Below are 130,903 nucleotides of genomic sequence, written 5' to 3' on the forward strand. Positions count from 1 at the left end.
CTCTCTGTGCTCGCCGACACTGCATAATGCGAGCGCTCACACAACCAGATATTCTAGCCTGGGCCGTGTTTAAGTGTGTGCACTGCAGACTGCAGTACACTGTAATCACTGAACTACATTATCTCCATCCCTTCTCCCCCCCCATCTGTCTCCCTCCCCCTCTCCTGTTCTTTCAAAACATTTACAATTTACTTTCACTTTCACTTAGGCAGATAATATACGGTGCAAATTTCTTTCCTGCATTCACAAATTGCAGGAAAGAAACTTGCATGATTCCCCCATCAACAGACAGTGGTGACAGGGGAATATCCCTCCTGCCCAGCAATTATATTCTCCCGACAAACAGTGATTATCACCAGTGGCTATACAGCAACCACTAGTGATAATTATAAGAGAATCTGCTCATTAATGGTTCAAATCTCAGCCAGTTTCTGCTGAACCAGCTGAGATTTAAACTGTCTATGGCTGGTCTTAGCTCTTAGGCAGCCCTACATTGATTAGCACCAGGGATGGACTGGCCATTGGGACTACTGGGAGTTTCCCGGTGGGCTGATGGCTCAGTGGGCCGGCTTCAGTGATAGCGGACCGCCACCTCCCTCTGCTCCTCTGTCTCTCCCTTCCCACAGCACTCACCTCCTCTCCCTCCCCACAGCGCTCACCTGGGGGGACAAAGAAGCAGGGGGAGGACCAGAGGAGCATGGGGGAGGGGACAGACAGCTGACTCAACAGCTATGGCCTGGGAGTTTCTCACTTCTTTCTAATCTTGTCCCATAAGGGGGGCACCAAACTGATTCTTTGCCCCGGGTGAAATAATGTCTAGCTTCCCCACTGGTCTGCCTATAAGAGTACCAGTACCAGCCATTCTACTCTAATAAAGTAGAACGGCTAGTGGCTAGTGAAGGGGGAGAGGGGGCTTGGGTGGGGGGGGTGCGGGAGTTGTTGGCCGCCATGGGAGAGACCTGTCAAAGTGGGCCAGTCTGGATGAAGTCCAGGGCCAAATTTTTGCCCCAGTCCAGCCCTGATTAGCACTGTGGAGTGTCGGCTTCCTGGCGTGATCGGGCATGTGGGATTTCAAACACACCCGAGCCCATCTCTATTGGTTGTAGACAGTTGAGCTCCCTGCAGGTTGCTTAGCAGCAGTGGACCCTTCTCTGACATGCTGATCGGGATGCAATCCAGGTGATGCTCTTAGTCAAATCCTAGTCATAAATATCAGTGATTTTATTGATCAAAGCCCACACTTTACAGGCATAGAGCCCACATGGCTGCTGATCATACGGTTGATTATATTTATGTGGTTGTACTCTTGATGCTAATAAATACTGTGTTTATTAGATCTGACTGGGAGCATTACCTGGATCACACGCCGATCAGCATGTCAACAGAGAAGGTTATACAGCATTACTGCTGCTAGGTGACCAGCTGGGGGCTCGGCTCTCTATAACCAATAGTGCCAGCCTTCCCATGCATGCACCCATAATGTCACCAGCACTAGGTCCTAATAGACTGCCGCCGCTGCCAAGGAGACAGACGCCAGACCAGCTCTGTAAATAGCAGGGACAGGACAGCAGGGGATCCCCACTGTGGCAGAACACCAGGGCCCGGTGGCAAGACAACCTTTGCAAACCTGAGAGTTCTCCCACTGCTTTGGACCCTTATATTTTCTTGGTGTGCTGGTGACATATATCTCTTGTTTTCTGCCACCCTGGGGGGCCCCAGTATAGTAGGAAGGGAGCTCACTGCAGAACATGTGAAAGGGCCCATAGTGGGATCGTAGTAAAGGGCCCCAGGAGATTATATATATATATATATATATATATATATATAATTGCATTTTATAGTTGGCCCCCTACTTTTGTCCCTGTCCCCACATGTGCCCCCCCTAAATATGAAAGCTGGAGACGCCACTGGGTGGAGGAGATATCTGCCAAGAGTTTGTGGACACCTGATCATCATACCTACAGGGCACTCCATTTCAAAATATGGAACTCTTCCCCCACTCCTGCACACTTTGTGGCTATAACAGCGTTCACCCTTGAAGGTTTCCACACCATTTTGTAACTATTAAAGCGGAGCTCCACCAAGAAAAAAAAAAAAAAATGCTGCAAAAAAAAAAAAAAAATAATATATATTTTTTTATACATACCTGAAGTGCCTGTTGCTAGGCAGATCGTCCTAATCTGCCACTTCCTGATCCGCGGACCATCTTCTTTCTTCTCCTCCTAGCGCTGCCTCCTGGGGAATGAGGGAGCGGTGTCTTCTGGGACCTTGTGTGTGTCCCAGGAGACATCGCCCATTCACGTCGCACCGCGCGGCTCGCGCATGCGCAGGAGGGAATCAGGCGGTGAAGCCGCAAGGCTTCACTTCCTGATTCCCTCACGAGACAGCCAAGACCCAAGCGATTGCTTTGCTTCGGCTGCCGTCATCACGGGCACCCTCGAAAAGGTAAGTGTCCTTATTAAAAGTCAGCAGCTACAGTGTTAGTAGCTGCTGACTTTTAATTTTTAATTTTTTTAAACCAGACCTCTGCTTTAAGCCTAAAGAGTATTTGTGAGGTCAGGTACAGATGGTGGATGATAAGACCTGGTTCAAATAAACATTCCAGTTCATCCCAAAATTGTTCAATAGGTCTGTGTAGATAGACAAGGCCCTTTAGCACCCAAGGCAACGTTTTCAATGGGGATGAGGTCAGGGTTCTGTAAAGGCCACATGAATTCCTCCATGGGACTAGTCCCTGCTGGCTATTTTAATAAAGGAAGAATACCATTTTGCATCTCAGTAGTATGCGGTGCTCCTGTTGCTGGTATAATTGACTCCATTAGAGGCGATGAGTCAAGCCAGCACCCGAGAAGCAATTATGGAGCGTGGAGTCTAATCTCACTTGGAGTGCCATGTGGAATGTTTAGCACATCATTATAGAGCCGCTTTTGTCCATAGGAGTACAGTTATGCTGGAACAGAAAAGGGTCTTCTCCAAACTTCTGTCACAACACCTCAACTTAAATTTTAACAAAAGGCAAAAACTTTTTCTTTAGGTTTGAATACAGTTGAGAGGCATAAGAACACCTGTCAGTGTCCCCATTAGGGAGATTCATTCACTCTCTATATTTGTCCGGTTTACCATTAGCATGGAAAGTGAAAGTAAAAGAAAATCCCAAATTTTGGGTTGTCCCCAGAAAAGCAATAGAGAGGAAATCTGGCAATTGAAAGCTTGCAATGGGGACACTAGTTCTGATGGCGTGGCAAATGAACCAACAAGGGTTATAATCCTTCCTACTCTAGTAATAAAAAAACTGCTTTTGCCCATAGTTCTACTTTATTATTTTGGAGAGGTGTCTGGGTAGTTTTGATCATACAGTGGTAGGTGGTATGGTCAAACCTTTTGGCCATATAGTATATTTAAGTATGTAGGTATTAAAACTCAAAACGAGGATGCAATGTGTCACTTTTGGAAGTGGAAAGCTACTGTTCACATTTATAACCAATATGATTCCCCCACAATAGGACTTGATTTAAAAAAAAAAAAAAAAAAACTAAAAAAAAAGACAATGATTATTTGGTATTCTCTTAAAAAAAAATGCAGTACGGAAAAAGTGTTTTCGGTTATTGCACTCAACCAAATACTCACTTTAAAGAATGCCAGCCAAAACATGTCTGGTGTTTAGGGAGAACACCTCCAATTTTCTGTTGTTCAGTTTTTGAAAACTGTGCACCCACTATATACAATGTGCACAATAATACATTCACGCCAGGCCCTAAAAACATGAACATGCAGATATGCAGGGAATGTCTCTATTCATAGATGTTTTATCATGTCTCGAACACGGGACATTCCCCTGTAAGCCATGTCACATATCAGGAGACTGACACGTGTGAATCTGGTTTCATTAGCGGGAGACATCTGCAAGCGTTTATTTAAAAACCTAAACACATTACGTCCCTAGGGAACAGGTGTCTTCAAAAAACATTTGAATTTATAGAACCATAACCTTCATATAACCTGTAGCAGTTTAAGTCTTGAGAGCTCTGAAGGGCACAAAGATAGCAGCAACTACTCCTTTACATGACATGTTATGACTTCTCATCATAGAGCAGCATGGGAGAGACTCAGAACACTGAGGATAGTACAGCAAGACTAAGGACAGAGGCTGGAGTAAGCAGATGGTAAAGGTTACCCTTGAACTTTTCCATAAAAAATGAAAAGATGAATTTACTTTAGAAAACTGTCCCAGTCCCTGCTGCACTTAGCTGCTCCTATGCTACATTGCCACCACCCCCGCCAGTCAGTACAATGATGCACATCGAGAATCTTAACTACTCACAGCCCTGGTAGCTGTGTAGCATCATAATGCAGGCAATGTTAAACAACGATTTGTCAACGTGGCCACGTGACCAATGAGAAGCTCTGTTGAGCCCTTCTTTCCTCTGTGATCTGGTTCCAGAGGAAAGAAGACATTCTCATTGGTCAATGCAGGTATGTGGCTGCCTTGACCAACCACCGCTACACAATCACTAGAGGTGTGTAGTGAAGATTCTCAGTGTCTGACCCCTTACTGGTGGGGACAGTGGTGTGAGACCAGGAGGGTAGGGAAGGTTTTCAGAGTTGGTTCACCTTTTAATTTTTTAAGAAAACCGTGAACATTTAAGAGGACATGTCTTCTATGTAGAAAAGCCATTTTGTGGGGTGAATCAATAATCCAATAGTACCAAATTACTTGGAGTGAACAACATTAGCAAGGCATGGAACATGGACAAGGAGGCCATTTTGAGAACTGAAAGAAAACTAGAGACAATAGTGCTTGTTCACTCTGCAATTCTTAGACATATTGCAAATGCTTGGCAGGTGGGTTTGAACTCCAACAACTGCCCTGCAAATACCAGGTCTAAGCGGCACGCTTAGACTACCATCAGTCAAGGCAGTTGGCGGATCCAGACTTCGGAAATCGGGATGACGTGCTGCCTCGACTGATTGCAGTGACATTCAGCGGAGAGTGAACTTCAGACCTCTCTCCGCTGAAAACAGGTGACAGGAGTGCAAAACAAATTGGACTTCTGTGACCCATAGAAGAAGCCCAGCCTAAAAAGCTCAGGCTGAACTTCTCCTTTAAATTTTCTACGGCTTCTCCAGCCCAAGACTAAAGTCATTCTGTGAATGCGCCATCTAAACTTTTTTTTGTTCTGTGTACTGTGAGAGACCAGATATAGTGAAAGCAGGGTCCTGGGTTTAGTAACACTTTAATATAGTGGCAGTGATTATGTAATGTAATGGGTGGTACAACACCACCAGATTTCCCCAACATATGAAGCCGCAAATAAAATCTGCATCTACAGCTTCTGATAAAACCTGGAGGTTCTGGCAAGTCCCTTGTTTTGCTACATATAGAGGTCCTAGTCAGATTGAAGTTTTCCATGTAAAATAAATCTGTCATGAAAGAAATATGTGGGCAGCCACCAATGACCTTTCTTTCTGAAAATGCTAGTTGCCGTATCCCATTGTGCCCCACAACCCCAGAAAAAGGGCAGAGATAAGGAATTCGAACACTTTCTGGTTTGTGGTCTAGAAAATCTGAAGCAAGGGAAACAGCATTTTTTTTCTCTAGAAGGGGGCTGAAACCAGTCAGCCCCATATTTCTCCCATGACAGGTGCTCTTTATTATTAAAGGGGATATTTTATTTAAAATAAACTGAACATTCTTTCAGCCCTCAAAATGGCAGGCCTCTGGGAGCTGGAAGCAAATACAAGTAAACATCACAATACATAACAGTTCATATCTCTTCCTACCAAACAATAAGCTGTGCAACTTACAGTACTGAGATCATATTTCGAAACGCAACTTCTATTTAAACCTTGCAGAGCTCAAAGAAAACAAATGTCTGTTGCCATGGATGAAAGTGCAAGGTAAGCATTATTACAGAAGACAGTGTGTTCTCCCTGTTACGGGAAACTCTAAAGTGGAAATGTATGTGCTGTGTCCTCCATAGAGGTCACATGGACATATCTTGCACCCCTTTTTATTAACAGGTAGGGGACCCTGAGGCATAAAACATGGCTTTAATCTGTCTCCTCCCTTCCAAAATGGCACTGCAGGAGCCAAGGTCATCCTCACCAAGGTTCCTCTCTTTCCAGCAGAGGGAGCCACTAGACAGTTCACAAAGGCCTTCTTAGCTAACCCATTCCACCAAACAGGGTGGGGAGGTTGTGCAACATATATTGCTGTCAGTTCCTTACAAGGTGCCGGGGAGCCCAGATGGCTGCAGTCCTTGTTCCACCCAAAGTGCAGAGGAAGATGTGTTCCTCTGCATGCGCCGGTGAATACGTCTAAGCCTTAGCAGGTACAGCATAATAGACAGCAGGACCACCATAAAACACACCAGGAACAGGTAGTGGTTGTACACAAAAGACGCTCCACGCCAGTGTGGATGACTGCCACGGAACTGATCTTGCTGAATGTCTCTGTGGATGAGAAATAAGATAAAAAAAATTATGACAAAGACTGCAGTGAAGATATAGATAGTATAAATTGGCTTACATCAAGGAACCCCTATGTAAAGAGTCAGCTATAGATGTGGAATTCTGTTCATTTACTATTGGCAGCCCACTGTCTAAGTGTTTTTGAAGTTTAGTTATGTCCAATACACCGAAATTACATATTTTGTAGGGATTTGTTATTGGCTATTCAAACAAAAGTTTTTCTTTAGTCCGCTAAAAGTGATATTTTATTTATAGGTGAAGCATAGTGGGCTGAATCAGACTCTAGATTCTTCTATATCTTGAATACAATTGAGAGGGTTGCCATTATAAATCCTGGTCATGTTCATCTGGAAGTTTTAAGAGTTAAATCTCAAAAAATAGAAAAAGATGGTGCTATTTAGCTCCATCAAAGTCTCTTCTTCTTCTTCTATTTGTTAAGAATGCTTTACAGGGATCTGGTGCTGAGGTTACATAACATATCACTTATTTAATGTTTAAAGTGTTCCTGTCCACCTTTGTCCACCCAAGCTCCTGCTGCATTCATATATCCATAATACAAAATAAAAAATTCAACAGAGAGAGCTGGATCTCCCTCCCAATGGCCACAGCAGGTGTGCAGGGCCAGGAAGTCAAGTGAAGAGTAGGAACGGGCTTAGGTGTGTTCAGGATCCCACATGCCCGATCCTGCCAGGAAGCCGACACTGCATACCGCTAATCACAGGCAGTGAGACATTTCCTGGTCCGCAGCTGCACAGATCGAGAAATGTCTCACTGCCTGTGATTAGCGGTGTGCAGTGCAAGCTTCCTGGCAGGATCGGGCAGGTGGGATCCCAGACACACCTAAGCCCATCTCTCTAGTCAAGAGATCTCTTCAATAAAGTCCAAAAAAGATATAAAACTTTCTAAGGCAGACCTGCCTCCATTGGGCCCTGGATGCCTCCACTCACTGAGGAAGCAGACAGGCTCAGAGAGACACGCTGACAGATGTCGGTTTGGAGAGCTGCAGGAACTGGAAGGAAATCCGATTAGCACTCCGGTGCAGCGCTCACTGAAAGTTGCCCTGACATGAGAGCGGCAGCCTTCCAGTTTGTGCCGTTTTCTTCTCCTTGTGCTCTATGTAAGTGTCCAACAGTTTAGCCTGAGCACTGTGAGCAGACTGGTCTCAATGTGTGCTGTGCGCTGTCAGTGTGCGCTGTGCTATGGTGTCAATGGCTGTGCAGTTGTGTGGATCTCAGCACTGGATTGTACTCCCTCCTACTGTGCTGCAGCTCCTCTCCTCTCTGCCAGCCTGAATAAAAGGGGGAAGTGGGGACATGCAAGCGTGGAGCCGCACACACAGGCTCCTGATAAGATGAATGGGAGAGAGAGAGAGGATGGATGGGAGTTGCAGAGGAGACAGCAAGAGAATGGGGAAGAGATCCAGTTCTAGTGCCCTGTCCCTCTGGTCTGCCCCCAGTGCCCTGTCCCTCTGATCTGCCCCCAGTGCCCTGTCCCTCTGGTCTGCCCCCAGTGCCCTGTCCCTCTGGTCTGCCCCCAGTGCCCTGTCCCTCTGGTCTGCCCCCAGTGCCCTGTCCCTCTGGTCTGCCCCCAGTGCCCTGTCCCTCTGGTCTGCCCCCAGTGCCCTGTCCCATTTTGTTAAAGTTGTTGTTGGTAATATTTAATTTTGTAACTTGTCATTCCATGAGATAATCTACGAGGGCGTGTTTATGGGTGCAATTAGGTGCAGGGAAGTGTATGAATTAGGTGGGGCAACTGGTGACGAGTAACTCTTGAGGCCTGGCTAGTAGCTCAGGACTTGAAATTTTGAGCCCTGCGATTAGTACAGTGGGGAGGATTGGTTCTGGTGGGAGAGTGCTGTCTAGGAGACATCCCAATGCTTTCCTGCTAATCTTCTGCCAGGCCACTGCAAATCCCAGGAGCCGTGCACCTGTTCTTCACTCCAGGTCAGGATCTGCAGAAATCCCCAATGTACCGATCTCAGGAGCTCTCCTTCCAGTCACAATGCTTTTCAGATTTTTTTTTACAGGCAGTGAGCAAGTGTCATATTATATTGCCTCTTCACTGCCCGACTTAACTCTATAATGCCGCACTACTGCATTGCAATTGCATGTACTTCATGTGGTTGCAGCACAGCCCCGTTGAACTCATGGGAAGGAACAACAAGTGGTGCCACTTGTCAAATTCTACAGTCCAAGGCAAAAATGCAGTGACTGCGGCACATGAACTCGTTTACAGTTTGGGTGGGCAGCCATCCGTCTTCACCACCCCCTGACTGTTGCCACATCATCCCTTTAATCTTGGAAACACATTAATTACAGAGGTTCTGTGGCTGATTAAGGTGGTAATTAAAAACTTACTTGGTGGCTTATCTGCATAAATCAGCCACGGAACTTGTGCAATACATACATTTCCTGGATTAAAGGGACGATGTGGCAACCCTATTGACTACCCATCTGAAATAGACCCAATTTCTTGAGCAGTGGTATCTATGATTCCTAGTGCCAGCTGTGACGGTATCGGTATGATATCCCCGTCAAAGATTCCCTTCTTCCATAAGAACATCACCCCAATATTCCACGAGGAGGAATATTCCTGAGATCGCCCATTAAGCCACACATTAGTCCAGGCTCACTGCTAGAACAAGACAGACTTTAATGTTATAACACACAGCTTACATGTCATTTCCAAAACTGTTACAATGACAAATCTCCGCCACCTCACACTGGGGCTTCCATACAGATGATTAGACAGACACGACGGAGCCGATGCTGAAAACACATTTTCTTTAGACAATGACATCAAGGACGCTGATTACTAGTTGTACTGAATACATTAACTAGACCGCTCGACCCCGCATATAGAGAGATAATTACCACACTGGAGCAATCAGAATAATTAACACAAGCCACTTAAACACAGATCTCCTTCACACAACACAATAGATCAATTAACCTTTAGAAATAGTGAGGGGACATTAGCACGTCAATAACCTGCTAGCCGAGGACAGAATCTCACAGGGCAAGCAGGGAGAATTAGACTGAGACATATAGGCAAATGCATCACAATGGCCCCCCTTTTTCTCCCTGCTCCGGCAAACCCGGTTGGACCTTCCCTGGTCCAGTAGGGTTGACGGGTTCAGAGCTTTTAGTCCGAGGTTAACTCCGTTTGGCGTGACTGACCTCCCTTGGCAACTGCTTCCGACTCAGGTATGCCACCGGGTCGTCAGATCACACGCCGGTCAGTCCCCAAGTCTTTGTGCGATCTGCAAAGTCACCAGAAGTCAGTGTGAAGACGGCGAATGGGTCTGTGCGCCGCCATCTAGGTGTCCCGCTATGGGAGGGGCAGGTTATGGCTCTGTAGTGACAGTCACAGGAGATTCATAAAAAGAAAAAGTTATATTTGTTGAAATGCTGTAGCACCGGTGCTCAGAGTTCGGGGGGGGGGAAATCAGGGCCCCATAGGGTCAGCCACCCTCTGCTCCCTCCGCAGCCGCCAGTTCTCCTCTTTGAGCTTCTCCAGCTCCATCTCCAGTTCATGGAGCCTGGGGGGGTCAGCCTGCTGTGACCTCAGGTGGTTGTTCTCCTCCTCCATGCGGCTTATGCACTCCTCCAGCTCTATGTACTCACGGATCAGCTCCTGCTTGCTCATGTCCTGCAGGCTCTCCACGTGGTCCTTCATCATCAGGAACTGGGTGGTGGTGTAAGGGGCCACCGGTGGGCCCTTGGCGAACATCTCGGCCCGCATCTGGGACGCCCGCTGCGACTCCCTCCCCTCCAGTCGCTTCTTATCCTCCCAGGTCAGCTTGTTATACGGCTTCCAAGACCTCTTCTTCTTGGGGGGTAGCCGGCGGTGCCTCTTTCTGCCCAGCTCCCTCCAGGGCCCCTCCGGCTCAGGGCTGTCACCCATGACCAGCTGACAATGGTGTTCCCTGTTGTCCATAATACCAGATTGTACCGTGAGGACTTCGTAAATGGTGTCCGATGGTTCTTCCGGACCCAGCTCCTGGAGATCCCAAGCCGAGTCTACACAATGGGCTGCTGCTGGTGGGCGGTACCCAGGTTGAGACCAATTTGACCTGGTGTTGTCGTTCATGGGGCAATTCTGCTTGAAGTGACCCAGCTGTTTGCACCGGAAGCAGCGTTGTTCGTTGTCCTCCTGGCGTGGATAGCGAGGGCTAGATGTCATCGGTCTGTTAGGAGGTTGGTATCTAGCGGCTGGTGGGTGTGAGGGCACCGTTGGTCGTGGAGGTTGTACCCGTGGTGTGACCTGGTTTGTCTTGCGAGTATCCGCATATTCATCTGCCAACTTCGCGGCCTCTGGTAGAGTCATGGGCCTGCGATCTCTCACCCAATCTTTGACATCCGTCTGGATGTGATTGTAAAATTGCTCCAGGAGCATTAGTTGCAAAATGTCCTCTGCGGTGGTGGCCTGGCTGCTGTTAACCCAGTTAGAGGCCGACAGGGACAACTGGCATGCCCATTCCGCGTAAGAGTCTTTCGTGGTTTTGCGTGAGTCCCTGAACTTCTGTCGGTGGGACTCAGGGGTTACTGCATAACGAGCCAGGAGCGCTTCTTTAACACGGGCGTAGCTATGGATATCCTGATCTGGCACGGTCCGGAAAGCATCAGAAGCTTTGCCTGACAGTTTGCCTGACAATATTGCAACCCAGTCTCCTCTAGCTATTCGGTGCAGGTTACATTGTCGCTCAAAATCTGCCAGGTAGTTATCAATCTCACAGTCCTTTTCATCAAAAGCTTTAAAAGCGCTAAACGGGATCTTCCTTGTGTCTGCTGTGCTGTACTCACTGTTCGGAGAATGTGCGGCTGCTTGTTGGACTGCTGCCAGTTTTAACTGTAGCTCTGCGTCTCTTATTTGTTTATCCTTCTGTAGTTCTGCGTCTCTTATTTGTTTAGCCTCCTGTAGCTCTGCGTCTCTTATTTGTTTAGCCTCCTGTAGCTCTGCGTCTCTTATTTGTTTAGCCTCCTTCGCTAACAGGTCCATCACTTTCAGCACCACATCCGGCGTTGGGTTCGGGCCGAACCACGCTAGCTTCTCTCTCATTAGCTTGTTGGCTGGCGATTCCTCCTCCTGAATCACTGGTGTCTCCATCTCTTGTACTGCTGGCGTTGCTGCAATCCCGTCCTCCTGGTCTATCTCCATTGATTCTGCTATGATGACCCGCTTGGTTTTGTTGCTAGCAATCCTTCCACGAACTTCCAGTAGTTCTTCCAGTGTCTGCTTGGAATCCGGGTGTGAAGGGGAATAGAAGGGAAAATCCCACTGCTACCAACCAATTGTGACGGTATCGGTATGATATCCCCGTCAAAGATTCCCTTCTTCCATAAGAACATCACCCCAATATTCCACGAGGAGGAATATTCCTGAGATCGCCCATTAAGCCACACATTAGTCCAGGCTCACTGCTAGAACAAGACAGACTTTAATGTTATAACACACAGCTTATATGTCATTTCCAAAACTGTTACAATGACAAATCTCCGCCCCCTCACACTGGGGCTTCCATACAGATGATTAGACAGACACGACGGAGCCGATGCTGAAAACACATTTTCTTTAGACAATGACATCAAGGACGCTGATTACTAGTTGTACTGAATACATTAACTAGACTGCTCGACCCCGCATATAGAGAGATAATTACCACACTGGAGCAATCAGAATAATTAACACAAGCCACTTAAACACAGATCTCCTTCACACAACACAATAGATCAATTAACCTTTAGAAATAGTGAGGGGACATTAGCACGTCAATAACCTGCTAGCCGAGGACAGAATCTCACAGGGCAAGCAGGGAGAATTAGACTGAGACATATAGGCAAATGCATCACACCAGCCATTTGTTTTCTCCGTGTATACTTTACTCACGGACCTTCCCAGGTTCAAAATTCATATTGAGCAGAATTAAGTTCAGCCCTCCACAACATTCCAAGCTTCATTTGGGAAAATTAAATTCCCACACTTGCTCTAGGTGTTTTATCTCTCCTGCATCTACCAAAAAGTGAAAACCCTCATAAAATATTAGGCTAGTCTTTACAACAGCAAGAAAAGACATCTATCCTCCTGGGGCACTGAAAAAAAACCCCAAAAAACTGAGGCATGCTGGTAGTAGGAGGGGTTATTCTGTCTGCCAGTTTCAAATTCCCCTGCAGGCGGCAGTGTAACCAAAAGTTTTAAGACTTCCTATGTCCCTCAATGGAAGAGATTTGGACTGAGAGTGAAACAGTTAAAACTTGTGCTTTTTTTTCTGTGCGTTTCCCAATTAGGGAGGTTTTCCCTTATTTCCCTGTGTTCCTAGAACAGGGAGGCAGAGACAGCAATAAAGCCATACTCAGAGTCTCTATCCTGTGTGCACTCTGCTAGCACTGTGTAAATTGATGGCGCAATACAAGTACCTGAAATAAAACAAATTCTAAAACATATTTTTTTGTTTGTGTGTCTGTTAAAGAGATTTCCCAACATGTCCAGTCCTGGAAGTAGTAAGTTTTTTTTGTATTTTATACCTCAGTGGTAAAAATCGTGTTCTGTACAAGATGGCTCCCAGCGTCCACTGCACCTCCTTGTCATACACTTGCAGCACCGTCTTCAGACTGCTGTAATTAGCAGGAAAGGAGAAACCATTGTGGAAGACTTCATACATCCAGGCTGACTTGAAACACTGGTACCTGTATGCAAAACAGGACAAGAGTTTATGGAAGAGGTTCCAGCATTAAATCTAAAAATAATCACACTTAAATCAATGCACAGAAATCCCACGTGATGACCGAAATTCTTCAAGTGTGTGTCAGACATGACCACAAATTGTGAGGACTAGGTTTAGCAAAAAAAAAGTAGGACAAGTCTCTGCTGCACTGAAATTCCAGGCAACATTGCCATCTCTGCCCAGTTCTCCTCTGTGGGACCACATAACACTCCATCTTTATGTTATGGATGGAAGAGTCTGCTTTCTCATCCAGCAGGGGAGAACTAGGCAGTGCTGACAATATTGCTTGGGATATCAATGTAGCAGTAGCATTGGGTTGTCAGCTTAAATAGGAAATTCACCGGAGCTCACTTCATTTCTGTCAGGATCAACAGGTATTTTAAACACAAGATGGGGAAATGTGCATGCATTGCAGAGATTGCTAATTCTTTTTTTTTTTACCCAGACATAAGAGAGCTTCTCACTTTTGTGAAATATTACGTAAAAGCTCATCTTGGTTCAGCTACCACTTTAAGACCAATTCAAATAATTTCAAGTGTATAAAGCTTATAGTAATTCTATCATATTGACATGGATGAAATTATACAAATATGAAAACAGATCAGACCTAATGATCGACAAGGTGTGCATAGGTGATGGCATAGTGGGCATTTTTCGCTATATATTTATGACTGGTTGCTATAGATTAAGGGTACTTAGTTTTCTAAACCACAACTAAAGGATCCTGAATAACAGTCAAGCCAGATCTGTGGGAGCCATTGGGAGACGAGCTGTCACTTGTAAACACAGAAGCCAGTGCTAGTGGTGAGCAGGGAGCAGAGGGCCTGAGCCAGAGGTGGAGGAACGGAGTGCCACCAAGGACCAGCTGAAATAATGTCCTGTTATGTGTAAACAGACCCATAATGGAAACTTAAAAGTAGCTTTGGTCCAAAAGGACCTGAAAGGTATGAGAGCTGAATTGGTTATACAAATAAGGAGTAAAGTTCTGCTATTGTTTTATACTACATGATTTTTTAATACTCACTTAAGTCGGTGCATGTCAGCATGTGAAGCATACAGACCACGGTCAAATCTCTCCTTTAAAACAGACCACTTAGTGGCACAGTAATCCTGAGGACAAACAGAGAAGCTGTTAGAAATATTAACCTAACCCTCATGGGTTTGTAAATGGCAGGTGACATGAGTTTACCTGTGCTGCCTTCAGAAAGCGTGCAGAGTTGTAGTCCCCACCCATACGTAACACATCTTCGGTGCAGTAGTAGAACTCTGAGAAGCCATAGAACTCACTGTTGTGGTATGGCAGAGGTGGCTGGTAGATACCATTTAAAGTAGTCTGTGTTTCATTGGATAAGTTCATAAGAGGCTGGATGATTCGATGGCAGAGGTGAAAGTCACCTGTTCCACGTACATACATGGTTTGTCCCCCCTGTTGTATTTTATCTGGGATGTCCAAAGGAAGGCATGGATCCAGGTATGGCATGTCTGGAGACTGTCCCAACTTCTTCCCTAGAAGTCTTAAGGGAGAGAGAACTGTCACGACCCCAACATTTATGGAACCACTCAATTTTTGTGCTGACAACCCGATTATGGTTTTTATATTTCAATGCACTATAGTTAGGCTTAGAACTGTGGCCAAAACCAGATTATGTGTATGTTGGTGTTAAAGAGGTTGTAACCCCCCCCCCCAAAAAAAAAAAAAAAAGATCCTTTTGCCTTATTGCAGGATAAACAATATAGTGATTGTGCCGTCTAATCTGTCCCTTTTTACGTGCCTCTGTCATCTGCTGCTCTCCTCTCTCCCATGCCTGTCAGGTCCTGTGTGTGAGGGATCTTTTCCCTGCTCCTCCAGGTAAAGTCAGAGTATGATTGCTGCAAGCCCCTCTGTTCTACCAAGCTATACTACACAGTGTAAATGTTTGTATTGAATTATGCCTCTAAATACCTTCTTTCAGATCGTTTCCGTTTGGTCATGTGACATTTGGCCACTCTTCTCCCCCAATCTAAGGGCTACAGCTGGAGGGGCCGAGGAGATCGCACAGTGGTCCCGTGACCCCCGGGTGATGTCAGATGGAGATCTTAGAGTGTGCAAAGGTTAGAAACCTCTGCCAAATTCATAATACGGCCTGTGTCCATGTTAGAGATTTATTCGCTATTTGCACTGGTAACCACTTCTAGAAGGGCAAAAAAAAGGGAAAATCCAAATTCGTAGGTTGTCCCCATAAAGGTATAGAGGGAAAAATATTTGAATATGCTCCCATGAGGGATCAATTTTCTTTCTTTCAACATGTGGTTGAAGGGGAGAAAATGGCATAATGTATAGTCTGCCTGACTGACTGTGTTGATAGGAGAATCAAGCAATTTTCTTTCCCTAAATCCATGGTTGAAGGAAAGAAAAATTGCATAATATATGGCCAGCCTTATGTTTAAAGAACAAAAAGTGAAGGGAAATTTCCCCAATGGGACACAGATAGCAAAATAATTATAATAATAATAATAATAAAAAAAAAAAAAAAAAAAAAAAAACATGTGTAGGATTTAGATCTACCTTAGGCAGTCCACATGGAACACCTATCTTTGCAAACAGAAAGTTTAAATTGCTCTTGCATTTTTCCTGCATTGTGGCGTTTAACCACTTAAGCCCCGGACCAAAATGCTGCCTAAAGACCCAAGGGGTTTTTACAGTTCGGGACTGCGTCGCTTTAACAGACAACTGCGCGGTCGTGCGACGTGGCTCCCAAACAAAATTGGCGTCTTTTTTTCCCCACAAATAGAGCTTTCTTTTGGTGGTATTTGATCACCTCTGCGGTTTTTATTTTTTGCGATATAAACAAAAATAGAGCGACAATTTTGAAAAAAATGCTATATTTTTTACTTTTTGCTATAATAAATATCCCCCAAAAACATATATAACATTTTTTTTTCCTCAGTTTAGGCCGATACGTATTCTTCTACCTATTTTTGGTAAAAAAAAAAAATCGCAATAATCGTTTATCGGTTGGTTTGCGCAAAATTTATAGTGTTTACAAAATAGGGGATAGTTTTTTTGCATTTTTATTTATTTATTTATTTTTACTACTAATGGCGGCGATCAGCGATTTTTTTCGTGACTGCGACATTATGGCGGACACTTCGGACAATTTTGACACATTTTTGGGACAATTGTCATTTTCACAGCAAAAAATGCATTTAAATTGCATTCTTTATTGTGAAAATGACAGTTGCAGTTTGGGAGTTAAACACAGGGGGCGCTGTAACATTTAGGGATCACTGTGTATGTGTTTACTAGTGTAGGGGGGTGTGGCTGTAGGAATGACGTCATCGATCGTGTCTTCCCTATAAATGGGATGACGCGATCGATGCGCCGACACAGTGAAGCACGGGGAAGCCGTGTTTACACACTGCTCTCCCCGTTCTTCAGCTCCGGGGAGCGATCGCGACTATAAACGAATAGCCGCGCCGTCGTCCCGGATCGCTCCTGAAGCCACGGGGACCGCCGCATGTACGGGGGGGGGGTCCCGATCGGACCCCCGACCCACGTCAAGCAGGGCACGTATATATACGTTGATGTGCCTGCCTGTGCCATTCTGCTGACGTATATGTACATGAGGCGGTCCTTAAGTGGTTAAAGGCAAACATATTACTATAAAAATTAAATCACTATAAAAACTCTAGCTTGTAATAAGAATTTAATCAGCCGTCTCTCTTGCAAAAGGGAGCATCAGGCAGCTTCTGACGCTTGTGAATGAGATGTACTGTAGGCAGGTTCACGAACATTTCATTTTTGGAACGCACTGCCAAATGAAGACATTCAAATAAGTATATTTAAATATATAAAACATTAAAAACGTGTTTCTAACCTGTTCTTTTCCATTGTACTGAGGAAGATGTGCTCCTCGTATCTTTGTCGAGCAGCATTGCCCCCAAAGCCCAAGAAGGTGGCCACGTACACCCTGTACACGTGCTGTGTCTCGTGGGCATCACAGCCAAGGTTGAACTCTGCCAGCAGGTTCTTAGCCATCTCTTCCTGTAGAAGAATGGAAAGGTGGACAGTTGTCAAATGGAAAGAGTAAAACAGCTCATGCACAAATCACATGCAGGGCACAGCGCGTATATAAAAGCCTTTGGAACCAAGGATGCGAATTCTCAGCAACACTGACACAAACACTTATAATTTTCACTCTTCACTCTTACTTGCACCAAAGTATTAGGAAAACAATCCCACTCTCCAATCACCTACATTAAAGCGAAGTTCTGGCCACAATTTCACTTTTTAAATATAAATACCCTTGTAATACACAAGCTTAATGTATTCTAGTAAAGTTAGTCTGTAAACTAAGGTCCGTTTTGTTAGGTTGTTACAGCATTTAGACACTTTATAAAATAGAAATTGACTGGGGCCATCTTAAGTGTGGGCATCATGAAGCCAGACTGTATGACTTCCTGGATTTCAGCCTTGCAGATCTCACACATGCTCAGTGCTGCACAAGCAGTGTCAGATCAGGTTTCAGCACCTGTGCTGTCCAAGTCACATGATTCTTCTAGACTGGGGAGTGCACAGACTCCTGGAAAGTTATACCCACTACATTCCCAGGAGTCTGTGCGGTGTAGGTTAGGAAGCATTAAGCACCTAGGTGCAGGAAGTGGGAAGATTAACTATTCTGCCTAGCAACAACACTTTGAAGGCATCTAAAAAAAATTATTTTTTTCATAAAGGACTAATGAAATTTTTTTTAAACTACTGATGTAATGTTATATTTATGGGTGGAACTCCACTTTAAGTAATACAGAGTATACATCCGTTATTGGTGTTTGTTCATCTCTTCACTCGTGTCCGGCTTCCTTTTATGTTTATGCTTTTAACCATAGAACACCCACATATTCAAGAGGGTCCCATTGATCTTTTTATGCACATATAAGAATAACTGCACTCCGCTATATAATGCAGGTCTGTATTCTACTAATGTATACAATGAGAACGCAACACTTAAAAGTAAAAAGCATTAATTCCTCTCCAAAGCCTGTACAGTGGAACCTCGGATTACGAGCATAATCCGTTCTAGGAGAAAGCTCGTAACCCAAAGTACTCGCATATCAAAGCGAGTTTCCCCACTGAAGTCAATGGAAACGAAAATAATCAGTTTCGCATTGACTTCAATGGCATGCAATACCGCATTCGGTCAGAGGTGGGGGGGCGCCTGAGAGCCTTGGAAACGGCTGGAAAGGCCCGAGGACACCTCGGCAAACCTCGGAAAGACTCCGTTCCCAAGGTTTGCCAAGATCAGCCGAGCTGTCCTCTGGCCTTCCGTGCATTACCGAACGGCGCTGATCGGCTCCGTCGCCCCCCACCTCAGGCCAAAAGTGGTACTGCACACCGCTTTGGCCTGAATCGTGCTTGTTTTGCGAGACGACACTCACAAACCGAGTTACGATTTTTAAAAATACAGTGCTCGTATTGCGAAACGCTCGTTAACCGTATAGTGAACTATATCATTTAGCATTTTTTTACACAACTGCACTGCCTGGGTGGGAACCAACACTTCCACATGTACTCTACAAGTCTGGGTAGGAAAGACTTTAGCATGTTGGTTTTTGGGCACCATAACATGTATCCAGAACTAATGGCTATATTTCCAGACACAGTGATAAGAAGACAGGAGCACTGCTTGCCAATTGTATCTAGTAGTAGTTACATTCGACTGAACTTGTGCTGTAATGTTGAAGATGTTTCGTAACTTATCCAAGCCACATCTTCAGTTCAAATGAGTGTAAAAAAAAACATACCCCAGCATTTACATTGACACAGGTAGCACAGACACCATGATCTAATCTCTATGCATCAGCCACGAAAGGCAGTCATTACTGTCCAAGAACAGGATGGGAGTTGTGAAATTGTGGATACTCCTTTAAGGACAGTGACATGGGCATATTACTGTCCTTAAAGGAGAGGACAAGTGGTTCACAAAAGAGGCCAAGTCAAACTGTTACACCATTCCTAAACAGGAGCGGGGGTTTCGACACCCTTGTGTACTCCACATATGATGCCTTTTTAACACCTCTATCCTGGCATGGTAGATCATTAACACCTTCAGCCATGTAAATAGAAGGCTGAACACTTACGAAGCCTTTCTGACACCATCAATTGGACAATGCAAGAAGGTGTTTCCACAATTGCTAAAGTCTCATCTGCATTTTGCATTGTGATTATATCAAGGTGTCAGTGCTACTTGTGTTGATATAAATATGCTGGATTATTTTCCAGAAACTCATTGTAACTATACATATGGCTTGGATAAACTAGGAACGGTCTTCAAAATTAGGCCTCAGGACCTAGCCAGTGCACAATCATGATTTAATTATTTTTTCCTTCAGTTTATGTTTCACTTTTGTGTGTTTTTTTACTGAATGAAGGGTGTGGTCCTTGGGCCACCCTTGAACTGGGGGGGTCTCTCTTCAGGAGAGCCCCTTGACCTAGTACTCGTTGGTTGGCTTTGGCTGACCACGAGGAGAGGGGTCAGCCAGGCCTTTTGGCTAGGTGGACCAAGTTCGAAACCTTGTTCCTGTCAGGAGCCTTGTATCCCGAAGGATTAGGGTAAGGTCCTACTCCTTTGGGAAGGTGGACAAAAGCACACCCTGAAGTGCACGTTTTTGTGTGTGTGCTTCCACATGCACCTTTTTGTTCACTTATGGGTTTTTGTTTTTGCGCACCACCGCAGATTAAAAAATAAATAAAATGAATCTTATTGCTATCATTATCTTCTGTTATGCAATACAAATCTATTGTATCAAATTACATTTCTGTCTTTGATAAAACAATAAAATATTTGAAACAAAACAAAAAATAAAATAAATAAAAAAAAGTCTTTACAGAACAAGTCCAGTTGAATGTGACTTACTACTACTAGATGCGCCATGACCTGGACACATGAGAATTTTCACAGACATGCTTGCCATTACAGTACCAGAGAACCCCTAATACTAGGTGGACGCTAAAAGCTGTCCAGTTTTCCATAACCATTTGCTGTGACAGTAGTAGTGAGCCTGTGGAAATGTTATTGTCAGGGCTGCAGCTGCCACTAAAAATCATTCACTGAATGGATTAAGGGGCTAGTAATTTAGCCGTTCAGCAGTGGTCCTGCCTTTCTCAGCTCCATGTGGCTAATTCACAAAGTCAGACCCAACTGGCAACTACTGGATTTTTTATATTTTTTTTGTATGAGAATTGTCTTAATAGGGGGAAAAATTGTGTGCAGTGATCAGTTGTATAATTGTAGCATTTTGTTTTCCTTGTTAGACTGTACAGGCCAAATCTCATGATAACATCCTGGTCACTACTGTATATAGGAGTAAGGCTGGGTTCACACTGCTGCAAATTCTTTTGCAAATTTGAGCCATGGCGATTGCTCAAATTCGCAAGTCATTAAAATAACATTGTTTTCCATTAGTGCCGTTCACATCAGTGCGGTGCGAATCTAAGCTGCGGAAAAAAAAAGGGTCCTGTCCGATGCAAAGCAAATTCAGCTCTATAGACTGGCATTCCCTGAAATCGCGGCCACGAATCGCGGCAAAGTCGTGGCAAAAACACAGCCGTGAAATCGCAGTAAAATCGCAATTTTACTGCCATTTTGAATTCGCAGCAGTGTGAACCTAGCCTTATGCTCGGTTCACACTGCTGCGATGCGGGAACCCTGCAAATCCACTGCAGGTTCCCGCATCGCATGTTTCTTTGCGGCAGTTTACACTGCCCTATGCCAACTATTGTGAGTATCAATTAAAAGTAAATGACATCCCAAAAACAGTTTGATCAGTGCGATCTGCAATTTCGGAAAGGAATCAGATCACATGGGCGATTCTGCTGCAGACCAAAAAAACGGTTGTGTGCGATGAAAATTCAGCCATACCATCTATATGGCTAAATTTGTATCGCACGGACATCGCATGTGATTTGCACTGCAGTGTGAATCGCATGCAATCTCGCACCACGCAGCAGTGTGAACAGGCCCTAAGACAGAAACTTCTCTACATTAAAGCCATTGTATGAATCCTTCAACCCCTGAAAATAGGTTATTTTTTTTCCAGTGTAAAGCGGAGAGCTGACAAGGTAAAATATGATCTCCTTTGACATCTTTAAAGAACATATTCTCCACATTATAGAATATAAGTGAAACGCTTCAGGTCAGAGTAATGTTTACCTAAAGGGGTTTTCAGCTCATGATTTAATTTATTGGCTTGTACAAGATTTTCTGCATATTTTACCACTTTAATTGTTTTAACAAGAAAAAAGTGAATTGCTTTTTGATCCATATTTGCTTTATGATCAAGGTGTGTATCACTCTTTACCCTTTATGCCCTCAACATGGTGGGGGGGTGCTTTGGAAGAGGCAAGATCACCGGTTACGTCATTGGGCGGCCCTGCCCCTTAGTTATTTAAAGGAGAAGTACAGCTAAAGCTTGTTTAGCTGTACTTCTCCCTGTGGATCATAGGAGTGTAGATCGTTTTGCTCTCTGCTGACATCACAGAGTCGGTCCAGGCTCGGGCATTATCACGACCATCAAGTCAGGATTCGCCCAGACCCCAAGCGAGTCACTGAGAGCCTGAGTAGGCCACTCCCATGCCCTCCACCGCTCCAGTGAGCGAGGAGGGGGCAGAGCAGAGAGCCGTCACCGAAACTCAGCAGCTCCCTGCTCATGGAGCTGTGAGAACCGAGCGATTGGCGGCGTTCGATCTTTTGGCTCTCAGTGTTAGAGGCGCCGATGCTGCATTCACCTAGGTAAGTAGGAATCTTTAAAAAAAAAAAAAAAGTACCCATACTTCTCTTTTAAGAACCATCAGGCGGCAGAGCGATCACACCACAGGTGCCAGGGACGGGTGTGGACCTTTTTTTTTTGTGGTCGGCAGGCGCATTCACGTTTGAAGCTGGACCTACATCCCCCCATTGTTTATGGTTTTTTTTTTTTAAATAAAGGAATTGTCAAAAAACTGTCTGTTTTTTTATTTATTTATTGACACTTTATGGTGAATGAGTAGGGTACTCATTCACATGGGGGGGGGGGGGGGGTGGTGGTATTTGGGGACCCCCTTGTTAAAGGGGCCCTCCAGATACCGATAAGCCCCCTGCCCGCAGACCCCCACAACCACTGGCCCTTGTCCCCATCAATAGGAAGTGGTGTTGTGTAGTCTTGAAGGTAGAGCTGGGCAGGGCTGACAACACTACTTGGGATTTCAGTGCAGCTCACCACAGCAAGTCAAGAGCTCATAGATTTCTGGCAGATCAATAGGCATGTTTCTGTGCTTGAAGCATTTCTAAAGACACAAATCCAAGAGAAATAGTGCATGTATTGCAGAGACGTACTGCATATGTTTTCTTTGTCCAGTAATACACTTTAATATCAAGATGCTCCATGTTCTACACAAGAACGGTCTGAAACAGGAGTCCATTTTCAATTCATGAAAAAGAAGAATCCCTAGAAATTGGGAAAAATCTGCCCATTTCTGCAGACCCAGAGAAAATATGTACAACATACTTATTTTTTAAATCATTACTTTATGCCTTACTTTAAGTGGCCAACTGTGTATCCACATTATCTTGTGTATAGCACAGGTATAGCCTGATATTCTAAAGCCATTTCTAACTGCAAACCGTTGGGTAGTCAGCTATTAACAATATAGTGTATCAAATTCATGGCCTTTAGAGTAAATTGCTTGAGTCACCAATAAAGTATAACCAGATATTTGCAAGATAGAATAGGGCCGGCCATACATAGATCGAAATTCGGCTGGTTCAGCAGGGACTGGTCGAGATTCGATCCATTTATGGGCAGGCTGATTGTACTCAAGTTAAAAGGAGAAGTCCAGCTTGGGCTTGTTTGGCTGGACTTCTCCTAAGGGTCACAGGAGTGCAATTCGTTTTGCACTCCTGTGACCCGTTTTCAGAAGAGAGCAGACTGAAGTCCGCTTTCTGCTGGTGTAACCAATGTCAGTCCAGGCACCCCGTCATCCCGACAATAGGAGTCTGAATCCGCCAGGTGCCTTGACTGACAAACAGCTCCGCCTCTCAGCAAGCGGCTGAGAGCATGAGACGGCCGCTTCGCCCTCTCCACAGCTCAGTGCTCCAGTGAGCAAGGAGGGAGCAGAGAGCGGTGACTGAGTCTACAGCTCTCTGCTCACGGAGCTCTAAAAACCAAGTGATTGGCGGTGTTCGATCGCTCGGTTCTCAGTGTAGAGGCACCAGGGGACAGATGCAGCATCTGACCGATGCTGCATCCCCCTAGGTAAGTATGATTGGGGGAGGAAAAAAAATCTTTACTTCTCTTTTAATCCATCGATTGACTTGGGTACAATCAGCCTGTATAATTAGTTACATGCGATTACTGCTGGCGGCTAAAGGCACTAGCAGTAATCACTATGTTCTGCCCCCTATCTATGGGCTGCTTAAAGGAACAATGCCATAACCTGTCCGATTATAATTTCTTATTGATATTTTGGTTCCTTTTTGCCCCCCTCACTATATATTAGGTTATACTCTCCTATTGCTCCCCCCAAGCCCTACTCTACAGAAGCGATGGATTCCATGCCGTCTGGAGTAAACAGCTCCATATTAGGTTGTTTCTGCTAAAAACCTGCAGCTCTGGATGCAAAGTTAACCACAAGAGCATAAAGGAATTATTTGCATGGTCCTGCCCACTACCCTAAAATGAGACCTAAATCCCTTATTTAGTGGGTTTGTGGTGAACAGATGACATGTAAACTTCTGATTAAAGGAGGCTTTACTGTGCTTCACAGCGGATTTGTGGAAGACTTTTTGGTTCTTTTTTAACCTACTTATAAACCGTTATGCATTCTCATACATGTAGACAACACTTTGCAAATCTTTTGCCGGTTACCATCTGCTGCTACACTAAAGCCATAAATAATACAGGACTTATCTATCCTATTAGGTGTAATGTTTGCGGATGTTTTTTCTTTTTTACTATGCTGCTAATAACAGGAACAAGGATTGCCTCAGTGCTGCAATCAGTGTATTCAGCAATGTGCTCTTAACTCGTTGTAATACTTAGATTTAGTTCATTCCAGCTGTCACATAACACAATACCCCACAAGGCTTGAGGAAAGAAAATTAAAAGTGCCTGCAGAAAACATGTCTGATGGCTTGTCACAGGAGATTATCTGAAAATTCCTTCCTGTAGAAGAGTCTTAATATCAGCATGTGTGGGATATTCTAGTTTCCCATGTAGATGCATTATCTCTTGCCAGAGAATTAAAATCTGGTGTGTGATTTGGCAGACTTGAACACCCAGAGGGAATAATACCACTGAATGACCAATCGGTGAATGAGCCCAAAAAAATTCAGGACAGTCAATCATCACACACACATCAGATTGGTCCGTTATATCTTGTAGCAGTAGGGAGCCGGCTGTGGAGCCACAAGGCTTCACCGCCAGTCCCCCCTGGTGGAGATGGCGACAGCAGCACCTGACAGACAAATTAAAAAATCAGCTCGAGGGAAGAAACGATGGATTCCTAACAGTAAAAGTCAGCAGCTACAGTATTTGTAGCTGCTGACTTATTTTTTTTCTGCAGAAGCCTGGAGCTCCACTTTAAAAAGGTAAAAAAACGTTCTATCTTTAGAACTTTAAAGTCAATTTAAACTACATGTCCAACTAAAACTACCCTATTTGCAGGGTGACAATGGTGCCGAGTAACTTCCCTCCGAAATACTACAGTACTATCGCCCTATTATAGCAATGAAAATAGTACATATTTACTGGCAGTATCAACTGTAAGAATTGTTTTACTTTACAGAGGGGGTCACATTAAGCAAATACAATTATGCTAATGCCCTTTGTTTTGCTTTAACTGATCAGACTGGTCCTATTATAGTATAACAGAGAAATTAGATAAAAAGTGCTTCTGGCAGGGATGGATATGAACTTTCCAATAAAAACACTGCCAAAAAGTGTGAAAGCATTAACAAAATAGTAAAATAAATAACACAATAAATCATAGGAGAGAATCGGTCCAGGGCCAGGATTTTGGTAACTAATTGATGATTACTGAAAGAGAAAAAGCAGCCCTAAAAATGCTAGTTGCCCATTTGTCATGCTGATCGAGGAGAGTCAATAGTGTGAGACAATGAAGATGAGAGATTTGGACTGTCTAATTTCAGTGGCACCAAGCTTGTTCCAGGTTAGTGACTCAAAATTTTGAAGACAGAGCTGCTTGGCTGTCTATTATTGTGCAGAAAGAGAGATGGAAAAATCGCAGGCATTTCCATCAGTTCAAGTCACCTTTTTTTGCCAAAGACAAAATACCCAAAGTTAACATAATGGAGCAAAATTATAGCATGTGTGGACAGGCTGTATGTGGTCCCAATGTCTGGAGCTGTGCAGCCATGAGGCCGAATCATAGAAATGCACTAGATGACAAGCGCATGCAGGAAATAAAAGCTGCGGTGAGAACAATAAATACAACTGGAACCCAAAGTATGAAAACAAAGGAGACACACATAGGCTAAAGCAGTAAAGTGTAGATGAGAAAAGACTTTGGTAAAATCCCAGCGAAAACAACAGTAAATTAAAAGTGCACCCGTCACAAATACTGGAGAAGAAGTGTGAGGCCGGGTTCACACCGCCACCGCAAAGCGGCGCAGAGCAGGGGTCCGGTGCGTGCTGGTTCACCGGTTCAGGTCCGATTTCAGCACGAATTTTGGGCTGAACTCGAACCTAAAACGCACCAAAAAAGGCACACGTTTTTCCGGCACACTGCACCGGACTAGCTGCGGAGATATGTGAACCGGCTCCATAGGGAGCCAGTCACATTCTCCTGCTATGCGAATTGAAAGCGGGGAAACGCACATTCAGTTCATTTATAAAAACTGCAGGAACCCTTCTACTTTCTTCTCCCAACTTTCAAAAATTACTATCAACCAAGGCATAAGTAAAAAGTAGAGTGGACCTAAACTTAAAATTTCCCTTTTCCCTTGAATGGCTCCTGAAAAATATCAGCACTCTTTCTGACATGTGACTGTGCATAGGAACTTCTGTTCTGTATCCTCATAGCTGTGCAAATATAAGGAATTGCTGCCTCTGACTGCTAGTCTCAGGAGATTTGGAGTGAGATTTGATGATGTCACTACTGTGCTGCTCACTGTTCTCCTTGCTGGAGAGGAAGCTGCACCTGAGGACCTGCAGTGCAAGAATCTTCCTACAACCGATTCATTAATTCAGTGGATTAGCGCTTCCCCTCCCTTCCCTGCTGCTTTTTTAATCCTAACCTATCAGTCATCAGATATCCTACAGGGGATACTGATGATTAGTCCTCTGTCTTCCCTGCCCAATGGCTTCCACATTTCAGCTGAATTCCAATAAAGCTGAACTCCTGGCACATAAAAATGAACGAAGCTCTGTTAAGTAATACATATTTCAATGTATTTTTTAATGCAAGCAGTGTGAGTACTTGAATTAACTTAGTATTAGCCTTCTGCAGTCTACTGTGCAATCTGCACATGAAAGTTCAAAGAGAGTAGGAGAGAAGCAGTGCAAGGAGCCAATCAGTTGTGCTGCAGTGCAAAAAGCATGCTGAAAGGAAGAGAGAGCAGAGTGGCACAGAGATGAGCTCATTAGCTGGTGCCTGTACTTTCACTGATTAGTTACCGGGTGGACTTGGGAATGGGCTTGTAATTGAAAGTGAACATGCAGCAGTGAAAGATCACGTCCCCTACCATGCCAGACAGGACTGTACTGTGGGACAGAGTTGTGTAAATCTCAAAACTGGATGGACAGAAATACAAATACTTTTAGGTATTTTGTCTGTGTATTAAGCCGTTTGTTTGAGTTCAGAAAACATTCTTTATTATTGTAACATTTACCCAAAAGGTGATTTAAAATGATTTATTATAATGCATTCCATGCATTAAAATATTAAAGGTTCAGGTTTTTTTTTTTAAACAACAAAACATACTCTCCTCCACTGTGGAGTTCGTTTTGCACAGAGTGACCCCGATCCAGCTGTTCTGGGGTCCCACGTCGGCTCTTCCCCACATTAGATAACTCTCTGGGAAGCGCTCTCCTGAGGGGGCTACCTTGCGGGCGCGCTCCCGTGTCATACACTCAGTATCCATAGACGCCGAGAGTATGACTCGGCCCCGCCCCCGGTCATTGAATTTGATTGACAGCAGCGCGAGCCAATAAACTGTGGAGAGAGCGACGCGGGATCGCACCCACGGAAATTTAGGGGTCAGGTAAGTAAAACAGGGGGGCTGGGGGGCCAGACACTGCAAGGTGTTTTTTCACCTTAATGCATAGTGGAAAAACAGGGGGGGTGGGGCAAGGGAATAGTTGCTGTGGCTAAACTCATGTAAAAAATAGTAATAATTATAGCAACGTACCATCATCCCGGTTTAACCCAGATGATGGTACGTTGCTATAATTATTACTATTTTTTACATGAGGCTGTACTCCAATTTTGACCTTAATGCATAGGATGCATCAAGGTGAAAAAACACAAGGGTTTATAACTCCGTTAAGGTAAAAAAAAAAAATGTCCCATTATATGTACCGTCTCCTCACCCCATAAATACTTACCCGAGTCCTCACTCGATCCTGCACTGTACCCGTCTGCAGCAGCTCTCTTACAGGATAGAGAGGCAGCAGTAGGATCCATTGGCTCCTGCTGCTGTCAACCAAATCCTGAGAGCAGAGAGATGGGGCAGGGCTGAGCTGTGCTCTGTGTGTATGAACACACAAAGCAAGGCTTGGGAGCGTGCCCCCACGTGTGCCACCATAGAAAGTGGATCCCTTGTGAAGGCACATGGAGAAGATGAGAACCCAACAGCGCTGGCGGGGGACTCTAGAAGGGGAGGATCAGGGCCGCTCTGTGCAATACAATTACACAGAGCAGGTAAGTATAACATTTTTTTTTTCATGAAAAACACAAAAGGTTTACAATTTCTTTAATGTTCCCCTAGCAGTTATCTATACAGCAGGGGATGTTCTTAGCATAACATCTAGGAAACATCAAGGCTGCCATTCCTGTTAATTTCCTGGCTGTAATACTGATCTAATGACTTTCAATACCCTTTAAACCATGGACTTGGAGCAAGTGTGTAGATTTGGACTTTAATATGGTTTACGGACACTTTAGGAAGTATAGGGTTAGCACAAAACTTAACAAGCACTTTCAGAAAAATGGACAGCAGTGGCAGAACATGTCCATTTTCTCAGCAGAGTTTTCCTTTGAAGCAGAACTGGCTGCCCCTATGTATGTGCATATTTACAAACTATACACAGAAACAATGTATTCTAGAACATTAATACATACATTACATCTGATCACATAAAATTCAAAAAGAATTACTAAAAGAGTGCATGATACCCCTTTATAGTGTACAATTACAGCCACAAGAGTGGAAGTAAAACTATCCTGTGGGTTAATAATGGAGCTAAGAAGTTCATAAGAAAATACACACATCTCTAAAAAGAGAGATATAAAATTGCCTTGTGCCTCAGTGATAGTGGAAGGAGCAGAAATCTGCAGACTATTGGGTTTATTTTCATTTACTTTTGTTATAGCTGGTTATGACAAAAAAAGCAAGAAGCAGAAAAGAAGCAAATAAAAAAGGAGTAAAATATTACGGATAATGACCTGCTGGAAGGAGGCAAAGCTTACACTTTTAGGTACTTCATATGCGATCTGGGTGGAGACTCCACCCATATCCAAAATGCCCACTGTACGCTTACGTATGATGGGATCCTTATGATCGCTGCCAGGCACATTGACCTCTACCAGTGCTTCATCTTCTGTGGGGGGGAAAGGAGATCCACACATATAATAAGAAGTACAAACATAATAATCCACAGACAAATAATATATACAAACAAATAACACTCATGAGTTCCTGGTGATATTAAAGGACTTCACCTCTTAGTAAAGTTGTCCCCTACTTCCATGAGTACATCCCACCCGGGATAATATACATTTTCAGCCCTGAACCAGAGATCTGTTCTCTGGCATGATCCCGGCCTACTCCTCTGCGTGTTGTAGTCCCATTTAATCCTATGGATAATCCATACCTATGGCAGCCTTTATCAATCCCTCAGAGTACAGCAAGACTTAGAGCCAACCAGGACATATTAAAGGAAAGATTGCTGGATTGGGGGTGAAGGTGGAAAATAATAGACAACTTCACTAAAGGATGTTTAACCACTTCAATAACCGGGCAATTTTATCTCTTCCTGCCCAGGCCAATTTTCAGCTTTCAGCACTGTTGCACTTTGAATGACAATTGTGCGGTCATATGACACTATACACACAAACACATTTTTTATAATTTTGTTCACACAAATAGAGCTTTCTTGTGGTGGTATTTAATCACCACTGTTTTATTTTTATTTTTTATTTAGTAAAAAAATTTAGAAAAAAAAAAAAAAAAAAAAAAAAAAGGGGGGTTATCCTTCGTTTGCAAATATGGCAAGTCATTGTTGTTCATAAATTTAGCCCAAAATGTATATTGCTACATTTCTTTGGTGAAAATAACCCAAAGTGTATATTATTTAGTCTGTGTGAAAGTTAACGTCCACAAACTATGGTATACTGTATCTGAAAATGTATCAATCCTAATGTACCGATAGCCCATCTCATTTATTGAGGCCCTAAAATGTAGAAATACCCCCCAAATTACCCCTTTTTGGAAAGTAGACAGTCCAAGGTTTTTTTATTAAGCAAGAGGCATGGCGAGTTTTTGAAGTTGCAATTTTTTGTTATAATTTTTTTAAAAATGATCAAAATGAAAAGAAAAAAAAAAAAAAAAAAAAAAAAAAAAAAAAAAAAAAAAAGAAGGAAGACGATTTCCATAATTTGCAATTTTTTTTCTTTACATACTGCCACCAGTGGAGTACAGCGTCATCATATAACTGGTGTGGCGTTGATCAGGGACACTGACTGGTGACAGTGCATTTTTTTTTATAAAATGATATAATTTTGTCTGCACCATGTGATCAAATTGACCAATCACAGCTAGCAACACAATTGTACAGAATGGATAGCATGAAAGGAAGAAAGCCATCCATTTTGTACAACTGTCATGTGACTTACTGCGATGCATCGCGTTGGTCACATGGTACCGGCAGCGAGCCAGTACTCTGATCAGTCATCGGCTGTGCCCCGTGGACATGGCGGGTGACAGATCGTGCCTTTTTGTCTATAGGCCGTGTGAGAAGTGATAAAATAGGTGTGGCCTGGCAAGGGCCCAAGCTGGGACTGCCGATCATTCACTATTATACAGCAGGTCTCGACTTTATGTGCTGCTCCCAGGACACCTAGTCACCCTCTACTATTGCTCGGAGCATAGAAGAGCTCCCTTTCCATCCAGCACTCACAGCGGTGAGCACAGGGCTTTATTTCCATATAGCCTGAGCTCACACACATATCCTTGGTTTACAGATATCACACTGTTGTAAAGTAACTGGTGCTCACCCATATTACCATTTCAGTCAAGAAATATTAATCATCAAAGACCTGGATTGGTTTGTACATAGAACACCATCATCAGAAGATATAGACTCAAGGTAAGAGCTTATTAAGGTGGAGGGTCGGAGACTAAGTGAAGCAAGTAGTTACTAGTATCCTGAAAGTCTGTCCATGGTCCACATATTTCATATTCTGCATCGTATAAAGCGGAAGGCTTTTATTAATCAATTTTTCCCATAGGCCCAGGTGGAGGCCATCAAACGTATTCCGATGCAGAGCATAAAAGAGCAGTAGTCCAAGAAGACTTTTAGTCCTAGCCAAAAGGTCTACATCCCCAAATACTTCCAATAGACACCATTTGGGATTGCACACATTAGGGAACTCAATATTAGAGGCAATAGAGCTGGCAACCTCCAACCAAAAAGGCCTGATCTTGGCACAGGCCCAAACCATGTGAATAAAGTCATCCAGTTCAGCCTTTTATTTGTGACACAACGGACTCCCCTTTTGTGTATGAAGACTTGTTTAGGGGTGTAGTAAACTGTGGGGATATATCTTAGTTGGATACGTTTATCCCTGGCTGATAGGACAGTGTCAAAAAAGGAGTTAGAAACCTCTTGCCAATTGTCAGGGGTGAGTTCTGGGACATCGGCCAACCACCTTGCTTGTTCTGGGGAATGCAATGCACATTCCAATTTTGAATTATACAGATGCACCTCTCTAAGACCCAATTGGTCTTCCCTTGAATGTCCGAGTTGAAAATATCTATAATGCCAACCATTAGGGATGCTCAGTTCCTGTTGTAATTGTGCAAAGGAGTTAAACATACCCTGCTCATACAGCTGGTGGGTGTATGTCAGACCTCTCCGTGGCCACAGTAAGCCATTCGTTAGGCTAAGGAAGTGGGGCACGTGGGGGTTGTGTCATAGAGGCTGAATGGGGGAGTGTGTGTGATCCATCTCAGATAACAGATTTAGACAATAGTTATAAATTCTAATAGAGGCCCTCAATGTCACAGTACCAGTAGATGTATTAAACTGATTGTAAAGTCTATTTTTTTTTTCTATAAAAATAACAAACATGTTATACTTACCTGCTCTGTGCAGTGGTTTTCGTGAGGCGAGTCACAGCTCCCCATGTCCATTTAGACGCGGGGCCACGGCCTGGCACCACTCCCTCTATCCCAAATGGCTAACTGACAGCAACGGGAGCCAATAGTGACGTTGCTGTGTCTAAGCCAATCAGGAGGAAGAGTCTCGGACGGCCGAGATACTCGTGGACATCGCTGGCAGAGATGGGGCTCAGGTAAGTATTAGGGGGGCCAAAGGGGGCTACTGCACACAGATAAGTGGAGCTTCCCCTTTTGGGTGGAGCTCAGCTTTAAGTTATTATTATACAGGTTTTATAGCGCTTGACAAAATAAAGTCAGACATTATATTACAAAGAGGAATCAGAGGGCCCTGCTCATTAGAGCATACAATCTAAAAAGGGAGGGTCAATTGATACAAAAGGTAATAGCTGTGGGGGATGAGCTTATGGAGGAAGTAAAACAGTGTTAGAAGCAGGATAGGCTTTTTTTAAAAGAGAAGAGTTTTCAGGGATCGTCTAAATATGAATAGATTAGGGGACAGTCGGACAGATTGGGGTAGGGAGTTCCAAAGGATGGGAGAGGCTCTGGAGAAATCCTGGAGGCGAGCATGGGAGGAGGTGACAAGGGAGCTAGAGAGCAGACGGTCATGGGAGGACCAAAGAGCGGCTTGATTGGTATTTTGGGACTAGGTTAGTGATGTAGCTGGGGGCCGAGTTGTGGATGGCTTTGTAAATTATTGTTAGTACTTTGAATTTTATTCGTTGGGTGAGTGGGAACCAGTGGAGGGATTGGCAGAGAGGGGCGGAAGGACATTGAATGGTTGGTAAGGTGGATGAGTCTTGCAGTGGCATTCATTATGGACTGAAGGGGGGATAGTCTATGTAAAGGTAATCCAATGAGGAGGGAGTTGCAGTAGTCGAGGCGAGAGATGACCAGTGAGCGAATTAGAAACTTGGTGGTGTCATTAATTAAACAGGGGCGTATTCTGGAAATGTTGCGGAGGCTAAGGTGGCATGATTTGGACAGGAATTGGATGTGGGCCTGAAAGGACAGTTCAGAGTCTAAGGTTACCCCCTATAGCACCCTGGCATGTGGGGACGGACTGATAGATGTGCCATTGATCTTGATAGAGAAGTCAGGGGAAGGGGCACGTGGGAGAGGAAATATTAAGAGCTCAGTTTTAGATAGGTTCAGTTTGAGGAAGTGGTTTGACATCCAGGCTGATATGTCTGTTAGTAAATCAGTGATGCGTGAGGAGATTGATGGGGTGAGCTGAGGGGCAGAGTGATAAATTTGGGTGTCGTCAGCATATATATGGTAGTGGAAGCCATGGGAGGTCTATCAGCTGACCCAGGGAGGATGTGTAGATCGAGAATAGCAGAGGTCCAAGGACAGAACCTTGGGGGGACCCCAGCGGTAAGAGGGGTTGGAGAGGAGGAAGTGGAGTTGTAAGTAACATTGCAGGTGCGGCGAGATAGGTAAGATTTGAACCAACGGAGAGTGCAGCCATGGAGACCAAGCAAATTGATTTTTTTTTTTTTTAAGAGGAAGGGGTGATCAACTGTATCAAAGGCAGCGGAAAGGTCCAAGAGTAAGAGTATGGAATAATGACCGTTGGTTTTCGATGTTAGCAATTTGTGAGTTTTAGGAGGGCAGTTTCTGTGGAGTACTGTGGGTGAAATCCAGACTGAAGGGGATCAAGAAGGTTATTCTCAGTTGCGGAAACATCCACCAGTGCACATAGACCAATTGGGCAGCATAATAATGGAAGAAAAGGTTCTCACTGGAGAATGGCCCTTCTTCCAGTGATATGCTCATTAGCGTGAATGCAGAAAAAAAAAAAGCTTACCATCGTCTAAATGATCAAAGCGCCCCAAGACAAAATTGATTCCAATCCAGGCGTAAACTCCTACAAAATGCAACAAAAACAAGTCAGTCATATCTAGAGTAACTCGATGTACATCAATGGTCTTTTTTTTATTTTTATACAAGACAGTGAAGGAAGAACTTTTGCCAACAGCAACCAAATGCTCCTTCTCGATCTCCAAAAGCATTATGAGAAGAGGAATCTGGCTGTTACAGGCAACAAAATCACTTTCTCCTTCCAGGAGTTTTCTAAATGCTGCAATGCATTATGTGCAGACAGCACATCTGATAAAATACTGTTATACTGCATGTTCTACAGAAGGGGGTCTGTTCATACATCAATTCCCTGAATGTAAAAGTGAAGCTTTCAGGATTGTGAAATGGTAGTATTGTGTGGGTGTAATAGACTTCCATTGATTGCTGTGCAGTTGTCTGCTTCGCATACCTTCCTGCTTCCCCGAGATGACCTCTGTGTGGGAGTCGGAGAACAGAAAGTCGTAATGTACCGGGATATCAGTCCGCAAATCTTCAAGTATGGCCTCCTGCTGGCTGAAACAGATAAAAGCCGTAAGTACAAGCTGGCTGCAGATATGAGAAGGAAGGGGACAGGTTCGGTTCTACCGTAATAATATGTATACCTCAAGTCACACAAAAGCACAAGCTAAAGACATCACAGTACAAAAAGTGGCCAGTCTCTGAGAAGCCGTAAATTAGCAGGAGAGCTTCACGCATTTCAGAAACAGAAAGAGACATCTCTGCAGATATGCAAATATTTTATTTGTTATGGTTTTTAAACCAATTTTATTTTAGGTTTTACCTGCATGCCTAGTGTAAGGGTTTGTTCAGAATTCTACACTGAAAACTACAGATGGTACGGAGTCTTGAAGGACCATCAGTGTAAACAATTCAAAGAACACTCAAAGTACGTCATACAGAAGTATGGCAGCGTGGTGCCAAAAACATTGCACCCCAACACTGATACATGTATGACCGCTTCCCAAGCACTGGACCAAATTTAAATGAGCCTTTATAAAATGGTAAATGCATGGTGGTGAACAGGAACTAAACCTAAAGGAAATTTTCAGACTGGAGTTGGGCTTTAATCCCCCTAAATTGCAGGCAGACATACAGCATCTCACAAAAGTGAGTACACCCTTCACATTTTTTTAATATTTGATTATATCTTTTCATGTGACAACACTAAAGAAATTACACTTTTCTACAATGTAAAGTAGTGAGTGTACAGCTTGTATAACAGTGTAAATTTGCTGTCCCCTCAAAATAACCCAACACACAGCCAATAATGTCTAAACCACTGGAAACAAAAGCGAGTACACCCCTAAGTGAAAATGTCCAAATTGGGACAAAATTTAAATTTTTTGTGTGGCCACTATTATTTTAGAGCACCTTAGCGCTCTTGGGCATGAAGTTTATCAGAGCTTCACAGGTTGCCACTGGAGTCCTCTTCCACTCCTCAATGACAACATCACAGAGCTGGTGGATGTTAGAAACCTTGCGCTTCTCCACCTTCCATTTGAGGATGCCCCACAGATGCTCAATAGGGTTTAGGTCTGGAGACATGCTTGGCCAGTCCATCAACTTTACCCTCAGCTTCTTTAGCAAGGCAGTGGTCGTATTGGAGGTGTGTTTGGGGTCGTTATGTTGGAATACTGCCCTGCAGCCCAGACTCCGAAGGGAGGGGGATCATGCTCTGCTTCAGTACATGTTGGCATTCATGGTTCCCTCAATGAACTGTAGCTCCCCAGTGCCAGCAGCACTCCCACCACTATGCTTGACTGTAGGCAAGACACACTTGTCTTTGTACTCCTCACCTGGTTGCCACCACACACGCTTGACACCATCTGAACCAAATAAGTTTATCTTGGTCTCATCAGACCACAGGACACAGTTCTAGTAATCCATGTCCTTAGTCTGCTTGTCTTCAGCAAACTGTTTGCGGGATTTCTTGTGCATCATCATTAGAAGAGGCTTCCTTCTGGGATAACAGCCATGCAGACCAATTTGATGCAGTGTGGCACATGGTTTGAGCACTGATAGGCTGACCCCCCCCATCCCTACAACCTCTGCAGCAATTATACATCTATTCCCTCAAAGACAAACTCTGGATATGATGCTGAGCATGTGCACTTAACTTCTTTGGTCAACCATGGCAAGGCCTGTTTTGAGTGGAATCTGTCCTGTAAACCGCTGTATGGTCTTGGCCAACATGCTGCAGCTCAGTTTCAGGGTATTGACAATCTTCATATAGCCTAGGCCATCTTTAGTTTTTTAGATCCTCACAGAGTTATTTGCCATGAGGTGCCATTTTGAACTTCTAGTGACCAGTATGAGAAAGTGAGATAGATAACACAAAAACACACCTGCTCCCTATTCACACATGAGACCTTGTAACACTAACAAGTTACATGACACCGGGGAGGGAAAATGGCTAATTGGGCCCAATTTGGACATTTTCACTTAAGGGCGTACTCACTTTTGTTGCCAGCAGTTTAGACATTAATGACTGTGTGTTGAGTTATTTTAAGGGCAAAGCAAATTTACACTGTTATACAAGCTGTACACTCACTACTTTACATTGTAGCAAAGTGTAATTTCTTCAGTGTTGTCACATGAAAAGATATAATAAAATATTTACAAAAATGTCAGGAGTGTACTCACTTTTGTGAGATACTGTACATATCAAGAGCTTACTGCTTGGATAGCCCCTAAATGCAAACAGCAACGTCAGTTCCTAAGGTGCACTTGGTCATATCTTCTACCACCATCCATTCCCCACTACTGGTCAGTGGGACTATCAATCTAAAAAATGGGCCAACAGTCCGGCACATGAAGCAGGAGGGAGCAGGTCTAAAAGAGACCTCCTATCTGTGTTTGACTTCTAGATGGCTGCTATGCATGGCTATCTGCAGTTTAATGCAATTCAATAAAATAAGCTTGCCTTAAGTTGTACTTTGTGTGGCTTCTGACAACCCACATATAGCAAGAACAATGTTAAGAGGATCCTAATATATAATACCAATTAGTTTAGCCATTCTCAACTAGGGTTCTCTGGAACCCTGGGGTTCCTCTAGACTAGTGCAGGGGTTCTTAACTTGGGGTCCATGGACATACAAACAATAAACATACTTCCCCTTTGTCCCAATCAAAGCTTTCCCATTGAAAGAAATGCACCCTGCCACTGCTTATAGTGCTGACTGCCAAGTGTCTCTTGACTCATTGTTGGCCGATGTTTACATTTGTATCATCTTGTGAGTCCATAATTATTAGATTCTTAAAAAGGTGTTTAGGACTCTAAAAAGGTTAGGAACCACTGTTCTAGTGGTTGTTAGGGCTTTCTTGTGCTGTGGCTGATTTACCTCCTATTAGATGGTACCTGCATAGTTCTGGGTTCACTGCCACTTGGCTTATATAGTCAGTACCTATTTACTAAGGTCTCCAACAGCAAGAGCAACGCATGGCACTCACCACATCAGCAGAACTGATTGATTGCTGATGGATACGAGAAAGCAATGACTGGTAAGGTCTATTTCTTTGTTATACTCTGGAATAACAGCTGAACATATGCTGCTCTTTAGCTGTCAGCCCACTCACATTGACAGAGGAAAATAAAGCCTTGGAAGATATTTCAATTACAGTGCGGATATAGTGAGATGAGCTGCCTTCTGACCAATGGGTAAAGTTTATTTCTTAATTTGCAATAGGACCAGAAAAACTTTTTTAATTCAGTTTACAGATAGAATGGCTTTTCTCACCTTTCAGTCAGGATTCGGAGCCCTGCTGTGCACAGAATATAAAGCGGGGTCTCTTTGTGCTTATCCCGCGGTATATGGCTGGCAGCGAAATTGAGCAGCGGAGAGATGTAGTCACTGGCTTTCTCCGGGGTGGTGGCAAGCTCTGAAATACCTAGAAGAAGACAGTTGGCAGGTGAAATATGTCTGTCTGGGAAGTCTGGTTCCTCAAGCTATTCCAGCAATGTGCGACAGCCAATGTACTCTGCATATGCATGGCTTGTTGGAAGGAAACCACTTGGCAAGTGACACTTCACAGAATTTAGGATTGGTTGTGTCAGTGTAAAATGTTCTAAGGGCTGACATTTGCTCCCTCGAAAACAGATTATGAATATTACTTACACAATTTTTTTTATGTATATATATATATATATATATATATATATATATATATATATATATATATATATACATGCATAGGCGCATTGCTGGCGGTATAGCCGTGGTGTCCCATGGTTTTCAACGGGAAGGAGCAGTGGAGGAGCGCTCCAAAGATGTTGCTGGCAGGACTTTTGGAGCGGTCCCGCGAGCACATCGCCTCAGTGTGAAAGAACTCAGGGCTTTCACACCGAAACTGCAGGGCAGGAGTTTTTCAGGTGGTATTTAGGTGCTATTTTTAGCGCTAAACCGCCTCAAAAACTCCTCAGTGTGAAAGGGGTCTAAGAATTAGCAAGTGATAAAATTAACAAGATACTATCAAGTGCAAATCAAGTGGACTCTCATTTTACATGTATTTAAATCCAAAAATGTAATAAATTGAAATGTATCTGTATTTGAAAAAAAAAAAATAAATAAATGGACTTGTCATGATGAATAAATACAAACAAAACCACAAGTTATTACATGTTTGTTCTTGGCTATACATTACCAAAGGATATGCAACCTTTTTGTAGGTCTGCAAACCCTGCATCTGGAATAATTGACATCTAACTATGAAGACAACCATACATGTAGCATTTTTCAGTCAATTCAAAACACTTTTCACCCAATGGGAAATGCGCATATGACTGCAAGTAACTGACAAACACCAGGGGACATATTTATAAAAGAGAGAGAGAGAATGCGACTTTCAAACATTCTCTGTCATTCAAACCACATGCACCTGCAAAATTCGATTGCAGTAAATGTTTTGTGAATGCCAGATTCACAGCTTATGAGTACACCCCCAAGTAAATCTACCATCAACGACTTTGATGGACCACAATAATTCACTCAAGTGTAGCGTTAAACTGGGGAATAAGTTAAAAGGGTTGTAAACCTTCATGTTTTTTCACCATCATGCATCCTATCAATTTAAACTTTTTATTTTTTCACTGTCCTTTTAAATGTATTTTTTTATCACTTTTATTGCTGTCACAAGGAATGTAAACATCCCTTGTGACAGTAATAGGCAATGACAGGTACTCTTTATGGAGGCATCTGGAGTCTACAATATCCCAAACCGCTCCTCTGCACTTGAAAGTATTCAAAAAACTTTAAAGATCTGCGTTTTTTTTAATACTTTCTTTTTAAAACTGGCACCTTTAGGATGCCAGTAATCATGACATCACTTTCAAGTTACTAGATCCGAGATGAGAAAACAAAACCGATCTGGCTTTGTTCGGGTCTTTGGCCAGCCGACGGTTAGTCGCTCGGGCCTCCTGGTGGGACAGGAGACCCGGGTGGAGAGGTGGAAGGAGGGGGAGGGGGGGATGTCCCCTCCCGCTGCTTGTAATACCAGCCCAGCGGATGTTATAAGAAAGCTGACCGTCAGCTCTAAAGAACGGTACCGGGGTGATGCCTGCAAAGTGTTTTTACAGTACTGAAGCTTTCATTTAAATTTTTAAATTGCTGCATTTGTAAATTCCAAAAGCCAATATAAAGGAATAGTAGTGGTAAAAAAAAAAAGCACTTGTGAGTTTAACCAATCCCTTTTTTTTTTGCCAATAGGTGTCCCTCATTCCCATTTCAGAAAGTTGGGCGGTATGAATGTGGGTCACCATATTTACTCATTACTAATGCAGGCTCTGCTTTCCGGAGGATGCCGTTTTTTCTTGTTCATCCTCTTTCTTTCTGTGCCAGCCAATTAAAAAAAAAAATATATATATACACAGAACAGGCATTCTGTAATCTCCAATAAAATGCCCTTATTAGGCAGAGACCATGTAAGATTTACCTAGGCATGAGTGGCATCCTCCACACACATTTCTGGCAAGATGGATATTTAAAAAAAAAAATTAAATTTTTCAAAACATCTGATAAATTACCGGCCCCCAGTTTACTTACCTGAGCCCTAGAAAGTCTTGCATCGATAACGCGCTGGATCTCGACTCCTCATTGAACAGATTGATAGCAGCTTAGCCATTGGCTCGCGCTGCCGTAAATCAAATCCAATGACGCGGGTGTTGGGGCCGAGTCTGGCATTCGTGTCTAAGGACACAAATGCTGGAATTGGGAGCACGCCCGCAAGGCAACCCAGTTGGGAAAGCGCTTCCCAGAGGGGGTTATCTGATGAAGGGAGGAGCTGAGACAGCCGCCGAGGGACTCCAGAAGACATGGTTAGGGGCAACTTTGTATAGGTCAGAAGGTCACCAATGTAAAAAAAAAAAAAAAAAAAAAAAGAGAGCAGAAAAAAAAACACTTGTAATCTGCACAAAAAGAAGCTCATGTATTTGAGCTTCAGATGACATAACGCTCAGATGTGAACAGGTGCCAATGAAATAAATGGGATTTTGCTTGTTAGGCATTTTTTCGGGCGTTTTAGGAGCTGAAAAAGCTTAGGTGTGAATGCAGTTTCAATGGAAATGGGATGTAGAGGATTGTAAAGGAGATTAGTAAGAAAAAAAAAAAAGGGGGGGGGGGGGAAGAAAAAGGAGGAGGTGAGATACAGTAAGTAGTGGTGTCAGGGGAAGGGGCTTAGGAAAATGTCCATGGTGGGTTATTTGGTCTTGTTCCCAAAAGTATGGCAATTACTGTGTTCACCTCCAACCTGCACATAAATGGTAGGCATTCTTGTACGCTCTAGCTTATATTGTTGGAGTCTGAGTGGAAGGTATGAGGCATAAAGGACTCAATACTTTTCAAAAAGTGGATAGTATAGTTCTGTGAGTTTTTTATTAAACATTATCTGAAAAACGACTGGGTTGTTGGGGTCTTCCATGCCCGAGTAATCACACTTTTTGCAGCTGTGAGCATATGCATTATAAATTTAAAATTGAGTGACTTTACAGACCTCAGGCTTTTTTTTTTTTTTTTTTTTTAAAGGAGTTGTAAAGGTTTGATTTTTATTTTATAAATAGGTTCATTTAAGCTAGTGCATTGTTGGTTCACTTACCTTTTCCTTCAATTTCCCTTCTAAATGTTTTTTTTCTTTGTCTGAATTTCTCACTTCCTGTTTCTCCTCGGTAAACTTGCCCCCATCATCCGAGCTGTTCTGGCCGGGGGTTAGTCAGCCAGAACAGCTTACTGAGGAGGAACAGGAAGTGAGAAATTCAGACAAAGAAAAAAAAAATTTAGAAGGGAAATCGAAGAAAAGGGTAAGTGAACCAACAATGCAATAGCTTAAAGCGGGGGTTCACCCAAAAATATTTTTTTTAATATTACACACATTAGAACCAGCATAGTAAGGGCATTTACTTTCGGCGTTTTTTTTTTTAATTTTTTCTCTGTACATACCTTTATATTCTGTTTTTGTCCAGGGCTTCCGGGTTCCGATGACTGCGGGACTTGGCGTTCCTACCATTCGGTTCGATGATTGACGGCTTGTGAAACAGGTCCCCTGTCGCACAACACGCATCACCAGATGTCGGGAAATAGCCGAGCTGCAAGACGGCACTATACGGCGCCTGCGCAGTCAGCTCTACACGGCGGGCGCAGGCGCCGTATAGTGCCGACTCGCAGCTCGGCTATTTCCGGAAATCTGGTAATGCGCGTTGTGCGACAGGTCACCTGTTTCACAAGCCATCAATCATCAAACCGTAGGATAGGAACGCCCAGTCCCGCAGTCATCAGAACCCTGAGGCAGGGATAGGAACGCCCAGTCCCGGAGTCATCAGAACGCGGAAGCCATGGACCAAATCTGAATATAAAAGGTAAGTACGGAAAAAAAAATTAAAAAAAAATGCCAAAAGTATATGCCCTTACTATGCTTAGTCTAATGTTAAAAAATCGTTTTTAGGGTGAACCTCCACTTTAAAAGGAACCCATTTAGAAAATAAAAAACAAACCTTTACAATCCTTTTAAGGGCCTTGTAGGGTTGCTTGCAGAAAGGGGTGCCAGTAACTGAGTAACAAAGCGGATAGAATTAGGTCTAGAAACTTTGGGCAGTACCACCATATGTGTATAAATGACGCCTCTGTAGAGCAGTCTATAAACATTGAGAGGATAACTGGGAATGGACAGAGATCTTTAAAAAAAAAAAAAAAATACCTACACACCAATGTAAAACCCAAGGGTAAGTTTCTGCCTATTCTTTTTTTAAAGAAACTTAAAAATAAATATTATAGACCTGTAGCTGCTAAAAACAGACTATAGCTTTCATTTCCACACAATATAGCATATGCAATTCTCAAGAATAGCATAAATAAGTTGTGGTACTCTAGAGCCCCATTACATCCTCCAGGCTGCCTTTGGGCACATCAGTGGAGAAGTCGGATGTAGGACATGTAAGCCTGCACAAGCGATTACTTCTGGATCCCTGTGTATGTCACCAGGGAGCAGAGCGAGCTAATATAGAAAACAGTCATGTGTGTCTGTAAAACACAAAGCAGTTACTGGTTTCCTTCATGTATATAGCAGACATAATATATTCCACCATTCATTGCTATAGCTCTAAAACACATAATCTAAGGTAGGAAAACAATTAGGATGTCTTTTCAAACCTCTCCAGGTGCTTGTAACTCAAAAGAGTACTTGGATGACAGCCGATTATAGGATTCTAAGGCCGGGTTCACACTGGTACTACACGACACTCGTACTACTTTGGATCAGACTTTGCCCTGCGACTTGAAGTCCAACTTCAATGAACAGAGATCCGACTTTGATCCCCGATAATACCAGGCACTGTGTCTGGTATGAATCTTGAGGGGGAACTCCACACCAAATAAATAATAAAAAATAAAATAATAATAATAAAAAAAAAAAAAAAAACGGCATGGGCGTACCCTTTGGTCTGGTATGGATTTTAAGGGGAACCCCCCTATGCCGTAAAAACGCCATAGGGGTACCCCCATAATTCATACCAGACCGAAGGGCCTGGTATACTCTTAGAGGGGGAACCCATGCCGTTTAAAAAAAAAAAAAAAAAATTGGTGTGGAGTAAGTTCCCCCTCAAGATCATCAGAGCACAAGTCGCATGCCAAATGGGATCAGGCAAGACGGCATTCCGACTTTGATCCGACCTCAATGATATTCAATGGACTGAAGTAGGATCAAAGTCGGACCAAACTAGTGAAAAGAGAGCATTTTCATAGTCGGACCATTTAAGACGCTCCCCTAGGGAAACATTGATTTTTCACACGTCATGCGACATGTCGGAGCGTTTGTCGACAATCGTAAACCAAGCCTCAGGCATGAGATCATGTAATCATAGGTCTATGCATGGCCTAAAATGCACTCATATACACGGACTTAGTCCAGTTAATGTTGATTTCCATTTTTATCTAGAGTGTAAACCTTGGGAGTATAGTCTACCTGCTTATGTCTTCAGCTTTTAATCCAGGCAACGATGTAGTGCACCAGCTCACCAAACCCAATTGTCTTGTTGAGTTATAAACAAACACACCCACTGCAGGCTTGCTCTTACTTTTCTGGTGGTATGGCCCTTTTTAAAAAAAAAGAAGAAAAAGAAAAGAAGAAGCCTGCTCCAGATTTACAAATCCCATGCTGCCAGTTTTGGTAGCTTTACCGACATGTGCGGCAGATTCAGATAGTTCTTATTGTGGTGCTTTTACTGCACCAAATGCATAAATAATTACCTCCAGTTGATAGATAACTAAACTGGAGGTACAACGTAATTAGGGCCAACTTGAATCTGGTGTTCAGAGACAGGTAGAGTGCAGGTGGCATATTTGCCATCACTACCTCTTCCCCTCTCTACCGGTCACCAGCTGTTGGGCACCTTTCAGATGGAGCGGAATCCGTCAAGCGGATCTGCCTGCTCAGTGGGGGGATCTCTCCGCTGAGTAGGCGGATGACAGGTCTGTGTCCACTCCACTATGCAGAGAGGACACAGCCCGCTGTTTTCTATTGGGCGGTCGCATGGAAAAAAGAACTACCTGCACATTTCCACCCGACTGTCATCCAATCCGCTGGATGGCTGGGGAACGTATCCCCATCAGTCTGTTTTTAGCAGACCAGATCAGATGCCGGCAGGTGTCAGCGGACACATTTCCGCTGACATCCCCGTGCTCCATAGAGAACAATGGGTGGTTCGATCGGGTCTGCCTGAAAAACGGACAGGAAGACCCATTTGGTCTGCTGGTGTGAAAGGGGCCTTAGAGACAGTGGGTGGAGCCTCTTGGGAAAGCAGAGACAGTAGTTCCCCATCATATCCGATCTCTCCTTGTGACTGACAGAAGGCAGTGGGCAGATTCTATAGCCAATAGAAGGCCGTCTGACACAAGGGGAGCATATCTAATCCTGGAATGTTTTACCCCCTTAATGACCAAAGCATTTTTTTAAATTTGGCACTGCGTCGCTTTAACTGACAATTGTGCGGTCGTGCGATGCTGTACCCAAACAAAATTGATGTCCTTTTTTTCCCCCTCACAAATAAAGCTTTCTTTTGGTGGCATTTGATCACTCCTGTGGTTTTTATTTTTTGCGCTATAAAAAAAATAAATAAAAAAAAGTGTGACAATTTAAAAAAATATATATATTTTTTTTTATATTTTGCTATAATAGCCCACATTTAATAAAAAAATGTCTTCATCAGTTTAGGCCGATATGTATTCTTCTACATATTTTTGGTGAAAAATGATTTGCAATAAGCGTATATTGATTGGTTTGCTCGAAAAATTATAGCCTCTACAAAATAGGGAAAAGATGGCATTTTTGCTATTATTTTTTACTAGTAATGGCGGTGATCTGCAACATTGCGGCGGACAGATCGGACACTTTTGACACTTTTTTGGGACCACTGATTACTGTGTAAATGTCACTGGCAGAGAAGGGGTTAACACTAGGGGCGATCAAGGGGTTAACTGTGATCCCTATGAGTGTTTCTAACTGTGGGGGGGGGGGGCTTACTGGGACATGACAGATCTCTGCTCCTGACCACTAGGAACAGTAGATCCCCGTCATGTAACCTGTCAAAACTAGGAAATGCCTTGTTTACATTGGCTTTTCCCCGTTCTGCCTGTGTATAAAGCAATCGCGGGCCGCCGGAGGATACCAAGTCCTCCTGACCCGCAGGCACGCTCTGGCGGCCCGCGCCTGCATCTGAGCCATGCAGAAGAGCCAGGGCGGCCTATCTTAAAGTGGTTAATAGTCTAAGCTTTCCAACAAAAGCTGCAGAGGATTGAGACAGAACATTGACCACTGACAGGGGTGCTCACAATGATCAACTTTTATTCATTTAATGTAAAACCTTTATGCCAAAAAAAAAAAAAGAAGCTTTGGAAAGCTTGTTCAAAACAACAGGACTTACTGGCTCAATCACCAGATGAAAAGGAAGGAATGTAAAAAGTAAATAGGAAAAACGAATGCAGCCATCATATCCAAGAACTGGTAAGCTGCAATATAATAAAGGTTTGCTTTCAGGTTTAATAATGCTTTAAGTAACATTCCAGAGTGCAGATTCCTGACATTGCAGTTGTGCCAGAGGAAAGAGTCAGTTACACTATTAGGAAAACATTAGGCTCAGCTATCTAGAGAGGTGCGTGTAATGGGGCCTCCAGGGTCACCTGTCAGGGATGTGAGGGCTTTAGGATTCCTCAGGGCTAGTCAGGCATGTGTGTGGAATGTACAAAGATGAAAGACTATTCTCCCCAGAGATCACTACCTGTGCCGATTTCATACACAGGCCTCTATACTCAGGCCACTCACCCTTTACACCTTCCCTGCGGGGACTGGCGAGGGGCAGCCTAGACAACTGCGGAGACTGCAGCAGGCAGAGGATCATCCTCTAATTACTCAAAGTTCCTATACAGGGAGACGTGCTAAAACTGCCTTTAAGGCACAGACCTGCAAAATAAGAGCCATAGAGGTGATGTCAGGGAGAAAGATAGCATCAATGGGCCTTCCAGCTTGGCAGCAGCGAAGCAAAAAAACACCCCCAGCTAGATTGGTTTACCACTGACCCTGGCAGATGTCTGCAATCGGTGCTTGGCAATTCTCCAAACCATGACTATATTATATGTGATCATGTCTGTAGTAATTAAAGGGCCAAAAAGAATGCATCTGCCTCTGTATTAGTGGCTAATTTTTTTTTTTAAAACAATAAAGAGATTAATATATATATATATATATATATATATATATATATATATATATATATATATATATATATATATATATATATATATATATATATATATATATATAAATAATTTATTTATTATATATACACTCATACACACACACACACAGTAGAAGCCCAGTGTTCTAAAAGCATGTGATGTTCAGGGTTACAGAAGGAAACAGAAGATATGGCTGTGATTTCCCAGAATTCAGCTTGATACATCTTCCCTTGTAGAAGGGCTTTCCATGTACCACAAGTGTAAACTGCTTGTTCAGTCTAGGTAGTAGTTCTAGGTAGTAGTAACAGCAGTTTTACTAACCTGACCTTACACTCCCTAGACAAACAATGCTCTTGGCGGTGGACTATCCCTTGGCATCTCAAAGCCGAATCCAGGTTATGGGACCTACATCAGTCTTGAGGATATCGGAGGACCTTAGACCAGTGTTTCCCAACTCCAGTCCTCAAGGCACACCAACAGGTCATGTTTTCAGGCTTTTCATTATTTTGCACAGGTGATTTGATCAGTTTCACTGCCTTAGTAATTACCACAGCCGTTTCATCTGAGGGAAATCCTGAAAACATGACCTGTTGGTGTCCCCCGAGGACTGGAGTTGAAAAACACTGCCTTAGACCACTAAAGTGTAGGGAAGAAGAGGCTGCAGGAACTCGGGTAAGTAAACCTGACTTCCCCAGTGCCCTAGGCATTAACAAGCAGTTAACCCTTAAAGTGTAGTCCTGCCTGCAAGGGGAGACTTATGCCTGGTACACACTATCAGTTTTGTTTTGCTCAACTCAGCAGGCTGAATGAAAACAAAAACAAAAAACGAAAAAACTGGAGGAACTTGGGAGGAGCATGCTGTACTAACAATCCGATGTCAGTATGGCAATCGCTCGGCTGAGCCATGGTCTTCTGACAAGGGGACTTCTAAATTTTTTTTTTTCTTTGTCTGAATTTCTCACTTCCCGTTTCTCCTCAGTAAGCTTGCCCCCATCATCTGGCTGGGGGTTAGTCAGCCAGAACAGCTTACTGAGGAGGAACAGGAAGTGAGAAATTCAGACAAAGAAAAAAAACATTTAGAAATCGAAGGAAAAGATAAGGGAACCAACAATGCACTAGCTTAAAGGAACCTTTACAACCCCTTTAAAAGGCTGCTTTAAATTTCCCAGCTTGCGTAAACTTACTCGAAAAAAAAAACAAAAAAAAAAAAAACACTTTATTTTGCCCATACTGCACGTTTTGTTTTTTTCTTAAATCTTGTGGTACTTCATATAAATCACTTAGCTGCAGGGCTAAAGATATGGCGAATGCCTGGGGGTGCCAAGCACAATCTACAAGCTCCATACAATTTAACATTGATGTGATTCACAGCAAGCAGATAGTCATGCAATATGCAGCATAACAGCTTTGCTTTTATGTTTTCTTATTTCATTTGCAGTACAACCTACTGCACGGTCTACAGACACAAAAACACAAGATATAGGCAGGAAACTGAAAACAAACCAGTCTAGCACTTCTACTCAGTGGAGAAGAGCACACAAAATTCAGGTATTACTGCCATCTTGTGGTAAACAGACAGTATTGCAAATGTCTGATTAACCATGTAAGTATATGGCAGTTGTATTTTTCTTGGAAACCAAGGCATAGGAGGTTTTTACGAAAGGCAAATCCACTTTGCACTTCCAAGTGGACTGTAAATCCGAGGGGGACATTCAAGGAAAATAAACAGAATTTTAGCTTGCACATGATTGGATGATACAAAATCGGCAGAGCTTCCCCCTCATTTCAGATCTACCGCTGAGATTTACAGAAACTGCACTTTCAAGTGCACTTGTAGTGCAAAGTAGATTTGCCTTTCTTAAATAAGAGCAACATGGAAGCTGCCATTGTTCACTTTAACCCTGAAAGTGCTGTCTGCCTGAGCCAATGACGAGCACAACTATACAGATCCAAAGTTCTGACGTCTCTCTGACTTTACTTGCTGCATGCTTGTTCCGAGTCAGTGACTAAAAGAGTTGCAGTCACCAGCAGCCTGACAGGTAAGATTTTCAGTAGGAGGTCAGTAATGGCCTCATCCGTGTTTGCCTTGGTAAAGGTTTCCTTTAAGACAGGATATAGATTTATATTCATTATATATATATATATATATATATATATATATAAAACTGTATGTAAAACTCCTAGTAAAAGGCTATTGCCATCTCGCTTACCAATATTCTACCCTAGGCTGACTACACCAGCAATGCAGCCATATGCCGCGTACACACGATCGGACATTCCGAAAACAAAACTGTGGATACATTTCCGACGGATGTTCGCTCAAACACGTCTTGTATACACACGGTCGCACAAATGCTGTCGGGAAATTGCGAACGTCAAGAACGCGGTGAACAGAAGTTCCATAGCAAGTGCACCACCCTTTAGGCTCCTTCTGCTAATCTCGTGTTAGTAGAAGTTTGATGAGAGACGATTCACGTTTTTCAGTTTCTTGCTTTTCAGTCCGTTACATCGTGACGAATGTGCCATCTCCATTTGGAACGCTAGTTTTACCAGACCGATCGCTTTGTCTCGTACTTGATTTAGCGCACGCTCGGAATTTACAAGAACGGATTTTGTTGTCGTAAAATTTGAGAACCAGCTCTCAAAAATTTTTGTTGTCGGAAATTCCGAAAGAAAATGTCCGATGGGGCCTACATACAGTTGGAATTTCCAACCAAAAGCTCCCATCGAACATTTGTTGTCGGAAATTCCAAGCATGTGTACGCGGCATTACTGCTATGCCGCGTACACGTGACCATTTTTAATGGTCTAGAAAAAACTACATTTTTTTCTGACGTGATTGTCAAGCCTGACTTGCATACACACAATCGTGAAAAAAAAAAAATGCTCAAGCAAAGCGCGGTGACGTACAACACATATGACAGCACTATAAAGGGGAAGTTCCATTCGGATGGCGTCACCCTTGGCACAGCAAATGGCACCACAACAAACCACACACAGCAGGTGCATTGCCATGCATTGTGGCAACGCATGCCAAATCTTGCATTTTAGCGCACACTTTGCCACAACCCACACGCAAGTGTGAATGGGCTCTTAGGTTTACTTGGGCATAGTCCCAGACCACACCAAGGTAACCCTTGGTTCCGCAGTCATACTATAACCCCCCGCCCCCCCCCCCCCCCCAATTAAAAAAAAGGGGGTTAATTTACTAAAGGCAAATATACTGTGCACTGCAAGTACACTTGCTCCGGAGGTTAGTAAATGAGGTAAAGCTTCACTTTTGCAAAGAATAGCCAAATCACATGCAAGGACAATAAAACAAAACAACATAATTTTTGCTTGCACATGATTGGATGATTAAAATCTGCAGAGCTTCCCCTTAGATCTAGAGCAACTTTCAGTGCACAGTATATTTGCCTTTAGTAAATGACAGGGAACAGACGATCAGGGTCAGTCTCACTAGGAAGAACGGGGAAAGGTTTGTTTACACTTACCTCTCCCCGTTGTTCATCTCTCTAAACCCGATCGCGGGACACCGGCGGTGACCGGGTCTGCGTTTCCCACGGGGGATGGTCATGGAGCTGAGGACCGGGTCGCTAGCGCGATGGCGGCGGCGGTGCGCTGCGCAACCCACGGCTGAGCTCTTGAAGAGAGAGTACATGTACGCCCTTGTGCCCAGCCGTGCTATTCTGCAGACGTATATATCTGCGTGCGGCGGTCCTTAAGCGGTTAACTGAGCTGGCTACAGGATGAGCGCACACAAAACTGTTATTTCAGATCTGGGTAGATGCAAGTGGGTTTAAGAACTAACTATCCAAAACTGATTTTTCTGCTTTGGCCGAGCACTGGCGAGTTTTAAAATGCAGGTCCCCTTTTAATATCTCTCCAGTCTCCAGTTCTGAAAATTCCCTGCACTGGTTTTGTCTTTACCTCCCCATCAAGGCTATGATGGTGTCACTCTCTTGTAGCTGCACTCCTTAATTAATTATTTATTCTAAATGATTGAAAAATCATTGCAATTTTTATTAAGCTATTTTTCAGTTCTGTCGGGGCGTCATCAGCCAGGTGAACTGAACTCTCATCCCCAGGGTTCTCAGCTCCAATTCTTTGCTTCTGGATCCTGTAGAATGCAAAAAGGAGTGAGGAATGAATGGCGGGGAAATCTTTGATACCTGTATGTATGAACCTTTAAAACTGCCCAGTGGAGTGACTGGTTACTAAAAAGTGATTATGTCCAAATTTTTTATTTCTAAAATAATAGACAATGAGATTGCACAAAGTGGCCATGAACCTTCTCTTCTGGGGTCCCCTGCTGGTGCTTTTGGCTCCTCTTAGGCGTGTACCAAAATTGCTGTGGGATCACACATGTGGACTCACTCCTGAGCTAGTCTGGTTGCACCCATAGAGCGGCTTGGCCCCGTTTCCTCCTCACAGGATTTGATCGACAACAGCAAGAGCCAATAGCTCCCACTACCGCCTCTCTGGCAAAGCTGAGCATGAAGAGGAACTTTATCTTTCAGCATGACAATGACCCAAAGCATACATCCAAATCAACAAAGGAATGGCTTCACCAGAAGAAGATTCAAGTTCTGGAATGGCCCAGCCAGAGCCCAGACCTGAATCCCATTGAAAATCTGTGGGGTGATCCGAAGAGGGCTATACACAGGGATGCCCTTGCAATCTGACAGATTTGGAGTGTTTTTGCAAAAAAAAAAAAAAAAAAGGAGTGGGCAAATATTGCCAAGTCCTTGTTGGTCGCAGAGTAACACGATGGAATGGTGCTTGTATTACCAATATTATTATGTAGTAATGTTTGTTCACACTGGATTGTACGATGTGGAATGTTTATGTTTATTGTTCTGTGGATCGACCTGCCCAGTGTCGGGCGCTCGGTTCATTTATTCTTTTACTAGCTGTCGAAAATTGTTCTTCACAATAAAATCTTATTGAACACAAATATTGCCAAGTCAAGATGTGCCATGCTGATAGACTTATACCCAAAAAGTGTGAGTGCTGTAATAAAATAAAAAGGTGCTTCAATAAAGTATTAGTTTAAAGGGTGTGCACACTTATGTAACCATATTATTATTATTTTTTTTTTACTTCCCTCCACCTAAAAGATTTCAGTTTGTTGTACAGTTTATAGGTCACATTAAAAAGGTGGAAAAAGTTCTGAAATAATTTATCTTTGTCTCATGTTTTACATCACAGAAACCTGACATTTTATATCCACTGTGGAATATTTATAAAACATACATAGTTAGGTAAAAAAAAAAAAAAAAAAAAGACAAAGTCCATCCAGTTCAACCATAAAATAAAAAAAATAAAATATCGTAAATCCCATATACCCAATTCTATACCCAATGTTGATCCAGAAGAAGGCGAAAAACCCCAGCAGAACACGATCCAATTTGCTACAGCAGGGGAATAAAATCCTTCTTGATCCCCCGAGAGGCAATCAGATTTTCCCTGGATCAACTTTACCTATAAACGTTAGTAGCCAGTTATATTCTGTACATTTAGGAAAGAATCCAGGCCTTTCTTAAAGCAATCTACTGAACTGGCCAGAACCACCTCTGGAGGGAGTCTGTTCCACAATTTCACAGCTCTTACTGTGAAGAAACCTTTCTGTATTTGGAGGTGAAATCTCTTTTCCTCTAGATGTAAAGAGTGCCCCCTTGTCCTTTGTGTTGACCGTAAAGTGAATAACTCAATACCAAGTTCACTGTATGGACCTCTTATATATTTGTACATGTTTATCATATCCCCCCTTATTCTCCTCTTCTCAAGAGTGAATAAATTCAGTTCCTCTAATCTTTCCTCATAGCTGAGCTCCTCCATGCCTCTTATCAGTTTGGTTGCCCTTCTCTGCACTTTCTCCAGTTCTCCGATATCCTTCTTGAGAACTGGTGCCCAAAACTGAACTGCATATTCCAGATGAGGTCTTACTAATGATTTGTACAGGGGCAAAATGATATCTCTGTCTCTGGAGTCCATACCTCTCTTAATACAAGAAAGGACTTTGCTCGCTTTGGAAACCGCAGCTTGGCATTGCATGTTATTATTGAGCTTATGATCTACTAAAAAAAAAAACAAAAAAAAAACATTATTTTGTAAAGTTCTACATACACTGATGATGCAATATCCTACCTATTACTTTCTTTTGTTGTATAATATCTGCTACAAAAATGTTAGGTGCATGTTTCAAAATCCCAAACAAGGGTATAAATAAATAAATAAATAAATAAATAAATAAATGTTGCCTTATTTATTTATTTTTTTACAATACTTTAAAGCTGACATTAGCCATCTGTTAACAATAACATGGCCTTTACCCCGTTTTACACTGTGTAAACTGGAGGTGAACTTATGCTGAAAGCTCCAAGCCCTTATCCATTGTTTGATTAATTGAGGGAACAGTCAAAGTTTAAGCAGCAATTATAGATAAAAGCAAAGCGACTCTAATGTCTGGTACACACTATTAGGTTTTTACCGTTCAATCCAGCAGGTTTAACCACTAGCCGACCAGCCACCGTCATTATACGGCGGCAGGTCGGCTCTCCTGGGCGAGAGCCCGTAGCTATACGTCCGCTCTTCGAGCGGCCACTAGGGGCGCGTGTGCGCCCCCCACTCCCGTGCGTGTGCCCGGCGGGCTCGATCGCCGCCGGGCACCCGCTTATTGCGGTTTTTTTTTACGAAAAATATGTAGAAGAATACGTCTAGGCCTAAACTGAGGGAAAAATGTTTTTTTTATATATTTTTGGGGGATATTTATTACAGCAAAAAGTAAAAAATATTAATTTTCAAAATTGTCGCTCTATTTTTGTTTATAGCGCAAAAAATAAAAACCGCAGAGGTGATCAAATACCACCAAAAGAAAGCTCTATTTGTGGGAAAAAAAGGACGCCAATTTTGTTTGGGAGCCACGTCGCACGACCGCACAATTGTCAGTTAAAGCGTCGCAGTCTCGAATCGCAAAAAGTGCTCTGGTCTTTGACCAGCAATATGGTCCGGGGGTTAAGTGGTTAATGGGAAAAAAAAAACTGTACTAACGATCCGACATTAGTACAGTGATTTCCCCCGCTGAGCTGTTGTGTTCTGAAAGGGGGAAACAATGATCCCAATAAAAACGAAAAAAAAAAAAAAAACACACAAATAGGCCGATTATACCCAAGCTGATCGATGGAATAACTTCTGTACAACCAGCCTGACCATAGACAGATCGAAAATGCTGCAAAAAAGAAAAAAAATGTATACATACCAGAAGTGCCCGTTGCTAGGCAAATCGTCTTAATCTGCCACTTCCTGATCCGCGGCCCATCTTCTTTCTTCTCCTCCTCGCGCTGCCTCCTGGGGAATGGGAGAGCGGTGTCTTCTGGGACCTTGTGTGTGTCCCAGGAGACATCGCCCATCCACGTAGCGCAGGTCATGCATGTGCAGTAGGGAATCTTCACTTCCCGATTCCCTCTCCAAGGATGGCGGCGGGGCAGCCGAGACCCAAGCGATTGCTCTGCTTCGGCTGTCGGCATCGCGGGCACCCTGGACAGGTAAGTGTCCTTAATAAAAGTCAGTAGCTACAGTGTTAGTAGCTGCTGACTTTTAATTTTTTTTAACCGGACCTCCGCTTTAACTATACTTGATAATGCAACACAATGGCGCGGCTTTTTTACCATATATTGCTTTGTTTTTCCAACGTCAGCTGCTGCCTATAGACTCTGTGGTGGGAGCGCGGTTTTTGTTTTTCCACAATGCAACACAATGAAAGATGAGCAGATATTTTATAGAGAACAAGGACTTTTCTCCCTGACTTAGCATGTGGAAATACAACAGTAAATATGGTTTGTCTGCAGCAAGTGATGCTCAGATTAACTGTGCGGCCTTCCCCTTGCAGAGCACTGTAGGCCTTGCCAGACAGTAGTATCCAATATCACCTTCTACCCTCAATTTAGGTATGTGGGGCTCCGTTTATGCCAAGTAGAGCAGAGTACAGCCTACAAACATGAAAAGTGGAAAAGGTTAAAGCGTTTGTTAATCCCCCCCCCAAAAAAAATGCATCCCGCTCCTTTAAAGCATTTTATACAGCACAGTGCTTGTGCTGTGCAATTTGGACCCCTGTATCACCTGAAATACCTGGCTGATCTTGCCAGTGTTTCCCCTCTCCCTATGTAAACTGTCTGTGTTTATTAAAAAAAAATCCTCCTTTACCGTATCTCACGGCGGCTCCCGTCGATCACGTGACCGATCAAGTGCAAATTACATTGTAACCATTTTTACTAAAACGTTATAATGCTGCACTAGGATTGCCCTGATGCTTCTTTTGCTTTCTCCTGCTTCCCATCTCTCATGGTCTCCGGGTTCCCAGCCCGCGCCTTAAGCAGCCGCGCAACCATCTGCAGCATTCAGACCAAAGAAATACTTAAAGGGGTTCACCCCCTAGAATCTTATATTGACTGTATTGCATTTGCATTTCACATCCTTTTTCCCTTTGATGTCCTCTTTTTATCACCAACTAGACTCAAGAGTGTGTCAGCTTTCACCACTCTTGCAACCATTAGGTTTTTTAGCACTGAGTTTCACACTAGCTTTTGTGTGTGTGTGTGTGTTTTTTTTATCATTATGTTATTGTGGTAGACAATCACAATTTGGATCAAGCACTTAAATCATTTCAACTGTGGCTCACCTGCAATAATCTATAAATGTGACCTGTTAATGGTCCCTTAGGACTGAAAAACATTGATATAAACTACTGAATGCACTGAAGTCTCCTAATAAATGTTATACACCGTATAATACGTTTTTATTTTCTAGCTGACTTTCTGGACTAGTGCTGACCACTGCCCCACACCCTCATCTCTCGTCTCTGGCTTTTACCTGGTTTGATCTTCATGACAACAGTCTTTCTGTTCTGGTCTCTCATTTGCTTGATGTCCAGCAAGTCATGTGGATTTCCATTATGCCGAGGCCAACAATACACAAATATACGTGACCCGCTGCTTCCGCAGTCTACCACTACACCATAGTTCAGATTGGGGTTCTTGGTGTCTGTGGCTTCCATGTCGGTAACATGAGCCAGGTATCTGCAGGGGAACAGGAATATGAATAACTTACAGCTCACACATACAGATCTTAGGCAGATCATACAGTAGATTGTAACATTTTCTTTCCTGCAAACACGGGTTACAGGAAATAAAATCACCCGATTCTTCCACCAACACAGGGAGGGCTATCCCCTGTCCCTGCGGGGAGAACACAGTGATTATTGCCACTGGCAATAATCACATGCCAAAAATCAGACATGCTGGTTGTTGATTGATCTGGGTACATTCAGCCTGCTCATACATGGTCCCTGCTGAACTGGCCGGGGTTCAAACCGTCTATGGCCGACTTTCCCCCGTTGTTCCTCCATACAATACAAAAAGTGAGCGTTGTGCCCCATTGGACAGAAAATGTGTCACTGGCAGAATAGGGTGAAAATAAAAATAAAACAAAAATAAATAAATACAGCCACATCTAAAGACTGGTAAAATGCAACAGAATTTTTTATACTTGGGTTTAGGTAATGCGGCAAGTCTGCCTGCAATAAATAGGGCAGGCATAGCACCGACGTACTCTCACCACTTACCAGAAAAATACTGGCTTAAATAGAATAAGATATCCATGTTTGAAGTGGCAAAGGGCCAAAAATCAACCAAAAATTTAAATAAAAAAAAAAAAAAAAAAGGCATGGCTATGGCTATCAGACGACATTGGTGGTTTAGTGGATTAACCAGTTTGTCTTTGTTCTCACAGATCAATATTTACATAAGGCGCCTAATCTGGTTTACTTACTGGATTCGGTTACAGTAAAATGTCACTCCAAACAAAAAAATGTCAATTATTTTATGCAAGGTTCACACACTATGGGGGTTATTTACGAAAGGCAAATCCACTTTGCACTACAAGTACAAACTACAAGTGAAAGGCGCACTTGAAATTGCACTTGGAAGTGCAGTCGCTGTAAATCTGAGGGGTAGATCTGAAATGACGGGAAGCTCTGCTGATTTTATCATCCAATCATGTGCAAGCTAAAATGCTGTTTTTTTTTCTTTCTTGCATGTCCCCCTCGGATCTACAGCGACTGCACTTCCAAGTGCACTTTGCACTTGTAGTTTGCACTTGAATTGCAAAGTGGATTTACCTTTCGTAAATAAGCCCCTATGTGTTTCTTTATCACAGGCTGCATCATTATAAATATATTCCCTGGTGGTTTTGCCATTTTCCCGCTTGCAACCTTTTTTCTGTTGCAGGGATTGAAACAACTGATCAACAAAGCGTTGTCGGCACTCAGAAGCTGCGTTGCATTATTTTTGCGTGCACAAATCGCTGGGCACACTGGATGCTTTGTGAGCTGCACATGCACTATAATAACTAAGGAGCTCTGGCACTGCTCAGTCTGGATAGGAACACATACAGCGGCTTCCCTTCTCATTTTGGCTCTCTGAAGAGCTGTGAATTTAAAGATAGATAGATAGATAGATAGATAGATAGATAGATAGATAGATAGATAGATAGATAGATAGATAGATAGATAGATAGATAGATAGATAGATAGATAGATAGATAGGATATGTAAAACAAATGCAGCTCTTTAATAGGAAATAGGTTTTACCTTTGATATTTGCGATCTCGTTGGGATCGGCTGTACTTCGTACGGACTAAAAGTAAAGAGTAGAGCAGCAAGAAGAGAATGGCAGCCACCACACCGATTATGACCAACTGGCGTAAGGTGGTATTCAGAGCACGTGGGCACCCACCGGGAGATAAGCTAAAGTGCCATGAAGCCGGAAGGAGGCAAGATATGCTGATCCTGGAGTGCAAAAGAGATTAAACACTGTTAAAACAGGTACAAGCTGAACAAACACAAGGAAAAGATTACATCAGTATGAGACGAAATGTAAACTAACATCACTTTTTCCTGTAAAAATAGTTGTCATGTGAGAAAAGCTAAATTTCACAACAGAGATTACATCTGAAAGTAGATCTGTCACTAAAATTTGCAAATAAATAAATCCATGACATGTGACAAAAATCACAGCAAAGATATAATATTTCAAGAAAGCGACACCTACCGCGTTTCCCTGAAAGTAAGACATCCCCCGAAAATAAGACCTACTTACAGTTTTGCCTTTCGCTGAAATATAAGGCATTGCCCAGAAAATAAGACCTCCCCGATAATAGGGCCTCCCCCGAACACAAGGCATCCCGATAATAAGGCCACCCTGAAGCTACCGTAACTCTGTACCCTGGACCGTAGTGGCAGGCGCCGCCGAGCAGCTCACTATTGGCCGCAGCGCAGACAGGAAGTGTGTGGTCTCTTTTCATCAGAGGGCCCGCGCCACATGCTGCTCGCTCTGCCCTGACGGAGTCTGGCCGACTCACAATTAGACAGTGAGTAGCGCGGAGCAGGAGTCGGGCACATTGTGTGGACACACAGGGGTGACTGAGGTAGGGGTGAAATGTCTGATAAAGGGGTGGTGGGGGGATCACTTAAAATGACATTTGTTCAACAATAAATGTGTACCGTATTCTTCTTCATGGAAAAATAAGACATCCCCTGAAAATAAGACCTAGCGCACCTTTGGGAGCAAAAATTAATATAAGACACCATCTTATTTTAGGGGAAACAGGGTATTAAATAATATAAAGCTGAGGCTGACAGGTTATTAGTCTGCTGCAGGCAGGAGGAAGCATTTTCTAAGTTGCCTCTTCCCCAGTCATCAGACTGCAACATTGTAACTTTATCACAAGTCAGAAGATGAAAGGCTTCAGTAGAGGGCTGATCTGTGTCAGAAAACTCAGAAATACACCTGCACAGGCACCAGGATTTATAGTACTGCGCCATCTCTCTGTTTAAAAAGGAGATGTTGTCCCTGGATGATTTCTGTCTGAATAAAGATGGCACCTTCCTTCTTGGAAGAAAAGAATATGAAATCATTGAGTGCCGCTCAATCAGGATTACAGAAGGCATATATATATATATATATATATATATATATATATATATATATATATATATATATATATATATATATATATATATATATATATATATATATATATATATATATATACACATACATACATACATACATACACACACATACACATATATACACACACTTGCGTGGTGAAGACGACTTGCTAAAGTTCAAACCAATAATCAGAATGTGGAAGAAAGGGGATTTAAGTGACTTTGAGCATGGCATGGTTGTTGGTGCTAGGCGGGCTGGTCTGAATATTTCAAAAACTTCTGATCTACTGGGATTTTCACACACAACCATCTCTCGGGTTTACAGAGATTGGTCCGAAAAAGAGAAAATATTCAGTGAGCGGCAGTTGTGTGGAAGAAAATTCCTGGTTGATGTCAGACGAAAATTGGACATTAGAAGAGTAAAAAAACGTTGCCTGGTCAGATGAGTCTCGATTTCAGCTGCAACATTCAGATGGTAGGGTCAGAATTTGGCGTAAACATGAAAACATGGATCCATCCTGCCTTGTATCAATGGTTCAGGCTGGTGATGGTGTAATGGTGTGGGGGATATTTTCTTGGCACACTTTGGGCCCCTTAGTACCAATTTAGTATTGTTGTTGACCGTGTCCATCCCTTTATGACCACAGTGTACTCCTCTTCTGATGGCTCCTTCCAGCAGGATAATGCCCCATGTCACAAAGCTCAAATCATCTCACCACTGGTTTCTTGTACATGACAAGGAGGTCACTGCACTTCAATGGCCTTCACAGTCACCAGATCTCATCCAATAGAGCACTTTTGGGAGGTGGTGGAACAGGAGATTTGCATCATAGATGTGCAGCCAACAAATCTGCAGCAACTGCGTGATGCCATCATGTAACTTTGGATCAAAATCTCTGAGGAATGCTTACAACACCTTTTTGAATTTAAGCCACAAAAAATGAAGGCAGTTCTGAAGGAAAAAGGGGGTCCAACCCGGTACTGGCAAGGTGTACCTAATAATGTTGCCTGGTGAGTGTATATTAAAGAAAAAAAAATGATATAGATAGCTAGCTAGATAGCTAGATATCTATTTTTTTTTTATTATTATATTATATGAAAGAACACATCTCTAGAATCCTTTTAGATGTGCATGCTTCTCCCTGCTGGCCACCAGGTGCTGAAGACTAATGCCCTGTACACACGATCGGACATTAGTCTGACCAAATTCACATCGGAATTACATCGAAGGAAAAGAGACCATGTTCTCTATGTAAACTCCGATGGAATTACTCCCATGGGGCATACACACAGTCGGAATTTCCGATGGAAAAGGTCTGTCTGACTTTTTCCATCGGAAATTCTGATCGTATGTACGGGGCATTAGAGAGGGTAATCAAGCAACTGGTCAGTAGATTGCACAGCTAAAATCTGCATCACTCAGTGGCCCAGGAGAATGCAAAGATAAATGGATTTTGCAATGTTCTTTTTGATAGAACGCTATGGATGAAAAGAAGAAATAATTGATGCCAGAGAAAGCCAACAGCTGTGAGAAGCAGGCCAATGGCAGCAGGGATCAGGAGTAAAGGGAATTGACAAGTGAAGTTGTTCAGGCAGGAAATGAAGGCAAGCTCAAGATAGCCGCTATAGCTTCAATGGGTTATATGGTAGAGATGCAAGTTTTAAAGGGGTTGTAAAGGTTCATCTTTTATTCTCTAAAGAGGTTCCTTTAAGCTAGCGCATTGTTGGTTCACTAACCGTTTCCTTCGATTTCCCTTCTAAATGTTTTTTTTCTTTGTTTGAATTTCCCACTTCCTGTTTCTCCTCAGTAAACTTTCCACCATCATCCGAGCGGTGGTTAGTCAGCCAGAACAGCTTACTGAGGAGGAACAGGAAGTGAGAAATTCAGACAAAGAAAAAAAATAACATTTAGGCCCCTTTCACACGGACGGATATAATGGTGCTTTTAGCTGCAGATTTTGTAGTTTTCTACCGCAGCTAAAAGCACGCAATGCTTTCCTATGGCCCCATTCACACACAACGTTTAGCTGCGATTTCGTTGCATGCGGTTTGGTGCAAATAGAAAAAATAGAATTGAATGCGTCGAGGTGCGATTTAGCGCAGCTATATGCACTTAACCACAGGTAATCGCAGTTTTTTGTGTCAACTGCGGATAGCAGCGTGAGAAAAACAAAAAAGAAAGAACAGGAAGCACATCATAATCAAAAAAAATAAAAAGGGTTGCTATGGAAATGACTACCGCAGCTAAACGCGGCCGCATGTAACCGCACGTAATCGCAATGTAAAAATGCAGCTAATCGCAGAGCCCAGAGCCTTGAATTTCACTGAAAATGTACATGCGGCAAAACTGCCGTCCGCCTGAAAGGGGCCTTAGAAGGGAAATTGAAGGAAAAGGTAAGTGAACCAACAATGCACTAGCTTAAAGCAACCTATATAGAAAATAAAAAATTAACCTTTACGACCCCTTTAAGGTAACAGAGTAATGTGTTTCAACACAGGATGGGATTTGCTACAAGTGTGCAATGAAAAAGCTAAGGCTGGAGTTAAGCTTTAAAAACATATATTCCTTTCATTGAATACATAACATTCAATTATATTATTTTACGTGATTTTTTTTTTTAAATGTTTATTTTAATAGATTTTTATGCGGTTTTAAAAAGTAAGAACTGATTAAGAGAGTTGCCTTTAGGAGTCCCTGGCAGACTGCTGTCAGCTAGTAATAATCGAATGTAGTAACATTAGTCTTGGCTTTAAGAGTTGTACTTTTTATATATAATGGCCGGTGAATACAGATATACTGACTGCGATATAAATCATTCTTTCATATTGTCCCTTGCGCCTGAAGTGTGTTCAAAATTCAAAACAATAGGAATATAAAAATGTATTGACAGTAACAACGTTTTCTTGTAGCAGAATACAAACATAGAAAGGGTCATATAATGTATTTGATTTTTTTTCCTTGTGATGAATTATTATTCCTGGCGCCCACCCACCCACCCACCATGGTCCTATTCATGAATACTCACCGCCCCATTCTGGAGACTTATGAGAAGAAGGGTACACACGTAGAGGAAGAAGAGACGTTCAACCCATAACTGTGGTTATATTACAACGTTCTATCCAAAGTAATCTCATCCATATCTTCCACCTGCATGAAATCAAAATCAGATTGTCATGTAAATCTCATAATATACATCGCTGCTTTCCATGAAATATAAAATGCTACCGACTTGCAAAAATACGAATTGTTATCAGCAAAAAAAGAAAAATCTGACAATAAGGCCCCATACACACCATTAGATTTTCTGCAGATTTACCAAAACCATATAATATGAGGTCAAACCTTAAAGCCCTGTACACACGGCCCAGAATCTTGGCAAGATTTTCTTGCCGGCTGAGTGTACACACACTCCATTCAAAAGAACCGCCGTTCTTTTGAATGGCACGAACGCAGTGATGTCATCGACTACGACGAACAAACGCTCGACACATTCGATGCCGTCGCCACCATTTTGCTACACCCTACCTATGCCTAGGAAGCTACCGTGCATGCGTCAAAGTAATTTCGAGCATGCGAGGGTTCCCATGGCGACAGGTAAGTATACACACTCTCAGGTTTCTCGGTAGGAAAAGACTGCGGAGAATCACAACGAGAAAATGGAGAGCAGGTTCTCTATTTTTCTCGTCGCGATCTTGGGCAGTTTCCTTAACGAAAAACCTGAAAGCCTCGTACACGCGCACGGTATACTCGAGCAGTTTTCTTGCCGAGAAAACCGTGCGTGTGTACGAGGCTTTAAAGTTTCAATTTGAATGCAATCAGGCATGCCCTTGTACTACATGGTTTTGGTAAATCTGAAGACAAAAATCTGCAGAAAATCGAATAGTGTGTATGGGGCCTCATTTACATGGGCGTACCTATCCGTACACCAGTGTGAAGGGCCATCTTCACCCACTTGGGATGCACAGATATTCATGCAGACCCCATGCAGGCAGCCTGTTCAGATAAATGACATGCGACTGTAGAGACCTGCATGGATCTCCAAGCGCATCCCCAAGTGTACATCCATGCTGATCTGATACACAGATTACAAAGCAGTCTGCTTGCTTCTGATATGTGCAACGGACCTGCATGAATGTACACTTGGGGATGCGCTTGGAGATCCATGCAGGTCTCTACAGTCAGCCACCTGTCATTGATCTGAATAGGCCCCCTGCATTAATACCTGTGCATCCCAAGTGGGTGAAGACAGTCACAGGGGTGTAGGGATAAGCAAGTTCCTGTGAATGAAGCTCTAATAGATGCATGTATAAAAGTAATACAGTACATGGCACATTGCATATACTGAGCACTATACTGCAGACCTGCTTAGTAAGACATGCACTAAGCATTATTGATTACTCTGAAAATGAAAAATATACATGAGATGCGATGCATCAGGGAAAACGATGATTGCATTGAAGCAATAGTGGAGAACTCTACAAAGCTCAGGCCATGGATCTGTGTGGAAGAGGTCATAAATCTACACACAAGTATAACATACATGTGTGTAATACAGATAATGAGGATGTAGGGCTGGAGAAAAGAAAAAACTAGAATCGAGTTGCAAGGTCAAATCGATTCAGATTTTCAGCAAATCGATTTTTTTTCTCCAGGACCGGCGCTGACACCGTGCCGGTCCTGAGGAGCTGCGGGCAGGAGTCTTTAGGCGAGGCCGCGGCTTTGGCCTAGTCCGCAAGGCTGGATGCCGTGTCTCTCTGCTTCTTCGCCCGGCTGACTTATAGTCTCCAGATTCCTCTCCCAGGTCTCCCTTCTACCGTGCAAATGTGACCCTCACAGCAGGGCAGAGGGTGGTAGGTGTCGCAGGTCTGAATGGAGGGTGGGAGCTGCCCAACTTTTCATGATATGGGGCAACCAATAAACTGCTTGTTACAGGAAAAGTTGGGCAGCCCTTGTCCTCATTGAAGATCATCGGGATCGGGACCTCCCCCCCCAATAATATTGTTTATGACAATTATTAACCTGTGTTGCATCGATTATGAATGAGCTGCCAATGCAGAACAGATTAAAAAATATATGTTTTTAAACGCATCGCACTACAATGTGTGTGGTATGCTGTGGAGGATTGTGCTCTACTGTACAATGAGTTGGGATACATTCACAGTGAATGGCACCACAACACATATCACATAGTGCAAGAGCACTGTCCAAAGACTGCTAACACAGTGTTTTAGCATGCCTTGCAACATCACACAAGTGTATATGGGTTTTATTGTCTCATTAGCAAAGAGATCACTAGTGTAGCCATAGCCTAGATCAGGGATATGCAATTAGTGAACCTCAAGCTGTTGCAAAACTACAAGTCCCATCATGGCTCTGGGTGTCATGCATGTGGCAGTCAGAGTCTTGCTACGCCTCATGGGACTTGTAGTTCTGCAACAGCTGGAGGTCTGCTAATCGCATATCCCTAGCCTAGATGAAATGACAGGTTGCACTAGTGATCCTGGTGACTACATCAGACCCAAGCAGGCCAGAGAAATACTCAGCTCTTTCCATGTGTCTCTTCTGACTGGATGAGCGAGGCATCGCCCCTTCAATGGTGACTGACATTCATCAACATTTCCAACAGCCAGCGAGTGAAACCACGCTCATCCACCTAGTAAGAGAGTTTATATGGAAACAGGCAAGTTATTTCTCTGCAGTTTCAGCAATCTTGTCAGCGGTGAGGACATCTGTAGTGTAACGTGGTCCTGATCAGTACATAGATCTGGACAGCACATGCATGACAATAATGGCAATCACCATAACTGCACACCACCACACAGAGACAAGATCGGACCATACTATAGAGGAAAGAACAACTTGCGTTCTGTATGAAGAGGATCAGACAGAATCACAAAAACACAACAATCAGAGAGGAAATCATTGGGGCGGGAGGAGTAGATGGAGAGCCGGCACAGGTATGAAGATTGATAGTAATAATCTATTAAATTTATGACATGTACAACACAGGGTGACAAATACAGAGAGGAACCGGTACATACTACAGATGTGCTGGAGCAAGAAGATGATGAAAAAAATTAAAAAAAGGAAGAAAAAGAAAAAGAATCTGTGACATGTAAAACACGGGATGAAGTACAGAGAGGAGTTGGACACATACCAAAGAAGGGAGCAAAGTTCATAGCGGGTGCTGGGAGATCAGATATAGTTGGATGTGACGGAGGAAAAAAAAAAGGCAAGAAGAAAGGAGAAAGAAAGGCAAGAAGAAAGGAGAAAGAAAGGCAAGAAGAAAGGAGAAAGAAAGGCAAGAAGAAAGGAGAAAGAAAGGCAAGAAGAAAGGAGAAAGAAAGGCAAGAAGAAAGGAGAAAGAAAGGCAAGAAGAAAGGAGAAAGAAAGGGAAGAAGAAAGGAGAAAGAAAGGGAAGAAGAAAGGAGAAAGAAAGGGAAGAAGAAAGGAGAAAGAAAGGGAAGAAGAAAGGAGAAAGAAAGGGAAGAAGAAAGGAGAAAGAAAGGCAAGAAGAAAGGAGAAAGAAAGGGAAGAAGAAAGGAGAAAGAAAGGGAAGAAGAAAGGAGAAAGAAAGGGAAGAAGAAAGGAGAAAGAAAGGGAAGAAGAAAGGAGAAAGAAAGGGAAGAAGAAAGGAGAAAGAAAGGGAAGAAGAAAGGAGAAAAAAGAGAAAGAAAGGGAAGAAGAAAGGAGAAAAAAGAGAAAGAAAGGGAAGAAGAAAGGAGAAAAAAGAGAAAGAAAGGGAAGAAGAAAGGAGAAAAAAGAGAAAGAAATGAGAAAAAAGAGAGAAAGAAATGAGAAAAAAGAGAAAGAAATGAGAAAAAAGAGAAAGAAATGAGAAAAAAGAGAAAGAAATGAGAAAAAAGAGAAAGAAAGGAGAAAAAAGAGAAAGAAAGGAGAAAAAAGAGAAAGAAAGGAGAAAAGAGAAAGAAAGGAGAAAAGAGAAAAGAAAGGAGAAAAGAGAAAAGAAAGGAAAGTGAAAAGAAAGGAAAGTGAAAAGAAAGGAAAGTGAAAGGAAAGTGAAAAGAAGGGAAAAGTGAAAAGAAGGGAAAAGTGAAAAGAAGAAGAGAGGAGAAAGGAAGAAGAAAGAAAGGAAAGTGAAAGGAAGAAGAGAGGAAGAAGAATAGGAGAAAGGAGGAAGGCAGGAAAGAAAAAAAGTAGGAAGGAAAGGAAAGAAGAAAGGAAGGAATGAAGGAAAAAAAAGGAAATGAGGTTTAATGTAGAAAAATGTAAACTAATGCATTTGGGTGGCAAAAATATAAATGCAATCTATACACTGGGAAGAGAACCTCTGGGAGAATCTAGGATGGAAAAGGACCTGGGGTCCTAGTAGATGACAGGCTCAGCAATGCCAAGCTGCTGCTAACAAAGCAAACAGAATCTTGGCATGCAATAAAAAAGGGATTAACTTCAGAGATAAAATGATAATGCTCCCACTCTACAAGACTCTGGTCCGGTCGCATCTGGAGTATGCTGTCCAGTTCAGGACACCGGTCTTCAAGAAGGATGTACTGGAAATGGAGCGAGTACAAACAAGGGCAACAAAGCAAATAAATGGTCTGGAGGATATTAGTTATGAGGAAAGGTTGTGCCAGCCGATATATGGGATATTTGGCCTTTTTAAGAAATCAGCATCGGCCGATTATTATGCAAATTCGGCCGATTACTGACTTCACCGTTGCCCGTCGACCCACTAGTGTTCCTCCTCCCTTCCCCACACTTCATTGGCAGAGCGGTGCTTGGCACTTGCCAGAGCCATTCAGTGTGTGAAACTGACATTTGTAACCGAATGCAGAGAGAGAGGAGCCGTCAGAATTCAGCGGTGCTGTCGGGGGTGGGCGGGACCCAGCAGCTATCAAACACCAGCCAAAGGGATGGGACCTGGGCGGGCCGCTACGTGTATGTGGTCCTGCCCCCTTTCTTAAGCAGCCCAATCATTGGCTGGTGTTTGATAGCTGCAGGGCCCACTCCGCTGAATTTTGACAGCTGGTCTCTCTCTGCATTAAGTTACATATAGTGTACCTGTGAAACTGACATATAATCTCAGTGTGAAACCTGCCAGTGCCAAAATCAACCAGTGTGTCCTGCCAGTGCCAAAAAAAAGACAAATCGGCCGCAAAAAAACTGCATCAGCCATCGGCCGCCCTGATTTTTAAGTATCGGCATCGGCCAGAGAAAAATCTGTATCGGTCAACCTCTAGTTGCAAGCACTGAACTTACTCTCTCTGGAGAAGAGACGCTTGAGAGGGGATAGGATTTAAATTTACAAATACCGTACTGATGACCCCACAAGAAGGATAAAACTTTTTCACAGAAGGGAGTTTAACAAGAAACTTGGCTACTCATTAAAATTAGAAGAAAAGAGGTTTAACCTTAAACTCTATAGAGGGTTCTTTGCTTTAAGAGCCGTAAAGAAGTGCAATTGGTGGTCTCAGCGGTAAGCATCGATGGTTTCAAGAAACTATTAGACAAGCACCTGAACGACCACAACATACAGGGATATACAATGTAATACCGACATATAATCACACACATAGATTGGACTTGATGGACTTATGTCTTTTTTCAACCTCACCTACTATGTAAGGATGAGCTCTGGCGTGTTCGCATGCTACATGTGCAGAGCCCGCCAGGAAGTGTGCACGGCGCTGCGCTAATTACAGCCAGGGAGACATTTCCCGATCTCTGCAGCCGAGCATCGGGACAATGTCTCCCTGGCTGTGATTAGCGCAGCGCCGTGCACACTTCCTGGCGGGCTCTGCACGTGTAGCATGCAAAGACGCCAGAGCTCATCCTTACTACTATGTAAGGAAGAAGGAAGAAGGGAAGGAAGGAAGGGAGGGAGGGAGGAAGTAAAAAAGGAAAGTAAAGAGGAAGTAAGAAAGGAAAGGAAAGAGGAAGAAAGGAAAGGAAAGAGGAAGTAAGAAAGGAAAGAGGAAGTAAGAAAGGAAAGGAAAGAGGAAGTAAGAAAGGAAAGAGGAAGTAGGAAAGGAAAGAGGAAGTAGGAAAGGAAAGAGGAAGTAAGAAAGGAAAGGAAAGAGGAAGTAAGAAAGGAAAGGAGGGAGGGAGGAAGTAAGAAAGGAAAGGAGGGAGGAAGTAAGAAAGGAAAGGAGGGAGGAAGTAAGAAAGGAAAGGAGGGAGGAAGGAAGGAAGTAAGAAAGGAAAGGAGGGAGGAAGGAAGGAAGTAAGAAAGGAAAGGAGGGAGGAAGGAAGGAAGTAAGAAAGGAAAGGAGGGAGGAAGGAAGTAAGAAAAGAAAGGAGGGAGGAAGGAAGTAAGAAAGGAAAGGAGGGAGGGTGGAAGTAAGAAAGGAAGGAAAGGAGAAAGGAAGTAAGGAAGGAAAGGAAAGGAAAGGATGGAGGGAAGGAAAGGAGGGAAGGAGAAAGAAAGAAAGAAAGAAAGAAAGAAAGAAAGAAAGAAAGAAAGAAAGAAAAGGAGGGAAGGAAGTAAGAAAGGAAAGGAAAGGAGGGAGGGAGGAAGTAAGAAAGGAAAGAGGAAGTAAGAAAGGAAAGGAGGGAGGAAGTAAGAAAGGAAAGGAGGGAGGAAGGAAGGAAGGAAGAAAGGAAAGGAGGGAAGGAAGTAAGAAAGGAAAGGAGGGAGGAAGGAAGTAAGAAAGGAAAGGAGGGAGGGTGGAAGTAAGAAAGGAAGGAAAGGAGAAAGGAAGTAAGGAAGGAAAGGAAAGGAAAGGATGGAGGGAAGGAAAGGAGGGAAGGTGAAAGAAAGAAAGAAAGAAAGAAAGAAAGAAAGAAAGAAAGAAAGAAAGAAAGAAAGAAAAGGAGGGAAGGAAGTAAGAAAGGAAAGGAGGGAGGGAAGGAGGAAGTAAGAAAGGAGGGAGGAAAGGAAAGGAAAGGAGGAAGCAAGAAAGGAAAGGAGGAAGCAAGAAAGAAAGGAAAGGAGGAAGCAAGAAAGGAAAGGAGGGAGGAAGCAAGGAAGGAAGGAAGAGAACGAAAGAAGAGAAAGGAAAGAAGAGAACGAAAAGAAAGGAAAGAAGAGAACGAAAAGAAAGATGGACGAAGGAGGAAGAAAGGAAGGAAGAGGAAGGAAGAAGAAAAAGAGGATGAAAGAAGAAGGAGGTGGAAAGGAAACAAATGAGGAAGAGAGGAGGAAGTGGGATAACAGTAATGTGTGAGATGTAGAACACACAGGGTGAAGTAGAGAGAGGAGTTGGGCTCATGGAGGGGGCAGGGAGATCAGAGCTGGATGATGATGGTGGGTAGATGGAGGTCAGAGGGTGGAATACAATGTACAGTACACACACGGTGTAGAATGTGATGTCACAGAGAAGGAGAGAAGTCTCTCTCACACGCACAGACAGGAGATGACAGCTCACACACACCATACATACATAGAGGTCCATAGTCAGCGCTCCCTCCCCCTTCGCCCTCCGTGTCCTGTACCTGTCCGGTCTCCCCGGGCTATCCTCTCTTCCCCGGTGAAGGACACGTCACCGCGCTCAGCCAGCCAGCTCTCCCCGGGGAGGAGTTGAAGGGAGGTGTGTGCACCTTATCGTACGGAAGCCGGCCTCCCAGCCTAAGGCCCGGTAACCAGGCGGCCCTAGCAACCGGACACCTGTCTACATCTCGCGAGATAAGATAGGCCCCAGGCTTGTGGATGCGTCATCATGTAGGCGCCGAATGCAAGCGGCCATTTTTGAAAAGGGCAGGCTGACTTCTATCAATAGGTTACATATCCAAATGTTATGTACGTTCTAATTACAACAAGAAAATGACCAGTTACCACATGTGTCAGTCTGTCCTAAGTAGCATCCCAACCTACCTTGTTTTTACTATTCTAATAGAGCAGGGTTTCTCAATTAAGGTTCCATGGATACCTGGGTTCCTCCAGAGGTTACTGGGGGTTCCTTGAGCAATGATAAGGTGACCAGATTTTAAAATGAAATCCGGGGACATTTTTTTATATTTTTTACTAGTAATGGCAGCAATCAGCAACTCTCTGCCCGTCGCCACCCACCTCACAGCCTGTCAAGTCTTAGGCCTCTTTCACACGGTCCGTGTGCGGGCTCCGCAAAATAAGTTTCTATTCCGTCCACGATCCGGAATGCCTAGGTGTGAATAGAGCCTGTGAGTCTTATGCACAGAATGCAGGGGACAGGAGTGTTTATTGGCAGTCATGTGTACAAAACAGAGTGCAGGAGTGTGCAATGCACAGCGTAGGGCTAAGAAGAGTGCAAAATTCCCTCCACGAGCAATAAATACTCTTCCCCACTTTCATCAAAAATCCTCACTCCCTCTACTGCAAAAAAAAATCCAGCATTAATCTGTATGCTCACCATCCACCCCCCAACAGCAAAAATCTATTCCCCCCTCCCAGAACAACCCCCCACCCCCAAAAACAAATCTTCTTACCCCTAACACAGCACCAGTCTTCCTCCACTATCCTCAAAATCCCCAGTCCCAACACAATCCCCTTTCTTCCTCATTGCAGCACTCATCCCACCCACTGCTAATTATTATTATTATTATTATTCAGGATTTATATAGCACCAACAGTTTACGCAGCGCTTTACAACATGGGGGCAAGACAGTACAGTTACAATACAAATCAATACAGGAGGAATCAGAGGGCCCTGCTCGTTAGAGCTTACAATCTAGTACACATCATCTTCTTCCCCTACCAGCAAAAATCGTCCTTCCCCCTGATACCCCCAGAGCTGCCGACAGGGGGTACCACGGGCCTACTGTAGGGGGCCCCAGCACACAGGGGGGATCAAGCCTATTTAGACCATCCAGAGCACTGTGCAGCATTTATTTACAGGCCCCCTCAGACCACCGTCCAGAGCATTATGTGCATTACAGGCCTCCTCAGGCCACTGTCCAGAGCACTGTGCAGCATTTACAGGCCTCCCAACTGTCCAGAGCGCACTGCATGCATTACAGGCTTCCTCAGACCACCATCCAGAGCACTGTGCAGTATTTACAGGCCTCCCAACCATCCAGAGCACTGTGTGCATTACAGGCCTCCTCAGACCACTGTCTAGAGCAATGTGCAGCATTACAGGCATCCTCAGACCACTGTCCAAAGCACTGTGCAGCATTACAGGCCCCCTCAGACTGTCCAGAGCACTGTACATTACAGACCTCCCCAGACCACTGTTCAGAGCACTGTGCAATGCATTACAGGCCTTCTCAGACCACTGTCCAGAGCACTGTGCAGCATTTACAGGCCTCCCAACCATCCAGAGCACTGTGTGAATTACAGGCCTCCTCAGACCACTGTCCAGAGCACTGTGTGCATTACAGGCCTCTTCAGACCATCCAGAGCATTGTGCTTTACAGGTATCCTCAGGCCACTGTCCAGAGTACTGTGCAATGAATTACAGGCCTGCTCAGACCACTGTCCAGAGCACTGTGCAGTATTGACAGGCCTCTCGACCATCCAGTAAACTGTGCATTACAGGCCTCCTCAGACCATCGTCCAGAGCACTGTGCAATACTACAGGCCTCCTCACACCACAGTCCAGAACACTTTGCAGAATTACAGGCCCCATCACACTGTCTAGAGCACTGTGCATTACAGACCTCCTCAGACCACCATCCAGAGCACTGTGTAATGCATTACAGACCACTGTCTATAGCACTGTACAACATGTACATGCCTCCCTACCATCCAGAGCACTGTGTGCATTACAGGCCTCCTCAGACCACCATCCAGAGCACTGTGCATTACAAGCCTCTTTAGACCGTCCAGAGCACTGCGCAGCATTTACAGGCCTCCTCAGACCACCATCCAGACCACTGTGCATTACAGGCCTCCTCAGACCACCATCCAGACCACTGTGCATTACAGGCCTCCTCAGACCACCGTCCAGTGTCTGTGTAGCTTGTTAAAACCTTAATACCATAAATACTAATATGAAATATAATATTAGATTTTATTTACTCCAGGAGAATATAATGAGATTGGAAATTCTAGCGAAATAATTAAATAATGCAATACAATTTAACTAAACCAATTTGATTTTAGTAGACTAAAATGTACTAGGGCTTTTTAGTCGACTAAAATGTATGTTGTTTTAGTCAACTAAAATGTAGATTGTTTTTGTCAAATAAAATACTGTATCCTGCCAAAGATGGAGCTAGACTCCAGACAAGGACTCCGATGCCGATTTCTCCAAAACGGCCAAATATCGGCTGATATATCGGTCGACCTCTAGTTTATACAGGTATATTGGTTTTTAGTGCAGAATGTCAAAACAATTTAATTTATAAAATCAATACAAACATATTCAGTCCACAGTGAAAAAGGGAAAAGGGAAAGTTTATGTGATTTATACCCCTGGTCATCATTTGGATGCGTTTTGATTACCAATATCCCTTTATACTTCATCTCATATATATTATTGGCCCTATAGCTAGAATTCTGTACCAGCACACACCTCCTAAAAGTTTTTTTCTGTACCTTGAACAGCCAGCCGCCTTGCCCTACTTTGTTTTTAACTGCCGAAACAATGACTATACATTGTCTTAAAGCGGAGGTTCACCCTCAAAAGAAAAGATGTCTGATTAAGACTGCCACAATACATACATGTTAAGTCCGCTATTATTATTTTTTTTTAATTAATCCAGTACCTTTATTCCGCAGGGAATACCAGGCACTTCCGGGTTTCCCTCCCGCGGGAGTGGGCGTGTCATTCATGTCGCAAGCGCCCCAGTGTCTCCTGGGAGCACAGCGTCATGCTTCCCAGGAGACGAGTCAGAAGGCAGATGTCGGCATGTCGTCACAACGGGGCGTGACCTTTTCATTACGCCGGCCGTTGTGATGGCAACGGAGAAGTGTTGATGGCACAGCTCGCCGTCAACACTTCTCATGCACGGGATACAGCGGTGAATGCTGAGACATCCGCATTCACTGCTTCCCGGAAGCATTTGCTTGTGGGCTTCACGCTGCCCACAAGCAAAATGGAAACGGCCCTAAGAAGATTTTATAAAGTCATTTTTTATGCCAACGGAGATTGCGGGGCAGTAGGGACATAAAAGATGTGAGTACTATTTTATACACATTAGAAGAGTTTAATGAAACAAAAAAAAAAAAAAACGTCAGGACCGCGGAACCCCCGCTTTAAGCTCCTGAAGAAGCCCTCTGAGTGCATCATGTAGAGCAAGCCAAGATACTTTATGCCACAACTTTACAGTACATTAAGCACTCTGGAAATAATCATATCTAATAGATTGTTTGTATTTTGTATGCAGTGCAATAATTTATGTGTGAGTTGTGAATACTTTATTATACAGGCAGTGTACATTAGTGTGAATTTTAGGCCAATTATTTGTTGCTTTTTTATATGATGTATTTAAGGTATTAAAGGTAATTTAATTTTAACATCTACTGGTGTGCCTAAAAAGTCCAAGTTCTATGTTCTCTCATTAATCTCCAAATAATTAGGATGTGGCACATGCACTATTTTTTTATCCACAGTACCACTGTGGTGATATTATTATTATTATTATACACGATTTATATAGCGCCAACAGTTTACGGATCGCTTTACAATGTAGAGGGGGGACAGCCCAATTACAGTACAGTTCAATACAGAAGGTACAAGAGGGCCCTGCTCGTAGAGCTTATATTCTAAAGGCAGAGGGGGTGGTACAAAAGGTAATAGCCGCAGAGAATTATTTGATGGGGGTGGCTTGGGGACAGTTGTTAGGTGGGTGTGGGATAGGCTTCCCTGAATAAATTAGTTTTTAGGAATCTCCTAAAGGTGGACAGGGTAGGGGCTGATTGGACATACTGGGGCATGGAGTTCCAGAGGATAGGAGAGGCTCTGGAGAAGTCCTGAAGGCAAGCATAGGAGGAGGTAACAAGGGAGCTAGAGAGCAGGAGGTCCTGGGAGGAGAGGAGGGGACGATTTGGGCGATATCTGCAGATGAGGTTGGTGATGTAGATGGGGGCAATGTTGTGAATGGCCTTGTATATTGTGGTTAGCCTTTTGAATTTTACACAGTGGGGTAGGGGAAGCCAGTGAAGGGATTGGCAGAGAGGAGCAGCAGTCACGGATCTGTTAGTGAGGTGTATTAGTCTAGCAGCAGAATTCATAATAGACTGAAGGGGGGATAGCCTGCGTAAGGGTAGGCCATTAAGGAGAGAGTTGTAGTAGTCAAGGCGGGAAATAATCAAGGAGTGAATAAGTTGCTTTGTGGTGTAATTAGTCAAGAAGGGTCAAATTCTGGAGATGTTGCGGAGGTTAAGGTGGCAGGATAAATGTGGGGCTGAAGGAGAGGTCAGAGTCAAGGATTACACCCAGGACCCTGGCATGTGTGGAAGGACCAACAGTTGTGTTGTTAATCTTAATGGTAAAGTCATGGGGGAGGGGGGGGCCATGAAGGAGGAAATATAACAAGCTCAGTTTTAGAAAGATTGAGTTTGAGGAAGTGGTGTGACATCCATACTGATATGTCATTCAGTAAGTTTGAGATCCATGAGGAGATCGAGGGGGTGAGTTGAGGAGTAGCGAGATAGATCTGGGTGTCGTCAGAATAGAGGTGGAAGCCATGGGAGGTTATCAACTGGCCCAGGGAAGAGGTATAGAGTGATACAAGCTAGAATTTTCAATTGCCTTCCCCACATATACACACGCTTCTTACCAGAAGGATTGGATCTCAAATTATAGAGATCTAACTTGCTCCAACAGGTTCCCGCCTCCAGAGAAATTCCCCTTCTTGGCCACTTTAAAAATAATCCCTCCAAGTCCTGGCAACTCGCTTAAATGGGTGTATTGAGAGCCTTATCCATCCTGACCAGTCAGGTTTCATTCCAAATAGGTCAACAAGCACTAACATTAGAAGGGTCTTTTTAAATACACAGATTCCAACTGATAATGAGGGCTCTAGAGCGTTATTGGCCCTTGATGCCGCTAAGGCATTTGATAGCCTTGAGTGGCCATATCTCTGGAAGGTACTAGAGAGCTTCGGGGTTTGGCCCATCCTTTATTAGGTGGGTCAAACTTCTGTATAGTGAGGCACGAGCAAAAATTTAAATTAATGGTGAAGTTACAGACTTATTTAAGCTGAAGAGGGGAACGAGGCAGGGTTGCCCCCTCTCCTCCCTCCTGTTTGCGTTCGCCATGGAACCTCTAGCAATTAAAGCTCGGCTCAAGGAAGATATACAGGGGTTTAAAAGGGGTTTGGAGGAAGACAGGATATCGTTGTTTGCGGACGATGTCCTGTTCTTCATAGGGGACGTTGAGAGTTTGTTGGCTCCAGTGGTTCAAATGGTCAGAGAGTTTGGGCAGTTCTTGGGATTGGCCATCAACTGGGATAAGTTGGCGTTGCTTCTAATAGACCCATTAGGCTACCAGATGATAGCTGAAATGTCCCAATTGAAAACTGTCACAAAACTAAATTACTTGGGGGTTTGGATTACTCAGGACGTCAAGGAGTATGCTAGCAATAACATAGCTCCATTACTATTAAAATTGAAACAAAAAAAGGATATCTGGAACCGCCTCCCTCTCTCTGTAGCTGGGCGATGTAATTTGATAAAGATGATCTGGCTACCCCAGATTTTATATGTACTCCACAACTCCCCGATTTGGGTAAGCCAAGTATGGTTTAAAAGAATTGAAACTTTATTCAGAGATTTAATGTGGAAAGGAGGTCAGGCCAGAATCAGTTTTCAGACTATGCAACTCCCAGTAAAAGAGGGGGGGATGGCGGTCCCACATCCACAAATGTATTTTCTGGCGTCCCAGTTACAACATCTAGCGGGCTGTGGCACTCAAAACTTAGATAATGTTAGTAGTAGACTAATGCTATGAGGGGCCACACATAAAATATTGGTAGAAGCCCTTGAGGCAAACTCATTCATCTACAAATGCCCGACCATAAAGCTAATATGCAAAGTATGGCAGACAACGAAGGCCCTGCTGGGATACACTGGGGTAACTGAGTTTGCCCCCCTCTGGAATAACAAGAACTAAGTGATATAGAGAAGTCTAAAGAATGGGAGAGGCAGGGAATTACACGGCTACTCCATCTTTATGAGGGCAATCTCATGAAAACGTTCTCAGATTTGAGACACAAATTTAATATATCCAACAAGACGTTCTACAAATACCTACAGATCAGACATGCCCTCCAAATTCAGTTCAGGACACAAGAGGTTGTTAGGATTCAGATCCCCGCTCTTCTCAAAACAATTCAAACCAATAGTTCGAAAGGTTTAATCTCAGCGATGTATGGTAAACTGGGGGCTAGAGCCATAAATCAAATTGGTACTTCCAAGAGCCAAGAAAGATGGGAAAGTGATTTGGGGATAGTGACTTTGGAGCAATGGAGTAAGATTCTACAAAAAGAATCTGGTGTCAATTGCCCCGACACAGAGACTGTCCCACCTATTTCAATTGCACCGTGTTTACTATACTCCTAAAAAAATGTTCAAACTAGGCTGGAATCAGAGCGATGAATGCCCTAGATGTAAGGCAGTAGGGGACCTTATCCACATGGTCTGGAGGTGTCCTAAGCTCTATAGATATTGGATAGAGGTAATAGACAGGGTCAACAAAATTTTCAAGACCTCATTAGAGCCAGAGGTCAAAACCTGCCTTTTAGGGTACATGGAGGACTATAGAGTTCCACCTGGTGCCCTGGAAGGTGTGTTGAGATGCCTTATCCAAGCACGTAAGTTAATAGCTCAGGGATGGCAAGCGCACGCCCCCCCCCCCATCTGTAAAAAACTGGGTTGAAACCATCAATGCAATGATTTGGAGCGAGAGGGTGGCCTTTATTAAACAAGGTAACTATAAAAGATTTGAAACAATCTGGGGGCCCTGGCTGGGGGATATGGGTTACCCCCTATAGAGGTTACTCCTCCCTGGGTCCTGGACCCCCACCACCCCAGGTATTGGGAATTGTTACTTATAACCAGCAACTTACAATAATAAGGGCATTAGAGCTATTATCCCTAACCCCCTTGCTTTTCTTTTATTTTTGGCTTTTTTTTTTGGCTTCTTCCTCCTTCGGCGGTTCCTGAGAGCTTGAATCCCTAATGCTAGGTTCGGGCCTTTTTCCAGCGGGCAAATATTTCTGGACTTGTTTTAAAATAGCCCGCTGGAATCCTGTCCGCTCGGACATGTTCGGTCGTCTGTACAGACCTACCGTACATGTCCGAGCGCCCGCCATCCCTCGCATGCGTCGAATGACTTCGACACATGCGTGGAAGCATTGAACTGGCAGGGGCGGCGACGGCGCGGCCACGCCCCGCGTATTGTTTACGCGCGGATTTCTGTATGATGGTGAGTACAGTCAACATACAGAAATCCCCGGGCAGACATGTACGGTGAAAACGGTCCGGCGGACCGGTTTCATCGTACATGTTTGCTCGTCTGTACACGGCCTTAGGGTGAGCACAGAGTATTTTTCTTGTTGTTTTAACATTTTCATAGCTATCTGTATATCAGACCAAACACAGAGACACCTAAGCGGGTCAGAGAGATTTGTTTCCAAATGAGGTACAGTCCCTCTAAATCAGGGGTGCCCAACCAGGGGCCTGGGGGCCACATGTGGCCCACGGAGACCTCTGATGTGGCCCACGACCTCCTGCTGTGGGATGGCAGGTTGGCAAGCCCAGATTGCAGGTTGCCTACCCGCCATCCCAGAGCATCAGTGTTGTGAATGAAGCCAGTGGTAGAGAAAGCAAGCAGCTGCTGAGCAGAGCCACATAAGCCAATGGTTCCTGTATAGCGCTGGCTCCTGTCATAGGTGGAGTGATACCAAATGTACTCTGCCTGGGACAGCAAGTTTATTACTAAAATCACAGGCCCGGACTCAGATACGAGATACGACGGCGTATCTCCTGATACGCCGTCGTATCTCTGAGTGCGGGCCGTCGTATCTATGCGCCTGATTCAGAGAATCAGTTACGCATAGATTTCCCTAAGATCCAACTGGCGTAAGTGTCTTACACCGTCGTATCTTAGGCTGCATATTTACGCTGGCCGCTAGGTGGCGCTTCCGTATAGTTACGCGAGGAATATGCTAATGAGGTATTTACGCCAATTTAGAAACGTACGTCCTGCCGGCGCATTTTTTTACGTCGTTTACGTTAGGCTTTTTTCGGCGTATAGTTACCCCTGCTATATGAGGCGTAGCTAATGTTAAATATGGACGTTTTGAAAATTTTACGTCGTTTGCGTAAGTCGTTCACGAATAGGGCTGGACGTCATTTACGTTCACGTCGAATCCAATACGTCCTTGCGGCGTACTTTGGAGCAATGCACACTGGGATATTTCACGGACGGCGCATGCGCCGTTCACAAAAAACGTCAAATACGCGGGGTCATCTCAAATTTGGATAAAACATGCCCACAACATCCCCATTTGAATTAGGCGGGCTTACGCCGCCACACATACGTTACGCCGCCGTAACTAAGGGCGCAAGTTCTTTCTGCATACGGAACTTGCCCCCAAAGTTACAGCGGCGTAACGTATCTAAGATACGTTACGCCCGCAGATAGATAGACAAATCTATCTGAATCCGGGCCACAGTGTATAAATGGACATATCTGCTCTGCAGTGGTACTGGGCTGCTTTCAAACTGAACCGCATGTGTAGTGCCAGCCCAGCGGCTTACCTGCACTGAGCCTGATGCCTAGTACACACGTGTGGTTTTTCCTCTCGGGCTGCATTCAAGTGCATCAAGAAATGCACTGATATGATCGTGACTTCAAGTTGTAGGGTGCCCCAGCAAGGCAGCAGTGGGTTCACAAGGGTGGTGGTAGTCAAACTACGAAAACAATTGGTTTACAGCTATATCCGCTTACAGGCTACATTTCTACATCAATTTTAATTATAGCCTAAATCTGTTCTACAACTACCTTTATGGAGCTTTTAATGCGTACCAGAAAGTGTGTAATAAAAGTAGGCAGTTAGTGTATTTAAACTGCAAGCCATTAGTTCCAGAAGCTCATGCAGGAGGTCTGTTTAGCCTCTCTGACCCCTGGAGACCAGCACAATGTAAGTGGCTGTTATTAATTAGTCCTGCTTGTTCTCTTCCACCTCTAGTTACAATTCAAACAAGACATTTTGCCAGATAATTACACGCTCACTGCAGGCTGATGGGTAAAACAGCCCATGACATAGCGTGGGTGTAGTGCTGCTACCATTAACATCAGAATTAGGGAGGAAGTGAACAATCTGATTTAATTCAATAACACAAAGTGGAAAGAGAAAATTTGATGGGGAAAGTAACTGCTACAAAGTGATCACATTTCTCCCTTCAGTTTAGTGCCATCAGAACACAGATAATTGCTGACCAATTTCTCTGGGTTATTGCATTTTCCATTTTACTATTTTGTTGTAGTAAAAAAAAATGAAATGACCCCCTTTCCTTTTTACCTGCCCTTTAACCTTTGCTTTAGCCCCTTCAAATTTGTGCAACTCAGCCTCTTATGAATACATTTCTTGGAAAATATTGGGGCAGATCCACGTAGAATTGCATGGGCGCAGCGTATGGGAGATACGCTACGCCGCTGTAACTTACTTTTTGATGCTTCGAATCCAGAAAGAATTTGCACCGTAAGTTACGGCGGCGTAGTGTATCTCTTGCGGCGTAACGGCGCCTAATTCAAATCGGCGAGTAGGGGGGCGTGTTTCATTTAAATGAAGCACGTCCCCGCGCCGAACGAACTGTGCATGCGCCGTCCCTAAATTTCCCGCCGTGCATTGCGCTAAATGACGTCGCAAGGACGTCATTGGTTTTGACCTGGACGTAAATTATGTCCATCCCGATTCACGAACGACTTACGCAAGAAAAAAAATAAATATACGCGGGAACGACGGCCATACTTAACATTGAGTACGCCACGAAATAGCAGCTTTAACTATACGCCGAAAAAAGCCGACTAGAGACGACGTAAAGGAATGCGCCGGCCGCTCGTACGTTCGTGGATCGTCGGAAATAGCTAATTTGCATACTCGACGCGGAAAATGAAGGGACGCCGAAGAATTGCATCTTAGATCTGAAGGCGTACGAAGACGTACGCCTGTCGGATCTAACCCAGATGCCGTCGTATCTTGTTTTGAAAATTCAAAACAAAGATACGACGCGGGAAATTTGAAAGTACGCTGGCGTATCAGTAGATACGCTGGCGTACTCTCTCTGTGGATCTGCCCCATTGTCTTTGTCTTAGCAACCCAATCCATGGACATATTCACATGTTACTATTAGGGCTGTTACTGATTGAAATTTTCGTGTTCAATTAATAAAAACATTTTTAATCGACTAATTTCGATTAATTATAACGCACATACAGATCCAACTACTTTTAGCTGATCCCCTTGCAGGCTGATTCCCAGTGAGGCTACCGAACAACTGGAAAAATGGATAGCAGGATACAAAAAACACACAAAGGCAGCGCTCGATGGGAATAGCATTAAAACTTTTATAGTCTTCAAGTAGATAACCAAATAAATATTGCACTGGAGATAAAATCGATGTAGCTACATAAACTGTAAAAATGGTGCGAGTAATACCAAACGGTACCAAAAGCTGTCATAAAAACATGTAGTTAAGTATGATACTGGTATAAAAATGTGTACAACGATACCACTGCTGAATCCAGATGAGGAGGGATTAACCTCAGTTCGTCGGCATGTAGATGTCCCGTGAAGGGAACTATCACAACTCCCAGTAGAATCCCAGGTTGATAGAGGGAAGTGATAGAGGGAAGTGTAACAGACCTTGCGTGTGGCAGATAGTAAGGTCCCGCCGGCATGAAGATATGAAGGCACAGCAAAGGAGCCTTTCAGATGGACATGGCAAGCCCTGCCGGTGTCTGTGAATGAATGAATGAAGGAATGAAAAACTTATAAAGCGCGGCGCATGCGAACTGAATCGCTTCTGGGCGCTAGTTGTTCGTGTCTCATGACATCAAAAGAGCAGAGTTTTGATCTGTCTTCTGAAAGTCAGGTGGTTTTCCTCCAACCGAACGCTGGTTGGTAAAGCGTTCCATAGTCTCGGACCCTGAAAAGAAAACCTTCTTTCTCCTTTGGACTTGTATTTGGTTTTTGGTACCCTGACCAGATTTTGGTCAGTGGATCGCAGAACGCGATTAGAATTGTGAGGTTCTATCTTGTCGCAAAGATATTGCGGAGCCTTCCCATGGATGCACTTATGTGTCAGGCAGAGTGCTTTAAATGCAATTCTGTCTTTTACTGGCAGCCAGTGAAGGGTTCTCAACGAAGGTGAGATTGATTGCCATGTCCTTTTCCCAGTCACCAGTCTGGCGGCCGTATTCTGAACGACTTGCAGACAGGAGATTTGGTACTTTGGGAGTCATCACCGGATCTCCGACGGAACTCCCGGAAGACCTGAAAGCTGGCGGAGAGGTGAGTACCGATCAAAAGAATTTTGATCGATCAAGAAAATTAACAATTAATTTCCACAGCCCTAGTTACTATATTTTAAAATTTCATAAACGTGCACCATTTAGAAGATATTCACCCTGCATCTAGCCATTAACGTCGGCGAGTAGGGGGGCGTGTTTCATAAATGGTTTGTTTCAACCCACTTACTGCTGACAGTTTGGTCTGTTAAAAGACTGGATCAGCAGGAAAAACTAAAGGGAAAAAGTATTAAAAAAATTAATGCAGCCACGACATTAAAGGAATGGTAGGGTGCAATATAATATAATATATTTTTAGTGTATAACATGCTTTAAAGGAACAAGATGCATTTTTTTTTCTTTTTAGTATTACAAACACTAAGGGGCAGATCCACATACAATTAGATGGGTGCAGCGTTTGTGAGATATGCTACACCACTGTAACTTACTTTTGGCAGCTTTGAATCCACAAAGAATTTGCGCCGTAAGTTACGGCGGCGTAGTGTATCTCTCGCGGCGTAACGGCAAGTAGGGGGGCGTGTTTCATTTAAATGAAGTGTCTCCCCGCGCCGAACGAACTGCGCATGTGCCGTCCCTAAATTTCCCGCCGTGCATTGCGCGAAATGACGTCGCAAGGACGTCATTGTTTTGACTTGGACGTAAATTACGTCCATCCCGCGATTCACGGACGACTTACACAAACGAAAAAAAAATTCAAATTAAACACGGGAACGACGGCCATACTTAACATAGCAAGTCTAACTATACGCCACGAAACAGCAGCTTTAACTATACGCCGGAAAAAGAGACGACGTAAAAGAATGCGACGGCCGCTCGTACGTTCGTGGATCGTCGGAAATAGCTAATTTGCATACTCTATGCGGAAAACGACAGGAACGCCACCCAGCAGACGCAGAAGAATTGCATCTTAGATCCGAAGGCGTACGAAGACGTACGCCTGACGTATCTAACCCAGATGCCGTCGTATCTTGTTTTGAGGATTCAAAACAACCATACGACGCGGGAAATTTGAAAGTACACCGGCGTATCAGTAGATACGCCGGCGTACTCTCTCTGTGGATCTGCCCCTATGTAACTAACAAGTCTAAGCTTCCTTTAAAACAGGGGTGCCCAACCAGTGGCCCGGGGGCCACATGTGGCCCGCGGAGCCCTCTGATGTGGCCCGCGACCTCCTGCACTGGGATGGAATAGAATATTGTTGTTATTAAAGGTCAGTTTATTACTAAAATCACAGGGCCAGATTCAGAAAGAATCGCCTATCTTTAGGCGGGCGTAGCGTATATCAGATACACTACGTCGCCGTAACTTAGAGCGGCAGGTCCCGTATTCAGAAAGAACTTGCGCTCTAAGTTACGGCGGCGTAGTGTAAATGGGCCGGCGTAAGCTAGGCTAGGCTGGTAGTGGGCGTGTTGTATGTAAATGATTCGTAACCCCACGTAAATGACGCGCTTTACGAACGGCGCATGCGCACGCATGCTGTGTATCACGTCAAATTTTCTCCGTAAATTACGCCCGCTCAATGCTTTGTCGACGTGAACGTAACCTACACCCAGCCCCATTCACGGACGGCTTACGCAAACAACGTAAAACGTGTAAAATTCGACGATGTTTCGACGTCCATACTTAACATTGGCTGCGCCTCATATAGCAGGGGTAACTTTACGTCGGTCAGACGCCTTACGTAAACGACGTATATTGATACGCCGGGCGCAACTACGTTTGTGAATCGGCGTATCTTACTCATTTGCATATTTTTTAATGGGAACGCCGAATGCGTCCAGCGTAACTATGCGCCCACGATATGCTGGCGTAGGCAAGTTACGTCGGACGGCTGAAGCCATGTTTTCAGGCGTATCTAGCTTTGTGCGCATGGCGCACATTTGAAATTACGGCGGCGTGTCTGGAGATACGCCGCCGTATCTCCTTTCTGAATGTGGCCCACAGGGTATATATGGGCATATCTGTTCTGCAGTGGTTACTGGGCTGCTTTCAAACTGATCCGCAGATGCAGAGCAGTGCACCTGCGGGTTACCTGCACTGAGCCTTATGCCGCGTACACATGATCATTTTTCGGGTTGTGACATTTTTTTTTTTTTTTAATGTCTTTAAAAACGATCGTGTGTGGGCTCCAGAGCATTTTTCGGGTTCTGAAAAACGGGCAAAACAAATTTGAACATGCTCTATTTTTAACAACGTTTTTAACGTTGTCGTTTTTCGGGTTGTAAAAAATACTTTAACCACGTAAAAAATCCGCGCATGCTTAGAAGCAAGTTATGAGACAGGAGCGCTCGTTCTGGTAAAACTAGTGTTCGTAATGGAGTAAGCACATTCATCACACTGTAACAGACAGAAAAGAGCGAATCGTCTTTTACTAACACAAAATCAGCTAAAGCAGCCCAAAGGGTGGCGCCATCCAAATGAAACTTCTCCTTTACAGTGCCGTCGTACGTGTTGTACGTCACCACGCTTTGCTAGAGCATTTTTTTTTTCACAATCGTTTTAATGATCGGGTTGAAAAAAACTTTGTTTTTTCTAGACCCTTAAAAACGTTGTTTTTTACAACCCGAAAAATGATCGTGTGTACGCGGCAATAGACTTCTGTTATTACCTTTGAGTTTGGTGAGTTTTCTGAAAGTGCACCAAACCTGCAGAATATAATAAAAGTCTATTGCAAAGTGCAGAAAAGCCAAAAGTTACACTGCGTTTCACCCGCAGTGCGGGTAAACCGCAGCACATCAGTGTGAAAGCAGCCTGACCCAATTGGACCCTCCATTCACCTCCAAGGACTTGTGTCCTACCTCCAATCTGATCCGGCTGTGTCCGTTTCCGCTCTGCATATGCGGAGTGGACACGGACCTGCCATCCGCCCGCTCCACTGATTGTGGCCTGCGACCAGTTGGCCCTCGCACTTCAAAATGTTGGGCACCCCTGCTTTAAAAGGATATTTTGTCATCTGATAGTGTAAGTTAATATTTCTTTGGTCATGTGATCTGTTCAAAAATCTCTCCACAAAAGTTTATGGCCCATGCATTTTTCTTGGTAGTAGCAGCATTAAAACATTTAAATCATTATTCTCCTATTTAATTTTGTTATGGAGAAGCCTGGGAATTTATGTCTATAAACAGGGGGCCAGATTCAGGTACATTTACGGCGGCGTAACGTATCGCATTTACGTTACACCGCCGCAAGTTTTACGGGCAAGTGCTTGATTCACAAAGCACTTGCCTGTAAAGTTGCGGCGGCGTCGCGTAAATCCCTCCGGCACAAGCCCGCCTAATTCTTTTTTTATCTTAATTTCTCTTTATTGTTTTCAAAAAAATATATACATAAATACAGGTTTATATGCTTACATATCTGTAGTATAAAATTGCTTAATCTAGTTACATTAGTTCAAATAAACAAACATGCATTATTTAAATTCAAATTCATTGATTTACCCCCACCCCTCCCTCTCTTCTCCCCCCTCCCCCCCCCCCGCCAGTGTTATAGAGAGATAGGAGTAGGTATCTTCATCCTAATTAATTTTTAGTTGGTTGAAGGAAAGAGGGCAAAAAGAGGAAGTGGAGTCTCAGAGGCATATAAAAGAGAATCCAGTCGATCGGAAGGCAGAGAGTGCAAAGATGTCCTTAATTTCTCTTTGTCTTTAGAGAGCTTTACCAGCCTCTGAGATAGTGGTATTTACACACTCTATACATAGGCTATCTCTCCAAGGGGACTCCCATTTCTATCAGCCAAGGCTCCCACACTCTTCTAAATCTGTTGTAGTTTCCTTGTTTAATAAAGGCTACCCTCTCGCACCAAATCAGAGCATTGATTGTTTCAACCCAATTCTCAACTGTTGGAGGTACATGCGCTTGCCATCTCTGTGCTATTAGCTTCCGAGCTTGGAATAGGCACCTAAGCACACTTTCCATGGCTCCTGCGTGGATTCTATGGTCTTCCATATCACCCAGCAGGCAAGTTCTAGCCTCCGGCTCTAAAGAGGTCTTGAAGATCTTATTGATCTTGATTATAACTGCTGTCCAATATCTAAAGAGCTTGGGGCATCTCCAGAACATATGTATAAGGTCCCCTGTTGCCCTACACCTGGGGCATTCATCGCTTTGCTTCCAACCTAGTGCAAACATTTTTTTAGGGGTATTATAGACCCGGTGGAGTAGAAATAAGTGGGACAATCTCTGAGCTGGGGCGATTGACACCAATGTTCCTCTATATAAGATTTCATTCCACTTCTCCGGGGTCAATAGCCCAATGTCTCTTTCCCACTTTTCTCGGCTCTTAGACACCCCGATTTGACTTATGGATTTGGCCCCCAATTTGTCATATAGTACAGAGATTTGACCTTTTGTAATGTTAGTCTGGATCATTTTGAGAAGTGCAGGGGTATGAGTCCTAACCATCGGATAGGTCTTGAACTGAGTCTGGAGAGCATGCCTAACCTGTAAATAATTAAAGAATGTCTTATTTGGTATGTTAAATTCATCTCTCAATTCCGAGAAAGTTTTAATAAGGTTTCCCTCATACATATGTAATAGCCGTGTTATCCCCTGGGTCTCCCAAATTTTAGGAATTTCTATGTCCCTAAGTTCTGTTAGGTTCTTATTATGCCAGAGGGGGGCAAACTCAGTTACACCAGTATATCCCAACAAAGCTTTCGTAGTCTGCCATACTTTATTAATTAGCTTTACAGTTGGGCATTGATAGTGAAATGAGTTTGCCTCTAGGGCTTCTATTAGGATCGTATGTGGAGCCCTTGATAGCATTAATTTAAAACTATTATTACCTAGGTTTTGAGAGCCACACCCCACTATGTGCTGTAGTTGGCATGCCAAGAAATATGTTCTCGGGTGTGGGACCGCCATCCCCCCCTCCTTCACCGGCAGTTGCATAGTCTGAAGTCTGATTCTGGCCTGACCTCCCTTCCACAACAACTCCCTAAACAGTGTCTCCATTCGTTTAAACCATATTTGGTTCACCCAGACTGGAGAGTTGTGAAGGGCATATAATAACTGGGGAAGCCAGATCATTTTTATCAAATTGCATCTGCCGGCTACCGAGAGGGGGAGGCGGCTCCAGATATCTTTTTTTAGTTTCAATTTTAACAATAGTGGAGCAATGTTGTTACTGGTGTACTCCTTGACCTCGCTAGTGATCCAGACCCCCAAGTATTTCAATTTTGTTGTAATTTTCAGCTGGGGCATTTCGGCTATTGTCTGGTCCCCCAACGGATCTATCGGGAGTAGGGCCGACTTATCCCAATTAACCACTAGTCCCGAAAAATTTCCAAACTCCCCGACCATTTGGACCACTGTGGTCAACGAGCTATCCACATTCCCTATAAAGAACAGGACATCGTCCGCGAAGAGCGATATCTTGTCTTCCTCTGAACCCCTTCTAAACCCCTGTATGTCTTTATTTAGTCTAGTTTTGATGGCAAGAGGTTCCATGGCAAGTGCGAACAGGAGCGGTGAAAGGGGGCAACCCTGTCTCGTCCCTCTCTCGAGCTTAAATGTGTCTGAGACTCCACCGTTAATTTTGATTTTTGCTCGTGGTTCGCTATATAAGAGTTGAACCCACTTGATAAACAAGGGGCCAAATCCAAAGCTTTCTAATACCTTCCATAGGTATGGCCACTCAATGCTATCGAAGGCCTTAGCTGCGTCTAAGGCCAACAGTGCTCTGGGGCCCTCGTTGTCAGTGGGGATCTGTATGTTTAGGAAGGCCCTTCTGATGTTTATGCTGGTTGACCTGTTTGGAATGAACCCCGATTGATCAGAGTGGATAAGGCTCTCAATGCACCCTTTTAGTCGGTTTGCCAGTACTTTAGCAAGAATTTTTGCGTCTGTACAAAGCAATGATATTGGACGATAAGAGGTAGGGTCTAGTTTATCTTTTTCCTCCTTATGGATTACAACAATCGTTGCCTCCATCATAGAGGAAGGGAGCTGCCCCTCCAAGAAAGCACTTTTTAAAATCTGAAGCAGTTCTGGTAGTAAGATTTCACTACAGCGTTTGTAGATCTCTATTGGGAGCCCGTCCGGGCCAGGTGATTTATGGCTGGGCATCCCTGCTACTGCCGACTGTAGTTCTTCCAGTGTAAGTGGGGATTCCAGTTTTTCCCTGTCCACTTCTGGGAGAGTTGGAACTGGAATTCCCTGAAAGAAGGCCTCCATTCCTGAATCTCCTCCCCTAGACTTATAGAGGGATTTATAAAAGCCATGAAATATTTGTCTTATCTCACTACTATCAGTGGAGATATCGCCTGTTGAGGCCCTAATTGCCGAGATATTTGAAGAGGGGGAATTGGCCCGAGTCAGCAAAGACAAAACTCGCCCCACCTTCTCCCCCTCCCCAAATTGGGCTTGTTTCTGGAATATTCGATGGTTCTCTGCCTTTCTCATGGTGGCCATCTTATAGGCCTTCTGTTTGTCGAGCCACTCTCTTTGACTACTTACGGACGGGGTCTCAATATATCTTTGTTCAGCTACCATCACTTCACTTCTAAGATCCTCTTCCCATGCCCTAGACTCCCTCTGCAATCTTGCCACTTTCTGGATCAACAAACCCCTCAAATAGGCCTTCAGCGAGTCCCAGACCACTCCAGACCTTGCCGAGCCTGTATTTATTTCGAGATATTCTTTCAAGCTGTTCAACATTTTCTGTGGTTCACCCAATAGCTCAAGCCAGTATGGACTAATTTTCCACTCTCTTTGAAGGATATTCTTGCTCCTCCTAATAACTAGGTCCAATGGTGAGTGGTCTGAGACCCCCCTTGGTCCATATTCTATCTCCTTGACCATACCCAGAGCCAAATCGTTGCCCAGGGCCATGTCGATTCTGGACAGGGTAGCATGGGAACTAGAGAGACAGGAATACTGTCGAATACAAGGATGACGAGTGCGCCAAATGTCCTTAAGTCCCATCTCATCCAGGAATCGGGTCAATCGGCTCCCTTGTTCTATATTTGGTTCGTGTGCAGAGGGGAATCTATCATAGGCTCTGTCTAGCACTTCATTGTAATCGCCTACTGCTATCAGGGGAGTATCGGTTTTATCCAGCATAAATTCCACTAGTTTCTGTAAGACATCGAACTTGAATGGAGGGGGGATGTAGATATTGGCAAGAATATAGGGCTTATTTTCAATAGAGCAAGCCAAAAATACATACCGACCCTGTTCGTCTATCCAACTCCTCTCGCAAGTAAATAACACACCTTTCCCTACCATTATGCTCACTCCCCTCGAATATGAGGAGTGTACAGAATGGTAACGAAATGGAAATTTTCGAAGGCCCAACTGGGTCATTGTATCCTTGGTTAGGTGTGTTTCCTGTAGGCAGAGTATCCCTGGCCCCCCTCCTTCCATTGATGCTAACACCAGTGCTTTCTTAGTAGGGTCCCCTAGCCCCCGTACATTCCAAGATCTAATCCTCAGAGCCATGGACTAAATAAAATAATAATAACATGAAATAAGATAACACCATATAAGACAGCCACCTTTTTTTCCCTCTCTCCTTCCTTTTCTCTCCCCCTCAACCACTTTTTTTTCCTTTTTCCCATCTTCCTGTTGCTTATCAAGACCAAGACCTCTCCTCTTTTCAATGATCCCCCAAAATTCTCTCCCAACACCCTCCCTCCCTCCCTCCCAGATCTCCCTCCCCCTCCCTCCCTCCCCCTGCCCACCTGGGCTTCCCCATAGGGCTTCACCTGTGACCTCACCACTCTCGCCTACCCACACCCATCCTCCCATTCTCACACTTGTTCGCCTCTCTCTCCCTCTGTTGAGGAGCGAGAGCCTCCCGTCTCCGCCCCCCCATTACCCTAGTCAAAATCTGGTATCCCATCTCCCTTATCTGAAAAATAGGCTACCTGTCTTCCCCCCCAAAAAAAAACAAAAAAAACCATTGGGGGAACCCCACGTTTAATCAAATTGGTCAAATTGATCCAGTTATCGAAAAGTGTGACAATCTAGGCTAGTTGTAATCATTGGCATAGTAGAAATAAGCATAGTGCACCCCCACCCCCCGATTATTAAAATTAATTAATTGTCAATACATATAGAGACTCAATTGAACTGAACCCACTAATAATAGAAAATAGGCGTAGTTCATCTGTAAGAATGTCAAAAAAAAAGTGCCTATAGATACAGGATGCTCCCTCTATACCCCAAAGCAATTTCCTCCTAAACAAAAAAAAAAAAAAAAAAAAAAAAAAAAGGGGGGGGGGGGGAGAAAAAAAAAGGAAAAGAGGGACCCCACCATTGGTCAAGTTAATCAAGTTAAAATTAAAGTGCAAAAATCTTAGCAAATTTGAATCATTAACATTGACATAATGAAAGTGAACATAGTGCACCCCCGTCCCCAATTAATGAAATTAATCAATTATCAATACGTGTAGTGTATCAAACCAGCTAGAACCAGTGTTAGTAAGAAAGTAATCATGATTCAACTATAAAAGTGTCAAATAAGTGTCTATACATAGGAATTTCTCTATACCCCAGATCCACCCCCCCCCCCCCCTTAAGAAAAAAAAAAAAAAAATTTGGGGGAACCCCACAATTAATCAAATTGGTCAAATTGATCCAGTTATCGAAAAATGTAACAATCTAGGCTAGTTGTAATCATTGGCATAGTAGAAATAAACATAGTGCACCCCCACCCCACGATTGTTAAAATTAATTAATTGTCAATACATATAGAAACTCAATTGAGCTAAACCCACTAATAATAAAAAATAGGCGTAGTTCAACAGTAAAAGTGCCAAAAAAAAAAAAAAAAAAAAAAGTGCCTATAGATACAAAATGCTCCCTCTATACCCCAAAGCAATTTCCACCTAAAAAAAAAAGGAAGGGGGGACGAGGGAGGACCCCCAAGTTAATTAACTTAGGCCGACTATCCATATAGTATAGAAGTGAGTATTGTATTGTGTGACTATACAAGTAACTACAATACAATACATATCACTCCCTCCAAAAAAAAAAAAAAAAAAATCTTACCATACTGATTTTCCCTGCCCTCCTCCCTCCCCTCTCCCCCCCCCCTCCCCCCCTGAAAAAAAAAAAAAAAAGGGGGGAGAACCCTCACAAAAATATTAAGACATTTAGTGAAACATTTAGTGCTATTAATCTTATAATACTCTTCTTCTTGTGTAATCAATCAATAGGAAATTATTTCAGTAGCTCAATTGCTACCCAATAGAAAAAGTGTCCCTCTCCAAAAAAAAAAGGAAAAAAAAAAAAAAAAAAAAAAAGAAGGGGAGGTATATATCTATACTATGTAAATGTCTATAGATCTTTACTATTTGCTTCCAGCCATTGTGTTCCCTCTGCCGGCGAGTTGAAAAAAAAAGTCTTGCCAAAGGCTGTAACCCGTAAACGAGCCGGATACTGTAAGGCATATACCACCTTGTGGTGCTGTAGGGTACGCTTTATTTGTGTAAATTCAGCTCTACGTTTTTGCAGATCAGGAGAGAAGTCGGGGTAAAAGGAAATTCTCGCTCCGTTGTACATAATATCCCCCTTTTCCCTAGCTTTTTGAAGCAAGGTGACTTTATCGCCATAATAGAAAAACTTAAAAAGTAATGATCTAGGACGTCCTCCTTCCTGCGGGGGTTTGAAAGGGACTCGATGGGCCCTCTCAATGGAGAAGAAAGCTGAAAAAGTGGCGGGGCCAAAAATGTCCCTAAGCCAGCCCTCCATGAAGGATATAGTATTGGACCCCTCACTCCTTTCCGGGAGGCCGATCACACGAACATTATTCCTTCGAAGCCTGTTCTCAATTTCATCTAATTTGGCTGCTTGTTGATTTGTTTTCTCCTGCAACCCCCTAAGTTCGTTCTCAAACGGATATAAAGTATCCTCAACCGTACTTATTCGTTCTTCCAAGGTGGTAACCCTTTCAGCAGTTTTGCGCATGTCTTGATGTATTGAAATCAGCTCATCCCTCAGATTCTTTAGCTGATTATCAAAGCCCACAATGAATTGTTTACAGTCATTGACAGCACGCAGGACATCTTTCAGTGTAGGCTCTTCTACCAGATCAGGACTAGGTTCAATGGCAATGTCAGATGCCCCAAGTGTAGCTGTTACAGGTACAGGTACAGTGCCATGTACCGTCTCCCCAAGCCCTTTAGTAGTCGGGGCTTTAGTCCCAGTTAGATTAGCTGCATTAGATGGTTTGGTCACCCCCGGTCCCTGGCTTTTCCTGATAGCCGATGGGCCTACGAGACCTTTGGACTGTGTGTTTGATGGTGATGGTGATACACCCCCTTTAATAGGTGAGTGAGATGTGGTCTGAGAGGGATGGAAAAAGCGATCCAATTTAGCTGCTGCAGCCTGGGACCCCTTTTCTTTCTCCTTAGCAGACCGCGTTGTAGGGGCACCCTCTGAGTGTAGCTGGTCCTCAAGTCCACGTTTTTTAGTCATGGTAAACATGAACATACAATAAGGCAGTTGAAACAAAATATCCCTCTAATAAAGGGGGGGGAAAAAAGGGGGGGGAACAAATCTCTTGAGGGCTCCTAAGGGCCGTTGGGGGACCCACACTTCACCAATTCAAATAGGAGAGCAGTCCCTCTTAGCTATGGATTTAGACAGCTGGCTACAATGTAACACAATGTATAATATACACTGTTTGCCTTACCCAGCAGGCTATACCACAAGTAGCCAAAAAAAAAAGGAAAAAGAAAATTTCAATATCTCCTTAACCCTTTAGGCTTTTTAGAGAAAATTGTGTCCACTTTTCCCCTTTTCTTATTACAGAAATCAATCTATCAGTGAAAGAAGGTCACACAGCAGTATTTCTAATGCAATTGGCCATAAGCACAGGGGACCAACAGAAAGCCTGGGGAACTTATCCCTGCATGTTGCAGAAGTTGTCTCCTTACCAGTACCCTCGGATTTGGAGTGTTTTATTCCTCTTTGCCTCTGTGCAGTCCTCTGATAGTTTTAATTATAGCCCTGCTGGCGCCAAACATTTCCTCAGGTTCACCTTCCCAGCACCTGGGGGGTCTCTACACACTCACAGTCAGAGCCCGGTCCTTGCTGCATTGAGAGACAGCAGCCAGGAAACGAACTCTCGCATGTGTTCGAAATCTCGCGGGATCTCGGGCAGCTCCGTAGCCGCGGATATCTCCGTGCACCCCTCGATCCTCCGCTCGATGAGTCCCGCTCTCGGTCTCCTCCAGCCCCAGAGCCTCTCCACGTTCCGGTCAAGCAGCCCAACGCCCGAAGGCTGGGTAAGAGCTCTCCGAGTCACGAGTATCTGTGCCTGTATGGTACTGGGTTAATCAGCCAGTGTCAGCAGCAGCGTGTGGGAGCACAGAGGGAGTCTGATAGACACAACAGGCAGAAGCTACAAAAGTTCATATATTAGGCTCGGACAGCCCAGATAACAGGGGATATACTGCTGTTTCAAAGTGCATTTTGATTCTTTAAGGTCCCAACTCCTGGGGAGGAAAAGAAAAGTCCAGACAGGAATCCGATTTTGAGTGCATTATGTCAGCATGATTTTCAGCTTAACAGGGGGAAGACGGAGGCTCTCATCCACTTACTCCACTCACTCCAACACTCCCTCCTGCATCCGGCCACGCCCCACCTTCAGCCCGCCTAATTCAAATGATCCGGGTAGGGGGCGTGGATCATTTAAATTAGGCGCGTTCCTGCGCCGAACGTACTGCGCATGCTCCGTTTTTGAAATTTCCCTCCGTGCTTTGCGCGAAATCACGTCGCACCGACGTCATTTTTTGAACGTCGACGTGAGTTACGTCCTTTTCTATTCACGGACGACGTACGCGAAAAAAATAATTAAAATTCGATGCGGGAACGACGGCCATACTTTAACATGGCAAGTCTATCTATACACCACAGAATAGCAGGTTTATCTATACGCCAAGGAAAAGCCGACTAGCGGCGACGTAAGAGAATGCGACGGCCACGCGTACCTTCGTGGATCGCCGGAAAAAGCTAATTATCATACCCGACGCAGAAAACAACGCAAACTCCACCCAGCGGGCGCCGAAGTATTGCGCCTACGATCTGAAGGCGTACGAAGCCGTACGCCTGTCGGATAGAAGCCAGAAGCCGTCGTATCTTGGTTTGAGGATTCAAACTAAAGATACGACGCAGCAAATTTGAAAGTATGCCGGCATATCAGTAGATACGCCGGCGTACTTGTACTGTGAATCTGGCCCAGGATTTTTACTCTGGCTCATCTCCAAGAAAACACAGTCTCAGAAGGAAACTGAGTAAACATAGAAATGTGTCTCTTTATCCTAGCATATGTGCAGTTTGAAAACATGGCTAAAAAATGGCATCATTTTCATTATTATTTAAAGTTTTTTGTATCATGTACTTTAAACTGCACTAAATATTAAGTGACGGGATTATATACTGTAAGTGTTTGGATGCTTTTTCTCATTTGATTTGTTATAATGCAGTTCACAATTCTAACCACAAGAGGTCAGTGTAGTTCATCACAAGGAGAACACCAACTATGCTGTGCACATGGTGTTACCTGTATAGTTTGGGGTGACAGTAGATGTCACTCTCATTGACCAAATGTCCCTTTCATAGTTAGTTTACAACTGAATTCCTTCTGCCCTGTCTCCCTCTATAGTTGTTCATATATAGGTCTGATATTTAAATCTTTATAATTAATTGTGCCAAAATGATATAAATTATTCAGCCTTTATGTTAATGTCCAGCACACTGTAAGGCCCCTTTCACACTGACGGCTGTTTTGCCGCAGTTAAAAGCATGTTAATGCTCTGTGAAATTCAAGGCTTCAGGCACTGCGATTAGCTGCATTTGTACATTGCGATTACATGCGTTTACGTGTGGTTCCATGCGGCCACGTTTAGCTGCTGTAGTCATTCCCATAGCAACCCGTTTTATTTTTTTGGTCCCTTGAATCACGCAGTTGACAAAAAAGACTGCGATTACCTGCGGTTATGTGCGCTAAATCGCACCTGGACGCATTAAATTCTATTTTTTCTATTCGCACCAAACCGCATGTAACGAAATCGCAGCTAAACGTGTGCTTTTAGCTGTGGTAGAAAACGAGAAAATCCGCAGCTAAAAGCACCATTCTATCCGTTTGTGTGAAAGAGGCCTTAATGGCTGTTCTACGTAACCACTTCAATACCGGGCATTTTTACCCCCTTTCTGCCCAGGCCAGTTTTCACCTTTCAGCGCTGTCACACTTTGAATGACAATTGCACGGTCATGCAACACTGTGCCCAAACTAAATTTAAAAAAAAAATTCATACAAATAGAGCTTTCTTTTGGTGGTATTTGGTGACCACTGAGTTTATTTTTTATTTTTTGCCAAATAAACAAAAAAAGACTGAAGATTTAAAAAAAAATAAAAAAAATTTTGTTTTTCGTTTCTGTTATTACTTTGCAATCAAATATATGAATTTTGGTCAACATGTATTCTGCTATATTTCTTTGGTAATAATAACCAAAATCAGTGTATATTATTTAGTATGTAGTGAAGTTATACAGTCCACTATGGTATATATCTGAAAATTCATCAATTCTGATGTATTGACGGACTGTCAAAAATGTCAGGACAGTACAAATACCCCCCCCCCCCCCCAAAATATTTTTTGGAAAGTAGACAGTCCAAGGTATTTAGTAAGAGGCATGGTGAGTTTTTTTAAATTTAAATTTTTGTGGCTTTTTTGGGGTAAAATTAAAAACTAAAAATGTTTTTTTTTTTTTTTTAAATACTGACAATACATCACCATCATATAACTAGTGTAGTGGTGATCAGGGACACTGACTGGTGACAGTACAAAAAATAAATAAAAAATTATCATTTTATTTCAATTACATTTTATTTTTTATAAAAAAAATTCACACACTATGACCAGAGCAATATAATATTACCATAATATGTATTTTTTTACACATTATGGTTGCTAATAGCAGTGAATGTCACATTTTGTTTGTCTCTCCTGTCTCTCTTCTTGCTCTTCCCTTCCTTTTTTCCTTCCTAAATACTTCTAGAGGGCTAGATGATAGATGAACTAAAAGTACCGCCAACACTATTGTTTGATTTGTTGATTGTTATGTTATGCTGTCTCCTTCTATTTTTTTAATTATTTTCCTTTATATTTGTTATAAAAATTTCCAATTTGATTTAAAAAAATAATTTCATTGCTATAAGCAATTGTTTTACTGAATGAAATTGATTCATTCAAAAAGGATAGTTGCAGTGTACTTATCCCTAAATAAATAACTTTGGCCCAGTTTCAAGAAGCAATTGCGTCTGCGTAACCATAGTTACGCAGCGCAATTGCTTACTTGCGCAGGCGTAACGACTTCTCCGGATTCAGAGAGCTCGTTACGCCGACTGCAGCCTAAGATATGCGTGGCATAAGGCTCTTATGCCCTCATATCTTAGGCTGCATTCTTACGCAGGCCGCTAGGTGGCGTTCCCGTGGCAAATTGCATACTAACGCCGATTCACAACGTTACGCGAGCCCTGCGTACGCAGTTAACGTAGTTTGCGTACGTCGGGTTTCGCGTAAGGCTGCACATGCTAGTTTCAGGTTGCTGGTGGGAAAATGGGCCAGCATGCATTGCTGTACTGTAAGTATAGAATGTATAGAGAATTCACATTCCCATAGCTTTCAACTGTTCCTGATTTCGAGGGCCTGTCCCTGATTTTGAGCAATGTCCCTCTTTCCTCCTCATTTTGGCCTGATCAATATAGATGTGTATAAAATGCACTTTTTATCTATTAAAATGTGTTTTCCAGCCCTAAACCTTTCATCTGATTTCTAAGTTGCTGCATTTGTAAATTCTAAAGCCAATATTAAGGAATGGTAGTGGTAAAAAAAGTTCTTGAGGGTTTAACCAATATTGTTTTTTTTGTACAATTCTCCTTTAAGGGGGCGTGGTAAGGGGAGTGTCCTATGCCTGCATACTTTTGCTGATAGGTGTCCCTCATTCCCATCTCAAAAAGTTGGGAGGTATGCATTCCAGGGGTCAAGTCCTGGGGAAAAAAGTGTGGGAACTCCCACCCAAGATCCACTCCCCCACCAAAAAAGTAAAAATGATACCCTCATATGCATAATTACTAAACCGCATGTTTTTTTTTTTTTACGATCCACTGTACCTTAGTAATCCTTTGTTACTGGCCGCTTCCTGTATATGGATTCATGGGGTAGTGTGCGGGTATTCCGTCACTTCCTCGATGCCGTAATGTCTCCTGGGAGCTTTTGGCATTGTTCCCAGGAGACACTGCGGAGGTCTGCCGCGAGTTATCACGGGATTTAGAAAGAAGTTCTTTCTAAATCCCGCGGCAGACCTCCGCAATGTCTCCTGGGAACAATGACAAAAGCTCCCAGGAGACATTGCGGCATTGAGGATGTGACGGAATACCCGCACACTACCCCATGAATCCATATACAGGAAGCGGCCAGTAACATAAAGGATTATTAAGGTTCGCCTGCTCCTGACAGTGACTCGAGCTGGGCATCGCCGCTTAGTGAATGATTAGTGAAGGATTGGCTCGGGCGGCTCGACTGCTCTAGTCCTGCAAAGGGAACTGCGTTCCTGCTGTGAAAAAAGTGCAGGAACTCCGTTCCCACGCGTTCCCGCAGGACTTGAGCCCTGATGCATTCCCAAACTGCAGTGATGGTTTATAATATTAGAGCGAGATTTAAGGAGAGGTGTGCAAGCTCCTATAGGGCGGCAGTTATTGTCAGACATACTGGCCCTTTTGATATTTTTCAGACACTCCGGACTGTCAGTCCAGGCCTGCAAACGTAAAGCAAAATATAGAACTTACTTAGAGAAGCTGCAGCCATGTTAGCTTTTCATGGATGAACAATTTGATATGTACAATATGGTTACTGTCACCCTTCTATTAGGACACAAGCGGCACATGTAATGCTCTCATGTACCCTCATGGGGCCATTTGGCCATTTTAGAGAATGTGAAGGAGTTAAAGCTCTATGTCATGTTGGTCATGGTGACATACAGCGTTGCATAACACAAAAGGCCGCACCTTGTTATTGACCAGAAAAAAAAAAATCCATAGAGCAAAATAGCTTAAGAAAAGCAAATAATCATTTACAGTATGTAAAGGTAAAAACTCCTACATGTCAAACATGGAAAAATCCAGAGAGAGACATCTACAGCGGCTACTTAGAACTATATATGTCCCTGAATTTTGTACATTTAGAAGTTGCGTCTAAATATTACAGCATGCGGGAGACGCATCGTGTTTGGAAAACAACACTTAGGCCTCGTACTCACGACCAAACATGTCTGCTGAAACTGGTCCGCGGACCAGTTTCAGCGGACATGTTCGTTCGTGTGTAGGCAGTAACGTACAGAATTCCAGCAAACAATCGTCGGCCAGACCGTTTTCCAACGAACAACTGTTTCCTGGTCTTGCTTTAAAACAGTCTGCTGGAATCGTGTCCGTCAGACATGTTCGGTCGTCTGTACACAAAAGCAGCGTACAAAAACCCCGCGCATGCTCAGTCCAAATGAGGAGACGGGAGCGCTCGTTCAGGTAAAACTCGCGTTTCTTTGGGATATGGCACATTCGTCATTAGAAACCTTTTATTCTAGCAAGAGAACAATGTCTTAAAAAGGCGCACTAAACCACATTTTAAAGCCTCGTTTGATTAATTCTTCTCTTGCTAGAATAACCCCGTTCTCTTGCTGATGCAATTTCAATAGAGTTGTCCCATACTGAAATGTCACATTTCTTGCTTGTGATGTAATCCTTTAATAATGTTTTCTATGCCAGACGTGTGTTTTGGTTGGTGGTCCTCCATAATTTAGAGTATTCATTTTTGTAAAGGAATGTGCATTTTTTTAATTTCTTTTTTTGTTTCTAGTTATGTCACCATTTAAACTATTTTTTTTTTACATGTATTTTTAATTTTTTTTTTTTTTTTTTGGTGTTTCATTAGAGAATATTAAACCATGTTGGCACACCAAATGTCCCCCCCCCCCCCCAAGGAGTGTGTCCTTTGTAAATTACCCATTGTATATTTATTAAAGCTTTGCTGCCTAATAATCCCCACAGTATATCAAACAATAGACATGTTTTCAAATGAAAGCAAAAGGCCTTTTATTCTGGCAAATGTCATCACAAAAAAATAAAAAGAACGGCAGCACTAGAATAGATAGCAAACTATATGCAAACTTGCATTTCCAACATGGTGAAGGATAAACTTCCAAGCCTCAGGAGCCAAACACAAAAATATTAAGCAGCAGCACACAAACAAAGGAACCCAAACTGTGGTAGTACAAACAAGATGTCCTTTATGTGGAAGGAAATGGAAGGCAGAAAATCAACGTTTCCTCCTCTTTCCAGCCTTCCCTCCAGGCAGCCTTCCAGCGGATCGAACACGGGGTCTTGCAGGTGGGGTTGATGTGGCAGCAGGAGGATGGTGTTCCGCAAGCCGGGCCGGGTCACATAGCCCAGTGTCTGGGGTCAGCAGGCCCCTCTGCATCCACCAAAGTACCTGGTTCATCAGGGCCTTTGCCAGTCTTCTCTGGTCCTCCTCCCCTTCATTTAAATCATGGGCCAATGAGGCACTGAAGGCCTCTGTGGGGTTGAGGGGGGCCCTCATGATGGCGCTTGCCTCCTGGATCATGCGGAGGCTTGCCTCCTCCACAGGCCTCAACTGCCTCCTTCGGCCTGATGGCCTCACCTGGGGGGGAGAAGACTGGCTGGTGGTGGTTCTCCTGGCCGGGTGGACCTGCTGCAGGCCACTGGGCCCAGCCTCCTCCTGGCTGCCACTGACCCCGGCCTCCTCCTGGCTGCCACTGACCCCGGCCTCCTCCTGGCTGCCACTGACCCCGGCCTCCTCCTGGCTGCCACTGACCCCGGCCTCCTCCTGGCTGACAGACACCTGAGGATCTGCCACCTCCTGGCTGATCTCTTCTTCCTGTGTGTAAAAAAAAGGAATTTTTTTACAATTTCGCTAAATAAAACCACACTCATTTTCATGTTTTTCGTTCAGTATTTTCTGTTCATTATTACTTGAATACACTCTACTTCTGACCCCTGCAGTTGTCATCCCTGACACCTATTTGTCTGTACACCTTTTTGTTTGTTTTTTTCCAGCTTGGTTTTTTTTTTTCAATATCTAATCATTAATCCACCAAGAATTATTTAGGCCATAAATATAGAGGAAACTACTATACCTCCTCATCGAAGGGTGGCAGATCTGCATCTCTGTCAGCCAGGCCCTCTTCCTCCGACTCTGCAGGGCTGTGGTCATCTGGGGAATGTCCGCTGGAAGGTAGCATGGAGGAAAGGTTGGAAGAAAGACTGGACATCGTTTTCCTGCCTTCCATTTCGTCCCGCAAAAAAGCCATCTGTTTATAATACCACAGTTTGGGTTCCTTTGCTTGTCTTGCTGCTGCTCCCGATTTTTTGATTTTATTAGCTTTGTATGCTCTCCTGTATGTGCTTCTGAGGTTGGCAAGTTTATCCTTCACCATGTTGGCAGTGCATCCTGGCACCCAAGTTTGCATATAATTTGCTAGCTCTTCTAGTGCTGCCGCTCGTACCTCTTTATTGCAATATAACGAGTGTTTTGAATTCCACAGGATGGGCGTGTCCTGGTATTTTTGAAGTAAGGCCTCTATAGATTCCTTGCTTTGTAGGAGGTCCATTGCAATTTTAGAAAAATTATATTTCTTTTTGAGTCTAGATTACAAAAACATAAACCACAGAAAAATAAATATTCAAAAGGATCAGCGTTGACCTTGATCTAATATGTGTCTTCAAATTTATTACCTATATCTAATTCCAAACACAGTCTCTCTTGTTTAAACAATGATTGGCAGCTCGGCCGCATTGCTTGTACCAAACATTGATTTGCTAGATGCAGAGCCATTGTTCACATTGCAGTAAATATTTTAAATATATTAAATTAAACAATGCTTACAAATGACAGTTTTCATCTAGGCACTCTTTCATGTGTAAATCTCATACCCCTGACAATGGATGACATAAAAGACACTTCCTAATGACCTCTGTACAACCAACACTTGAACAATACTTTGCCTGATCTGAATACACCATTCAAAAACTTGTCAATGAGGTACAGCATTGTTCACATCTCTATTTTGTGAGGTGTCCAAAAGCATTTGGATACCAAAATAACATTGTGGTACCCCATAGACAGAATAGCTTAAAAAGGGTGCAACCAACAGCCCAAACCCCCATCCCATGTGTCTACATTTTCAAGGCCTCTGCTGATCACATTTTTAAATTCCTTACCTTCCTGTCTCTCGCTCCTCGTTTCTCACGCTCGCCTAATTACCGCGTAAGATGCGTAATCACGGCGTAAACCTTTTTAACACTCCGCGTATTTATGAAACCCCGCCCTCGTCACCTTTGCGAGGCCCCTAATCAATGATTTTAGGAAATATGGCGTTAACTGTGTATGTTCTGGATGCGCTCGAAGATTCTCCGCGTAACGGACGTAAACACGTTGTTTGCATTCTCTACACTCCGCGTATGTATTAAACGCCGCCCTCTTCTCCGCCCATGGCGTAAGAATTCATCTTTTCCACGCCCATAATCTCTGTGGGAAAGGAAAGATGGCGATGTCACACGAGCGGGCACGATGCTCTCATGCCACAAGTGAAGGGACAGAGGCAGGGACGTCCCGATCAAGGAAAAGAAGATATAAAGCCACTAATATGCGGTTCCAGGAAATGGTGGAGTTAGTTTACATCATGCGAAAAAAGGACTATGATGGTGAATTAGGGCCATACAAGACCCCTAACCGCCGAAAGGCACATATTATGGACAAGGTGGCGAGGAGAATGCAGAGGATGTTTGGGATCACCAGGTCCAAGGAACAGCTGAGGAAACGATGGTCAGACTTAAAATTGAGGGAGCCACATCAGATGAAGAAAATACTTAAAATTCTGCGTAAAAGTAAGTAAATATATATTGGGTTTGGGGGGGGGGGGGGTGGTGATTGTCTGCAATAATGTGTTGCCATGTATATTTCACCATCTGCCTCCTTGGCCTGCTTGTAATTTTAAAGACATGTTGTTATTTATTTTTTAGAACATAAATAACTACATATTTACAAACAGTGTTCTTAGTAAACAACGTAACATCACATAGTTTATCAGAAAGGCTCGGTTATTCCAGGAACAACACACCTGGACATGGCTCACTGGCCAAAAACTTTGTTTGTAAACATTGTGTAAAAGCTAGTTCTATAAAAAAAAAGAAGGAGAATGGGAAAGGCAAACAGGATTCATTCTAAAAACAGTGGTAATAAAGCAGATGTTTTCACATCTGCAATGCAGAGCACCTGTGTCTCCCCAAATCAAAAATGGGTTTTGGTAGGGTATCCCAGAAATACAGTTTAGGGGGGACATCCATGTGTGTCACTTTGCTAAAAAGGGGCAGGATCAGAGCTTGCCATATAGAAGTAATTGCAAAATGTAGGTTTGGTGAAAGATAAAAGTAACTAAATGAAAGCATCTTCTAAGCAATGTGTGCGATTTATGCTCTCCAATATCTGTGTGCTGATGAGTCTACATTTTTTTTGGTTTATTTCAGGGGAAAGAAGTCGCCAGCATTTGGAGGAGGCAGAGAGGGCCAGACAAGGCCAAAATCTGCCATCTCAACATGTGGAGGAGGAGGAGGATGTGGAAGGAGAAGAGGATGTGGAAGGAGAGGAGGATGTGGAAGGAGAGGAGGATGTGGAAGGAGAGGAGGATGTGGAAGGAGAGGAGGAAGGAAGAAAGGAGGAAGGAAGAGAGGAGGAAGAAGTAATTTTGGACTTAGAAGTCATAGCAGATGAAGGGCAAGTGGCGGAAGAACAATTTGGCGAATTGAAAGAAGGTGGATTGATGGATGAAGGAGGAGTCCAAGATGATGGGGAAGTGGTGGAAGAAGGAGGAGTGATTGAAGATGATGGGGAGGTGGTGGAAGAAGGAGGAGTGATAGAAGATGTCGAAGAGGTGGAAAGGAGAAGCCCATCAGGTCAGTGTCACCCTAGCTTGATTCCAAAAAACATATGTAGATAGGCCTCATTGAAAAATAATATTGTAAATGCCATTTTTTTTTTGTTGGTTTAGGGGAGGAGGATGGTGTGCCAAGATTTTCACGTGCAAGTGCTGCTATAATTATTCAGCAGGTAATGGAGTGCAGCACTGAAATGCACAATATGCGTGAAAGGATGTTTCTCATGGAACAGAATGTAACAAATGTCCTTTTGGAATGCAGCACGGAAATGGACAATATGCGGCAAAGAATGATGGTAATCGAAGCAAATTTTAAGAACATTATTGACATGATGGGCCGTGTCAAAGACTGAAACACCCCCCGCCCATCCCCCGCCCCCACAAACATTTTAACAGTTTGAATAATGAATACGCCAAAATTTGAAGATACACACACAGTGTGCCAACATGTGCTATCTGCCATCACAGAATATCTAATGTCTGTGCTTTGTGGGTCCAACCCCCTCCTCCATCCTCAAGTAGTTGAGAGGAAGGGTTTGCTCCCACAAAACACAGACATTGATCACCCATGATGTCAGATAGCACATGTGGCCATTTGTCTGTTGAACCAATGACATTTGGCGAGTTTGCACTGAATGTGTGTATCTTCCAATTTTGGCGTGTTCCAGTGTGAAAGCACACCATGACTGACTGCTGTTGTGAGTTTTTATATTTTTTGAATTTGATTTTGTTACTTTTTGACCATGTTGAACATTTTGGGATACTATAAAGTTTAGACCATAAAGAATAAACAACGCCAAAAATTATTTTCAATATATATATAGAATTATAAATCTCTCTAATCACTGAATTTAGTGAAGTAGAGATTTGACTCCAAATTCTCACCCAAAAATTTTGTTTTAGAAAAACACACCAAAAACAAGAAAAATGGTTACAAAATTATTGTTTTTTGTGCCTAAAAAATATGGCCAAAAATAAATTTAAGGCGGTAAACACCCCACCAAATATAATCTATATATATATATATATATGTAAACAATAAATCTAACTATATTTGAGGAAAAAAAAAGTGAACTTGTTAATAAATGTATAATCTGCATAATATTTTTGGTTGAATTACCTGAAAAAAAAAAAAATTTTTTAAAAAATTTTGAAGACTCCTAAGTACAAAAGCAGGGAGTAATGAAAAAAATAAAAAAATTTTTTTGGGGTCATGAACAAGCAAAAATAAAAAAAAATTGACCTCAACATTTACAAATGGAGTTGCTTCTTATTTCTAGACTCAATACCCTGTTTGTAGATGAGTGAATACTGTGCAAAATGTGGTTAGTTACTAAAAGTGGAGAAATCAATTATGCATTACAATTGAAGAAGTTAGTTAGAGAACCAGGAAGACAGAAAAAGAGAAAAAGCATTAATGACAAACAACTGTATAAAGTCCAATGGTCTAATTATTTATTATTTTTTAGAATATTCCTTTCTTTGGGGGCCGAATTAGAAAGAAATATGATCTGGCATAGCAATGGCCCCCCGACCCATGAAGTACTCAACATATTTGTCGCGTACCTCACGAGCTGATTGGGGGGCCAAGCCAGCGCGACCAGTGTCCAGCCCGGGAAGGGGATCTGAGGGTAGTCTTGCCTCAGAACCGATGTCGGGTAGGTACGTCTGGGAGTGCCTGCGTAAAAAGTTGTGCAAAATGCAGCAGGCAAATACAACGGTGTCCAATTTATATTCCGCCAGATGTATCGATGTCCTGAACAGGCGGAACCGGTTGGTGAGTATCCCAAAGGCATTCTCGACTACCCTCCGAGCCCTGGCCAACCGAAAATTAAACACACTCCTCTCTGAGGTGAGGGTCCTCTGGGGAAAAGGCCGCATGAGGTGAGGACCAAGCCCGAAAGCCTCGTCCGCTAGGAACACAAACGGAAGTCCTTCCACATTATCTTCATCTGGTGGCAATGCCAGACCACCAGCTTGGAGACGATCATAGAAATCAGTCCGTGCGAACACTCCCCCATCAGACATCCGGCCATTCTTCCCCACGTCCACATATAGAAACTCATACTGTGCCGACACCACCGCCATCAACACAATACTATGATAACCCTTGTAATTATAATAGTAGGACCCCGAGCGGGGTGGGGGCACAATGCGGACGTGTTTCCCATCTATTGCTCCACCGCAGTTTGGAAAATCACACCGCTGGGCAAATTGGGAAGCCACAGACTGCCATTCCTGTGGTGTGGAGGGTAGCTGTGGGGACAAACAAAATTAGAGATTTAGTACTTTGTAACAAATACATCCTACAAGCATCCTTGTGACAGTTCACAGTATTAAAATTGCATTAGAAAAATGTGCATGGAGAATTTGGAAAATGAAATATATAGGGCCACTTCATTAAGAGACTCCACAGCCCTCTGATGGGGACAATAAAAGTTTGAAGGGGGGGGGGGGGGGGAAAAAACCCCAAAAAGTCCTGTTTGAAAAAATGGCAAGGTGGGTTTGTCCCTAGGATAGCATGCTGGACAGGTTAATATTGGGTAAGGGACAAATATGCAGGTAGGCCAAGAATAAAACATGTAAAGCTGATATCAACATGCATAGGGAGAAAAGCTAACGTTAGTTAAACACACAGCATATCTGGGAAAATAAAAATAAAGTTAGTTGGCCACATTATTAGAGCCAGGAAACTTACCTTAATATACTCCTCATGCATAACTTTGATGATGGCAGCACACGTGTCCGGTATGATGACCCCAAGCGCCTGCGGAGAGATGCCTGTCGAGAACTTGAGGTCCTGCAGGCTCCTCCCAGTCGCCAGGTACCGCAACGTGGCAATAAGCCTCTGCTCGGCCGTGATGGCTTGGCGCATCACAGTGTCCTGCCTCGTGATATAGGGGGACAGAAGATCCAGCAGACGGTTGAATACGGGGTCCGTCATGCGGAGAAAATTCCTAAAGTCATTAGGATTATTCTCCTGGAGTTCCCTAAGCAGAGGCATATGTGAGAACTGGTCACGCTGGCGCAACCAATTCTTGGTCCAGAAACGCCTCCGCCCCCTGTTTCTGGCCAAAGTACTGGACAAATGAACATATCCAGCAGCCATCCCATAAACAGCACCAACTCGCGAAAATTGACGCTGCTGCTCCATCATGGCTTCAAACCGGCCGGCTGGTCAGTCAAGAACACACTGAAACAGAAAGCACTCGCAAATCCAGCACTACCTGCGACAAACGCGCGACAAACAGATACGAGCGCACAGGATGCAACTGCTAAAGCAGAAACAACCTGCTTGCCTATAGCCGAATGACAACTACGTTACCGCAAGCACACGCACTGAACCCGTGAATACACGCTGTCAAAGCCTGGAGACCGAGAAGCGCGAATCAGCTCTAACCAAACCTTCACTAACACGAGCAAACACGTAACTAGCAAAAGAGGAACAGAGGGCGGCGCCATTAACTTTGGTCTTCCCCTTTATAGTGACGTCGTACGTAGTTTACGTGCACGCGTTCCGGTACGACGGGAATTTGGTCCGCTGGTGTGTACACGCCAGCGGAACAAAACACAAATCAGCCTTGTACGCCGGAAACTGTCGGGCAGACAGTTTCCAGCGCACAGATCCGGTCGTGAGTACAAGGCCTCAAAGAGGAAGTAAACCCTCGGTTTTTACTTTTCTTTTAAATACACCTGCAAGAGAAAGGCATAATGAGCTAGTATTCACAACATATTAGTTTATTATGTGTCACTTACCTGAGATCGAAGCCCCTGAAGTCCGCCTCGGTCCCGTCAACCACCGCCGCCATGTCCCCTTGTCGCTATGTTCTGTTGTCGCCGCTCCGGCTCTGTGATTGGCCGGAGCGGCAATGACGTCCCCGTGCATGCGCAAAAACACGGCATTAACCCCGTTAATGCCATTCACAAAAACAGCACCGCTCAGTGCGCCTGTGCCGTTGTTTATGGCGCACATGCGCCGTAGACAGCGGTGCCTGTTTCTGTAAAAATATCTCCTTAACCGTATAGCTCATATGACTATAGAGCAGTGATGGCGAACCTTGACCCCCCTAGATGTTTTGGAACTACATTTCCCATGATGCTCAACTACATTGCAGAGTGCATGAGCACCATGGGAAATGTAGTTCCAAAACATCTGGGGTGCCAAGGTTCGCCATCAGTGCTATAGAGTAACACATGTGGGTGTATACACAGTGGTAAATGACAGCCCACTCCCTCCCTCCTATTCCATGCCCACTAATCAGCTAAACACAATGGGGGTGGGATATTACATGTACAGTAGATTGATGGAGGATTCACCTTCCTTTTATTCTAAGACACAGGCTGGAGGGGTATGACAGCCTGTGACTGGCAGAAATCCTTCCACACCAAGTTAATTCCACAAAATATTAAAGATTTAGTTTCAAATATATACTGTATTTGTACGCCAATGTATTTATATTATTCATTTATTTTTACTCTGTGTTCCAAAGGCTGTTTTTATTTTTTAATTTTTAACATGTGATCAGCAGCAAAGGACTAAAAGCTCCCCCTGCTTACGTTTCACTGCAGACAGGCTGGAAAGAGCTGGGAGCTGGGTCATGTGACAGCTGTATAGGTTAGGATAAAGGAACTTTGATTTTTTATTTTTTTATTACAATAATTAAAGTGCCATCATCCACATACACAAATAGAAGGGACAATATAAATGAAACTTTGTATGTTTAGTATCACTTTAACATGTAAAAAAACTTTCTATGTTAACACCTTGGCGCGGTAGCGCACGCAAATATGCAGCATTTTGGTGGCCGGGGCTCAGCGCCGAGTGACCACATATTTGCATGCAATAGTGCCCACGGTGCCGTACCGAGAGAGATCACCCTGCATGCTCCCAGCACAGTGACTGGTGGCTCATGGAAAGCTCCCAATTGGTACTTGCAATTTGGTGTTTTCCAATCATGTGACCATCATGACAGCCAATCACGGTGGTCACATGGTCACAAGCCCCGCCCACTGGCATTCCAATTCCCCCTAAAGGGCCGTGTGTGGGCAAAAACGCCGTTTTAAACCCGCGCATGCCCAGAAGTAAAACTACCATTCATAATGGAGTAAGCACATTCATCACGCTGTAACAGACAAAAAGGCGTGAATCGTCTTTTACTAACACGGAATCAGCTAAAAGCAGCCCAAAGGCGAATAGAACTTCCCCTTTAGAGTGCCGTCGTATGTGGTGTACGTCACCGCGCTTTGTTCATCATTTTTCAAAAACGATGGTGTGTGGGGCAACATCGTTTTTAATGATGAAGTTGGAAAAACTTTGTTTTTTGGACATGCTGAAAAACGTTGTTTTTTTTTCATGCCGAAAAACGACCGTGTGTACGCGGCATGAGTGTGCCACTTACAACTGAAGAGTCTCAATTCTCATGATCCACAAAAAAGGGGTGCAGGCATGCAGGTATACTCATCCAGACAGTAACATACATATAAATGGAAAGAACGCCTACTGACCAGACTGTGCAGCATAAAAGAAAGGAGTGGCCTCAGCCTACATGTGTTCACCACAACCACACTTATGCCACGTACACACGGTCGGAATTTCTGACAGCAAAAATTTGAGAGCTGGTTCTCAATTTTTCCGACAAGAAAAGTTCTTGTCGGAAATTCCGATCGTCTGTATGCTATTCCGACATACAAAAAAACACGCATGCTCGGAATCAAGTCGACGCATGCTCGGAAGCATTGAACTTAATTTTTCTCAGCTCGTCGTAGTGTTGTACGTCACCGCGTTTTGTGTGTATGCAACACAAGTTTGAGCCAAAATTCCATTGGAGAAAAATCCACGGTTTTCTTGTCGGAATTTCCAATTGTGTGTACGCACATAACGTGTTTCCCCCTGCCCACCAGGGCTTAGTCGTAGGGTTCTATGGTCCTAATGACTAAGCCCCAGTGGGTGGGAAGGGGGATGTAACGCATCAATGGGCATGGTTTTTTGGGAGACACGTACGCTGAGACCGCCCCTAATTTTATGCTACACAAGCTGGTCGGGAGAGCACGTTCTTTCCATTTATATGCTCACCTGGCGAAGTGCGAAAAAAGCCTTTGACCGACCAGGGCCGTCTTAATAGCATCATGGGCCCCTGGGCAAGGTAATGCTCTGGGGCCCCTACAATGATGACAGTGCAGGTAAACAGACATCAAGTAGGTAGGAGGCAGACTGCTTCCCCTGTGTATGTATCACTCTCAGTGCCATCATGGGGCCCCCAATTTCGGGGCAGTGCCCAGGTGTGCAATCTCATTAAGACAGCCCTGTGACCGACCCTGGATGCAGCCAGTGTGCGTTCCGGGTTCAGGGTGTTAAACACAGCAAATTATCCACCTTGGCTGCCCATGGGAATGTAGCTTTTTGTTTTGGGTGGAGTGGGGAACTGTTAACCACTTCCGGACCGCCGCATGTACATATACGTCGGCAGAATGGCACGGACAGGCACATCAACGTACCTGTACGTGCCTGCCTAGACGTGGGTCGGGGGTCCGATCGGGACCCCCCCCCCTGTACATGCGGCGGTTCCCGTGGCTTCAGGAGCGATCCGGGACGAGGGCCCCCTCGCGATCGCCCCCCGGAGCTGAAGAACGGGGAGAGCCGTATGTAAACACGGCTTCCCCGTGCTTCACTGTGGCGGCTGCATCGATCGAGTGATCCCTTATATAGGGAGACTCGATCGATGACGTCAGACCTACAGCCACACCCCCCTACAGTTGTAAACACACACTAGGTGAACCCTTACTCCTACAGCGCCCCCTAGTGGTTAACTCCCAAACTGCAACTGTCATTTTCACAATAAACAATGCAATTTAAATGCATTTTTTGCTGTGAAAATGACAATGGTCCCAAAAATGTGTCAAAATTGTCCGAAGTGTCCGCCATAATGTCGCAGACACGAAAAAAATCGCTGATCGCCGCCATTAGTAGTAAAAAAAATAAAATAAAATAAAACTAGCCCCTATTTTGTAAACGCTATAGATTTTGCGCAAACCAATCGATAAACGCTAATTGCGATTTTTTTTACCAAAAATAGGTAGAAGAATACGTATCGGCCTAAACTGAGGAAAAAAAATAATTTTATATATGTTTTTGGGGGATATTTATTATAGCAAAAAGTAAAAAATATTGAATTTTTTTCAAAATTGTCGCTCTATTTTTGTTTATAGCGCAAAAAATAAAAACCGCACAGGGGATCAAATACCACCAAAAGAAATCTCTATTTGTGGGGAAAAAAGGATGCCAATTTTGTTTGGGAGCCACGTCGCACGACTGCGCAATTGTCTGTTAAAGCGACGCAGTGCCGAATTGTAAAAACCCCTTGGGTCATTTAGCAGCATATTGGTCCGGTCCTTAAGTGGTTAAAACCCTCTTAGGTTTAATTTTTCTGTATGTGTTGCCGTTGGTGAGAATTTCTCTTACTTCCTGCCATGTAACAACCATGAAAGAATATGTGATGTTGGCAATCGCTTCAAAATCATCAGAAATGATTCAATAAACCACAAGCTAATGCCACGCTGTCATGTTCTGTTTATCTTTACTAGATCATAGACAGCTTGAGATTAAACTTGATATTACGCACTGCGTCAGAGAAAAGGGATTGTGTGGACTGTGGTAAAAACAGCTTTTGGTGATTGAGTTCTTGAAATGATAGTTGCCTGGCTTGTCCTACAAATCTGGGGAAGCTAAGGAGCTGTATACAAGGAAAGGGCTAATGTAAGGTAAAGCATTGTATCTACTAATTTATTGTATATGACTGATAGATATATATATATTTTAAAAACATATGCAAATTACCTACTTTAGAAGGAAAAAGAAACTCAGGTGATGTCTTGTTTTACATTGCAAACCTGTCGAGGAATGTTATATCCAGCTGGGACAAGGGGTGGGCAGAAGGAACGGCTGCCCTGGGCGCAGCGTGTATTATAAGGATCGAAGTGCCACAATTTCCTTCTACTATAAATGACAGCGGCATCACTACTTCTGTCAGCCCAGTGTTGGAGGCAGCAAGGTAAGGAGGAGAGAGCTGGGAGGAGGTGCGGGCTGAGCTCTCTCTCCCCCTCCTCCTAAGCCCACACATAATGAATGGGGGTGGGCACAATTTGGCATCTTTGCCCTGGGAACTGGATGATCTTATCCCATGCACTGGTTATATCCACTGGGTTAAAGCTGAACTTTAGACGCTAAAAAAACTCAGCAAATCAGCAGCCACTTTATGTTCACCAAATGCCTTTGCAAGCCCAGAGATTACCCTGTAAAATAGTGGTGACATGATTACTGCGCTGCACAAAACTTGTACATGGAACAGGAGGCACTCCTGTTCCATGTATTAGCAGAGAATCTAGAGAATAAAATGGCGATTGTTGCAATATTTTATGTCTCACGGTATTTGTGCGGCGGTGTTTCAAACGCAACTTTTTGGGAATAATTTACTTTCATGAATTTTAAAAAAATGAAAAAGTAAAGTTAGCCCAATTTTTTTGCATAATGTGAAAGATGATGTTACGCCGAGTTAATAGATACCAAGCATGTCACGCTTTATAATTGCACGCACTCGTGGAATGGCGACAAACTACGGTAACTAGAAATCTCCATAGGCAACGTTTTAAACTTTTTTCCAGTTACCAGGTTAGAGTTACAGAGGAGATCTAGTGCTAGAATTATTGCTCTCGCTCTGACGATCGCGGCGATACCTCACATGTGTGATTTGAACACCGTTTTCATATGCGGGCACGACTTCCGTATGCGTTTTCGTTGTTGCACAAGTTCGCGGGGAGGGGGGCGCTTTAAATTTTTTTTTTTTTTTTATAATATTAAATAGTTTTTTTGTTTTTTTTTACATTTTGATCACTTTTATTGCTGTCACAAGGAATGTAAACATCCCTTGTGACAGTAATAGGTGGTGACAGGTACTCTTTATGGAGGGATCGGGGGTCTAAAAGACCCCCGATCCCTCCTTTGCACATCAAAGTATTCAGATCGCTGAAAACTGCGATTCTGTATTCTGTGTACTTTTTTTAAATCCGGCGCCATTGGCAGCCGAGAAACCCGGAAGTGACGTCATGACGTCGCTTCCGTGTTTCCATTGCGGAGACTGAATCAAAGGCGTTTACAGCTTAGTTTCAGTCTCCGCCTGGACACAGAAGGCGCCGGATGGAGGATCGGGTCTCCCGGTGGGACGGGAGGCCCGGTCAGAGCGGTGAGAGGCGGCAGGAGGGGGGGGATGTCCCCTCCCGCTCCTCCGGCATAACAACCGAGCGGCTTTTAGCCGCATCGGTTGTTATGTCTGGATAACCAATATAAATATATAAATATTTCCTCCGCTCCGATCAGCACATGATTATCAGGAAGGGGCACATATAATGGAAAAAAATACACCCCCCCCCCCCCCCAAGCTAGTAGGATTGACAAAGCGGGGGTATGTAATTCTGATTTTTTTAAATTTTATTCTGCACTGACCGTCTTTGACATTGCCCCAGCCCCTGTTCAAATCCAATCCAGGGATAAAACCGGGGACGTCTGGTCACCCTACACTTGGGCCTCTTGTTGGGACAGGAGAGCCTAGGTGAGCCACAGAAGGCGGCAGGAGGGATGGGACGTCCCCTCTCGCTGCTTAGGTTAGCAGCAGAGTGGCTGCTTAGCCTCATCGGTTGTTATCCCAAGAAAGCCGACCATTGGCTCTAAAAAACGGTACCGGGTGACGCGTGCAGCTGCATGCATTCCCCTGGTAAAACCCCTATAATCCAAAAGCCGCATATTTGCGTTACATCGGCGTGAAGGGGTTAATTGAATAAGCTGACGTTAGAAGCTGATTGGCTACCATGCACAGCTGCAATAGATTCTGAGTGCTCCAATTTTAGTAAATACCCTCCTATATGTTTAATATTATTATATGCAGTGTGCAGGACCGTGTAACAGTTTTTATCTATTTTGGTGAAATAAAAAGATGTGCACTTTTTACATACACAGTATTCAACATAGTATATAATTTCAGAGGGTTACTGTTCAAGTAAGAGGCATTCATTTAAGATACCAAGAACAGTTTAAGTACTTTTTGAGTACACATCCCACATGAATAGAATTACAAAGAGAGAAGTAGAGGTATGTCGGCTGTCAGCAGATGTCTTGAGTATGCCGCCTTACTTATCGCTTAATTTGCCAAATGTTTTACGTAAGTCTCAGTGCCTGGAGATTTTTATTAAATTGTGATAAATACTGGAATATTTCAGTTTTTACAAGACAACTTTCATGAGTTAAATTGTCACTAGACGTCCATGAAATGGTTGTTTTCTGTAAAACACATATCTTGCATTATAATGTATTTGTGTTCTCTTATTAGGCATGTGCATTAATGATAAGCCACACCCTCTTAATCAAATTAGTTACACCCCACAGTGGTGCATTTTGTGTTCTATTACTTATCATCCTATCATTCTTTATCATCCTATAATTATATATATATATACATTTTTTTTTTAATAAAAATGTTATAAAAAAAAGGGGGGGGGTTGCCATCGGGGGCCCTGAGAACCTCTGGGCCCTTTAACCACTTAAGCCCTGGACCAAAATGCAGGTAAAGGACCAGGCCCCTTTTTGCGATTCAGCATTGCTGCATTGCATTGCTTTAACTGACAATTGCACGGTCGTGCGACATGGCTCCCAAACAAAATTGGCGTCCTTTTTTCCCCACAAATAGAGCTTTCTTTTGGTGGTATTTGATCACCTCTGCGGTTTTTATTTTTTGCGCTATAAACAAAAATAGAGCGACAATTTTGAAATTTTTGTTATATTTTTTACTTTTTGCTATAATAAATATCCCCCAAAAATATATAAAAAAATTGTTTTTTTCCTCAGTTTAGGCCGATACGTATTCTTCTACATATTTTTGGTAAAAAAAATCGCAATAAGCGTTTATCGGTTGGTTTGCGCAACATTTATAGCGTTTACAAAATATTTTATTTTTATTGCATTTTTATTAATAATTTTTTTTTTTACTACTAATGGCAGCGATCAGTGATTTTTTTCGTGACTGCGACATTATGGCGGACACTTCGGACAATTTTGACACATTTTTGGGACCATTGTCATTTTCACAGCAAAAAATGCATTTAAAATGCATTCTTTATTGTGGAAATGACAGTTGCAGTTTGGGAGTTAACCACAGGGGGCACTGAAGGAGTTATGTTTCACCTAGTGTATGTTTACAACTGTAGGGGGGTGTGGCTGTAGGAGTGACGTCATCGATTGTGTCTCCCTATAAAGGGGATGACACGATCGATGCAGCCGCCACAGTGAAGCACGGAGAAGCCGTGTTTACTCGCGGCTCTCCCCGTTCTTCAGCTCCGGGGACCGATCGCGGGACCCCAGCTGCGATCGGGTCCGTGGGTCCCGCGGTCCCGGAGCTTCGGACCGGCTGGGTAGATGTACATGACGTACCGGTACATACATCTGCCCAGCCGTGCCATTCTGCTGACGTATATTTACAGGAGGCGGTCCTTACGTGGTTAATAAAAACAAAACAAAAAAGTAATAAAATAAAAAAATAAATAAAAATATATATATATATATATATATATATATATATATATATATAAAAGAATTATACAAAAAAGGGGGGGGGCCTGGGGACCTCTGGGCCCTTTAATAAAAATTTAAATAAAAAAAGGGGGGTTGCCATCCGGGCCCCTTACAGGTGTACTGCCTGTACCCCCCTGATGGCGGCCCTGATAGTAGCACAGTAATAATCAGAATTACTGTTCATATTCTGCAATGATAACCAGTATTATAAACTGTATGCCCTCTTTTAGCATCGCTATATGAAAGGCAGAATTAGATGAAGTGTGACTCAACAAACGGTGGACATGTGCCCAGATGATGTGATCTTGCCTTGGGGAAATCCATTTCTTGCAATAAGTTGTGTGTTCAATGCTTCTCTTCTCCGTGGATTGTTTTTGTAAATACGAATAAACCGATTAGACATGTAGAGATCCTCTCTCTTCACACAAAGTCTTTGACATCTGCTTAGAGAAAATTCCTGGTAAAATACAAAATTCTGAAAAATACATATAAAGTTAAAAGCAATTTGTCAATATTTCCTTTTTGTTATTGGGTGCAGAATATTAAGAATTTTATGTACATTTTAAGGGAAATGCCTGTAGCTGCGGAAAAAATCCTGCTCTTGTGGGTTCTCCACACCATCGAGCCATTAGATGTTTATTTATTTATTTACTACAGGTATTCACAGTATATAACACCAATAATTTACACAGCTCTTTACATGAATATTTTGTACATTTACATCAGTCTCTTCTCTCATAGAGCTTACAATCTAAGGTCCTTAGCTAGGATTGCCACCTGTCTAGGATACACCCGGACAGTCTGGGGCTTAAAGAGGTTGTAAAGGTACAATTTGTTTTCCTAAATAGCTTCATTTACCTTAGTTAAAAGAAAAAAAGAAAAAAAGACGAGTTGCGCTTAGAATCACAACTTAATGTGACAAAAAATATAAAATATAAAGTGCAGATGCATAAATATCTGTGATGATGCCCAAATATTATGTGAAAACTTTGCGGAGTAATCACAATAACAAGCTAATTTGGATAAAGCACTTGGATGAAACTCTGTTAGTCCATTAGGGTGCACTCAAATCATAGAGCAAATAATGTATAGTCCCAATATAAGAGGAAAAAAACAGCGACAGGACACCAGAACACACAAATGTCCAAATAAATGAGCAGAAACAATTGCAGAGTAAGGGTATATCCGAGGACTGATCCGCCACTGATCTCTGGTTAGAAGAATCACACAATCCCACCGAAAGGCAAGTAAAGATGTACTCTTACCAGATCCAGGATTAAAGAAGGCATATCAATCCACTCGGGCCATGGAGAAGCGGGACAAACTCGACCACTGCTGACAGGTAGGGATCTCCACTGAGATTTTCTCCGTTGTGCTTGTGACTCCACATCCATTCGAGGAACCAGGGAAGGAATAAAGCTCAAAATGTGAAGTACCATCAAGCATTTTATTTAAAAAATTGTGCAGCATATACACACAATAGTACATTTAAAAATTGCCGGCTAAAAACAAGCAAATGGTGATACAACGTGCGCCCGTACATCCGGGGTCACGTAAACGCGATGACATTTAGTGCATGGCTCCGCCCTGATCGTTTTCGTCACAAATGACGTTGTCAAAGGGCCCTTTGACAACGTCATTTGTGACGAAATCGATCAGGGCGGAGTGCTTTATCCAAATTAGCTTGTTATTGTGATTACTCCGCAAAGTTTTCACATAATATTTGGGCATCATCACAGATATTTATGCACCTGCACTTTATATTTTATATTTTTTGTCACATTAAGTTGTGATTCTAAGCACAACTCATCTTTTTTTCTTTTAACTTTTTACGTGTATATCACATGTTTAGCGTTGCTGCTGGATTTATTCAATGAATCAATTATCTATTCACTTAATTTATTTTTATTCACTTGAATATGTTTATTCAATTCTCCTAGCGCGAGGAATCCCCCCCCCCCCTTGATAATCCTTTACCTTAGTGCAGTCCTCCTTCACTTACCTCATCCTTTGATTTTGCTTTTAAATGTCCTTATTTCTTCTGAGAAATCCTCATTTCTTGTTCTTCTGTCTGTAACTCCACACAGTAATGCGAGGCTTTCTCCCTGGTGTGGATTATCGTGCTCGCCCCCTCCCTTGGACTACAGGAGAGTCAGGACGCTCTCTACGTTGCAGATAGAGAAAGGAGCTGTGTGTTAGTGGGCGTCCTGACTCTTCTGTAGTCCAAATGAGGGGGCGAGCATGACACTCCACACCAGGGAGAGCCTCGCATTACTGTGTGAAGTTACAGACAGAAGAACAGGAAGTGAGGATTTCTCAGAAGAAATAAGGACATTTAAAAGCAAAATCGAAGGATGAGGTAAGTGAAGGAGGACTGCACTAAGCAGGGGCAGACTGAAAACTCATGGGGCCCCCTGTATCCCTGCCCACACTCAAGCCACACCCACACACATCATGGGGGCACACAGCAGGGCCTATGGGCAGGCAGCAGGGCCTAGGGGCATGGAGCAGGGCATGGGGGCACACATCAGGGCATGGGAGCAAGGAACAGGGCATGGGGGCACACATCAGGGCATGGGGACAGACAGCAGGGCATGGGGCAGAGAGCAGGGTGTGGGGCAGATATCAGGACATGGGGGCACAGAGAAGGGCATGGGGCAGACATCAGGGCATGGGGGCACAGAGAAGGGCATGGGGCAGACATCAGGGAATGGGGGCACAGAGCATGAGCATGGGGCAGGCATGGGGGCATAGAGCAGGGCATAGGGTAGACATCAGGGCATAGGGTAGATAGCAGGGCATAGGGGCACAGATAAGGGCAAGGGGGCACAGAGTATGGCATGGGGTAGACATCAGAGCATAGGGAAGACATCAGGGCATAGAGCAGGGCATGGGGCAGACAGCAGGGCATGGGGGCAAATAGTAGAGAATGGGGCAAAGAGCAGGCCATGGGGGCAGACAGGGCATGGGGCAGACATTAGAGCATGGGGGCACGGAGCAGGGCATAGGGTAGACAGCAGGGCATGGGGCAGAGAGCAGGGCATGGGGCAGACAGCAGGTCATGGGGGCTTAGGACACATCACAGGGCAAAAAGGAGGGAATTGGGCACACAGTGGGACACATAGTAGGGCATGGGGCACACAGTAGGACACATCATGGGGCACACAGTAGGGTATGGGGCAGAGAGAGAGAGCAGGGTATGGGGCAGAGAGAGAGAGTAGGGTATGGGGAGAAGAGAGAGAGAGAGAGCAGGGTATGGGGCAGAGAGAGCAGGGTATGGGGCAGAGAGAGAGCGGGGTTTGGGCAGATTGCAGGGATTGGGGAAGAGAGAGAGAGAGCAGGGTATGGGGCAGATAGCAGGGTATGGGATAGAGAGAGAGAGCAGGGTATTGGCAGAGAGAGAGCAGGGTATGGGCAGATAGCAGGGTATGGGGCAGAGAGAGAGAGCAGGGTATGGGGCAGAGAGAGAGAGAGCAGGGTATGGGCAGATAGCAGGGTATGGGGCAGAGAGAGAGAGAGCAGGGTATGGGGCAGAGAGAGAGAGCAGGGTATGGGGCAGAGAGAGAGCAGGGTATGGGGCAGAAAGGGAGAGAGAGCAGGGTATGGGGCAGAGAGAGTAGGGTATGGGGCAGAGAGAGAGCAGGGTATGGGGCAGAATTAGATGAAGTGTGACTCAACAAACGGTGGACATGTGCCCAGATGATGTGATCTTGCCTTGGGGAAATCCATTTCTTGCAATAAGTTGTGTGTTCAATGCCTCTCTTCTCCGTGGATTGTTTTTGTAAATACGAATAAACTGATTAGACATGTAGAGATCTTCTCTTTTCACACAAAGTCTTTGACATCTGCTTAGAGAAAATTCCTGGTAAAAAAGCGCAGATACAGCACTTATACCATAAACCTATCACGAAATCTAACTAAATCGATAACACATCACAGGTAAATATGTAAGAATGTAAAAAAAGGCCCATATTGTGTGGTAGGCAATTAAAAATGTCCAATAAAAAAAAAAAACAATGTGAGCACTGAGGTGCTGGTGCATGTCACAAATCACATATCATCATCACATGTGAATCTAACCACTTTGGGGCAGATACACAAAAGGTACTGATACGCCGGCGTAATTTTAAATTTCCCGCGTCGTATCTTTGTTTTGTATTCACAAAACAAGATACGACGGCATCTGGGCTCGATCCGACAGGCATACGTCTTAGTACGCCGTCGGATCTAAGCTGCAATTTGGCGGCCGCTAGGTGGCAATCCTGTCGAAATCTGCGTCGAGTATGCAAATTAGCTATTTACGGCGATCCACGAACGTACGTCGGCCCGGCGCATTTTTTTCCGCCGTTTGCATTCGGCTTTTTCCAGCGTATAGTTAAAGCTGCTATATGGTGGCGTACTCAATGTTAAGTATGGCCGTCGTTCCCGCGTACAATTTTGAATTTTTTACTTTGTTTGCGTAAAGCCTTGTACACACGTCCGAGGAACTCGACAGGCGAAACACATCGTTTTGCTCGTCGAGTTCCTTGTGAAGCCGCCGAGGATCTCGGCAAACCAAATTTTCCCATTCCCGTTGAGGAAAAAGAAGACATGCTTTCTTTTTGGCCCGACGAGATCCTCGACGGTTTCCTCGTCGAAAAGTGTAAACACGACCGGTTTCCTCGGCAAAAAAAAACAAAAAACAGCAAGCGTCTTGCTGGTTTTTGCCGAGAAACTCGGTCGTGTGTACGAGGCCTAGGTCGTTCGCGAATAGGAATTTGCGTAGAATGACGTCACCTTCGTAAACATTGGCTTGTTCCAGTAAAATTTCGAGCATGCGCACTGGAATACCCCCAGGGACGGCGCATGCGCAGTTAAAAAAAAACTTTGTTTACGTCGGGTCACGACATATTTACATAAAACACGCCACCCATTACACCCATTTGAATTCCGCGCCCTTACGCCGCAAGAGATACACTACGCCGCCGTAACTTACGGCGCAAATTAGTTGAGGATTCAAAACAAAACAAAGTAAGTTACAGCGGCGTAGTGTATCTTAGATACGCTACGCCCGGCGCATTAATGCGCCGTTGTACGAGGATCTACCCCATAACCTTTATATAGGCGCTTTCTCCCCAGCCGGTGCATTTCATCCCAGGGTCAGAGTGCTACTTTTATTGAACATTTCCAATAAATTACCTACTACACTATATGGGCTTCTTTTACAATTTTTTTCCCCATAAAGTTTTATTGAATTTCCAACAACAAAAAAATAAAAGAAAACCGAACATAGGTTATAATACAGCTTAGGTAGCTGACAGCTCAAAAGATGAAATATATATATAATACACTTTAGGTAAAGAAGCATGCATGTCATGTGAAAACAGGCTGTACCCACCCGTGGGTAAATACCAACATATAATCATTTCTGTCATTAAAAAAGAAACCAAATACATGAAAATGTAGTTAAACTTACTCGCTTACAATAGACATATAACATTTAAATGTGCATTTTCCAAATTGGCCCTAATATGTGTATGTATTCATATGAGATAGGGACTTTAGATTGTTGGGTAGAGACTCATGTGAATGTACAAAATGTAAAGTGCTGCATGAATTGTCAGCGCTATTTAAATACTTGTAATAAATAATATGTTAGGTGCATTTATAGAAGCACTGGGCAAGAATTTACGCCGGCGTATCTATAAATACGCTGCGTAAATTCAAAGCTGCGCCGGCGTATCTTCTTTCTGTATTCAGAAAGCAAGATACGCCGAAATTAGGCTAAGATCCGACTGGCGTAAGTCTCTTACGCTGTCGTATGTTAGGGTGCATATTTACGCTGGCCGCTAGGTGGCGCTTCTGTCATTTTCGGCGTAGAATATGCAAATGACCTAGATACGCCGATTCACAAACGTACGTGCGCCCGGCGTAATTTTTTACATCGTTTGCGTAAGGCTTTTTCCGGCGTAACGTTGCTCCTGCTTCTATGAGGCGTATGCAATGTTAAGTATGGACGTCGTCCCCGCGTCGAATTTTGAATTTTTTACGTCGTTTGCGTAAGTCGTTCGCGAATAGGGCTGGACGTAATTTACGTTCACTTTGAAAGCAATGCCGATTTGCGGCGAAATTTCGAGCATGCGCACTGGGATTCTTTCACGAACGCCGCATGCGCCGTTCGTAAAAAGCGTAAAATGCGCGGGGTCAACAATAATTAAAAAAAAACACGCCCACATCATCCCCATTTGAATTAGGCGGGCTTACGCCGGCCCTCATACGTTACGTCGCCGCAACTTAGGGCGCAAGTTCCGTATTCATAAAGAACTTGCGCCCTAAGTTACGGCGGCGTAACGTATCAGACATACGTTCCCCCCGCACAATGTTACGCAGGGCTACCTGAATCTAGCCCACTGTGTCTGCACTTTTACCAATTCTTTACTGAATATTCTATTTGTTACAGTTTTTTGTATTCAGGATTGTGCAATCATGTTTTTTAAAATGTATATATTATTGATTGTCACATTGTGCAGCTGGTGCAACAGTTGGTTAAATATATATAAAATTGGTTGCAAGTGGCCTCATATATGACAACCTCCTGCACCATTCCCCTATAATCTAAACGTGGCCACTCAAGTTACAATCCCTGTAAAATCTCCATAACATATAAAATGTTGCTAAACCCAGGACCCATTCATTTGCAATATCTGGTCTCCCACAGTACACAGAACATGGAAATGCAAATATTTTAGTAAATATAAACCGTTAAATACATTTTCTCATCAGCAGTATAAAGGCATACCCCACTTTTAAGTACACAATGGGGTTTATTTACTAAAGCTGGAAAGCGCAAAATCAGGCTCCCTTCTGCATATAAACCAATGAGCTTCTAACCCCAACTTGTTCAATTGAGCCTGGTAATAAAACCTGGAAGCTCATTGGTTTATATGCAGAAGTGAGCCTGATTTTGCACTTTCCAGCTTTAGTAAATAAACCCCATTGTGTACTTAAAAGTGGGGTATGCCTGTATAGCAGTCTTATGACTTCTTTCAGTGTGCCGTTAAAGTTTGTAGGAGGCGTTTTAATTCTCCTCTGACTGTCCTATGGGGTTGCAGGACCCCTGACCCTCTGTCTGGACAGTGCTGATTGGCCCTATGCTGATCACATGCATCCCAAGAAAAAAAAAACTCTAGCAATACACACCAAACTTTTCTTAGGGGGTCTTGTGTGCTATAAAATGTACAAGGGCCGGGACCCAAGGGGGAGTTTAATACACAGGGAGAGAAATATGGCATAAGGAATCAGAAGAAGCAGTTTGGTTTAGGTTTGGTCCACCTTGGCATGTCTGCCCAATGCCGTTACCGGAGTCTGGAGGAGGGCCAGTATCATACCGAAATCGGAGCTAGATTGCAGACATGGACTCAACCAATATTGGACTTTTGCTTGAACAGGTATGCTGGGCCAGTCACAATCCTGTAGTTTGGGACCAAGGACGTTAGTAAATGTTTGCACTTTAACTTGGACTGTCGATTGTCTATGTCAGGGGTCTCCAAACTTTCTAAACAAAGGGCCAGTTTACTGTCCTTCAGACTTTAGGAAAGCCAGACTCTGGCCATTTGGAGTACAAAATATCCCAGTATCAGTGGGATTAAACAATCCCCCATGATTGGTGTCATTGGGAGGAATATTGCCCCATCGTTGATGTGATTGGAAGGAATGGTGCCCCATCATTGGTGTCATTGGGCCCTATTGTTGGTGTCATTGGGAGGAACTGTGCCCCATCATTGATGTTATTGGTAGGAATTGTGCCACATTGTTGGTGTCTTTGGGAGGAACTGTACCCTTTATTGCTGCCAGTAAATAAAACAGTGCCCCAAGGGCCGGATAAGAGCAAGCAATGGCTACATCTGGCCACCAGGCCACAGTTTGGAGACCACTGATCTATGTCATCATGTTAACTTATTCTTCAAGTAAACCTTTTGAAACTTTGCCTTTGCCTGATCTGAAGTTACTAAAGGGGTGCAATACAAGTAAACGGCACATATAGTCAACAGCTGGGGTCACTAAACACACTGGAGTATGAAGACATCAATACAAGAGTTAATACAGTGTGAAGATACAGTGGTTACCAAGGGTAACAAAGTTTTCTCTAGCAGCCTGTCATAAGGGCATAAATGCGGCAGGTGAGATAGCCTCTTGCAGCGAGGGAGATTATGTTGGCACTCCTTCGGTCATGATCAGTCTCCCATAGCAATGAGAGCAGATCTGCACTGCCAGGGCCCTCATCTTGTACACAGGTACGGAAAAGAAAGAAGTTTAAGTGGAGGTTCACCCTTTAAAAAAAATTCTGACATCACACGGAGTCGCGCCATCCTACCGACAGAATGCCGGTGGTTTGTTTTTTTTCTCAGCACATACCTCTTAATCCCGATTTTCACCTCACGGCGATCCCGCGGGAGTGGGCGTTCCCAAGCACTGCCTGTGATTGACAGGCTTCCGAACGGCGCATACTGCGCGTCACAGGTTGCCGAAAAAAACCCGAACGTCGGTGCGGCTCTATACGGCGCCTGCGCACCGACATTCGTGTTCTGTCGGCAACCTGTGACGCGCAGTATGCGCCGTTCGGAAGCCTGTCAATCACAGGCAGTGCTTGGGAACGCCCACTCCCGCAGGATTGCCGTGAGGTGAAAATCGGGATTAAGAGGTATGTGCTGAGAAAAAAAAAAAACACCAGGATTCTGTCGGTAGGATGGCGCTACTCCGTGTGATGTCAGAATTTTTTTTAAAGGGTGAACCTCCACTTTAAGTGAAGTGCATGTCTGGAGTGCGAGTTAGGTTGCTCGGCAGGACTCCATACCGTTACTGGGAGTGAGGTAGTGGTGATACGCTGGACAAGGTGTAGAGGGCACAGGCTCTGTGTGTCCCTCCTAAATGCACAAGAAATCGTGGTGAAGCTTACTACATCAAGAGAATTGATTAGAGTTCATTCATGTTTAGTCATCTGCCTGGGTCGTGAGGGTGGCTCACGTATAGGTACCCCATGTGTAGGAGACCCTGTACAAAGTGCCTAGCATAGCCCAGAAGAACCCAACCCAGGGTATGTCTCTCATGTGACCCTTGTTTGGTGTCCAAAGAGAAGGAAAACATGGAGGACGTGATGACCACCTTGTCAACCTGACAGTATTCCTACCTAAGCAGTGGCCTTTAAGGTATACCTTATGTTTCTGATTCCTGCTGAAAAATAGAATTTCATCTATGCGAGTGTGCCTAGGCCGTGCCACTCCTCTGCCTACAGTATATATCTGTTCCGTGAGCACTGCTGCCTCTGACTGCTATTTGTAGAAGATTTAAAAGGAAATTTGGTAATATCACTGCTGTGTTGCTCACTGTTCACCTTCTTCTGACAGGAGGAAGCAAAACCCTGCCTCTACCATGATGGCGTCCTCCACACAGACAAACAATGTAGAGCAAAGAATTGTAAATAAGTAATGGGGAAAAGAACAGTTGTGGGGGGACCACACGCAATATTGGGGACTAGTCCTTTACCATATTTTTTTGGTGCAGGGTTCCATTCTATTTTGAGGTTTTATGGTGTGTTTAAGGGTGAATTTAATCCTAGCCCTGTGCTTGTGGCATATTTTATATAAATTATAAAACTTATATATTTTACTTTTTTCACATAAAGATAGAAAGTAACAGACAGTGAAAAAATGTTAAGTACAACGAAACAGAAAAAAAAGAACAACTAAATTACTCTAAATGCCCTTAAAACATAATAATCTTTAATTATTTTTTTTTTCTCAAGTAAGTTTTGCCTAAGTGGCTTAATGAGCAGAACTGGGAGTTTCCACTTCAGCAAAAATTTTGCAGACTGACAAATCAGTAATTTCCCAGCAAAATCAGTTTTGATGAATCGCTTTGCTTATTTCTAATCTGAAGACAGGACACAGGAGACATGCTTGGTTCATCCAAACTGTATTGGCAACAAGACAAAGATGACTTCAACTCAGTATGTTTCCTTACCTAAAAAAAATGAAACAAGTATGGTTGACATTTATCACTGTTATCCAGGGACAGTACCTGTTTTGAGGGGCCGGTCCCCAGCAAACAAACATCCCCGGTATGTCCCCGGTAGCAGTGGTGTACAGCAGCACTGGTCTTGGAGTAATAGCGTCCTTAGCAGCAGTGAATATGGAGCAAAAGAAGATGCGCTGAGGAGTAGAGGCACGAATTTATGGACACATTTTCAAGGTTTTTACAAAACCTGGGCAATATGGATGGAGTTCACTTCCTCTGATACATATAATCAGTTGATATTGTAATACTGATTGGCCTTTTCTGACAGCTATTTCCAAAAGTTTTTATCTGTACTTTTCTTAGCCAGGGGGGTTGTCTACCCCCTCTACCTTTTCCTTTATTTCTGTCGCTATCCCTATTCCTCTTTCCCAGGGTTGGGACTTTAGCCTCTACCTTTTTTTATTGTATTAATTTTGGTTACATCTAGCGCATCTATGGTGCTGGGACATATCCATACACTTTTTTGTATCCCGTGCCTCATCATTGGTGTCATTGGGCCCCATTGTTGGTCTCATTGAGAGCACTTTACATATATATTGTACATTCACATCAGTCCCTTCCCTCAAGGAGTTTACAATCTAAGGGTCCTAACTTGCATTCATACATACACATTCTCGGGCCAGTTTGGACAGGAGCCAATTAACCTACCAGCATGTCTTTGGAGTGTGGGGGGAAACTGAAGTACCCGGAGGAAACCCATGCAGGCACAGGGAGAACATGCAAACTTCAGGCAGGTAGTACCATGGTTGGGATTTGAACCAACAACCCTAGCGATGTCAAGCAGAAGTACTAACCACCTAGCCACTATGATGTTAATTTACACAAAGCTCTCCTATACTGGTTCTCTAGCATGCCCCTTCGACAGGAGCTGGCTGTTCGGCTGGCTTCTGTTGGACAGGCTGGTGTACGCACATGTCGAATTTCGGCTCGTTTTTGTTGAACCGGGCCGATACCGGCCGATCTTCTGCCCGTGTGTACCAGTTTTACACAAGTTTAGTTTGTAAATACAGATTCAGAGATGAATAGAGTCATGCCTGCTCTATGGAGGGTGAATATTTGTAGAGGATAAAAACAACTGAAAGGTGAGCTGTGGGTAAAGGTCAGTGTGTGTGTGCGGCAACGCTGTATCCTGGCCTAGGCCAACAAGGCCCAGGCCTAGGGCAGCACTTTGCAGGGGGGCAGCACGGAAAGAGTCTCCATCGGCTTGTGCTACACTGTTAGTGTAACGCAAGCTGCTTCTAATTTTGACGGCCCTATCAGTCTGGACCATAAACCTTCCTCACTGTGCTATATGTTTTCTGTTGCACCATTGGCATGGTTATATCTTCTTAGTCCTCTCCATAAAATTATCAGAAATTTGTGCTTAAAGTAGAACTAAAGGCAACACTTTTTTTTCTTAATTTTGGATAGAGTAAGGGAGGGTTAAATCCCCTGTTTATTTTTTAACATCCCTGACCCATTGCAGAGATTTCCCTTCACTTCCGGCCCCATAGCCAAAAAGGAAGTGAGAGGAAATCTATGAAAATTAAGGGAATCCCTTGCCCCCCCCCCCCCCCAGGCCCTAGGAACTAGTATCCCCACCTGAAAATTTCAGGGTGGGTCTTAAGCAGAAAGGCAGGAAGGGGTGGGTCATATTTAAATTAGGGTGTGCACGAGGTTAGTCAGGCCTAGGGCAGCACAAAACCTAAATACACTACTGGTGTGCGGATACATTGTGGCAGGTCATGGCTGTCTGGCTCCTTAGTAGATTGAGGTGTCAGTCACTCAGGGTGGCTTGGCTGAGACTATTAGTTCCACTGCATTCCACAGTAGATAAAGAACTACATTGCAGTGGTATATTGGTACCTTTATAATAGGTATAGCTCATTATCATTGCCAGTCCATTAGCAGCTGAGCTGATGGCCCTGTCCATTTAATAATTTCTTGAGGCCAACTGAGGCAACATTCTCAGGCAGCACTCAGTCCTCAGCGCAGTTCTGTAAAATGTACCTTTGAGAAAGCCAAGGGCGGATGTCACGAAACGCATTAGGGTGGAGCATGGTGACGTTGCCATGTCGACTCATAAGTGACCCAGTAAGGTAATGCCAAATCCCCAAGCCTTAAGGGGGGAATCTGGTGGCATTATCACAATGTACTCGAGTATATAGTGCACTTACTTTGTGAGTGGTTTTCTTATTGTGTTTTAATATAATAAAATGTATATTTTGAGCTGAAGAGCTGTTTCTATATACTGACTCTGGGTGTGATGAAAACCAACTGAAGAAAAGGTGGAGGTGGATAATACATTTGGCGATAACATCGAAATAGCCCCTTTGAAGATTGCGCTGCCCTTCTTTGTATGTTTGTATGTTACTTTGATTTGAACAATCAAAGTAACATACAAAGCAGCAATTGTTTGTTAACTATATTGTTTTTTTTTATAGTTTATTATATACAATTCTAAAATGTAAGCTCTAAAGCCACGTACACACGACCATTTTTAATGTCCTAACGTGACGTGATTCTTGTCAAGAATGCCTTGCATACAAACGATCGTGAAAAAAAAAATGCTCGAGCAAAGCGCGGTGACGGACAAAACGTACTACGGCACTATAAAGGGGAAGTTCCATTCAGATGGCACCACCCTTTGGGCTGCTTTTGCCGATTTCGTGTTAGTAAAAGTTTGGTGAGAGACGATTCGCGCTTTTCAGTCTTCGTGCTTTTCAGTCTGTTACAGCGTGACGAAAGTGCTATCTCCATTACGAGCGCTAGTTTTACCAGAACGAGTGCTCCCGTCTCATAACTTGCTTCTGAGCATGCACGTTTTTTCTTCACGTCGTTAAAGCCTACACATGACCATTTTTCACGACCTGAAAAACGACAACGTGAAAAACGACGCAAAAATTTAGAACATGTTCTAAATTTTTAATGGCCATTTTTCACGTCGAGAAAAATGCTCTGAGGCCCACACACGATCGTTTTAAATGACCATTTAAATAAAAAAAATATTCACGTCATCAAAAACGGTCGTGTGTACGCGGCATTACGAGCAGGGCCCTCCGATTCCTCCAGTATTGAATTGTTTTGTAATTGTACTGTTTGCCCTCATGTTGTAAAGTGCTGCATAACCTGTTGGCGCTATATAAATCCTGTATAATAATAATAATAATAGTAATTTAGAATAATTTTGGTTTGTGCAGAGAAATTCGATTTAGTATAGACTGGACAACATTTTTGTGGATATGTTAAAGCGGTAAAAAAAACAAAAAAAACGGGGTGTGTCTCATCACGTTTTTAAAAAGCTAACTATATACAAAGTCACTGTACTATTATAGTATTTTTTTTATAAAACTAACCCTTATAATTCTTTACCTGCGCGCTCCCATCTTAATTGTGGGCATGTGAAGCCCACTAGTGTAGTGTTCCGGAAAAGTTGCTGCTGGTTACCCAGCACGCATCTCCTGATCTCCCGATCTTGCGCATAAAACCCGAGGCACGGTGCATGGTTAGATCTCTGGTTGCCATCACAATGGCAGCATCGGAGAAAGGTTGCGCCCCGTTATTGACTCCTGGGAATGATGATACACATCTCTCAGGAGCCAGGGCGCCACAGAAGATGACGTACCTTGTCGCGGAGCCCTATACAGGAAGAAAAAACAATACACCCTGAAAAGAAGGTAAAGAAAGCTAAAAAAAATGTTTTTTCAAATGCTAATTTTGTTTTAACGTGCTGGATTGAAGAGGATGATGCAAAATAAAAAATGTGGGTGGAACTCCGCTTTAAATTAGATAATGACATAGGTCTCTAATAATGTCTGTCTTTTATTACAGAGAGATTAACAAAATTGTTTCCTGTTGAGAAGAGAAGTCATTGTGTTCCATGTTTATATGCTTATGCCAGTGATAGTTATCTTGTGGACCAAGCTGTCTGTCCACCCCAGCATTATTCATATCTGCTGGAGCAGGAGATGGAGCTGAACCAGCACTGAAGGGAGCCGCCTAGATACTCTTCACAGGACAGAGATAAAAGAACCACAAGAGCTGACTTTTGGCTGTTCAGCAGAGTATGGCGTCCATGAATCCTACCAGTTTTCTATCAGATACCATCAAAATGAGCATGTATGAAACACAAACAGTTTTGCTGAAGCACAAAAAGTCGACCCCCAAAATTGCAGTTTTGCAAATTTCAATCTATATTTTTGTTGATCTGCTGGTTTATTTGTTTGTTACGTAATTTCTTGTGTATAATTTTAAAGCGGAGTTCCACCCAAAAGTGGAACTTCCGCTTTAAGTGCTTCTTACCCCCTTACATATCACATTTGGCATGTCGTTTTTTTTTTTTGGGGGGGGGGAGTGGGTAACTAGTTTTGACAGGTACCCAGCTCCCACTTCCGCTTGCACCGCCTACCACTCTACACAAAAACCAGGAAGTACACAGGAAGTTAACACCTTTTTTTTTACATTATGATTCCATTGGCTAGAACATCAATCGCAGCTATGTCCAGCACCTGAAATTCACGGTAAAATCGCGGTAAATTCGTGGTGAAATTCGCACCTCACACAGGACAAAAAAATGAAAAAAATTCACAGCGCAGCAGTGTGAACCGAGCATAAGAGTCGGTATGCTTAATTCACAATAGCATAACACAAATGGTATTTTCATTTTCATGTTTTGTTTGCTTCTTTTTTTTTTTACAATCATAAATTAAAACCTTTAGTTTGCTAACGCTAATGACCCACAGATCACATTAATTTACGCACATTTGTTTTTTCTTGTGATAATTATAAAGTTGGCCGTACACCAAGAGAACCTGGGTGGTTCCTGATGAACCTTCAGAAATTTACTTCATGGATCACTGTGTTGGCACCTTCCCACCCAACATACTTTGACTGAAAAAATTATTAATGAGTCTCTTGTGTGTCCTGTCTGTGATTGGTGGATTTCTTTGGTAAAGAGAAAGTACACCAGCATGCCTGGAGTGGGGTTGTCAGTTGCAGAGACCTGGAAAGAAAAAATGTATGGGCTGGATTCAGATAGAATGGTCTATCTATCCGCCCGGCGTAATGTATCTCAGATACGTTACGCCGCCGTAATTTAGGGCGCAAGTTCTGTATTCAGAAACAACTTGGGCCCTTAGTTACGGCGACGTAACGTATCTGTGTCGGCGTAAGCCCGCCTAATTCAAATGTGGATGATGTGGGCGTGATTTATGTATATTAACTGTGACCCTGCGTAATCAAAGTTTTTTACGAACGACGCATGCGCCGTTCGTGAAAAAATTCCAGTGCGCATGCTCGAAATTCCGCCGCAAATCGTCATTGCTTTCGACGTGAACATAAATTACGTCCAGCCCTATTCGCGAACGACTTACGCAAACGACGTAAAATTTTCAAAACTCGACGCGGGAACGACGGCCATACTAAACATAGGATACGCCTCATATAGCAGGGGTAACTATACGCCGAAAAAAGCCTAACGTAAACGACGTAAAAAAATTCGCCGGCCGGACGTACGTTTCTGAATCGGCGTATCTAGCTCATTTGCATATTCCTCGCGTAAATATGCGGAAGCGCCACCTAGCGGCCAGCGTATATATGCAGCCTAAGATATGACGGTGTAAGACACTTACGCCGGTCGGATCTTAGGGAAATCTATGTGGAACTGATTCTATGAATCAGGCGCATAGATACGACCCCGCACACTCAGAGATACGACGGCGTATCTGGAGATATACGCCGTCGTATCTTCTCTCTGAATCTACCCCACAGTCTTTAGTCGTTCAAGACAGCAAGTTAATGAGAAATTACCATTTAGTTGGTGTACGGGTTCCCTCAACCCAGGAGAGTATGGCTCCTTTGACTGTGTTTTCCTGGGAATAGATGAACAGGCTTTCTCTATGGAGTCAAGGTAAGGAGTCAGAGGCGGCTCTAGGCTTTGTGAGGTCTCAGGCAAAACTTGACATGGGGCCCCGTTCCAGCCCATGATGGGAAAAATTATTTATGGACAAGAGCCTCTTCCCCACAACCCTGGCCAGTGGTTGTGGGGGTCTGCGGGCAGGGAGCTTATCGGAAATTGGAAGACCCCTTTAACCTCTTAAGACCCGGACCATTATGCAGGTTAAGGACCTTGCCCCTTTTTGGGATTCGGCACTGCGTAGCTTTAACTGACAATTGCGCGGTCGTGCGACGTGGCTCCCAAACAAAATTGGCGTCCTTTTTTCCCACAAATAGAGCTTTCTTTTGGTGGTATTTGATCACCTCTGCGGTTTTTATTTTTTGCGCTATAAACAAAAATAGAGCGACAATTTTGATAAAAATTCAATATTTTTTAATTTTTGCTATAATAAATAACCCCAAAAAAGATATAACATTTTTTTCCCCTCAGTTTAGGCCGATACATATTCTGCTACATATTTTTGGTAAAAAAAATCGCAATAAGCGTTTATCGATTGGTTTGCGCAAAATTTATAGCGTTTACAAAATAGGGGATATTTTTATGGCATTTTTATTAATCATTTTTTTTACTACTAATGGAGGGGATCAGAGATTTTTTTCCTGACTGCGACATTATGGCGGACACATTGGACAATTTTGACACATTTTTGGGACCATTGTCATTTTTACAGCGAAAAGTGCTATAAAAATGCACTGATTACTGTGAAAATGACAATGCAGTGAAGAAGTTAACCACTAGGGGGCGCTGTAGGGGTTAAGTGTGACCTCATGTGTGTTTCTAACTGTAGGGGGGCGGGGCTGGACATGTGACGTCAGTGATTGTCGTTCCCTATATCAGGGAACAGACGATCACTGACATTGCCACAGTGAAGAACGGGGAAGGTGTGTTTACACACACCTCACCCCATTCTTCAGCTCCTATGACCGATCGTGGGACACCGGTGGCAATCGGGTCCACGCGTCCCGCAGGCGCGGTCACGGAGCTTCGGACCGGGTCGCATGCGTGCGCGACCTACGGCTGGGCTTTTAAAGGTGATGTATATATACGCCCTTGTGCCCAGCCGTGCCATTCTGCTGACGTTTATCGGCCTGCGGCGGTCTTTAAGTGGTTAACAAGGTGGCCCCCAGATCCTGCTCTTTAATAGCTAAGGAGCGGTGGCCACCCAGTGATGTCACCTGGTGAACCTGCCTCCTTGTGACGTCATTGACTGAGGGCATGCTGGGTCATTGACGTCACAAGGGGTGGTGTCACCAATATTCACTGGTTATTAGGGACGCTGGCGGCCCCGCTCCTGAGTCAGGGCTCTTAACGCTGCCTGAGCACAGCAGCGTTAACTGGAGTAATGCATTGGGTAAGTTAGGCGGCCGCGAGGCCCCTGTGAGTGCGAGGCCTTAGGCGACCGCCTAATTTGCCTAATTAAAGAGCCGCCTCTGTAAGGAGTAAAAGTCATAAGTTCTTTGAGAAGAAGTGGATCCAGTGGAAACAGTGGTCGTGTGTACGAGGCCTCAGGCACACTAAGGAGGTATGGCCAAAAAGTTCAAGAGACTCATCTGAGAAGATGCCTGTAGAGAAGCATGTTATGCCATGGGATAGGTACCACAAGAGATGGCTTTCCCTCTGCTGTACCACCTTCCCTTGTCCTGTAAATAAAATGTTACATAAATATCAGTATTAGGGAAGGATATCAGGTGAAACATCAGTGATGGGCAGCAGAGGGCAAGCTTATAAGGTGACGCATAAGAGGAGATTCCACCATTGCAGGTACAATGTTTACAAAGAACTGGAAAAATCAAGAGAGCGGCTCTGTGGTTAGCGCTTGCATTTCCATATAACAACGTAGTACTGTGATCTGCTTTGCTTTCCTCTCAAAACATACACAGTGTTCTTTAAGTGTATTAGGGACAGTAGAATGAAAAGTCCTAGGGGGGGTTAGGGACTGATGTGAATTGTCCTTTGTACTTGAAAACCCTATAATAAAGGAAGCTGGAATAAAGCCCTGAATCATGCTGTGTAGGGTAAAAAGGCTGCAGTATGTGGAAACCTGTCTAACCTGATTTTACCAGGTAGTGAAAACATCTATACCTCCGACTG

The 130,903-nt window shown here is 43.6% G+C and overlaps 1 protein-coding gene across 3 annotated transcripts; it reads right to left on the bottom strand.

The window, feature by feature from the left end:
* Positions 1 to 5,648: 5,648 nt before the first annotated feature.
* On the bottom strand, positions 5,649 to 68,452 carry ENTPD4 (ectonucleoside triphosphate diphosphohydrolase 4). Of its 3 annotated transcripts, none has more exons than XM_040346082.1 (13): positions 68,270 to 68,452; positions 60,900 to 61,021; positions 56,512 to 56,709; positions 54,735 to 54,940; positions 37,389 to 37,539; positions 34,061 to 34,164; positions 33,599 to 33,658; positions 28,860 to 28,990; positions 17,053 to 17,219; positions 14,385 to 14,709; positions 14,220 to 14,305; positions 12,996 to 13,157; positions 5,649 to 6,453 (listed from the first exon to the last, which is right to left on the bottom strand). In XM_040346082.1, the coding sequence occupies exons 2-13, from the start codon at positions 60,905 to 60,907 to the stop codon at positions 6,225 to 6,227; spliced, it is 1,827 nt and encodes a 608-aa protein (XP_040202016.1). In that variant the 5' UTR covers positions 60,908 to 61,021; positions 68,270 to 68,452; the 3' UTR covers positions 5,649 to 6,224. The 3 variants fall into 3 exon arrangements, with proteins under 3 accessions (XP_040202016.1, XP_040202014.1, XP_040202015.1); XM_040346080.1 differs by having other exon boundaries at positions 28,836 to 28,990; XM_040346081.1 differs by having other exon boundaries at positions 28,836 to 28,990; positions 68,218 to 68,452.
* Between the last annotated feature and the right edge of the window lie 62,451 nt (positions 68,453 to 130,903).

Source organism: Rana temporaria, chromosome 3, assembly GCF_905171775.1.
Source record: "Rana temporaria chromosome 3, aRanTem1.1, whole genome shotgun sequence".
Lineage (NCBI taxonomy): Eukaryota > Metazoa > Chordata > Amphibia > Anura > Ranidae > Rana > Rana temporaria.

What these genes read in the sequence shown, in the direction of transcription:
- ENTPD4 (XM_040346080.1), bottom strand. An exon ending in GCTGACATGCACCGACTTAA is followed by an intron (nt 13,158 to 14,219) that starts GTGAGTATTAAA and finishes TTTTGCATACAG; the next exon opens with GTACCAGTGTTTCAAGTCAG. An exon ending in ACACGATTTTTACCACTGAG is followed by an intron (nt 6,454 to 12,995) that starts GTATAAAATACA and finishes TCTCATCCACAG; the next exon opens with AGACATTCAGCAAGATCAGT.